Here is a 138451-nt window from a genome sequence, read left to right on the forward strand (position 1 = left end):
CCAAAAAACTCTTTCTTTTGTTGCCGGGAAACTGCAGCACTTACAGGCCGCACACTCCCTCCGCTGGACTTCCACCGCAGCGCTTCCTGCGGCACCAGGGAGCTCGCGGAGACAAAGAGCGCGGCGGTGCCGAGCTGTAAGCGTGCCACGGGCCGTGTCCCGGGGTGTGCTCGCACGGGGGGCGGCCACGGACAGCACCAACAGCACCGATACAGCCGGGCCCAGCTCAGGGCAGGGCCAGGCCGGGCCGGGCCGGACGAGCCCTGTCGCCACGGTGACCGTGGCGCTGGGGCGGCGCGCGGGGCGGTGGCGCCCCCTGGCGCCGGAAGGGGCGTGTCGCCCGGCGGAAGCGGGGCCGAGCGCCGCAGGGTGTGTGCGCGTGTCCGTGCGAGCGGCCGCCGCTCCCGTCGCCTCCGCCCGTGGGATCCGCGCGCGCCGCCAGGTGAGGGGGCAGCGCCCGCCATCGGGGTGGGCATGGGAGCGGGGCATCGGCATCGCGACCCGCGGGGCAGCCCAAACCGGCCTGCCCCCCGCCCGCTCCGCTCCGCCCCGCGCGGGGAGCCGCAGGCCGCGGCGGGCGCGCCGTGCGGGGGTCCCTGTTGGAGGGTCCCCGGTTCTGCCTCCCCGGTGCTGCGTCCCCCGGCCGAGTAACGGCGTGACCCTCGCTCAGCGGCCGCTGGCGGGCCCGGTTGGGCGGCGCCGCCCCTCGCCAGCGGCCGGCGCTGCCCCGCCCCGGTGAGTCACTCGGTGCCCGGGGCGCGGCCGCGCTCACCTGGGCCCGCCCGGCGGGAAGGGTGCGCGCCGCGGGCCCGGAGCGAGCCCGCACCGCCGCACGGTCCGGCTCGCCACAGCCGGGAGCTCCGCGTCCAGCCCAGGAGAGCGCAGCTGCCGTGCCTGTGGCTGTGAGCCGGCCCACGTAGGGCCCAGGGTGTTTGTGGCCATGTATGAGCGCTTTAGAGGGGAACAAAACGCGTTTATTATTATTTTCCAATTTTGATCGTTCGTGTCCATTTGGGAATAGAGATGCGTTTAGGGAGGATTCCTTCGGGGAAGAAGGTTGGTTCAAGCCTGTCCCAGCCTACTAAAAGGCTGGGCAGTGGCCCGGATCTGACAGCCATGGGTTTTGGGTGAAGTATGTATAACCAGATATTAATTGGGGTGTTGAAATGACAGTGGCACACAATCACTGTATTGGCATAAATGCATCTCACACGAAGATCACAATGCAAATTGATTACTTTCAGATAGATTCTTTATTAATAGTTAAAATACCTTTTCCAGTGACAGGAAAACAAAATACACATCATGCAGCACCATAAAAACTAAATTCCCATAGAAAAATATCAGAGATTTTGGCAATGATTGTAATGTTTTGTATCTTCAATGGCTGTAGGAGTATTTGTGTTTTCACGTGTTCACTAGCACAGGACACCTCAGTCAGAAATTAGAATACTTTTATATGAAAAAAAGATGAGCTTTTATTTCAAAGCAATAATGAGATATAACCTGGTCTAGAAAAGAAAACAAGAACATCAGTGCCTTTTTCTCCCTTCATATTAAAGGACTGCAAAAATATCTCCTATATCATATTTTGTTTATTAAATTGATACCAATAAAGTGATAGACTCGTTGCACAGATGGGCCTGGTGCAGTTTTCTCAACCTCATTATGTCAGTACCGCATGTTCTGATCACTGCTATTTTGATGTTGAGTCTTTTTATTTTTTTCCTGAGCAGGCCTGTGCCAATATGCAGCTTTTTGTGATGCATGTGAATAAACTCGGATGAGGAGGAGCTCAGTAAATAATTATTTGGTTAATGAGGTATAAGCTCTTGCTCTGATCCGTGTGGTATCCTAATACCGGGCATTACAGTAGTGTGTCTGTTATATGGCCACACTTCTTGCCCCACCCTGTAATATAAATACTGTCAGTTTATTATTAACAAAAGTGATTTACCTGTGATATGAATTCATTAGTTTGGCGTGAACTTTATGCCTGGGGGAAGATTTTTTGGGTTAACTCACTATTTCCACCTGGATTCTAGCCAAAAGCCATTCTGCTGGTTGGAACAAAAAGGTGTTGCCATGTGGGGATGTTGTGCTGTGGAAGTGCCAGTGTGTCTCCACCTGCAGCTGTCCTGAGCAAAGGGCCATAGGCAGGGAGCAGACCTCTGCTTTTCAGCCTGGCATTGGGAAGAACAAGGCTGCTGTCACTAAATATAAGATGTCCATACAATATCAGTGGTCCCACATGCTCTTGGTAGTGGTCATAGGCATTTTGTAATTCTCTATGGAGACTGAAAACCATTGAGTGTCATTTTATTCAATTTTATGAAGCAACAAGTAATGATGGCAGCAGATGGCCAGAGCAGGGTGAGGCATAACTTTATAGAATGTTAATTTTATCTCAACATTTGCATAGAGATTTGAGCTGAAGGCCAGGGTAGATGCAGAGGAGGCTGAAGTTATGTGCTACACAAGGTCAGCAAGAATATCACAACTGTGAAGTCATTCTCCTTTTTCCCTCATTATGTTTGCAGGATATTTTACTGAACTTGCTATACCCAAGCTTCTGACAGGAAGATTTTACTGTACCAGAGCATTAATTTTCCAATCAGTTATTTAAAAATCCATGGTAGCCTTTGAGGCAAGCAGCTAGAGAAACACAACTAATAAATGCCTAACACTGCCGTAAAGCAAGGAAGGTTCATTGTGCTGCATTGAAAGAGTTGCACTCCATTTCCTGTAAAAAATAAATAAAAAATAAAAGCACTGTCCAGTTGACAGAATACCATCCCCATCATGCAGTTACTTTTGTCAGCATGTGTGCACCTGAGTGTGGAGAATTATTTTCTATTCATTTTAGAAATTATGTCTCCAAAGCCCTTACTCTCTATGGTTATAGATCCATCATTTGAAATACCACTCACTCTGAATGAATTGCCCATCCAGAAATCAAATTAGGTATGTTCACACATTGTTGGAATATTGAACTGCAAAATCTGTACCAGTCTGCTTCTTTTTCCGTTAGAATTTGAGTGGACTTACAGAGCTTTTGACTGGGAAGTATGATTGCTTCCCATTTCACCAAACCTCAATTTGTGTTCCTTTCTCAGAGTGAAATATGCAGGTCTGTTAACCTGCAACTCTACTCAAGTCGTTAGGGACCAGTATGTCAAAACAATAACTACACTGCTTTCTCACCAGTTCTTTTCTACAAAGTGGGAGTGTTTGTCTGATAGATTCTCATGCTTGCTATAGAGAGAAAAACAGTGCACAAAAATCGATGACTTAATTAGCATCAGAAGAACAGGTCATCAAGAGCAGCAGACTTCAGACCAACGTAAGCTTATCAGTATTGTCCTGTCAGTTCGATATGTTATATAAGCCAGATTATTTTCAGCGTCAGTTTTCATTTGATTTTTACAGACTTTAAGCACAGTTAGTTCTGATTCACTTTGGCTTTGTCCTAAAGAGCCCATAGGAATGGGAACCAATAAAGGCTACAGAGCAGATGGAATAAGTACTGAGGAGTAAGCTGTAGTTCTCAAAATCCTACAATCTTCTGAAGAACAGTAGCTGCATGTTTTACCCCTCAGCTGTTAATGTGGTGTAAACCTCCAGTTCTGTGTGGCCATCCACTCTTGAGAGATCCATGGGTGAGCTGACTCCAGGTGCTGTTCCCAGGCTGGTCACACCATCTCCTCATTGCATCTTCCACTGAAAGATGAAGGCAGCTGCAAACTAATGAGTTTTGCAGGTTCTGACCTTTGTCTTTGATGCTTTGTGATATGTTTCATTTCTGCAGTGGGAGTAAGCACTTGTAACTTACAGTGCTTGCATACATGCTCTTCTGTATGGGAGATAGAGGGAAAAATAGTAAAAAAATTACATTTTGAGTGTGGGACTTCAGGTGATTGAAACTTCTGGAAGCTGGCTGTGACTGCTGGGCCGTGGTTGGCATTCCTTATTGTGAATGGTGTCCAGCCACTTCTTTTTGGAGTGCTACTAAGTTGTGTTGGACAGATTCTTAAGACAGTATCTTAAGAATTTGAACTGGGTTAATGCATCTAATACTAGAATCTTCTGCTTAGAACAGGCAACTTTCAGGACTCCTCCATGGCTGTGATCTGCACGTCTCTGCTCCTTTATCCATCTTCCCTCTTTTCCCTTTGCCAGCATGGCATGGCTTTATCAGTGCTAGAACAGATCATTCCTGTCAGCCTCCTGTTCATCACCTCTGTGTGTTTTGCTCCTAGCTGCAGGTAACCTTTGGTAGATGGCTTCTATGTGTGGCCTAGGTATATTTTTAGCTCTAGGTTTTGCTTGTATCAGACTGTGGCACACTGGTCCATTGTTGTTAGAGTGTGGCTTTCATCTCCTCTCTGGGAGGGTCCAGTTATAACTGATAGTTGCTTCTTTGCCTTTTCAAACATCACTCCTTTCCTTGTATCTTTTTTCCTTCTGGCAAACACTTCCCTCTTTTGGAGCTCAAGCCAGCATAGCTCTGCAAAGCTCTCTCCAAGCTTCTAACAAGGTAAGCAATGGAGAATCAAATGAGGATTTTAAGTGTTCCTTTATGCAGATCCTGGAAAGGAAGTTATGGTAGGCTTACTGTCATTGGAAGATATTTTGGTGTGGGCAATGATTTTCTTACTGCATTTAAGTTCTATTAAATCCATGTTACTGAATAATACTGAATAATACTTGTGTTTCATAGCAAGCCTACTAACAAATATTAACACATTAACTAAACTCAAGCCCCTGTATGCTGAATTTGTATGTCAAAACTAAGTCAGTGGAGTTCTCAGGAGCTCCATCTTTAGTGATAAGTTTGAGTTTCTATATGCATAAGTGACTTTCATGTGCATAAATTAGTTACATTACTGAGGAAAGTTGCTTGATGAGAAGCAACATTCTAATCTTTGTGCTGGTATTTTACTTGTATAATTGATGTGTTAAACTGGTTTCTGGATCTCTTTTGTCTGTTAGGTCTTTGTGCCCCGTGTTTTCCTTCATGTGCAGTTCCAAATCACAAAGGTGATTTCCTTCATGTGTCCTAATATGAACCCGTTGACTGCTGTGAACTGTCTTGCATCTAAGTATAAATATGTCAGTGAGCTTGATAAAACAAACTCTGCACCCTTTCAAAACTAAACTCTATATTGTTTGTAAACAGAATTTTGCACAGATGACTTGTCTACAGATTAGACCACTATTGGCAAAGTGCAGATCAAAGATAAAACTAACTGACCTTTCAGTGGCAAAATGTAAACTCATTTGGAGCTACTTGCCTCTGCATTTCAACAAGCAGGCTGCTTCCACATAACAATCACATTCCATGAGAAGAAGAGGAGAAGATGAGTTGTTTGCAGTAGAAGTACTTCTAGAAGCTGTGTAGACAATGAAGAAACTAAAAGTGCTCTGAAACTGTTTAGCTTCAATGTCCTGTTGTTTTAAGTTTGCTCTTGTAATGTAAAAGTCATTCTTCAGGTGTACTTTGCTCACATTCAGATTTTAGTGAGTGAGTAAAGAAATACCACTCACAAATTACTTCCTGCCTTAAGCACATGGTCTGCAATTAGTGCTGATTAAGGGAATGGTTTACAGGGTTTGGTGGTCTCAGGAGAGAAAAGATGGGATGCGTTGTCTCAAGGGGAAATGGTCCAATGATTTCCTTGGGCTTGTTCTGCATTTATGCTATGATAGCCTTCAAAGTAGGAAGAAACAAAGCACATCACAAATCCCACTTAACCTTTTCCAACATCAGGAGCTATCTTTTTGATAAGCCTGTGGAAACCAATGATAATATCCCCAGGGTAGAAGCTTTACTAGGGAAGAGAGAACCAAATGAATCATGCCTTACCACAAATTGTCACACTGCTGCCTGCAGTCACCCTGTCCTGTAGAGGACTTTGATCTGAAATCTCTGTGGCACCTTTCAGTGGGTCCCAGAATCCAGTGGTTTAAACACAGCATTTGAAACAGAGCTGAACCAGAGCCCAGCTTTACTTACGAGTCTGCAAAAGGTCCCTTTCCAGGAGGCTGGTTTTAGTATTCCGTGTCCTTACTTTGAGTGCCTTATGAAGATGGATGCATTTGGATCTACAAAGGATCCATCACAATAGGAGTGAGTGTGACTTGCAGATACAGAGCAGGTGCATTTGGTTTCAGGGTTTACTTCAGGAATTTTCATATGAAATAACAATGTTTGACTTTATATCCTGGGTGATTTTTTTGGTTTTTTTTTTGTTTGTTTTTTTTTTGTTTTTTTTTTTTGCTAAGTAGAATATCCTCAGCTGGAGGGACAGAATGTGCTCATCTCAAAATAATTTTGTAGTTAGGACTCATCTCAGCAGTGTGACCAGTGTATGAATTTGGAAATGTGTCACAATGGGAATTTGGGTCTGTATCTCATTGTCCTGGTTGAGGATTTAGTACAGGGGACTGGCTTTCCTCTATAGTAGTGTGGTAGATGATCCTTGGAGTAAAATACAAGGTGAGCAGTGTGTGCAAGATGTTTTCCATCAGAAACCTGTCAGACTGGAATCTTCAAAGGTGAGAGTCAGGGAAAAGGCTGCAGCAATCTCTTTCAATGTGTTGGTTCTTTCTAATAGGACTGTAGGTGCTTCTGTGATGAACAGAAGTCTGTGAAATACAAATGTAAACTTACTGTTCTTGTTTGGTTTTTATTGTTCTTTTAGAAGCTGTTCAGTTTCAGCCTGACAATTTACCTAGACAGGGATAGCCCTGATTAGGGTTTAGGAGTGGGAGAGAGTAATTATTCCTCGGTACTGATGAGAATAACAGTTCTGGATGTGTACAAAAGTGAACCTGCACATTGCAGAAATTTTATGGTTAAATTTGGGGTTGTGAGCTATCGAGGTCAATTTTGATAAAGCCAAAGAAACTTCCTTACTTTCTCCTGTGTATTCATTCTCCTTGGCCCTGGTTGTATTCATTCTCCTTGGCATTACCTCTTCAGTGACCCTGTGGCCATGTAATGTATTTTCACAGCTTTGTTTGCCAAACTGCATTATCAGATATTATAAACAAGTTGTTTTCATAAAAGCAATTCGTTTTGTAGCAGTGACTATCATGTGGACCACATTCCATTCAGATTTTATGAATGTCAGTGTTATTTAAAAGGTCTTGAAAACCTGAGACTGCAGCCACCCTAGCTATGTGGAGTCATCCATTATGTGTATGTTGATGCACATGTGAAAAAAACCCACGTTATTTTCTGGCAGAACATAAGTGTACTTTCCCTAGTTGCCAACAACTACAGCTTTCCTGGGTATGGTTTATGTAAACCCACAGAAACATTCCTCTAACTTGCCAAAAATCTTCAGTGTCAGAAGGAGCTGTCCAGTGCTTCAGTGCTCCCAAGCAGTTGCTTTTGTACTGCAGTGGAGGGAAACAAACAACAACAATAAACAAACCTGAAAAAGCTCCAGCAACCTGGTGATTTCTTGGCTAATATCTCCCCAGTTGAGCTGTGGCTGGTAAAGGAAAGAGGAGAGATTCACATAGGGCTGTGCTTAATGCCAGTATGGCTTTTGCTGCATTTTGACGTACAATGCTTTAATATCTTCAGGATTGTCATTAGTCATTTACACATGGAAATTATACATATTTGACAAAAGGTCAAATATATTTTTAGAAAGAAACTTTTTGTATTACTTGATTACAGTTGGTAGATTTCCCTCTTATTAGTGACTGTAAAATCTGCTTCACCCTTCAGCATGAACTTCCCCAGTGCAGACCATCAAGACATTTTTCTCTGTTTTTATTCCCCACTCATTGCAGGACAGCCATGGATAAAAGTGAGTTGGTACAGAAAGCCAAGTTGGCCGAGCAGGCCGAGCGTTATGATGACATGGCTGCTGCTATGAAGGCTGTCACTGAGCAGGGACATGAGCTGTCTAATGAAGAAAGGAATCTCCTCTCCGTGGCCTACAAGAATGTGGTTGGTGCCCGTCGCTCGTCCTGGCGCGTGATTTCCAGCATTGAACAGAAAACAGAGAGAAATGAGAAGAAACAGCAGATGGGAAAGGAATATCGTGAGAAAATTGAGGCTGAATTGCAGGATATCTGCAATGATGTTCTGGTAATAATCCAACAGCAAAAATAATAGTAGTTAGTACTGCAGCATTCTTCAGAGAAGCTTAAGAAATTTCAGTAGAGCTGTAGACACTGCAGCACCTTAGCAGGGGAATAATTTTGCACAACTATGTGTTTGGGTCCAATTCTAGCTTCTAGGTCATTTAGCTTGCTTCTTAGGGGATTTGTTACAAAAGACTACTTTTTTCTAGCAGCTAGAAGCAAACAAGGCCATGGCTGCTGGCTGGAGGGGGTTGACCATGAAAACAAATTTAGACCTAGGGCACTGACATGAGTCCTGCTAGAAGGCCTGCTGTTTAAATTCTTTAATTAATGAATGCTGACCATCTTGAGTCTGTTTAGTAATTTTTTTTTTAGTGGAGAAGGTGTGTAGTTCTTCTCCCAGACTGATTTTGCTCTTTCTTTCACTCAGACAAGAGGGATTCCTTTTCTTGTTGTTCCATTTGCTTAGGATCAGTCAGGAGATGATGCCGTCAGTGCATCTCTTTCTGAGTGCATATGTGCTGCCTGTGCCACATCAACCTTTTCAGCTGAAGCTGGAGATAGAATCAGTTTCTTGTGGACAATTTCACAACTCACACAAAAGTGCCAGATGTGCAGATTTCCAGCTGCTGCTTTTCATTTGATCATGGATGTGGGTTTGCATCTGCAGGCTTAAGCCCTGATAGCCTTCAGATCCTGCAGGAGGGAATTGTGGGTAGGATCAACATAGCAAGTTTTCAGCTCTCCACAGATTAAACTACAAGTAGTTTATCTTTTTTTCCCAGAGTTTAGACAACAGTAGGCAAAGTGATTAACACATGAGTCTGCGTAAGTCATGTCAGAAGTCATTGTTACTGTTTGAACAGTTCATGCTCACCATTGTAACAAAGGCTCTGTTTCAGACATTATTTTTATGACTCAGAAAACATAACTTTTTTAAAAATTTGTCTCAGGAACTCCTGGATAAATACCTTATTGTCAATGCCACGCAGCCAGAAAGCAAGGTCTTCTATTTGAAAATGAAAGGTGATTACTACAGATACCTCTCAGAGGTGGCATCTGGGGACAATAAGCAAAGTAAGTAGAAATGAAATCTCTCTCTACAGACCAAGCACAATCAAATATAAAAAACGCTTGTATTCTTTTCCTCAACATCATATATTTGTTTCTTTTCAGTACTGCTTTGTAGTTATGAGGATAGGTGCAGTGCAAGTAACTTCTAGAGAAAGACTTCACTGAAATTAATAGAAGTGATTGACAGATGCTCGTCAATACAGTCAAACTCTGCTTGCAGCTCCTGACCACAGTGGGTAGTTTCAGACATATGTGGTAGTGTAAAATCATTTTCCTGGAGAATGTAGGCTTCTTTCTCATGGAAAATGCTTAGTTTGTTTGATCTCATGTTTAAACTATGAATTCAGCTCAAGACTTCACTGTTTGCAAACTCTGCATACAAATATGGGATATTGGGTTCTTGGGTTCTAAAATAGTAAATTCTGAAATGGGAAAGCAGTGCTGAACTGTCTGAATTCCTGTGAGTGTCTGATGTAGACCAGGTCTTGCAGGGTTAGCTTGATGTCAGCATGGAGCTTATTGTTACTCATTAGCCAGGAAGGGAATGTTGGCTTTGCCCTGAAACCCCAACCTGAAATACAAAGTTCATGACCTAAATGCAGCAGTTTACCTCTTTTTCCTCATATGGTTTTATCTGGATTTATTATTGATAACTATGACTTTTTCAGCAGGGCTGGAAATGAATGTTTAAAACCAGAACACTTAAGTAGAGTTTGTGTCAATTCAAATTGGTTGGAATTTGTTGAATAAATTTTATTTTAAGTTTCTATTTAAAAATATATATTTCAGCATTAATTGTTCATCAAGTGGAAGGTTTTTGCGTGTAAAAACATTGAGACAAGTGTCTGTGCATTGGTTATTGTATGAATTTCTGGTGGCACAGTAGCCTAGGCTGAGAATATAATTGCTTCCCCCATGAAGTAGAGTATGTACTGTGTATTTATGTGCTTGTAATTGCTTCTTGCAGCAACGGTAGCAAACTCCCAGCAAGCTTATCAGGAGGCATTTGAAATTAGCAAGAAAGAGATGCAGCCAACACACCCCATTCGACTCGGTTTGGCTCTAAATTTCTCTGTCTTCTACTATGAGATCCTAAATTCTCCTGAAAAAGCCTGTAATCTGGCAAAGACGGTAAGCAGACTCTTCATATCACCAATTTTTGTGGAGGCTGAGGAGGTAATTACATGGTTTCAGTAGCCCTTTGTAGATGATTAGGCTTTTTCATATCAAATTCCTTTAAAATGCTGTCATAAAATGGTTGTCATTGTAGTATATTTTCAGGTAAGTTGGTTTGCTGATCTAGCTTAGCTTTGGGTAAGGCTAATTTGCTACTGCAGCTGTTTCAGTGACAGGGAAGACAAATTGCCTCTGTTTAATGTCCACGTAATTCTCTTAGAATGTACTTGTGTCAGAATTGAAAACACTTGAATTAATTTAGCACTTCTAAAGCGAAATATTTATTGAAATTGGAGCACTTAGCCAGTACATGAAGTGTTGTCTGTGTACCCATCTTTGTAGCCCTAAATGTCCTTGTTATCCGCATGCATGTGTGCCCCTCTCTCCAGAGACCGAAAAGAGCTTTTGTGATGGGTTGTGGCAAACAAATAGCCAGTCATTTTTTCCTTAGCCTTCTTCCTAAAATAGTATTAGTCTTCTAAATGGATCTGTTTGTGTCTGTGAAAATTGTCTAGTAGGAACTTGAATAACATGGCATTAGGTGAATCTTTGTGTTCCTAATGTCCTTACTTAAGTAAGACTTTGTAACAAGAAGTGATGTTGTGCTTAAAATGTTGCTGGTGTTCTTGCTTTTTTTAGTTAAAATGCTTACATCTGTTTGAAACCTAAATGAAGAAATAGCACTTACGGCTCTCAGACTCACAGTATTGATTTTCATGTGTACAGAAACAGATGGATGGGAAGATTGGCTTTGTTAATCTCTAGTGGAACATACCTGATTTCCTCTGCTGTTTTGAAAAGAAATTGAAAACCTTCCTCCCTACTGTCGAAAAGTCTTGTGTTCCATCTTCTTGTCTACTTACTCATGTACTATATATATATATATATATATATATATATATATATGTACACCCATTCAAGTAATGGTACCTTTGTCTTTCACTAATTTAGACCAGTGAAACCTTCCTTTTTAATGAAAGTCTTTCCTTTAAAGTGTTGTATTAAACCTGATTTCAAGCTATGTGAACCATATTTCAGCATGACATATAGAATGCTCTTGCCTCTTCAGTATTTGGTACTGGCATTTAGTAAAGTTTTTCCGGGCTTTTATCCAGACACCCCTGAAGACTTCTATTTTCCCCTAACTGTCTAGGATCTAGAGTTCACTTTATTTTACATTTCTTCTTGTAGTGGAAAAGAAAAATACTGGAAGCTTTTTTTATTGAATTTGGGTAGTAATATGGCAAATGTGTAAGCTCTGTATAAGCAGTAGTGACTTCAGAAAGCAGTTGAAAGGACTGTGTTTATGTTTTTAGGCATTTGATGAAGCGATAGCAGAGCTGGACACGCTGAATGAAGAGTCTTACAAAGACAGCACCCTGATCATGCAGCTGCTTAGGGACAACCTCACTGTGAGTACCATGGGGCAAACCACTGCACTCTAGGCTGCTGCACTCTGAAGTGGGACTCAGCATCTGAAAGCTGATTCGGTTCTTTGCCATTAAAAGCTTTCTCTGAGGCGTTAACTGCATGTGTTAACTGCGATGCTTTTTGTAACCAGATCAGTTAGACTTGCTTGTTCAAACTAGGAATCACTTGTTAACTGCTGTAACAAGCTCAGATTCCTTTGGTAACACAGAGTGGAGTTTGTTCTCGACAGTTTTGTGTGGAACTTCTCAGCTTGTGCTAGCTTCTCGCTTATCTTTTATTCATGTTCTAGTTTATTATTCTTCAGCTTTACTATTAAGTTCAGTTCTGCATTGCTCTTAGCTGAGAAAATTGCACAGCTACTACTAATTACGCTGTCTTCCCTTTCCTGACAATTGTAATTAACCGTGCTTCCAGCATAAACACGTGTTTGTATTTCCTTACAGCTATGGACGTCGGAAAACCAGGGAGATGAAGGGGATGCTGGGGAGGGAGAGAACTAATGGCTGTCACGCTTCACTATATGTTCAATGTCACCCTGTATCCTACACATAATCCCTTTGTGCGACAAGCAAAAAGAATAGTACATTGACTTTCACAACCTCAACGTAGCAAAAACTGTCTGTGGGGTAAAACCGGTTGGTTGGTGTTTTGTGTACCTAGAGCGGAGGTCGATTATTCCAATGGCATTCCGAATTTTCCTATTCTGAACATTTACAGTTCCGATTACCGTGTTTATATTTTTAACTGAACACTGTGATAATAATAATAATAAAGGGTTTTGTGATTGCAATTGACTTTACAAAACTCTTATTGGTAGAAGAGTAGACATCAATTATGTAACACTGGCGAGCTTAATTTGGCACCAAAATAGTCGAAGTACAATTCTGTTGTAAAGTTGTACAGAAAGTTATAGAGATTCTATTGTGACACGGGGGCATGGAAGGAAAACAATCCAGTGTATGGCATTCCAGTTAGGGACACTGCTATGAGGTAGTTGAACAGGCACACTCTGTAGACATTTGTAACTGAGTCTGAGGCACTGCTTTCAGTCAAAAGCTCACTTTGTCAATCCTGTCTTTCTGGGGATGGGGTTTGTTTTGGGGAGGAGGGATACAGGGGAGTTAGCAGCTTGATTTCCAAACTCTTTACATTGGCAGATAAGTGGGATTTGACTTCTCAAAGTGCTTTCATGCTCACTACATGCATGACTAAGCCCCTTCCCACAGCAATAACTTTTACCTAGTTACAACTTAGATATTCATCAGTAGTAAAAACTCTTTGTTCGCTGCCATGGACTTGCAATAGGAGAAGATTCAATTTTTTGAATGGCCTTATTAGTTTGGATGATACCATGAAGTGATCTGCCACTTTTGCATTACTTTACTCTTAGGTGAATCAAAATCTCCATGGTATTCCCATTCTCAATTTATCCTGAAAACTTCGTAAGTAATCCACTGAGCCATCTTTAAGTTCACTTGATAGAAATTTTTCTCCCACTAGACTCTGTTCATCCTTGACCCTTTCACCGTTTAAACTCCATTGAAGCAGTTTTGGACTCCCACATACACATCATACTTTCTTTGGTTCCTGGTGATGTCAGGATGGTGGATGAGGTCTGCACCTCACCATGGACAGGTTTCTTCCTTGGGTCTTTGAGAGCTGCCAGTGCTGTTGCATTCTTCAGCTCTTATCTGCCATTCTTCGGTAGTACCAGGAAACTGGCTCAAGTACTAGCTCAAATATTCAGGATTTCCCATCTTGTACTGGAATGCAGACCTACACATCTGTAATGCTTGTAATATTTGAGCTCCAAACGTCCTCACCTTGTCATGTTTCAAACATGTTCCATTAAACAAAACCTAGTAAGAGTTGCGTGAATAATGCAGTGGAAAAGATAAGGAATAGTCACCTATCAGTCCTGTGGTATCATCCCCTGCCTTCACATTCCACTTAGGTATAGGATCCATCTGTTTGTCCATATGTCTGCTGAAGAGAATTTCATGCACTGATTTTAAAACTCCCCTCTACTAGCTGAACAAATTGTGCAGTTAATACTTGGCGCTTGATAAATGCAGTAGTGAATGTGGAACCGAGCCTGTCTGTATATCTGGTAGCTCTTTTCGCTTTGTTTTTACTGACCAGTATTCTGCCTAAAGTTTGCTTCTGTGACGGTTATCTTGCCTAGCGCACATGTGGTTGTGAGAATAGTATAGCAAAAAGAAATACCTGGTTATTGATGTACTAGATTTGTGTATGTCTTTTAAACAGTTCTAGTTTCACCTTACACAAGATAATCAGGAAAGTGTAAAAGAATTCAAAAGTAAATAATAAAAAAAATTTTATCATTTGGTTGTCTGTTTTCTTTGTTGTAGTAGTGCTGAAACCTGTGGTAGTAAAATCACCACTTGTATTCAGTTTGTGGATTGTGTGAGTTGATTCATGATTTGCAAATACGGAGTTACTCATTCCTTTACCAGGAAACTTTCCCACACACCGTCCCAGATTTGTAGGTGAAAACACTATTTCCCTTCTTTTTCCTCGAGGGCATACTTGTAATATATTGTCATTGCAGGGTTTAAATGCAACTCTGAATAACCATTTAACTTGCCATGAGTCACTGTATCTTGTAGGGTTGAACACACTGTAAATGAGAAAAATCTGTTGGTTACATTGAGAGATTTTTCTTGGGAATCTTTTAAATACCCACTCTGAACACAGGGCTGCCTCACCTCTGCTTTGCTTGTCTCACACTGTGCTGTGTTAAAGGAACACCGAAAGTGCAAAATAGTGCAGGTGTATGCACTGGACATAAGAGCACTTGAAGGGATGGATGGCAGTAGCCAGACAGCAGGTGCCAGGCAGCCTAAAACCTTCAAGGAAGCTTGGTCCTGCTCCCAGAGTGGGGCAACACAAGTATGCACAGTGAGAAATGTCACTTGGCTGCTCTTGATTGACCAAAGAAGACATTAGGCCAAAATCTGACCAGCTGTTGCTTTGCTGCTGCTCTGCCCCATGGTCTCTTCATGTCTGTAATTATTGCTATTTTGTCATTTTCTTCAGCCTTTATGGACATACCTAAATGTATGCACATCTTATATTATTTTATAGTGTGCACTAACTCCCAGTCTGATGGCATTGTCAGCTCTGAGAAGAAAAATCGCTGTGTGCTTAGCTGCTGCTCTTCAGAGACCACCTCCTTCCTTAGTCCTTTCACATAACATCTCACATCCTTGCTGTCTCTTTTCGGGAAACGGTGAGCTGAGGAGGCTGGTCTGCAGCAGTGATGAGTTGAGGGGGTGTCTCAATTTTTTATTTAATTGTCTTTCTGGGAAAGCTCCAACTGCCCCAGCCACAGTAAGAGCCCAGGTGCACTCTGCATGTTTGACTAATATAACTGTTGCTGCTGCAGCTTCTCATTCTCATCACTGATGCTCATCTGACCTTTGGGTGAAGCATCTTAATGTGGTAAACCACCAGGAGGCTTTTGTGAAGGTGAGGGTTCTGCTGATTGTCCCCCAGCTGACCCTTTCGAGGGTGCAGGATGGGTGGAGCCGCTTTGGAATTGCACTGCCTGCAGCTTGAGGTTCCCGTGTTCTTTCATCCAGCCCAATCGCATCCAGAACAGCTGGGGTGCGGTCTCAGTGGATGATAGTGAGTTTACAGCACTCCTGGGCCATACACACAAGAGGTGATGATGGCAGAGGCCATATTTTCTGGGTCCCTGTTGGGTCCTGAGGGAGATTGCTGAAGAGGTGGAAAATGTGTGAGGGCCCGGTGATGAGGGATTCGTAACAGAGCTGTATACGGCTCCTGCCTGTACCCCTTCAGGGAATTACATACCAGAACGTGCATGTGATTTCCTAAAAGCGCGAGGGTGGGACACGCTGTCAGTGTTCCAGGGCGACACGCGGCACAATTCCCCTGCCTCTCCTTTGAGAAGGCACGAGATGCGCTGGAGCTGCCATTCGTAACGAGGAGATGCATCTGCCGAACCCCGGAGCTCCTCAGCTCGGCAGGGGCCGCCGCTGCCCGCCCGGACCGTGCCCCGCGCTGACCACAGGGCTGACCGTAGGGCTGACCGCAGCGCTATCTGCTGCGCCCGGGCGGGGCAGGCCTGCACCTGGCCGGGTGGGTGTGGCGCTGGGCGGGGGTCCCGTCCCGCCCCCGGGCCGCCGTGGAAGAAGCGGCGGTGCCGGCAGCCGCAGCGGAGCGGTGCTGCCGCGGCGGGCGCTCGGTGTGAGTGCGAGGCCGGCTCTCAGCGCCCAGCCCCGGCTGCGGGGCTGTTTCTCCGGGGTGGGGGTGGTTGGGCAGGGTGAGCAGCGCTTCCCCGCAGTCCCGTCCCGTGTCCGGCGGTGTGCGCTGCCCTTGGCTCCCCGGCGGGGCTGTGCCGCCCTCTGCCCGGCTGCCTCCTCCCCGTCTGAGCTCCCTTCCCTCCCTGCCCCGCTGGCTGTGAAGGGGCGCTGGGCTGGGGCTGCTCTGTTACCCTGTGTTTTGGGGACCCTGGGCGGTGTGAGGAGCGGGGCTGTGTCCCGGAGCGGCTCTGCCGTGGGCTGCCCGCAGTGGGGACCTGCCTTTGCCGGGGGATGGCTCGGTGTACTTCTCCTATACATGCCTGTTAATTTTGGGTATCTTTAGGTATCTAAACCAGTGTCTCAGGATTTTTGAGCTTTCAGGTAAGAGCCTCAAGGTCGGTTTTATAAGTTTTTGAAGCAGGATCTGCATTTCTGTGTTCCTAGACAGTACCCCGGGGGTCTCAGGCAATGCCTATTGTCTTCATACAGAACTTTATACTCAGCTTAAACCAGGCAGACACTGAGCATCAATTTGCCTGCTGTGGGAACGTTAGTCAACAAGCTGAGAAGCTGGGAATGGGTGTCTGAACCTTGTGTCTGCCATGTTAGAGATGGAGCTGTTTGCAGGGAGTGATGTGAGTCCTGCTCCCTGGGCATCAGTACAAACCCCTACTCTTTGGGTCTGCTCTGGCTGGAGAGAGCCATTGAGGAGTTAAAATGGAAGTCTCTGGTGGAGAAGGGCTGTTTACCTTCTGAGAAATTAAACTCCATTTTATTTCACTTGGGGTTTTTGAGTGTTTTAAGGAGCAAATCTCTGTGTGGTGTGTCCCTCTGCATCCTTCCAGAGTGTGCAAGGGTCACCTTGCACTGCACCAAAGGTGTGAGGTACAGATCACCCCAGCTCGACTTTTGCGCCAAAATTATTATGTTCTGGAAAGTTTTGGGATTGCAGTTTCTTTGGTGCATTCCTGTTCCTAATGCTGCTGGTGGGAAGGGAAGGGCATTGCTTTGACTTGTGCTGCTGCAGTGGAGCCAGCCCCAGTGTGGGTCTGTGGTTGCTGCAGACTACCTGAAAGCCCTGCAGCCTCGGGTCTGTCTCCTTCTGCAGCTGAGCTCTGTGGGTGACCATGAATGCCAGTGGCCCTGGCTATCCCTTAGCCTCTCTCTATGTGGGAGACCTGCACCCAGATGTGACTGAAGCCATGCTCTATGAGAAGTTCTCCCCTGCTGGGCCTATCATGTCCATCCGAGTGTGTCGGGATGTGGCCACACGCCGGTCGCTGGGCTATGCCTACATCAACTTCCAGCAGCCTGTGGATGGTACGTGCCCTGTGACACAGCCCTGAGAAGCTGCCTCACAGTGGGCTTGGTGTGCAAGTGATGGAAGGGAGCATCATGTATGCTGTATGCTGTATATGGCTGTATTGCTGCTGGGGCTTGGTTCTAACTCATCCCTGTTTGCTCTCTGATGGTGACCCATCCTGCTTCCATCTCTTTTTAGAGTCTGGGAAAGGATGCAGCTGCTGGGCTCTGGTGAGGGGTTGAAGCTGACTTGTAAGAGTTGCCTCCCTCCTTCTCCATCAGAGAAGGGCACCAAAACCCCTTCTGCCCTTCCCCTGGTGTACCCAGCTGCCCACTGGCTCACAGTGTAAAGTGAGGCCACTCTCCTGGCAGGCATTGTCATGACACAGTACTGTAATTGGAAGGTGTTCCATGCTGAAGTGAGACTGTAGTGATGGGAAGGTGTTGATTTGTTGCCCTAGAGACCAAAATCCTTACTGGGTAAATTAGCTAGGCATCTGCCAGACTGGGACTTGTAGTGAAATGGTTGATCCTTGGGAGTCAGACGTGCTTTGGAGAGAAAAAAAGTAATTAATCAAAGAGTGGTGTGGCTGGAGGGATGGGAGGCAGAGCTGCCTATCCCATTTAAGTTAACATGCCCCTGTCCCTGATTCCTGTGCACATCTCAGCTGCTGCAGGATGTGAGGGAGATCTGTCTCTCTTATTCCCCTCTCCTCCCCGCTCTTTGCCAGCTGAGCGAGCCCTGGACACCATGAACTTTGAGGTGATCAAAGGCCGACCCATCCGCATCATGTGGTCCCAACGGGACCCTGGGCTCAGGAAATCAGGGGTTGGAAACGTCTTCATCAAGAACCTGGATGACTCCATTGATAACAAAGCCCTGTATGACACATTCTCTACCTTTGGAAACATCCTGTCATGCAAGGTAGGTGTGCACAGGACCGTGCAGGAGAGGACTTGCTGCAGAGCTGCCCTCACTCTTGGAATCATGCTCCAGCCACCTGGAATTCACTTTCTCATTTCACTTCCCACATCTCCTTTAAATTCCCAGCTGCTTTGAAGCCAAAAGGCTTTGCTATGTTTCCCTTCAGAATGGGAAATCTTGTCCCAGCTCAGTGCATGTTGGTCTTGGGGAGCCACAAATCCCTGGGTATCTTATAAAGCAGCATGGCTCTGGTCCTGGGATTGCCCACCTCCCTGACCTGCTGCCAACACCCCAACAGAGCTCAGCTGCAGTAGGAGCTGGATGTCAGGGAGGGAAAATGCCCCTGGAAAATGGGGATGGGTTTTCCTATTATGTACTCTTGTACAAACATGGAGAAAAGCAGTGTCTGTCTCTTTCCTTTGCCTCTCATGCTGTTTGTAGGTGGTTTGTGATGAAAACGGATCCCGTGGCTATGGCTTTGTCCACTTTGAGACACATGAGGCAGCAACTCGGGCTATTGAGACCATGAATGGGATGTTGCTCAATGACAGGAAGGTGTAAGTGCCAGAGAGAGGAGACTGGGCTCTGTGCTTGGCTCTGCTCCTGCCTTGCCTTGGTCCCCTATGGGCACGCCCTGCTGAGGCATCCCTTTTCCTGCTGCTCTGTGTTCTTCTCTTTTCCATCCCTGCTGGGCATGGCAGCTCTGCTCTCTCTGGGACAGTGAGTCACTTGTGGTGGGTGCTGGTGGAAGTGTGATAGTGGTTTGGAGCTGTTCCCCGGCGAAGGAGTCCAGCCCCAGGCTGGGTTTTATTGCTGAGGCCATGTAATGAATGCCCACAAAGTGGGGCTGGTCCTTGATCTTGGCTGTTGCCATCAGATAATTCCTGGGCAGGAAGAGGTTTTGTTGTTGTTGTTCCTCTCTCTGCTTGCATTGCATCACCTCCCTCTCTACATCCCACAAGGCAAGAGCTGCCCAGAGCATTTGAGAATGCTTTGGAGAAACAGCCAGGTGTCAGCTCTCTATCCTTTGGGGTCTGCTGTGGTGGTGGCATCTTCTGAAGTCTTTTGATGTCCTCTCGGTAACACATCCCTAGTTTTGGCAATGGAAAGGGGGTATTTGTGTGTATGTACACCAGAGTGGAATACACTGAAGTTGCTGTAAGTGAAACTTATGGTGAGTTTGTGGGTGAGTAAAGCATGGCCTGAGGTGATGGGATCTCTCTTGGCCTGTACTGAGACAGGTGTGCCCGAGTCCACCTTTTCTCTGCAGGGGACCTGCAGAATTTGACTCTCACTCCTTTCTTCCCACAGGTTTGTTGGACACTTCAAATCCCGCAAAGAGCGCGAGGCAGAGGTTGGGGCTCGGGCAATAGAATTCACCAATGTCTATATCAAAAACTTTGGGGATGACATGGATGATGACAGACTGCGGGAAATATTCTCCAAGTTTGGTGAGTGCAGTTGTTGAAATATCCTCGTGTCTGATAAACTGGAGTTGGAGCAACTGAAAAGGAAGCTGGGAGAGTGCTTGGCTGAAATAGCAAGCCCCTTTTCTCAGTGAGATGTGACTTGTTTAAACATCCCCCATATAAAAGGAGTGCAGTGCTTTCATTTGTCAGGATGCTACGTGTGCTTTCCTGCTGTGACAGGGGATTACTTGTACTTGGTGCTGTCTTGAAAAAAGTATGTTTTTCTTTCTTGGAGAGGTGTTGTTTTTTTGTTTGTTTTTTTTTTTAATTTTTTTTTTTTAATTTTAAATTTTTATTTTTTTTTAAATTTTAAATTTTAATTTTTTTTTAAATTTTCTTGTTACCAGCATGCTGTCTGGTTACAGAAACCCTGGGAATAAGAATTGTTGAGTCTGAATTTAAAGAAAATAGGCTTTTTCAGTTTAGTCCACTACTGGAGGGTGCCTCTTGTGATGGGTTTTAGTGCTGTGCTAGCCCATGGGCCATACTGTCCATGCTTGGTCAGTGTAGTCCCAGATAATTTGTGGTTATCCTTCATATGAGCCCAAACTATGTGTACATGTGTAAAGGAGATGAGATCTTCTAGCCAAAGGAGCTCACTGCACTGGCTGGAGAGGCTGAAGAGTCCAGGGCAATGAGAGCAGCAGCCTGGGTTGGAGGGATCTCCATCATCAAACCTCACAGCCTGCTGTCCCTGCTCATGGGGACCCCATTGTCTGTCTGTCTGTCTGTCCTCATACTGGGCTCCTCCATGCTGCCATGGCTGTCTAGTCCGCTTGTCCTGGTGGCTCCCAGCACAGACTGTCCTTCCCTTGCCTCCTGCAGGGAAGACCTTGAGTGTCAAGGTCATGACAGACAGCACTGGCCACTCAAAGGGCTTTGGATTCGTCAACTTTGAGAAGCATGAAGAAGCCCAGAAGGCAAGAGGCTGCTCACTGCCTGTCTCTCCCCTGATATTGTCACCTGGTGATGTCCCCACCTCTCCTCAGGGGAACCTCACCAGCTTTGCCTTGTCTGGGGGCTGGTGCTGGGTACCTGGATGGGCAGGAGCTGGCCAGGGGGAGCAGGTGGAGGGGGTGAGGAGCAGAGCTGGCCATGGGCTCCCTGCTGAGCTGAGAGCCCTTCCCTCCCTCCCCTCCCCTCCTTCCCTGGCAGGCGGTGGCTGACATGAATGGGAAGGAGCTCAACGGGCGCCTGCTGTATGTGGGCAGGGCCCAGAAGCGGCTGGAGCGCCAGAGCGAGCTCAAGAGGAAGTTTGAGCAGATGAAGCAAGAGCGGGTGAGCAGGTACCAGGTAAGGGGAGAGTAGGGTGCTCCATCCTGCAGGTCTGCAGCAGGGACACTCTCAGCTTGGGGACAGCACAGAGCTCTCTAGATCAGCATGGTGGGTACCTACTGCAATTTGGGGTCCAGTCACTGCCTGGGAATGTCTTGGGAAGCAATATCGGGAAAGAGGAGAGAGATTTACACCCAGGATGATGTTGGGAGGTGAACAAACAGATCTGCTAATTTCCAGAATTATGTGTCTGGAAATGAGATAGCTTCATCAGGTTCACAGTGATGGTGTGGGTGCCTTCTTCACTTGGGGTGTTTGTACTTTGAGTGGAGTTTATGCACAATCCTGGCCTCTCTCCATGTCACTGCTCCTGCAGGGGATGGCTCTGTGGGATGTCCCACCCTCCAATTGAGCTGCTGGTGGAATGTGAATCCAGTGTGACAAACTGCTGTAAACTTTGGGATCCCAAGCTGCTTTTTTTTTTACCTGTGTGCAGGGAGTCAACCTGTATGTGAAGAACTTGGATGATGGGATAGATGATGAGAGGCTGAGGAAGGAGTTCTCTCCCTATGGCACCATCACGAGTGCCAAGGTGAGAGACTGGGGCTGCCACTGGAGCTCCTGGGGTCAGTAAATGGTGCACTCAGTCCTTGGAGATGGATGGGGTTTATAATCCTGTTGGATTACACTTCCCTGCTGATGACTTGTATCTCAAGTCAGGTGTAAGGGACATGTTCACACTGTCCTGAGAAGCAAATATTTTGTAGCTTTGGGTTACCTCAGCCCTGGTGAGGTGCCAGGTATGGGGACTTAGAGCATAAATATTCTGAATATTGCCCAGCTGCTCTGTGACACTGATACAAATGAAAATGACCACCAGCCACCTCTCTCAGGACAGTGGGGTGACATCATGGTGTTTGGCCTTTTGGAATACCATGGACCTGTCGATTTTTTCACTGGGACTGGTGTCAGGATTCTCTGGAAGGCAACACATAAGGGATGGTCTGGCTTCGAGGTCATCTACCTATAACCTGCCAGGGACAGATGCTGCCTGGCCCTTGTAAGGGTCCAGTGTCCCACTGATCCCCACTGCTTGCTGGCTCCTGCAGTGTTTAGTGCCAGAGCATTTCTGGCCCATGTGCCCTGTGAGGCTGAGGCACAGATTCCCCCCGGATGATGACAGCTCCCAATCTCAGGCTGGTGCAGACTCTGCCATCTTAATTTCCCAAACCTACTGCCTGACCAAATCCTGCCCTTCCCAGAGAAACCTGTCTGTGAGAGAGGTGCAGTCCCATCCCTCCCACCCTGGGTGTGGGGGCTGAAATGGCATGCCTGTGGCATGATTCCTCACACACCCCCTGTGCTGTGTTTTGTGAGTGCTGCAGTGATCTGTGGACTCAGCTATCTTGTTCTAATCCTGTTTTAGGTGATGACAGAGGGTGGCCGCAGCAAAGGGTTTGGGTTTGTATGTTTTTCCTCCCCAGAAGAGGCCACCAAGGCCGTGACAGAAATGAACGGACGGATTGTCAGCACAAAGCCTCTCTACGTGGCGCTGGCTCAGAGGAAAGAGGAGCGCAAAGCCATCCTCACCAACCAGTACATGCAGAGATTGGCCACAATGAGGGCCCTGCCTGGCCCTCTCCTGGGCTCTTTCCAGACTCCCCCAGGGTACTTCCTACCCCCCATGCCTCAGGTGAGTCCTGCTTCCCAGAGGCAGCCTTGCACAGGGACCCAGGTCTGCCCTGGAGCAGAGTTTGGGCTGTGCAGATCTGGGCACATCCTCTGCAACTGCTGGGATCTGCCTGGGCTTCCCTGTGAGCAGCAGGGTGGGGTGCAGGTGCTCCAGGTATGGGCTAGAATTTCATAGTTACTGCTGCTCCTTTGAGGGAGGAATCAAGAAGGAGTTTAGTGGGAGGGTGTGAGCAAGGGAGAAGGGTTACAGAGGTGCAGAAGCTGCTGAGGAGGAATTAGGTGGAGCTGCTGGAGGACATGCTGACAGCAGGGCTGGAGGTTGCTCTTTGAAGTGCTCTGAGAGTGTGGTTTTGGCTTGTCTGTCTGTGTGCAGCAGCCACGGTGAGGCTCTGGGTTAGTTCTGGCTCAGTTCAGCTCCCCAGTCATGTTGGTTAATGTGTTGTTCTTCCCCAGCCCCAAACCAGAGCTGCCTTCTACGGCCCCAGTCCTGTTGTCCCGGTGCGCCCTGCCACTCGCTGGAGTGCGCAGCCCTCCCGGCCCCCCTGTGAGTCTGCCTGGCTGTCCCTGGGGCTCCAGCTGGTCTCAGTCACGGACTGAGGGGCTTTAAAAGCAGCACTAAGTGTGTATTCCTGGGGGTTCATCTTGGAAAAGCGTGCAGGGGTTTGGTGCAGGGTCACGGTGATGGGCAGCAGGAGGCGAGATGTTGGCAGTGACACCAGAGGTGAGGGTCTCCTGAGCTGTCCCCAGCCACAGTCACTCCCCCCATGTCTCCTTCCACAATACCTCTGCTACCAAGTAGCTTCATTGTGTGTTCTCTCTGTACAGCAGTGTATCCTGAAGCCACCCCCATCCTGAGGGCTGCCGTGCCACCCCGGCGCCTGCTGTCCAACATCAGCACCACCAGACAAGCCTCCACTCAGGTGCCCCGAGTGCCCCCCCAGGCCCAGAGAGTGGGTGAGTGGGGGAAGGACCCCCACGACATCCAGCTGGGACAGCGCCGTGGTGGCAAGGGTGCTTACTGTGAGCTCAGGTGTCATTGAGGGGGACTGGGTTGTGGGATTGCTCCTGGAGGGGTCTGGTGGTGTGATGGGGTTGGAGCTGTGTCTGCAGGAGCTGAGCATGTAACTTTTGGGGAAGGTTGGGATCTTCCAGGTAATGGGATGGGTCTGATATGCAGGTTGGTCTTGCTGGTGGCTACAGCTTGAAGCAGATGGTGATGCAGCCACAGCACATGGGCTTAGTGCTCAGACAAAGGCAGAGGGTGGGAAAGGATCTCTGGTGAAGAGAAGGGGATCTTACAGGCTCTGGATGAACTGCTGCCAACGCTAAGCCTCATGTCAGAGGGGTTTGGAACTGAGAATCAGACCTTGCTGGCATCCCCAGTGTCTGGCTGTGCTGAGGCTGGGCCTGGGTCTTGGGGTGTCCCCTCCACACATTGACCATGTGGGGCAGTGACTGCCTACAGCCTTCCCATCTTCATGAGATTTTGCCCAAAGTTATTTTTGGCATTGAGCATCTAACTGCTGAAGTGAGCAGTGGGACCATGAGGGCTGTCCGTGGCTTGTCCCCTCTCCTTTTGCCACTGTGCTCTCATTTCTCTGCCTTCATCTCCCTTCAGGGTGAGCTGGGAGACAAGGCTCTTGAAGCCCACCCTCTCAGTGCTGTTCCCATTGTCTGGCTGCTGATGCAGATGGGTTTCTGGAAGAGACATGATGAGGTGTGGATGCCTTTGCCAGCTCTCTTGCCCTCTGCACAGCATCAGACAACCCCCCCCGCCAAGGCTGGCAGTGCCCTGCCTGTCCTGGGGAAGCTGCCTTTGACGTGGGGGCTGCTTTGAGCCCACGTACGGCTTTTCAGGCCCTCCAGACAAGCCCACTCTCCTTGTGGCTTCAGCCTCCTTGGCATAGGCATGCATTTAAGGACTCTTCCTCAGAAATGTTCTTGTCCCCATTGCAGCCAACATTGGGACACAGACAGTCAGCACCCGGGTGCCCTCATCTGCCCTGCCACGGGGTGCCCAGCAGTACAAGTACTCCTCCTCTGCCAGGAACATGCAGTCCATGGGGCACATGCCACCTGTGGTGGCCCCACAGGTGAGTGCTCTGCAGCCACCAAAATGTGTCATTCCTGGTGCTGCTCTGGGATAATGTGACTGCTGACCCCTGTGATCCCCATGGCTCTGTGGGTGGTGCTTTGGGGACCTTTCCCAGGGGCTCTTGGAGGGCTGTGGATCCAGTGGCCACACAGCTCTAAGGTTTGACTGCAGCTTTTCTGGAAGCTGGTGTTTGAGTAAAAACAGACAATGGTTGTATCTTGGAAGGCTGAGATGCCCCATTGTGGTTGGTGTTGAGCACCATTCCTGCAAGCCAGGTAACTCCCATCCCTTCCAGCCTCTGATTGCTGTTCTTCCCTGTTCTTCCTCTAGATGGGAGAACCTGCTGTGCATGTCCAGGGGCAGCAGCCACTGACAGCATCCTTGCTTGCAGCAGCCCCTCCTCAGGAGCAGAAGCAAATGATTGGTGGGTGCCAAAGCTGCAGGGCCCTAGGGGCATGTGGGCTGGCATACTGCAGGGAAAACAACTGCTGGGAGAAGCTGTAAGGCTTCGTGGGTTTGCTCTGATATTATGCTGCTTTAAGAAAATAATAATAAATTCAGTCTGTGTTGGCACTGAAGGGGAGCAATAAAACCACTTCCTGTCTCTGTGAGCTGCCTGGCAGTGAGAGTGTCTGGTGAAGCTTTGCAGAGAGGCAGAGCTCCATCCACCCTGCCTGTGCTGTCAGGCCATGCCAGGGCATTTGTAACTCCCCTGAGCTCTGAACCACCCTGTACTGCTGCTTCGGACAGTGATGAACACCTGGCTGGCCATAGGGGTTAAGGTCAGCCGTGCCACACAACCCTTGGGTTTCAGGTCTTCTGTGGTGGAGCAGGCAGTGCCCTGGTGTGAGACAGCATTGCTTGGCCTGGCCAAAGCCAGCAGGTCACAGGCCAGCTCTTATCTCCTGCAAAAACGGGTACTTTCACTTGTTCATGGGTGGGCAGATGTGCACAGCTCACTGCCCTGTGCCCACTGTAAGTCCCTGCTGCTGACTGCACCCAGCAGCTTCCTGTTGCTGTGAGGTGCTGGAGTGGCTTTACTTGTGAGCAGTTTTTCCACCATCACCACCTTTGTATCCCATTTTGGTGGAGAGGGCAGGAGTGTTTGCAATGGGTTTGAAAATGCTGGAGGGCTTGCACAGTGCTCATGTCCTGGCTGGTGTTTTGGAGCAGGTGAGCGCCTCTACCCCCTGATCCATGTGATGCATCCTTCTCTGGCTGGCAAGATCACAGGAATGCTGCTGGAGATTGACAACTCCGAGCTGCTGCTGCTCCTGGAGTCCCCAGACTCCCTGCGCTCCAAGGTAGGAGGGGTTCAGTCCCAAACCATCCCTTTCCAAAGGGCTGAGTACCTGCTGCTGCAAGGAGAGGTGAGCACAGCCTAGGACATGGGGCACTGCAGGGAGAGCAAGTAGCTCCTGTTTTAATTTTCAAGTGAAAAAGGAGCCCTAGGTTGATGTCACCACACCCTGTGCCTGAATGTCTGCCTGCCTTCAGCAAAAGGAGAAGCTGGAAGCGGCTCCCTGAAAGCACAGGGTGAAAGCCAAGCCTGAGGGTGGTTTGGAGATTATTTGAAACCAAGATGGGAAAAGCAGGGTGGTATATGCTCTTTCCTCAGAGTAGAAAGCAGACAAACTGCTGCCTCTCTGCAGTATTTCTTCAGTTTCCTTCTTTGTTCTGGTGAATATTTAGCTTTGATTCCCATCAAAGCAGTTGGAGTGAATTGACTGCATATTTTTGTTGCTCCTTGGCGACAGGAGCTGCTTTCACCCTTCCACTGCTGTTTTTTGAGGAGCCTGGGCTCTGCTGGGTGGTGTCAGGTAGCTTCACCTCTGACTGCTGTCTAGCAAGTTCTGACTTTATAATAAAGGAGAGATGCCCCAGAATTTCCCTTGGTAAGAGATAGAAAAGGTCTTTGGGCTGATCAGTCTCCTGCAGAAGCAGCAGGCTGGGATTTTGTAGTTATTCTAAGTCCTTTACCTTTTGACAGTGGGTCTGTGTGGAGGCCACACTGGGACCTGAAATCTTGACTTCCTGGTGCAGTGCAGTTTTACAGGAGAGCAACTCAACTTCTCCCCCTTGTGCTCTGTTGTAAGATCGAGGAGGCGGTCACTGTTCTCCAGGCACACCAGAGCACCGAGACACCCCACAAGGGCAGTGCTGGGGCGTTCCTGCAGTGAATCCAGGTGGGTGCTGCCACTGTGCTCTGCTCAAAGTCTCTGCTTTCTGACACTGGAACTGGGGATTGGGATTCTCATCCAGGCCAAGCGAGGTTTAATGGGCAATATCAGTGTCTTAGAGTGTAATATTCCATTTATTAAATTGTATCCCTCATTTCCTGGAGTACAACATTTTAGTTGTATTGCAAAGACCTGTGTGGGTTCTTTCTATGTTGATGAGGGCAATGGCTCTGCTACCAGAAAGGAATAAAGGAAAGGTCCTTGCTTTTCTGGAGGTCTAGTGGAGACAAGCACAAGCTTTCCTGGGTATTCCCAGTGGGTTTTTTGTGGAACCTTGACAGTAGATACCCTATAAAATATCCTTTGTTTGCTTGATCAGGAGAGCTGGCCCTACTCCTGAGGCTGGGATAGACACACTAATAAAGCAATTCAGACTATATGTACTCCTTTGAAGATATTTCAGATATTTTCTTGATTTATGATATCAAAGTAACTGTGTTAATCCAAGTTCAGGTGACTTTCATCTTTTCTGGGTGAAACTATTCCTTTAGCAGTTGAAAATTACATATGTGGGTTCTCTGTTTCTTGCAGACTGTGGGACTGAGAGCAAGCCCTGAGAATGTTGCTGTGGAAGAACAGGAGCAGGAACCCCACCATGCTGTTGGAATCATGCCTGTAAAGTGACCCTGGCTTGTCTTCAAATGCCCCATCCTATTGTTAGTGTGTATTGTAACCCCTGTAGAACTGCTTCTTCCTGCACCTGTAAAAATCCTCACATTAAATCTCTTCTCACCACTGAAGGCACCTTGTGAAATGTGATTTAGAGCCCAGCCTGGATCAGTTGCCCAGGAAATGATGAGTGCTGATGAATCATCATTTTAGTGAATTTATTGGGTTCTGTAGTTTTATTTGATCATGTAGCTGGCACTAATTAAGAACTGGTACTTCCACTCCCACAAATAGGTTAGTTCCCTTGGCAGAAAGACAGCCAATACTTGTCTCTTGCAGGTGGAAGGATGGACTCAGGCTGCAATAATTAGTGATGGAGTTTGTGGTCCTGGTGGGGTGTCAGGCTGGAGAGCTGACAGAAGGGACATACAGGATTACATTAACAAATTACCAACCAACAGGCTCCTCTAATACTTTGATTCCCTACAGGGATGGATTTAAGCAAAGCAGGATGGATTGCTGCTGTTCTCCTTTTGTAATGAACTTTGTATACCTGCAGTAATGGCCTCAAGTCTCTCCTGGTAACCACAGGGTCTGTCTGTGTCTGGTGCACAAGATCAGCTTTCTAAGGTACTGTGGAGTAGCTCTAAATCCAAAGCTGTGTTTCCAGTGTGTGTCTCTGACCAGAGGTTCCCAGGGGTCACTGAAGAGCCTGCAAGCATTCACAACTGCATTGTGTCCCACGGGGACACCTCCTGCTTGCAGGGGGAGCTGGAACCTGTTATTGCTCTGTTGTGTTCCCTGCGTTGCTGTCATCACCCTGCCCTTCATCCTCTGCTCTTCCTAGTTAGGAAAGGAATTTCGGTCCCTAGAGACTCCTGGGTACTTGAGGCTGGTGATGCACTGACCTCACTTGACTGCTTCCTCGAGCTGGCAGGAGCACACCTCCACCAGCACCACCCACCTTCTTTCTGTGCAGCTTCTGCTGGTTTTGCTGTCTCAATCTTCCGTGCTGTATCATACTCACTTCAGCTCCCTGCTGAGTCATCCCTCTTACCTCTTGTTTTCCTTCCAGCATTTTAATAAAGCCACTTACACATTTGCTCCTGCCTGGTGTCTGCTCTGCTCCACTGGGATTATTCACTGGGGCTTTTCAACACTCCTTTTTTCTCACTTTCATTTCACCACTTCTTCCTCTGACCTCCTTAAATATTTGTTTTCCACTTAGTGGATTCCTCAGCCTGAACTGTTCACTGTTTAGATATTATCTCTTCAATGAGAGGCTTATAGAGGACTTTAATTCACTTAATATACAGGACCCTAATTTGTTATTTCTCTCAAAGTGTCATGGGCTGGAAGCTTTTCTGGTTGGTCTCTGGAGGAAAAACCTGTATTTGCATGAGTGTAATGCACCTAAGGACAGCTGGAATGGGGCTGCACGGTAATCTTAATTCTGCTGTTTAGCTTGGCTGCAGCCTATTTTCAGGTGTAACAGTAACAGGGCAGTTCAGGTGTGCCTGTGACACCACCTACAGTGCCAGATGGCTGCACTGGCTGAGTCCTCTTTAAAACCAGAGGGAATGTAGAGTAGGGCCCAGGAACATGGGGATATCAGAATAGCCTCTGAAAAGATGTGAACAAGGACAAGAGGTTTTAAAATGATGATCAGCAAAGGTGAAGCTGGATTTGGATCCCTGATGATAGTAGAAATAATTCAGAGTAGCTCCCTGGCTGCAGTCCTTGGTGAAGTCTGAGGCTTTAAGTTGATGCAGCAATGCAAATGAGCCTGGAGGCTCCAGTCTGGAACAGCTGCTGTTAGAATGGGGCAGATGAAGGTGTGTCCCTGTGACAAACCCTCTCCGTTGCCCTGTGGCCAGCTCTACCCTTGTCCACCTGGGAAGTTTCTGCACAGACAGCAGAACCACAGCAGGAGCGGAAGGGACCCTGAGCCTGCAATATTATCTTACTGCTGTGCAAAACATCTGTACATCTGGTGCTATTGCTGGGGAAATCTTTGGTATCAGGCACAAACAAAACTGCTGTTTTGAGGGGAAGGGGATGGTGACTGCTGCTGCTTAGGGGTGCTGTCATGAGCCACTGTTGAACAGTGCAGGTATCTGCCACTCAGGGCTGCCAAAAGGATAGCTTTTCATCAAGTGAAGGCAGTCCTACTCCTGGGTTCTATGACCTTTCTGTGCTTATCTGTGTGCTGCTGTGTGCTTCCCCACCCTGAAATCCATCACACCTGCTAGGAGCCTGGGCAAGGGCTGGCTGTGGGATCAATGGAGCTGCCAGCTTAGAAGCAGGAATGGTGTGAATGGAGCAATTTGTGCCCCTCAGGGAGGACTTGTTACAAGCCCTGGCCCATTACAGCTGATGGAATACAGTCCTGGGACCTACAAAAAGCTGTTTCATGTCAGGATAAGATAAAAAGTCTTTGTCTTCAATGGCATTAGAGGGATTGCTCTCTAAATTCAATTCAGCGGGGTACCTAAAATACTGCTGGGAGAAACAAGGTGGGAAACAAATATTTTTGTTCCCTGACCAAGGGCTAGCTTCTGCCTCCTGGTCTGTATTATGAGTTGGATAAGGTTGAACATTGCCCAGCACCTTATGAGCTGAGGCACAGTGCAAGGCTGAGCAATGGTTGGAAAGCCTGAAGCAGTGCTGTGCCCTCCTTGGCACACCTTTCACAGCCCCAGTGTCCCTGGAGCTGTAGGCTTCCTGCTTCTCTGAACTCTAATGCTCACTACGAGCTGAGCCACTGTCTGAAAGGGCAAGGCTCTGTGCAGTGCTTGAAGTCCTCTGACAAACAGGGGACAGTATGAAGTGGTTAAACAAGTGTTTCCCTTCCCCTATTCCATCGATCACAAAAACCAGAGTCCTAGAGTGAAAATAACATGGCTTTAATGAGAACAGGTTTTAACAGCTCACAAATTCCAAGTATCTCTTTATCTACCATTTAAAATCAGTGCCATCAATACCAGAGCAGAAGAAATTCAAACATGCACTGAAGTGGTAAGCCACACGTCAGCTGGGGTGTTACTGCATATTTTCCTCCCTGTAACACCCCAGAGCAACTGCTCCAAAAGACACAGAGGACCTAAAGTGGTTTCCAAAAAAAAAAAAAAAAAAGAGAACAAGACAAAATACCATTGCAAAATTCTCAAGCACCCAGAATCTGAAAGAATAGTGCAGAGTGTAACAAGGCAGAATTAACTTGCTGCTGTTTTCTTAAATGTGCCGAATAATTAAAGAAAGCTGCTACTGTAAACATCTGCCCAGCCACACTAAGCAGCAGAACCCAGCTGAGGGCCAGCAGGCATCAAGGGCAAGAGGGAACAAGCTTGGCCCTGTGCAAGTAACTGTACTCCTGTCACAAGAAGCGTCTATGGTGCTCTGGCAACTACAGCAGTTCTTGCAGCGACTTTCAGTCATAGCAGCACAAATGCAGCAAAACTGTCACCTGAATAAGGACTAAAACCCCCTCTTTTTGTTGCTCTTCAGACAGAATATCCCCTTCCTGTGCATCTTAGCCAACATGTAAAGAGTCCCTGAGGCCAATAGTTAGAGGAAAGTTGACTTCCAGGAAAATTAAACTAAATGCCTCCTGGGGAGGGGCATTAAAACTATGCATGATCATAGAGCCAGCTTAATAGAGTTTGATACAGATTGTCTTAACAATCATTGTGCTGGTACAGAACCTCTTACAGAACCCAGCAGTACTGGAAGAGAAATTTCAACACCAATCCTGCATCAACTGGTCCCTGTATCAACAGCAGAAGGGATAAAGCTTTCCTCTGCAGTGGGAAAGAAAGCTTTCCTTGTTGCTTGGTTACTCTAGGCTCTGTTCAGCTCTTGCAGTAATCTCAGTGCAGCTGTGTTCTTTGGTTCAGTTTTCAATAAGCTCTTGATGTCGGCAATGCTTGATTTGTAATCCTAGAGAGAGAGTATTTTTTAAGGGTTAGTGCATGAAAAAGGCAGTCTAAGGCAGAATACTGCCCAGCAACAGAGGCAAAGACAGCACAATTAAGCCTGTGACTCCCTCTCTGTAACTGCTCAAAGCACTGGCATTGATGTAGCTGTTCCAAAATATGCTCAAACTGGGGCTGAGAAGATAATTTCATCACTTAAGTGGGTCCTGAGTCCAAGATCAATGCAATATCTACTCCAGTACTGACTCCAGAATGCCTCATGAGACAAAAAAGATAAAGCTCAACACAACACTGGTCTCTGTGGTGACCAGGGACAGGATCTGCAGCCATGGCCTGAAGTTGTGTCAGGGCAGGTTTGGGTTGGGTATTAGGAAAAAGCTGTTCAGCCAGAGGGTGGCTGGGCAGTGGAACAGGCTCCCCAGAGACGTGGTCCCAGTTTGGACAACACTCTCAGGGCCAGGGTGTCATTACTGAGGGTGGTGCCGTGCAGGGTGAGGAGCTGGACTTGAGGATCCCTGTGGGCTCTTTCCAACTCAGCACAGACTGTGATTCTGTGAAAAGCAGCTGCCTTCAGCATCTCTAGAAACAGGACCTGATGCTGACAAACTCATGAGATTGAAACAGCAAAGTGCAATGTTTAACTCTTTGTCCTTAAAGATCTGATAGCAGATGCTGTCTAGCACAGAAACAAGCCCTAAAGGGTATCTCTGCCTCTGATCATGCATCAACAGCCATCTAGTCCTATCCTAAAGCCCTTCAGAAACTCCTGACTTACCTTCAGTTCTTTAAGTGCCTGAGCACGCCTATAGAGTGCCTTAACATTCTTAGGATCTAACTTCAGAGCTTCAGTGCAGTCCTGTGCTGCTTCCTTGTATTGCTTCAGGGCCAGGTAACAGAGAGCTCTGCAACACACACACCTGCTTAGAGACCCTTGGCAGAAAGTATTGCCACACCACACAGAGAGCTGTCAGTGCAACAAAAAACTGGACTCCAAAACCAACCTTGTGAGCTATGTCATCTCACTTCTTGAGCTCAAGTTTTTTTTTCATTTACAGGGAGGAAAAATAGGAAATGGTTTTTTCAAGGAAACAAAAGGAAGATGTTTAGAGCAACCTGCTCTAAAGGCAAAGAACCTGCACTTGTACTTCGAAGATGCAGGTTCCTGCCTCTGCCAATGAAGCATATGCTCTGCTTACTGCAACTGCCTTAGAAGTTCTTTGAGTGTTTAAGAACAGCAGTCTGCAGTTTCTGGTTTGTAGGAGAGCAGAGACCACTCAACATACCCCAGACCTGTCAGACAAAGCAGTCAAGGGAGAAATCCCTTGGCAGCCCAGAGGGGAGTGTCTCCAAGGGGTTCTGTAGTACCTGATCAAAGAATGTTATACTACAGGGGAGGCTGCACCTGAAATGAACCTGAGGCGGTGGTTTTGTTTTATTCATTAGTTGGAGAGCAAACATTAAACAGTTCTGCCAGGAAGTACCATGGTGGCTTTCATACAAGACCAAGAAGTAGTTGGGCAAAGAGCTGAACAGTACCTGTTGGTGTAAGTTGCACATTCTTTGTTGAGCTTTAAACTCTCACTGTACTTCTCAACTGCTTTCTTATGGTTTCCTTTCTTTACAAATTCATTTCCTTCTTCCTTAAGTGTTCTAGCTCTCTCCATGCCAGCAGCAGTCTCATCTAGAAATGGTGTGAAAGGATACAGAACTCTATAAAACCAACAAGAATATACCAGCCTCACAGAAAACAAATATCCTCATACTAAAGGCAAGACACAGAGACATCAAAGGAACCGGAATCAATAGAAAAGGCTGCAGCAGAGCCAGGCCTGGGTTTCTCCAGGCCTCAGCCCTGGCTGCAGACACACCAAGCAGGTGTGGCAGCTGTCTTGTTCATCACCCTGGGGAGCTACAGGGCTTTCAGCCCAGCCCAAGGGCACGTTCCCACCTCGCTCTCCCTGTGGTGCAGTTGTAGGAGGAGTGTTTGCCCCAGGGGCCTGGGCAGAAGGAATGCTCCACCTCCTCTGGGCAGAAACAGGCACTGTGGGGATTGGTGGGAGCTTCTGACGCCAGTTCACACCATCCTTCTCCAGCAGGGCTCTAGTCATCCTGGAAGAGACAGCTCCCAGTCACCCTGGATGCTGGCTGGATGGGCCTTGCAGTCACCAGCAGGGTCACTTTTAACCTAGCTTGTGCATTAAGAACACCATCTCTCTGCCTGCTAATTTCTTAACATGCATCTCAGCTAGGTTCAGTCTACAGACAGGACATTTGCAAAAATATTATCTTCACATCAGAAGGGCTAAAAATACAACAAGAGATGGGCTGCTCAGCCGAGCAAGAGCCATGCTTTTCACTCCTCGGTCTGGAAAACCATGGGCAAAGCAGATGGCACCAGAAAGAGAACAGGACTATAGCAACCTGTAAACACAGTAAACAGAGGGAGGCTTAAAGGATAGGGTACTGAACTTTAAAGGAAATAATGAACTAAACCTGACACTGAGCAAAGCAAAAACAGTCACACAACAATCATCCCCCAACCTGGACCAGCACCTTGAAAGGAGCTACAAGCACAGGGAGCAAGGCCAGGCTTTGCTTCACTCGTGTGCCTGGGACCCAGCTCGGCTCGAGCAGCAGCACACAGCCGCCGTACCTTACCTGTTGACCCCATCGTGTGCCGCCTGCACGGAGCAATCCACCTGCAGCGCCGTCTTGTAGTCCACATAGGCCAGCGAGTACCGCTCCAGAGCCTCGTACGCCGCTGCCCGCCGCAGGAGGGGCTTGATGCCGAACGGGACCAGCTCGAGGGCGCTGCGGCGAGTGCACAGAGCGCCGTGAGGCAGAGCTCTCCGGGGCCGCTCCGCCCGCCCCAGCCCGGCCGGGAACGCGGCTGAGCGCTCCCCACGGCCCCGCCGGGTGTCCCTGGCCCCGCCGCCGCTCACCTGGTGCAGTCGGCCACGCACAGGCTGCAGGCGCCGTCCTTGAGGTGGCAGGCGGCGCGGTTGGCCAGCAGCACGCTGCGCTCCTCGGCGCTGGCATCCCCTGCGCGGGGCACACAGCCGCGGTTCAGCCGCGATTTGGAGCAGTGGCCCCGCTCACCCGCCCTGGGTCGCGCCTTACCTGTGGCTTCCAGCTGCGCCAGCGCCCGCGAGTAGAGCTCTGAGGCCGGGCCGTACTGCCCGCGGCGAAACTCCTCGTTGCCGGCCCGGCGCAGCGCAGCAGGGCATGCGGCCATCGCGCCGCCGCCGCGCCCGGGAAGCCGCGCCCCTGCCGGGAGCGGAGCGGGGCGGGGCGGGCGCTCACCTCGGCATCCGGCGGCGGGCGGAAGCGGCGGCGGAGCGGGGACATGGAGCAGTGAGGGACCGGCAGAGCCGGCGCGCCGACAGACCGCCATGGAGACGGTGCAGCTGCGGAACCCGCGCCGGTAAGCGCGGGTTGTGTCTCTGCCGGCACCGGAGATGTCCGGCCCGTGGCACCCGCCCTGATGTCGGAGCGGGGCCGCGCCGAGCAGGGCAGCAGTCCCGTGGCTGCGGGTCCGTGCGGGGACAGCACCGCACTCAGGTGGGGAAGCAGCGTGACCCAGAGCACGGGGCAGAAGGCTCTGTGTGGGAGCTCCCGCCGGGTACCGCGGCGTACGAGCCCTGCTGGCCCGCGCCAGTGCGGTGACAAAGCCCCGGGCACTTCTTCTCCCGTCGCGTCTGTCCCGGGGTGGGTTTTGTGCGGGTCTGTGTCCCCGGTGCCGTGTCCGGGTGCGGTGCTGAGCCCTGCCACTGCCGCCAGCGCAGCGGGAACACCGGGCACACTGAGCACACCTCACCGAGCCTCGAACCCCCGCACGAAGCCGTGAGTCCCTGTCGCGGCTGCCGGGCCGGGCCGGGGTGGGGTGAGTCCCTGTCGCGGCTGCCGGGCCGGCCCGGGCCGGGGCTGTGGTGCAGAGCTGGAGCTCAGCTGGGATGCAGTGTCAGTGTCTGTCAGAATCCTATCAGTGGTTCGCAGCTGGGGCCCAAGGAACACTTGGGCAGCGAACAAAGGAAGCTGCTGGCGCTGGTCCCCAGTGGCATTGGCTCGTTTGGTTAAGCAGTGATGTACAGTCTTTTAAAAAACAAAAACCCCAGTTTTATTCTATAATTGCTTATGGCAGTGATTAAGATTAGATGTGAGTAACAGCAGAGATGAGATGGGTTTGTGTTGCTGTTACATCTGTGTGGTACAGACATCCTGAACAGAGTGTGTCAGACAGCAGCGAGTGCTCTCCATGGAACAGGACAATGCAAAGTAATTGAGCTCCTGCTCTATGGTAGAAATGAGGCTCTTCAGTGCAGGTGCAGTAGTTGTCTGATTATTGTGTTTGAGTACATGAAAAGCGTTTTTTTTTTTTCCCCTTTTATGCCTGTAGAATTTAGGCCTTTAACAAGAAGATTCTGCCTCTTGCATCACTGCTTTTTGGGCTCCTTGGGAATGGTGACTTATGTGTTTTCTGGTGCATGTATTACTTGTTTTTCCTCTTTTCCCACTCCTTCTTCCCTCTCTGTTTTTACAGGGACAAGTAAATTCTGTTTAATGCTTATCTGAGCGGGGAAGCCAGCAGCTACTTTCAGTATTTCACCACTTCCTGAGTCTGCTTCTATATAATGTTTCCTCTGTCTCAGGAAGCCATTGTGTGTGCTCCATGCGTGAGCTGTTCCTCCCGTGTGGCTTTTGTATATAAACATAATAGCAAGGGATCAATGAATGGTTTCCACTCTGTTCTGAAGAAATTAGGGGAAAAAGTTGTATATGTAATATAAAAATTAGTATTCCAGTGACTGGAGTCCTGGTCTTTAGCAGCAGTTGTAAGAGCTTTCAGGAGTAATTTGCAGTTGCAGGCGACCACGTGTGTTTTACTTTAAACACCAGTCAGTGCTAAAGCTCTGAGACTCTTAAGTTTCTGTGACTAAAAAACTTGTATGAGCTGGTTTAGGAAGCTTGGAGGGGGTCTTGTTGGCTGGTTTTTGTTTATTGTTGTTTCAGATTTTTTTTTTAGTTCATTTGAAAATGAAAGAGCCCTTGTTTGTGGGCTGTTGGATACTCTTACCACTTACAATAAAATACTGTTTTCAGACCTTTTTGTTATGTAGTCCTTAGCTGTTTCAGGAAGTTTGGTGAACAACTCTCCAGTGCAGACTCAAACAAATATGATTGATCTTCTTGTTGCTTTGCTTTGTGCTTTTTTTAGGATATCCCTAAAAGCTGTACTGGGGGAAAGGGGGCCACGTGAAGAATCACAGCACCTGGCAGGTTTTTATTCCTAGAAATTATTTCAGCTGACTCTTGTTAGCAATACATTTAATAGGGATGGCATTAAGATCCTGAGAGTCAGATACAGTTTCCTTTTTCATGGTAGAATTTTCCTTGTATATGTCCAGGCCCATGAAGTTAAAATCTGAAGTTTTGATGTTAAAAATGCACAGGTGAGAGCAGTATTGCCTCCTGCCTCCCAAAAATGTATTCTACACATACTCTGAGCATCAGGGAAGATGATGTTCCCTATTTTAGGCCTTGGTAGGTATCCTTCCATTACAGATATTGAAATTTAACAGATGTTCAGTGGCTTCAAGACTCTCCCACGTTGAGATGTGACCACCAGCATAATGATTCTGAAACTGATTTCTGCCTGCTCACATTCTGTTATTTCTAATTCCCAGTCCTTTTTTGCTATTGGATGCTAATAATATTCAGTATCCTCATCAGGTGAAATAACTTCATAATCAGTTTGCTTCATGCCAAACCTTTTTTATGTTTAAGTGGTGCTATTCTTCTGCTTCAGCAGAGCCCAAACTGCCATAAAATTAAATGTGGTATTTTCTCTCTTCTTACCCATACAGGCAGCTGAAGAAGTTAGATGAAGACAGTTTAACCAAACAACCTGAAGAAGTATTTGATGTCCTGGAGAAGCTTGGAGAAGGGTATGTGTTGTGTTCCAGTGGGCCAAATGTACATTTTTCTAGGAACACATCTGTGTAGAGGTGTGTTCAGTGGACTCTGATGTTTCACTTTTGTCATGGTCGTGTTTCTGAAAGGTAGCTACTGATAGAGTGACAGTGTTTGGTTAATAACAGAATAAAGAATTTATTTCCCAATCTTAATCCAAGTAGCAGGTTATGAGTCAGCAGTAGGGAGTTAAAAAGTTCTTGAAAAATGCCAGCCTGGAGTTGGTAGAGCTCTGTGGGAACTCGAGAGATATTGTAGCTCATCCCTGGTACCTCTTGTGGAAGATCTGTCCGGTGGAAGTGAACTTCCATGGCACTGTGCCCTTTGGTGAGGCAGAGCAGCACAGGAATACTCCAGGAGTGACATGTTCACTGCCCTCAGGAGTTTGTTTGAAATGACTGAGTTGTAAATCTGCCTGGCTGCTTTAAGTAAAGCAGCTGGAAATAAGAATGACAGAATAATATGACAGAAATAAGAATATCTGACAGGAACAAGCAAACCTCTCTGGCCAGAGTTGTAGTTCTTACTGATGCTCAGCTTGTACTCTGTGCTGAAAGAAGAGAATTTTAGTTGTTGAATTTGTGCAAAAGGCCATTCCAAAGCTATGGTCAGTGTAATGATGGTGTGCTCTTTCCTCACTGTCTCAGTGCGCTGAAGTTAGTGGACTGATTATTTACATTAAAATACAAAATATTTTTAATAAAAGGATAGTTAATGTTTTACCTGATGGTTACACTTGCAAAAAGCAAAGACATGACATTTGCATTTTGTTACTATTTTCAGTATTTGTTTAATGTTTTCTTTTCTAGTTCTTATGGCAGCGTGTTCAAAGCCATCCATAAAGAAACAGGGCAAGTTGTTGCAATTAAACAAGTTCCTGTGGAATCTGACCTGCAAGAGATCATAAAGGAAATATCCATAATGCAGCAATGTGACAGGTAAGTGTGCACTGCAAAACCCTTTATTGGGATGCAAGGAAAAATATCACCTGTGACCTGACGTTTAATCAAATAAAAGCTACGATGTTGCCTTAAATGTTTTTTAAAAGGCTGGACTTGTACAATCAAGTTACCTCGTATCAAGTGAGTCACCTTAGCTGACCATTTGGGTAGTGCAAAGGTAAGACAATAGAAATGTGGCTTGCAGCAGGAGGGAGCCCTGAGCTGAGTGGGGAAACCCTGCACTTGCTGCCAGCTCTGCCCCAACACTGGCACTTCTTGGACACTGGGAGCTTGGTTGTGTGCTGAACAGCAGCTCCCATGCCCACAGGGCTGGTGGCTTCCCAGCAAGGCCTAGAAAACTGCTAGAAGGAGGTGTTTTGTTTCTTTTTTCAAGGGCACGTGGGTGAGAGCTACTAATGCATGACTGCTCTTGCATGTGCACAGCCTCAGTGCTGCCACCTGCTCAGGTGGCAGGACTGTCCTTCCTGCTCTGCCTGTGCAGGCTCTGCTGCAGTGCAAGCTCTCTGCTGAGCTGAGCATCCCCAGAATAACCTGCTGGCAGCTCTGTGTGCTGATGGCTGTCCCCGTTCATGCATGTTCTTCTAGGAAAAGTTGCTGCAGTGATTTAGACAGTGAAAAGCTTGTGGGTAGGGAAGACCCTCTCAAAGTCTAAGGCTGAAGGTTTAAAATACACTCATTTCTTCTGGTATTATGAATCTGGCCTTAGGAAACACTACTTTGAAGGACTTCCTGCATGGAAAACCATTTAAAATTAATTACATGAGCAGTATAAAACTGTGGTCCCAGTCACTTACTCTGCTGCATTCCACTCTCGCTGTAGTTAAATGAAGATGACTTAGGGGCAGGCAGCAGGGTGTACCTTGAAAAGAAATTTTTCCTGAAAAATCTTACTGCATAACTTGAAATGCATTACTACTTTCCCTTAAATCAAATATTAGTGTTGTAAGGCCTAAAGTGAGACCTTACAGTTGTGAACGGCAGAGGGAGTTAATCACTGGAGCATCACATTTCCTGTGCAAGCATTAAGGGACACTGTGCAGTATGACTGGCTTGCTAGTTTTAAAGATTTTTCATTAGAAAATGTTCAGCAGAGAATAGATTAAACACACTTAGCTCCATTCCCATCAAATCAGGGACAGTGTTTCTTTTAGTTTCTGCTTTACATTTTCCAGAGGACACATGGTTTTTCTGAACAGTGTACTTTACTAGGTTGTTTGCTTTTTGGGCAGCCAGATACTGAATGAGACAGAGTCTTAGGTTGTACTGACATCCTAAAATATATCCTGGACTAAATTGCAGAGACAAGTAGATTCATGTGGTGGTGAGGGAACATTTGTCTTAATGAACATAGTAGCTATTTTCCAGCAGACTGTGGACTTTATTTAATGTTTCCCTTTGTTTGCAAATGTTCTGCAGCAGCTTACCAAGGATTGCTGTGGCCTATTTCCCATTCCCTTGTCCTGCCCCAGCACTGACCCCTCTGTAACCTGGTTCAGGAAGCTGAACCAGACTGAAGGCTAATCGTTCTGTTTCCGTGGGATTTGTTGGTCAGTTTAGCTCCCTGCAGTGACTTACTGGCAGGTCATATGAGCCCTGCTGTGGGATCAGGCTTGGCAGGACTGGGAAGCCCTGAGCAAAATTTTGGGTGTTCTGGAATTCTTCTGATCTGGGTTTCAGTGACACTTTAGCACTGAATTTCTAAAACATATTTAGGGTTTCTGCAGTGTATTGTGCTTATTCAGTGATGCTGGTTGCTGGTGTTTGACCCTTTTTTTTATCCTTTTTTCCTAGTCCTCATGTGGTGAAATACTACGGCAGCTATTTTAAGAACACAGACCTGTGGATAGTCATGGAATACTGTGGCGCTGGATCTGTGTCTGACATTATTCGGTTACGAAATAAAACTGTAGGTTCTTTCTCTTTTGAATGTATGGATGGGAATGTGGGTGTCCAGCAGCTCATGGAAGCTGTTTAGTTAGGGCATAATTCTTAGCATTCAGTGCCTGACACAACCATTGGCCATAACTTGATATGCAAGTTATTTGTTCCTCTGAAAATGAGAAAACTGATTACATTGAATTTTGGTTATCTGGATGATTTAATTGATAGAGCAGGTTTTGGTGTATTGACTTTCCTGAAAACCCAGATTGATTCCAAGTAGGACCCTACTTCACCTTTTGGTTATTACAGGATAAGAATTACTAGTTGAGGGAGGATTATGGATGTGAAATGTGGCAGTGTGTATATTTATGCTGGTTGTGATCTAATTCTGCTGCATAGTGCTGTAAGTCACTAATTCCCCACTGTATGGAACCTTTAATAAAGGCAGTTAAGTAGCAATTAGTGAATCTCAGTAAAATACAGACCAAAGCACCATAGTGCTGTGTCTCAGCCCTGGTATGTTGGCAGTAACTCTTCCCTTCTTCAGCTCACAGAGGAGGAAATTGCTACAATAGTGCAATCAACACTGAAAGGACTCGAGTACCTGCATTTTATGAGGAAAATACACAGGGACATCAAAGCTGGAAATATATTGCTAAATACAGAGGGACATGCTAAGCTTGCTGATTTTGGAGTGGCAGGACAACTTACAGTGAGTAAAACCAGGGTGGCTGTGTACATTTCAGTTCACCTTTCTAATCTGTGTGTGTGTGTGTGTGATGGGGTTGTGGAGATGGATAAATTGTTCATAGCTGGTTTTCAACACTTTGCATCAACATGAGATGCTAAACCAGCAGCAGATTAGAGTAGATCTTCCTCCATGGAAGCTGTTACAACTAAGTAATGGTTTGCAATAGCATTTGCTGCTTTTTTTGGGATACTTTTAAATTCTGTGAGCACGTTTTAATTGTTCTTTGCAGACTTCCGTATTCTGGTCTTGCTGAGTTGAATAATCTGCATGTGTGCAGGATAATTAGGGTGATAATTCATTAATGACTTTTTGTGGCTAATACTGTTGCCATTGTCTGGATCTTTATCCTTCTCAGGACACCATGGCAAAGCGGAACACAGTCATAGGGACCCCATTTTGGATGGCTCCAGAGGTGATTCAGGAAATTGGGTATAATTGTGTGGCAGACATCTGGTCCCTGGGAATCACTGCAATAGAAATGGCTGAAGGAAAGCCACCCTATGCAGATATTCATCCCATGAGGGTAAGGACTGTGGCCTTAAATACATTGCTATATGGGAAAGGTTTGATATTATAGCTGGCTGAATCACATATCAGCATCCAATCTTGCTTTTAATGTATAGAACAAGTTGTTTTCTGTCAGTTTTGTACTGTTGGTTAAATAAAAAACAGATATTTGTCAAGAAGAATATGCATGGGAATACAAAAAATCACAATCCTCTTCTGTTAAGACATAGCCGATGCTCTGTGTTGGACAGGGAGGATATTTTCAGCTGTGTTATCCAATGTGGGTTTTTTTTTTTTTAATGCAAGCACAAATTTTAAAGACTGGAAAATGTCACATTCACACTTTTGGGGCATATAATGGCTCAGCCAGGTGTGAACACCTAGAGAGAAAAGTCTGTTTTCCTGCTGCTTGATCCCTGTGAGCAGATTTTTGTGTAATATTGGCACAAACTCTTCAGAGGCAGCACCTTGAAATGTCCACTGTTCTTTAGTACCAGCATGTGTTTGGGTGTATTTATGGTGAATTGTTGGTTTTAAGCTTTGTTGTGGAAACCTGAAATACTCTTCTGCTTTCAGGCAATTTTCATGATTCCTACCAATCCACCTCCAACATTCCGGAAACCAGAGCTGTGGTCAGACAATTTCACAGATTTTGTGAAGCAGTGTCTTGTGAAGAGCCCAGAGCAGCGAGCCACTGCAACACAACTGCTGCAGGTCTGCCTTTTCTTAGAAGAACATAAACTCTGGGGGAGGCTTGCCCAGGGTATGCTGTGCTGCTCACTATAGATTTTACTTTTTAATAACTCATTTTAAAAATCTCACACTCAACTTCAACTTTTCAGTTCTTCTCTAAGAATCAATCTGACTTCAACTTCCTTTGTCTTCTCTGGGTTGTTTTTGTTCTGGCTTTCAGAGTTTGTTTTTGGTTTGGTTTGGATTTGTTGTTTTACTTTCCCACGAGTACTAGCCAAGAAACTGTCTCTTAAAACACAAAACAGGGCAGGCTAAATGGAAGTGGTTGCTCAGAGTGTTCCAGGCATGGTTATGGTCTGTGTAATTGGTTCTTGACAGCTAAGCTAAGGAAAGAAGTAAGTAGAGCTGTAGGAGGTGAATGAGCCCAAGGTCTCACATCAGTTGTGCCCTTGGAGCTTGATCTTTTTTGGAGGGGTGGAAAGTCTAACAGAACTGGATTTTATTTTAGTAATGTTTCAAGTTAAACCTTAATATTATTTCAAGTAGGCTATAGTAACAGAGTTTTACTGTTCTATCCTGCTTTGGATGCAGTGCTTATTTGTTTTGAAAATATTTCACAGCATCCATTTGTTAAAAGTGCTAAAGGAGTGTCAATTCTGAGGGACTTGATTAATGAGGCCATGGACATCAAGCTGAAGCGCCAAGAGGCACAGCAGCGTGAGCTCGACCAAGAGGATGAAGAAAATTCAGTGAGTATTTAACAGCACGTGTGGAAAGTCCAAACTCTTGCTCCTTTCAGAAGGCTTAACTGCTTGGGGTTTTGCTTTTGCAATATTTTGTCCAATTGCCAATGGATTTGACTTAGTTCTGGAGTTTTCTGCTTTATGATTGTGTAACTCAATGCTCAAGCTGTGTTTGGGTGGGACAGACAGCATGTGTTGGGTACTGTTCACCTTACAGTGTAGCTTGAGAGCTGAGATTGAGTAGGGCTACAAAGTGCTGTATGCAGAATAGATTCATTTTCCCAGTTGGATTATAATATCTGTGCAGTAGTGAGAATTTTTTCATTGTAGATTCAGGTCTTAGGCTGCTCTCTTCATGTAGAATAATGATATAATCTCTGATGCCCTGTGATATAAGTCTGTTGTGTTTTACTATTGTGCTTTAGAACATCCCTTATAGAAACTTTCTTCTAGACAAGAGCAACCAACGAAAGCCTGAGGTGAGGGCATGGGAAGTGTTTAGGGGTTGCTGTGAATTTCAGTTTGGCTCTTTGTTTCAGTGGTTACAGCATGTGAGTTTGGGAAGCATGTTGAAAGCTGGTTTTTGAACCTCTGCCTGCTTCAGCCTGAATAAATGAAATGGGCAACAAAAGTCATTGTATGCCAGCCCTGCTCAGAGGTGGCCCTTGGGCAGCATGGTCCTGTGCTGAGCACATTGTGCATCTGGTTTTGCAGTCTAGGACTGGATATTTATTCAGTGTGGAAGTAACTTTATTGGTCATGTTGCCATGATGTCAATTCTACGAGTACTGTCCCTACCCTGAGTTTTGTCTTTGCCATCCCCTCTTCGTTTCTGACTGACCTGGGATCGCAATGCTGAGAGGTGGTGTCTGTGTAGTGGTGTTGGGTCTTCTCTGTTGGTCTGTGTGTTTTCCTGAAGCTTCTCTACTTGGTGCTAGCAGGAAAGCTTCCCAAACACTTCCCAAGTGGTGTGAAACTTCTAATGTAGTTCTTTATTAAATGATATGTAGCTAACAGATTTATTACTTCCTATCACCCACTCAACTCCACACAAAATTAATTCTCATGTTAACATCTTGTGTAGTTTTCTCCTCTTTTGCTGCTGGTTTTGAGGTTGGGAATTAAATTTTACAGACACTCTTGACACAACAGGTAAAAAGCTGGGGACACCAGAACATGGAGAGGTGACTTTTCTCTTTCCATGGCATTGAGATGGAGTATTACAGCTTAATGTGCAATACCTGTGTGTTTTCCTCCTAACACTAACACAGATCAGCAAGGCCATGGTCACATAAAGAATGTGAACTTCATCCTGAGAGCAGACCATGAGCACCTCATCTAAGTGAGATGCCTAGAAACTCTCTTGTAAACCTAGAAATGGACGTCTGTTCATGCAGTTGGATAGCTGGTCCACATTTCCAAGAAACCAAATGGATTGTGGAAATCTTGACCCTGTTCTTCATTAAATCCTAGTCACAATAGACACTTAGTGAAGCACACATCACCTGATGAAACTGCCACCTAACATAACTGCCAGGACGTTGTTCTGCCAGAGTTTGGTTTAAAGAGGTTGTGTTTTCCTACAGAATCAGTCTCCGACTTTCCAGACATTGCTCATGGGCCTTCACCACCATCACTAAAATCTGTTTGTGGCATGTTTGAACAGGAGGAGGATGAGACAGACTCAGGTACCATGGTGAGGGCGAGTGGGGATGAAACTGGCACAATCAGAGCTGTGAACACCATGAGTGATGGAGCCAACACCATGATAGAGCACGATGGCACCCTGGAGTCCCAGCTGGGCACCATGGTCATCAACACCGAGGAGGAGGAAGAGGAGGAGGAGGGCACCATGAAAAGTAAGGAAGCATCTCTGACATTTAGAATATTACTTCAATCTTTGTGTGGGCTGTGATGTGTATTCCTAACCTGCTTTGATATTTTTGCTAGATTATTGTGGTTGTAAGGAGCCAAAGCTCTTAGGTCAATGCCCTGTGGCAGTAGAGAAACCTTTCTAGGTCCAGGTTTCAAGCCATGCTTTGTAGTCTTGCACTTGGCATAGCTGAAGTGCACAATTTCCACAAGCTTTTGTGTTAATGAAATAAGATCTGATTCTAGCTAGTAGTTTGGAGATGTTTTCTTATCAGTTCTATTTTGCTGGATTTGTATTTTTCACAGAATGTAGAGGAGGATTGTAACAAGGGGTTAATCACAAAAAGTGTGTTGTTTTAGATGATGACCTGGCTTGTGAAATCAGTAAGTCTGTTTTAGGAGTGATGCATTCAATGAAGATTTTTCCAAACTTTGATAAACATGATTCAGCACATTAAAACCCAGAGGTGTCAGTTCGTGTAGCAGCTTGGGGCAGCAAAGAAAAAGGTCAGTCTAGCAAGGTGGATGGATGCTTAGAGCAGCTAAAATGTCATCCAAAGAAAGTGACATTTCAACTGGATTAAATAAACCTGGTGAAGCTGCAGTTTCTTTACCAACAGACTGCACTGATAGTTTGTCATCATCAGTGTGTACTGTTCCATTTCATGGCTCACAGTATCAGAGGTTTTGCTGTCTGGTGCTCTTGCACTGCCACACTGTGTAAGTAAAGCACCTTTGGAGTTTATCTTCGGTGTTTGGCATGTGCTTATCTTCCCACTATCTTTTTGAGGCTGCAGTGCTTGTAACTCATAAGCACCCAGTGCTGTCTGTGGTGTTCAGAGGCTTGAGGAGATGCCTTTGATAGAGTCTCTTTAGCAAGGACATGCTGTGGTTTTGAGCAGAATCAGTGATGAGAATGCAGCGATGCCTTTACCACAGGGCAGTCTCTACCCTCCAGAGGGAGCTCCACAACAAGATCTGACACCTCCAGAGCTCCATGACTGGAAAGTGGAATTTTTATTTTAAACCCTCCTTACACTTCAGGCTCCTTGAAGACTCTCTGTTCTTCAGCTGCTGCTGTGTTCCCAGCCAGGTGTGTGGCAGAGGTGCTGCAGAAGGTGTTTGGAGGTCCTGGAGGGGTGGCTGGCACAGGGACCACTCCATGGCAATGGACTTCATACCCTGTGAACCAACTCTGCTGCAGGTTCTGCTGCATTTTGCCTTGCAGATTCTAGCAAATCTGATATTTGTATTTCCGATATCTATACCTTAACACCCTTTTCTCCTCCTCCTTGTGTAGTGTAACTCTGAAATGCTGCCTGCTGCACAGAGCAGTTCTCAGTTTGGTTTGGGAATGCAAGGCAGTGGCACTGAGCAGCTTGCCCTTCATGAGAATTCCCTGCAGCTCCATTTTTTATCTTGCCATTTACATAGTCATAACATTCAGTTAAATGCATTTAGCCCCAGAGCTCATCAGCCTGCTGCAGAACCCTCTGGAGAAAGTGCTTTTTTTGTTATCTTAAATATAAACATAATAATGCTGTATGAGAACAACTGTGTTTTTAGGAGCTTCATTGAATCATATTTTTAAAGGCATCTGTATATTTTTTGGGAGTTTGTGTTATGACTCACAATAGAACCTATTTTTAAGTTAATAAAAAACTTCTCTTTTGTTTTTTACATGGAATTATAGTTTCCCTAGGTGTCCTGGGCTTTTTAACTGCAGGTTTCTGAAGTTGTGTTCTAGCCCTTTTTTCTAATTAAAAAAATAAATCTGTGTCCTAAGTAGTTTTTTGTTTGGTTATATTTATTTTTAATGTAAAAAGTGTGTAAAGTGTTTTATTTCAGTGTTTTATGGATAGGATTGTCTTAGAAATCTCTAGCAAACAACTTCCAATACCTCTGAAAGTGCAAACAACTTCCAGCAGACTTGAAAGTGATTCTTGCATAAATCAATTTTTGACTTCTTAGGCTCAGAGGAATCTTAAATGGCAGTATTTTACGTTGTAGGGGAAGTTTTGTTTTGCAGTCAATTGAGCTGTAATTGTGTTTGCTTAAATTCTTTCATTTGCTTGGCTTTATTCTGGGCACTCAATATAAATAGTCAGGCAGCATTTAAAATGTCACTGTGACGTTCTGTTACACATTCTAAAAGCACTCAAGTGATTGCCTGAGACCGCAGATACTAAATTGTGCTGCGACACATTTTACTTCTAAATCGATTGCTGAAAGATTACTTATGGATTGCAGTTAAACTATTCCAGGAAAACTTTAAATGTAGCTGGAGAACTATAGATGAGCAATGATTTGTAATAACAGACATTTCTGTTGTGCTTGAGAGCTGGAATAACTTTTGAGCTGTTAATATGTCTGGAAATGTCCTTTTTAAATTTTTCTGTGAGAGAATATATAGTGCTAGTAAACAGTGAAGCATTTTTTACTCTTTATGCTTTTACTCTTCCTTTTTCTGCTTTACTTGCTATACTTGTTTAGATAGTGGAATCTTGGCATGAATTTCTCTCTTTGATTTAAAGAGTGGAACATAATTTTATGATAATGTTGCCTTCCTTGAACACTGCATTATGATCAGGTCCAAGTGAAATTGGATCTACTTTGTCTAGTACTATAGTCTGCCTTATTTTCTCTGTTAAAGTACATCTTGTTTGTTTAAGCACCAAATAATTGGTGAATTATATTGGAGAATGCAGAACTGCCAGAAGCAGTGTGAGTTGGGCTGTCTGGTGTTTGGGTTGAGATGAATGAGGAATCTGGAAAGGGGAAGGATTGTGGGTGTGGGGTTTTTGTTCTTGTGGCACACATTCAGTATAGTGTCTGGTGTAGAGGTAGACCAGAAGCTTTAGTAACACTGTTGTCTCTACCTTGATAATGTGATGTACTGGTAAAAATTCTTTAGAGTGCAAATGTTCAAAATAAAAAAAATCCAGGCTTCATTCTTACACAGTTTGAGGTGGCTTGGGTTTTGTTGTGCTTTTACCATGCCCACACTGCTGAGCATGGTTGTGTCATTTTAAAAAATATTTCCCCTTTTGAGGGGGAATTGGGCTTCATTAGCAAATTAAATGAGCTAAGATGCAAACTTGGCAATTTCCTATTTGAGAAATGATTCAGAGTAGGCTTGTCATCTTGGTGGCTGTGTGAGACATCCAGTGGGTCACACTTAAACCTAAGCCAGAGAAATGTTTCTGCCAAGACTCAGGAAACATTTTTTCCCCATGAATTAACCTGAGATTTTTCTCATAAAGCAATGACTGCAAAACCTGCAGTCTGAGCTGCAGAATGAGAATGGGTGGCAGGTGGATTATGTGATTGCATTAATATTGTAATTGAGTAAAGTATTAGTGGTGTATAGCTGAGGTAGCCATAGATGGTAATATCTTTAGTTGTCCAGAAAAGTGCAGTGACACGTTATCCAGATTGCTCATGGAGAATAACTCCACATCTTGTCAGGATTTACATCATGTGTGCATCAAAGATACTGGCCAACGGTTCTTGTTTTGCCTCTGGTTTTCTCCATGAACAATAATAGCTCTTTGCAGCAGCTTCCCACTACTTAGTGTTATTAATGTCCAGTGGTGCAGTTCTGTGTTTAAAGCAAATTGTTCCATTTAGTCATAATTGAACCATAAAACACTTCCAGCATTATGCATTTAAATAACATGCTGCTTATACAAACTCCTGCATTGATTAAATTGTTCTCAAACTGTAAGAATCATCCTACTGCCACTCTTGGGATGTGGAGAATACAAATCTGCACAGAGAAATGCTCCTGTTGCTTTTTGACTTTTAATAGCAGCCATGCTGGCAAGCTTGACATAGGCAGTGGCCAACAAAATTTGCTTAAGAATATTAAGCTGTGTGAACATGCAGACAGCGTTTCTGAGGGATAGGAGATGTTGTTTGTGCTGCCATTTTGTTGTGGGGTTTTTGCTGTGTGTTTTGTTTTTCTTTTTGAACATTGGCCCTAGTAATTGAAATGATGGCTCTGTGCAGGCCAGAGAATGAAGAGAAGTTAAATCTAGGATCTAAGGGGAAAGGCTTGTCTACCTTTGGTTGCCCAGCATATTTGACAAAGCTTCATTGACAAGACCAAGTTAACTATCTGTTTGTCTTTTCAGAGATACTGAAATTGGAGAAAGAGTGTATGTGTTTAACAGCGCTATTTTTGCTGGTTTTAGAAGTTTGTAATTGAGTATTCCTGTATTTAGTAGGGTGGGGGATAGAAAGTAGGTTTGGGTTTTTTTTTTCTCACAGAAGCATTCTTCTTGGAAAAGATGGGAGGTCCTGAGATGGTAAAGATGGGAGAGTCCTGAGCGCTGTACAGGAGGCAGTGTGCTTAGGAGACTCAGCCAAGGGACAGAATAATAGTAAATCACTTAGTAAGTACATCTCTGTCCCATGAACATTTTTGCATTTGCACATACAGGCAGACTGGAGCCTACCTGTCTCTTCTAAGAATAAACTCCCCACTGGATCAAAATAAATCCTGGAGAAAGCCTTACTCCTAAGCAGGAATAAGAAAAAGTGTAAACTCTTAAATTCTTTCATTGCAGAAGTTCAAAACCAAATTTGTTTCTACCAGCAGATTTTCCAGCTTCAGGGGAAAAGAAATGTTCATTGCAATGTTGTTTTCTGCTCTCTCTAGATAAGCAAATGAGTTTCTGGCTAATGAATAGAAAGGGAGTGAGGAAGTGCTTACTTGGTTCTGTGCCATCTGGGGAGCCTGAGCTGTCACCCACAGGTGCTGGATGTGAAGACGGCATCCCTGCTGATGAGTTTGTTTCTCATTAAGATTTATGAGGAGCTGAGCCAGAGGATGCAGAGTAGGAAATGTTCACTTCTTTCTCAATGCACCTTCACATCTCGCTGCCTGCCACGTGCTGTGGCTGCTGGACTCAATTAGCAATTCAGGCTAATGAGGTGAAAGACATGAGGTGGCCACTGAAAATCTGTGATGGAGGAAAAAAGCTGCTCTATATTTATACTCATGTCTGAGATTTAAAGCAGAGCAGATATAAAAGGAGGAAACCTGGCCTTAAGCACCCTCAATTACTGTGAGGATTTCCTCCCCTATTTTTGGAAGGGCTCTCACTGTAGATGTTACAGCTTTGGGTGAGTGTTAGTGCTCTTCTCCTTAGATGTCTTTCACACCTTATTCATTAAGAGATTTGGGTTGATTTTTATGTTCATTTAGGAGTTTCTTATTAATAGCAGAACCTGTTGGGAGTGTTTTGGTTTGATTTAATTTAAGATAGGCCATAATTATGGGGAGACTTGTCCTCATAAAGAGATAAAAAGTGTTACGTGTTCTGCTTTTAATATGAGAAAATTTCAGCTCCTCTTGCCATGGGATGAGCTTATTAACAATGGAGCAATTTTTGCTCTAGTTGAGTAATTTGACATCTCTCTGCTCTGCTGCTTAAAACGACTCAGTCCCTTCAGACTGCACAAATTATGCTGTCCAGCTGCTAAAGTTCATCTGTGATCTCCAAAAAATAGCCCAAAGCAAAGAAAACTGCAGTTCCATTTGAAATTTTATATTAATGAAGTGTTGCTTACACATGATGATCAGGCACTTCTTTGTGCATCCTAAGTATGTATTTTCAGTCTTAAAGCTACATAATTAAATATAAAGCAGTAGCTTACTGAGACTAATGAGGACTAAGGCTTAGTAGAGATTGTAGACTCTGAATTTTTGACAAATACACATACATGTACCAAGGATCACAGTTTAGTTCCAAATCACTCATGTAGTAATTGATCATTGTTGCTGATTCATGTCAGCTTCATTGTAAATTAATTTGTAGCATTATCTCCTGACTGTTCTGCAGCTCCAATTTTTGTGATATAGGGAGGAAATCTAATCATTGTGACATCAAGAACAGCTATTTAAGTATTAACTAGATAAACTGCCTTGAGTACAGTGCACACAAAATGTGTTCTTGAGGTTTTCTTACTCTCCCTCTCATGACAAGCTTTGTAACTCCAGAATATTCACCCTAGGTAGACCTTAGCAATCCCTTTCAAGAGGAAAGAATAATAAAACAACGATTCTTCTGATGTCAAGTTTGAGTAGAGAAGAATAATTTTAGAGAAAAGCAAAAATTTTAGTTTCATTGCTCAGCAAGCTTCTTCAGATAGATAGAAGGTCTTTGTAAATCTCCCTTTCTTTTTGAAAGCATCCTTTGAAGCTTGTAAGCTTCTGAAAATTTTCAATTGTGAGAGCTAATTTGACAAAATCAACGAAATGAGTCTTGATTTCTGGGACTAGATGATGGCAAATGATCTGATTTCATGGATATTCTTTACTGCTGGGAATGAAAAGTAAATCTCTTGCTGGTTTGATTGACTGGGCTGTTTCTTCTTTATCATTCTGCTTTCTCTGCAGCATCATATGGAAATGCAGATGACTTGGAGGCTCTCCATACCTTCTTTGTCATCTTTTGCTTCTTGTGAGGTGATTTTTATGCTGCAGTCAGCCCCTAAGACTGACCTATTCCATTCCCTCAACTATTCAGACAGGTGACATTTTTTGGAAAGGAGTGGATTGTTGTTCTGTTTTTGCCTTACAAGTTGCCCTTGCTGTAGCCTGGCAGAGGAGAGGATCCAGTGCTGGCTTCTTAAGAGCCCTGCCTGTACCTGTCAGTTGTCTTTTGGCTTTTCTGGGCTCTTTGAGCTTGCAGAGGGACTGTCACACTGTTTTCACACTGCCACGTGCAGCTGGACATTGCTTTCCAGTTCTGAAGGGTAATACAGAAATCGAAGTTTACAGGGACATTTGTTGTGCACAACTTAAAGCATTCTCTACCTTTGGACCCCCTAGTTTCACACCTTTTTCTGTTCTCACACACAACAGTACTGATGTTCTTATACTTTTTAAACATGACTGTAAAACTAGGCAACACCTGTGAGTTTTCCATGGAGATTTTCTGCTCTTCACAGGATGCAGTCTGAGCTCTGAGCAGTGCTCCCTGCTCTGCACAGCCACTCTGAACCTGCAATTCTGCAGTCAGCTGGACCAGGCCCAGCAGAGCTGTGGTGTTCCATTTGTGTAATTAATATAGCTCCTCAAAGATGACTGCATATCTAAATGATAGACCTTTAATGGCTCCAGGGAGCTCTCATGGCTCATCCTTATGAGCAACTCTTTAGATTCCAAAATAGATGCAACAATGAAGCCTTTCTTGTCACTGTGGGGTGACCTTCTCATAAAAGGCTCTTCTCCACCACAGTTGTGATCTCACTTTCTGTCAAATGTTCATATTTTAGCCTAACCATATAAAATTAGGAAGTTAAATGCTTTTTGGCACAGACACATTTGGTGCGGTGTCATCTTTCAGCAGCATCTGCTTCTGCAAATAGCAGTGATTGATTTTTGTCTTTGGCTGCCTGTTATCAAAATTTTAAAGATACAGTGGTGTGACTCTTGTGTTGAATTAATAGCAGGTCATCTTTGGAAAGATGACACTGCTGTTAAGTGCTAAGATTGGCGAAAAGAAATTCAGTCGTGCTGGGATGATAATTGATTTGGTATAATGTCTTTCTGTCTCTTTGAGTGTTTCTGTCCATCTTGCTGCATCCACACCCCTACAGAGATCACAGCAGCAACTAAAATTCCAGATATCTTAGATCTGCATCACAGCTATTTCTCCTTTTATATTGCCATCTTTTTTCCCCCCCATTTTTTGTCAGTTAGCAATCTCTGCACTAAGCAGCACTAAGATGCAGTGTTACGTGTTGACGTGTGGAAATGTACTAAAATTGGTGACTAAATGTACTTAAATTGGTGACTAAATATTGCTTGTGTTTGCAAGACCTGAGGTGCCTGCAGAGGGAGAGGTGTCTGATGTTGGGTGTGAAGAGTGTCACAAGAGCACTTGGGTGGGCAGGGAGCTGTGGTGCTCATCACTCTGATTCCCTGTGTGCAGTGGTCCCTCCCATAGGACAAGTGCAATGTCACATCTGGTCACATCTTCTTGCAAGGTCACTCCAGTCCCATTCTGTTGCACAACCATCCCTGCTGTGAAACTTTCTTCCTTTTGTTCAGCTGAGGTACCCTTTGCAGCATTACATTTCCCCTCATCCTCTCACTGGAAGAGTGAGGAGAACACACAGAAAGTTCATTGCTCTGCACTTCTGGAGAGCAGATTTTGGCCTTTTCAGGAACAAGCTTGGTAGAGTATCATGGAATAAAGTTGTGGAGATAAAAGGGGCCCAAAAGCTGGTTCATATCCAAGGCTAACTTCTTCCAAGCTCAGGAGCAATGCATCCTGATAATGGGGAAGTTGGGCAAAAATGCCTTGAGGATAAACAAGGATCTCCTGGACAAACTCAGCCACAAAAAGGAAACCTACAGAGGGTGGAAGCAAGGACAGTTAGCCTGGGAGAAATACACAGATTGTCTGAGCAGCCAGCAATCAGGTTAGGAAAGCTAAAACCCTGATAGAATTAAATATTACCAGGGACATCAAGAGCAGCAAGAAAATCTTCTATAGGTACATAAATTTCCCTTTTCTTCTTTTTATCACTGACTGCACTGAGCTGTGTGGTGCAGTTGACATGCTGGAGGGAAGGGATGCCATCCAGGGGAACCTGGGCAGGTGGGACTCTGCGCATCTCTTCTGCCAGGTGCAAATATGCAGATCTTGGTAAAACACAAGATGTGAGCAAATGAGTGTCATTATTTTAACTGACACTCTGGATTTAGCTCTGTTTTGAGTGAACAGTTTTTTAGAAAGTAAATAGAAAAGAACTGAATAAGCCAATGTCGCTGGAGTGAAACATTTGCTTTCATAGTCTCCTCTGCTGCAAACAGTAATCTTCAAAACAGAGCACAAACATGATTTATATTTTCTCTTTTTTTCTCCCTAGGAAGTCTGAATTACCAAGACCCAGGCTGGCTGTCAGTGAGCTGTGTACAGATTAGCCTGGCTAGTTAAGAATTCCTCTCTTTCTATGAAATTAGTTGGTGTTAAACATTGCCATGATTGTCCATAATAACTTACCTCCTGCTTCAAGCAGGCTAAGCTGCAGCAGAGTACAAGGGGTGTGTTTACTTCATTCTAAATAAATGTTTTATCACTCAGCAGTAATTGGATTGTGATTGTATTTCAGTAATTATTCCCAACAGCAGATCTGCTCTCCACTTCACAGACGTGTTCCCTGCCTGACCTTCATGCTGCTGGTCTGAAGGTGTCTTTCTTGATCTAATTATGTATGATTAGTTTTTTTAGTTTTGGTTTTTAAAAAAGGGGAACTACTGCCAGGGGTATAATAAATTGTCTTTGCTCCAGTTGTCATGTTGAAAAAGTATCAGCACTTCAGTTCATGCTTGAGCTTTTAGCTGGCCCTGGAGAGGCAGAACGATGCAGGGCTTTTTCAAAATGCATCATGACATTTAGGGCTGTGCAGAACCACATTTCTCTCAGTATCATAACCCAAATATCCTGCCAAGATTTCTCATACTTTGTAGAAATTTGTTCTGTATTTAACATGTCTACAGACAGATAATTTCCTAGAGTATCTTGTAGCTGACCAAGGACTTCATGCAATTCTCTGAAGTTCAGATAGAGTCTGCCAGGGAAGTTCTGGATCACTGGATAGCAATTTTATAAGCAAGAATAATATTCTGTGATTAAATCTTAATGAGTTTCCAGAGCAGCTAATATTTTTTCAAGAGGAAAGCGCTGCTGAATATCCTTAGAGAGGACTGTTTTGTGACAGCCTGCCTTCTGTAGAGATTCTTGTGGGAGAGTCTCTGTATTACACAGACCCTGCTAACCCATCACAGGACATCCCCTGTGTGCTTGTTTGAAGATCTAAACTCTTGGTTGGTTGCCTGCCTGACAGATTATATTTATTTCAAGCCTATGGCATTCAGCACTGAACTTATTTCAGCAGTCCAGACTTAGGCTGTTCTGATGCCATTTTCTGTTAACTCCAGCCCTCATCCTGCTTTCTGAAAATTATGGTTTCTGCATCACCTAAAACATATGTTTCAAGTATGAGTAACTTATTCTAGAGAACCTTGTGTTATAGAACAAAACCATTTAGTGGGTTCTAGTGCTTGCTTCCGTGCAGCTCTCAGGTTTTGGTGGAGCATTTCATCATTGACATTAAGCTGGGAGCAGCCTGGAGCTGTGTCTGCAGCTCTCATGGTCCTGTTAAAGCACATTTGCTGTGTAAGACTCTTCTGAAGGAATTATCTGTGCTGAAACTCAGGACAGCCCAGTTTAAGTGTGCAGAGCCTGGGCAGCATTGATGCTGGACTGGTTGCACTGCTGAAGAAATCTTCCCTTGGAGGTGCTGAAAGCCTTGTAACCTTGAATTGCTGTGAAATTAGATTTCATCTTTTCTTCCTGTTTTGGTTCTTTTTTTTTTTTTTTTTTTTTTTTTCTGTCTGTGTTGGGAATTAGCATTTCTATCCTCTCACATTTCATCACTTCCTTCCTTATTGTGCTGTCATCACCCTACAAATGATGCTACCCTCCCATTTCTTATTACCCCAAGTTTCTTAATTGCAGCCTAGAATTGAATGGTTAATCTGTATATCTGGCTTGTTTGAGTCTAAGTCTAAGCCTTTCTTCCACTAAGAAAGTTGGTTCAGAAGAGCTAATTTACAGAAAGAAAACTAGGGCAGTAAACTTGAACACCTACTGACTATTTATAATAAGAGGAAAAAAAAAAAGAAATTTTGCAAGCTAAATAAACCTTTCTACCCAAACAATATAGAAAACTTGACCACTTCTACCCAAGGCAAATTTTGTGGTATTTATAAGGTGTTTGTGGTCTTTGAAAGCCTCATTTTTCTGTTCTCAAATGGAAAGGTGAGTTTCTGTTTGTAAAACAGCACTGTTTATTTTTGAAGCTTGCTTTTTTTTTGCCAGGAATTTGGCTGGGATGAAAAAGCCCAGCCTGTCTTGCCAGCAGCTGTTCAGTCCTGGCATTCAGTGCATGAAGTTGGTTACCTGGGGTGTGCTGTCAGGGATGGATTGCAGGTCTAGAGGCCAAGGCCTCCAGCATTATAATCACTTCTGTGCTGGCTTTTCAGCTTTCCTTCTCCACTTTTCTCACTGTGCAGTCCATTTTATGATGGAAAAGCTGCTGAAAAATAGTATTTTAGCAAGTGCTTTAGCAGTACTGTGTGATTTAGTGTGTGCTAAAAAAATAAAATCACTTTTGAGCATGATGTAGGGCTGTATAACCAAAACTGTATTTTTCAAAACAACTATTTTTTTCTAATTTTTAATATTTCCAGGGAGGGATGAAACGATGCAGCCAGCCAGACCATCATTCCTTGAATACTTTGAACAGAAGGAGAAGGAGAATAAAATCAATAGCTTTGGGAAGAATGTTTCTGGCCAGACAAAAAATTCATCTGATTGGAAAGTACCACAGGATGGAGACTACGAATTTGTAAGTCTATACTTTGAAATTCAATCAATGTGACAATCTTTAAGAATTTTAGTCAGCTGCCATGAGATTATTTCTTGTTTTGACAGACTAATGGAAACTTGAGGAGGTTCTAATTGCTAATGCATTTGGATGGGGCATTCTGAAAAGCTCGTTTTCTTTATGTATTTCTCAGTAATCATAGCCAGTCATTATCTGTAAATGTTCCTTGTTTAAAAGCAAACAAAGGAATAAAAAGCCTGAGGACATGAAGGTATAAGCTGTCTTGCTTTAGTTCCCCATTATGCATTTTAAATTTAAAAAAAAAAATCCAGATGGCAGTCGGAAAATGCAAATCTTCAATGTGTAGTGTTTGACAAAGAACTATTGAATTTCCTTGTTTTTTTTCAAGCTTTGGTACTGGATTTTGTTTTATTATACAAACATCAAGCTTGTCTTCAGTTCACTTTCCAAATCCTTATTTTATTCTTCCTTCCTAAGGCTGGCGTGCTCAGAAGTTTCAGGAACTTTTCAGAAGCTCAAAGAAGGAGATATTGTCCATAAATTTGATTCAACTATTTTTTGTGTGTGTGTGTGTGAGGATGTAAAATTTCATGTTTGATTTCAAAAAGCCAGAAGATGCTGGACGTTGTTCCTTCCTCATTTTTCTGTAGTGATCTTTCACTACCGGCACTTTTTCCCTGTGTGCTCATGCTGCCCGTGGTTCAGGTTGTCACTCTGGCAGTAGCTGGTGACATTCACTCCACAAAGTGTGCAAAGCAAAATCCCTGTGCTGTTCACCACTCCAGGAGATGCCTCCCTTCAAGGCTGGAATAACAGCTGGAGCTTTTAATTCTGTTTCTGTAGACTCTATAGATTCACTGCTGTTGTTTTGTTGTCTTTGCTCCTGCTTGTTGGAGCCCTGGGCACTGAGAATTTCAGACTTCCTGTGCTGACAGGCACTGACTCCCAGGAAGGCACTGCTTTTGACCTGAGACCATGGAGGGCTTCCAGAATGTAATGATAGAACCTGCTTTGTCCTCACACAGGGCACCACTTTATCATGCTTTATCTTCTTTTTTTCTGCCAGAATCGGGATTAAATGCTCGAGAGACGGAATTTCGTGTTCAGACTCAGATATTTATTAATTCTTATCTATTTTACAGTGAGTTCTACAGCACTTCTTGCTACCAGGCTAAAAATGCTGATGTATCTCTCTGTCTACAAGACCTTTTAAGGGCCAATCTATCCAGTTAAGAAAGGACACCTAAATTACTTTTACTTTTAACCCAATAACCAGACACCCATCACCCACAGTGTGGATTTTTCTATCCAGTTAGAAAAGTACCACCTAGACTCGTGAAGAAGAAAGAAATCTCCACCCTAAAACCTCCCATCTTGCTTTAGCTGCTTTTCTTATTTTCTTATTCAGGCTGTAAAGAGCAGCTGAGGGGACCTCCTGCATTGCCTCCCTTGTAGCCCTTTGCACTAAGTTATCTTTGGGATAAAGCCACTGATAAATGTGTTTTGTGCAAAAATAACCCTCAAGCTGCCTGTGTCTCACAGGGACTCGGCCCAACACACAATTCCAGTCAAGTCAGATACTTCATTTATCTCATTCACCTCGTGCTGTACCTTAACTGAATGATAAACAATTGTTTTTCAATGAGTGGCATTTCCCAGGAGAGATGGGCTGCTTCAGAGTATCTGCAGAGTCCTTTGTAGTCTGCAGAGGATGGCCCAGGGGAAATTTGCTGTAATTATTTTACTTTCTAATTTGGTTGATAACAAGTTTAGCAGTGTATTTCCTCTGGCACCCTGGGAGCTCTAGGTGCAGGGTACACCCAGCCAGCACAGGGAACACAAGCAAAGGGCACTGCTTTTCCAGCGAGCAAGACCCACAAATATTTTTAGAACATGAAAAGCAACTCTTGCGGCATGTGTGACCCTGTTTACTGATTTCCATTACTACTGCAGTACTGCCATTCCCACTGTGCTGGAAGCAATAAAAGCAAACAATAAATTGGCCTTTGGGTCACCTTTGTGAAGGAATTTGTAGAAATTTCACTTGCCAGCTCTGTGTGTTTCTCTAGTTCAGTTGTGTATGAATGTACCAGCCTTGTACTTGCATGTGAATTTTGGAAAGAGCCACGTTTTTTTTTCTTGTAGGATGAGAAAATTGCTTGAAAGCAGCCTTAATAAATAACGTGGGTGTTTGTATAGCCCTTATCTGAGGGTTAGTAGCAAACTCATGTTGGATAATGTAGTCAAAGACTTAAAATCATGTATTTTTTCCCATTTGACTAAAAATTGATTGATTTGATGACTGTCTATGGGTAAAAGTCATGTTTATTAATGATTTATTAATTGAAAGCATCAATGTAATAAGCACTGTAGAATAAGAAAAAAAAAGGTATTAATCAGTTGTACCCAGTGCATCTATCCTGGACCTGCCTGCAGCTAAAACTTCTGCATTGCCAAAGGTTTGAGCAGCCTTTTTCCACAGTTTGCAGCATTCCAAGTAGAGATGTGATCAGTGAGATGCCAGGTAAATATTAGTTCCTCTGGGCCTTAAGAAATGATTGAAATATTATTGTTTTCCTTTCTGCTGCTGCAGACTAGATAAATATACCTTCTTTTCTGTATTCCTCTCTCTCCTGTGTGACTAGCACCTGGAGTCTCCTGTCTTCCGAAAAAAATAAAAAAAAAATAATAATAAAAAAATAATAATAAAAAAAAGGCAATATTAAATTACAAAATATTTTTGCTCTTTTTTTGCCTGTGGCAAAACCATTTGACCTTTTCTTGACTAACATTGCTCTTCTGAAGCAGGCAAATAAGACACTATTTATATCACAATGGCAATGTCACATTAGATGAGGGTTAGATTGAGTCAACCCACTGCAGAGCTAAAATCTCAGAGATCCTGCTCTGAAAGGTGATGAACTCCATTCCTCCTAAATGTGATTCTCTGGCTGTGTTCTGGTTGTGATCAGAGATGGCATTAATCCAGAGTATTTCTAGGAAAGTATTTCCAGCCTTGGATTTCTGAGGTAGAAGTTGTTATTAAATGATTAGTCAGTGCCTGATGCTGTTAATGTTTATCCCCTCTCATGTTTGAACAAGGAATTTTTAAGCCCTGGTTGACTGCAAACAATATTTTCAACAACATTATGATTTATTTAACATAGGGAGAGAAATAATAATTGTGGGTAAAAATTCTTGTTTTTAGGAAGAATATAACAAACTCCAGCAGGAGATTGCTGCAGGGGTAGGCTGATAATGGGCAGGGTGCATTGTATGGATAATTCCTAATTGCCATAATCAGATCTCAGCATTATTGTAGATGCATTTAATTTTGCCAGTGAACATTAGTCACATGCTGTTGCACAGACTTAATAATGCTAGAAGATTTGTTTACACAATGTCCTACATTTTTTCACTTTAATCTTTCAGTAGCACTGTAACATATAGGAAAATTAGTTGTGTAGTGTTCCCTGCCCTTAGACACAACAAATCCTTTATTTATCCCTATTTTAAAAGCCTTTTTACTGCAAGTCAGTATTCTAATATCACTTGTGGCTAAAGTAGAATCACTTGTTTTTATTCTGGCCTTGCTTGAAAGGCCCTCAGTGTTGCCAAACCCATTGTGGCACATATTTGTGGATCAGCCAGTCATGAATATTTTGTATTACATCCGTAATCCTTTTATTAAAAGCCTGTTTTGTTAACAAATTATCAGGTGCCAACCACTCCTGGCTTATGGGAGCTGTGACAACACTGAAACCTTATCAATTTTATTTTGTAAGTGTGGTTCCACAGGCAAAAATCAGTGGCACTTGGGCGCTTGTCAGTCTCAAATTTTGCCATTATGATGTGACTGTGGATTTTTTTAATACCTGTAGTGTTGAGCTTATTTTTTGCTATCATTCTAAGTCATAGTTTTTTCATTTATCAGTGAATTTTTGCTGTCCAGTGAGCTTGGTTTGGATGTGAAGTAAAGTAGGACACAAACTTCTAACAGAGATTAGGGCAAGAGTGCTGCAGGACATCAGGTCTTCATGGAATTGGAGCTGTTTGCTCCAAGGCTTGCTTTGGTTGCAGCCCCTGTGTATCTGCCAACACTCCTTGCCTGTGTGAGGCTGCCTATTGAGAGCTGGATTGGTGCAGATGCCTTTCCTTACTCTGTGCAGCCCTGGCAGAGCAGCAGGAGGGAGGCTAAGCCATTCCCCTGTAGGACCTCCTCGTTCTCTGACTGCCAGTCTCCATCCTGCTGAATCCATGCTGGAAGGAAGATAACAACCAGAATCAAGGCTTGTGTCTCTTTCTTAAGAAATGGGCTGCTACTTTTGGGACAACCCTGATTTTCTTGCACCTGCAGGGTCTTGGTGAGTCAGACCTTTCCCATTCCTGCAATTATTAACAGCTCTAATGTGGGTCCATCCTTCTCTCTCCTTGGATCTGCATTCACAAGTTCTCTCACTGAAGCAGAAATACTTTGGAGCAGAGCTTTGAAGTAGAGCTTAGAAAAATAAAACTAGCATACGCCCTTGAGAATGTCAGGCTTTAAGAGGTGGCCAGTTGGTCAGATTTCTGTGCAAGGTGGCAGTGGCCTGTGGTCCCAGTGCCATGCCCCCTGCAGTCTGCTGAGAGGGAAGCTGTTTCACTCTGTTTGTCCATGCTGGGAGTGCCATTCCCTGTGTTAGCTCATCTTTCAGCTCCCTTTGTGCAGTGTCTCGCTGGCTGCTGATGGGAATTCCTTTGGACAGGAAAGATTGCTGTGATTTCCCTGGGTTCCAAAACAGCCTTCATCACTTCTCAATGCACGGTGTCATCTGTTCCTCTGCTGCTGGGGAGTGCTGTGGATTATGAAATTTTTCCAGGGCAAAATAAAGAAGGATGAGCAGGAGGTGTTAATTGCCTCTAATTGGGAGGAAGAATGCAAGAAGAGCTCATCAGCTGCCAGTTCTTTCAGGGCTGCACAGGCAGAGCCTCCAGGTACAAGCAGCAGTTCTTCCCTCCACAATCTGCCTGCCAGGGATGGGCAGGGAAGGAGCTTCCCTGAGGTGCAGGATTTGTGGGATCACACCCAGCTCTTCCCCCACCTGTTGATCTCTTTCCAGTTGTTTGACCTGTTGCTTCCAAAGTGCTCAGGCCACAATTTGCTGTCCATATGTGACTTCTCTGTGGAACATGCTCCTTAAAACAGACCAGTGATGAAATGAGACACTATCATTTCAGAAATGTCTGTACACCACTTGCTGTGGTCTCTGGTTCTGTTGGCTTACCCTGAGTCCTGCCCAGGGCTCCTTGGAGCTGGAAGCTGTAGGAGTTGGATGCTGGCTCAGTGGAACAAAGGAGGGGACCATAGAAACCTATTTCACACTGGGAATTGAAGTTTCTTCAGATAAGAGACAAAGCAATGTCTAATAAGTGGTTGAAGCAAAACATCAAGAAAACACTTAGAAACTGGACTTAATTAAATTTTAAAAGTATATTTTCATATTTTGGAACTCTTAAATTACCTGCATTGCAGGAGTTGGTATCACAACTGCAGTCTCCTTCAAATATCTGAATAATTGTCCATTTGTGATTATTTGATAGGGTACTGTGATATTTTCTCTGTATATCTGTAAGCAGCTTCTAGCCAGGGCTTTTAACAGCTATTGCTTGGATTTTTCTTTTTTTATAAGTATAATGTAGATAAAAGCAAACCTTCCTCTTCCCTGAGTGAAGGTATAATTCTTTTTCTTGAAGCAGTAAAGAAAAAGAAAATTTTCTGTTCACTGGAGACAGTGTATTATGCTGATCTCACCTGGGATATTCTGTTATTATTTCACATCCTCATTTCTGTGCTTCTACTTAGTAGTTTAAAATGTTACATTGGAAATAAATAAATAAATACGTTAACCCATTTCTGATATTTGTACCAGCAAAAAAGGAAAGTGTGTTGGTCGGATGGTGTCTTCAGCTTGTTTAGCCTGAACAAGAGGATATTTGTTTGCAGTGAAAATGTGAATGTGAATCTGTTTCTTTCCAGTTAGACAAATTAGGTATTGGTGTGATAGAAAGAAATTGAAGTTGCTGAAAAGTGTATAGAAAGGTGAATTCTGTCACAGCAAGGCTGCCAGAGCACTAGGATCATGGCATATTTTTTATATTCTTATTTATATTTTATTTTCTTCTATGTTTATATTATTCTGTAATTTTTGGGTAGACAGCAGCCTGGCAGTGCCTGCAGTTCAGAATCTGCTTGTGTGTGTCAAGTGTGGTCCAGGCAGGGAGGATCCAGGCACGAAGGATTGCAGTGGGCTGGAATCCAGGCCAGGGAAGTGCAGTGAGGATCCCCTGGAGCACCAGGTGCTGCTCAGACTGGCGCCACCCAGCCACAGTCACAGCTGGAATTTTGGGTGCAGGGAACTGCAGCTCTGCTGCTCCCATGTGCAACAGTTGCAGGGAACTGCATCTCCTGCTGCTTCCCTGTGCAACAACTGCAGAGAACTGCAGTTCTGCTGCTCCCCTGTACCCTGTGCAACACCTGCAGTTCTCGTGGCCGTGGCTCAGCACAGCTCATTCCCTCTCCCAGCCCTGCTGAAGAATGGCTCATCCTGAAACCATCTGTTTCTCTCACTGGAAGTGATTTATAGGGAGGAACTTTGGAGGGCAGGTGATTTATTGCTTATCAATAACAGTAAACACACGCTGCTTTACAATGACCAGAGTCTCTAATTTATTGCATTCTGTCTGTGAAGGTGTCATTTGTCTTGTGAACAGCTTGTTGTCTCCCAGTACCTGGAACATTCAAAATCTTTGGTTTCTCTGAACATCCTTTTGGATAGCATTTGTTAGCAATCTAATATTGATGCTTTATAGCTGTACTACCTTTTGTCCTTTTAGAAGTTCAATAAATTAAAAACTTGAGAGTATTTGCTGTGCAGTTGCCAGCTTTGAAAATGATGGCAGACTGAATAATTGGCTCTTATTTTGCTGGAACTAGTCTTTGGGCCTTTGCTAGCAGTAGGAGGAAGGCATGCTGAGGATACAGGGTTAAGGCAGATGCTAGGAATACTTGCATTATATAGGAAACCTGCTGATGTGTGACTTTTTATAATTTATCATTTTATAGTGTTTCCTGACTTTGCTGTGATCCTCTTAGGTTTATCTTCTTTTTACTTCTGCCTTTTCAGCAGCTTGGTACAGGTGTCAGATGCAGGCCTCTGCACTAATCTTTCTGCTACTCCTTTCTCCCAGCCAAATTACTCAAGTGAGTCATTTGAGTTGGTTACTGAGACACCAGAAGGCTGTCTGCTTGGACAGGAGCAAAAAAAGCTGCATTAGAGTGTGCACATTAGTAGGTCATTTATAAGGCATTACTGAAAATCATATAACCTTGTGACTCCTATTGAATTATTACGGAATTTAGATTACATTCTTTATTTTCTAAGAGAGCAAGTTTCTCTGACCTTTGTGTGATGAATGAAGATTGATTGTTCAGAAAATCCATCTGAATATGTATAGTTTTGTGTGGAAAAATAAAAAAGTTTGGTTCAAGTAGAGCATTTTACAATAACATTTTTAGAAGACTAAACCAAACACTTGGAATGAATCTTCAGGGATTTCTCTGTCCAAGTGTTTCTTCCCTTCATCTGTCATGAACTCTCCTTTTTCCCAGTGGTGACTGGAATAGAAATGACTTCTCAGCCACTGATTTCTTCCAATAGTCTTACTTTGAACATAAAGTGAACTTATTTGGTGGGGCATTCACCAGTTTGAGAGACAAAGCCAGATCTGGGATGGCTGATTGATGTCTCTGTCCAGGCCCTGTGGAACTAGGGCAGATTCCTAGCTGAGAAGCGAGAAAACTTGAGATACTTGTTTCTGCTGTGCTGGATCTAAAATAAAGATTTATTTCTTGTTGGGAAAATAAGAAACAAAAAATCTGGGAGAGCATTAAGGTTACATTTTTTAAATTTTTTAATTTTTTTTTTTTTTTTTATTTTGGGTGGGAGGGAGGGAAACAAACTCTCATAAAAGGACTGTTTTTCTGACAACAGGAGGCAGTCCAGGATAGACAATTATTAACTTTCAAAACCTGAATTGTACCCTTAGAGTATCTCCTGCTTATTGAGGAGGATCTTGAAGTGTTTTACCTAGATGTAGTTCCACTGTTAAGTATGATTTATAAAAAGAGACAGGTTTTCCTGATGTTTTATTCATTGGTTTTAAATGTCACCTGTCTTGATTCATAACACTGACATTCCTTGAATGGATTTCCTTTTTTTTTCTTCTCTTCAGCCATCTGCCAAGAATTTTTAAAGCTCTGTTAATTGTTTATTTCTCTTTTAAACATTACCTTTCCAGCATATTTAGTGTGTTCTTCCCAGAAAATACTTTTAACTTGTGACATCTTTATTAAGGACAAATGGTTCATTTTGTCACCTTGTAGAAAAACAATCTTTTTAAAAATAAGCCCAGGAGCAGCATGCTTCTCTGTTTTATTGTTTAAGTGGTCTTGAATCTTCTGTAACATTTGCATGAGAAAAACACTCTGAACCTCACTGCAAACTTCATAGTTCATGGCTGTGTCAAACCACCACTGTGATTCACAGCAAGTTCTGTGTATGTAGGTTTTATAAACCTTTCCAAATTCCCTTTATAACAACAACAACCACAACAAAAGAATGTACCACATTTGGTTTTAAAATTTGTTAGCAATATTTAAAATTGAAAAAGGTACTTCAGAAATGTATCTCTTCTGGGGAAGAGAATAGATTCCTGCTCTTCCATTTGGTAACAGGGTCATTGCTCACCACCTGCTTTCACTTTGGTGCAAACTGACATTGATTGCAAAGCGCTTACTGCCACAACTTGCTGTCAAATTCTCATTTTTTGCTATATTTTTGTATATAGCAGGCCTTCTTTGACATAAGGCTTTTAGATGAAACTTGCAGTGAGTGGGAAGTAAAATGAGTTGCTGTAGTTTGTTGCTTAGGTCATAGCCCTTAATGGAGACTGAAATAATGTAACCTGAAATCGACTTCATATCAGAGTACTCAGACTTGTAAAATCAACATCCTGGACTATCTTGGAGGCCCCTTGCCTGCTGTAGATTTAATCTGCTAAGACATTGAAAGTTTTGCAGATGAACTAAGTAACTAAAAGATCTTCATCCTGGGTCTGTGATTATTTGGTTTGTTCACTGCTGCTGCATGATTAAGGTCAGGCTGCAACATTCATTTCTGCTTTGGGAGAAAGGGGAGAGGAATTGAAGGTGTGATACTGGAAAAATACTCTCTGACCACACTGAATTCTTCAGAAAACCTGTTTGAGCCTTGTTATGCCTTGAGATCTGTTTTCAGGGCTGGATGTGTTCTTGGCACAGCATCTCCCTTAAAGAAAGAACACTGCTGCCGAAACAAGATATATTTGAAATGCTTCTGAAATCTTCTTCCAGCTCATCTGTCAGTGCAAATGTTTGTAAAGGGTAATGTAGCTTAAAAAGACAAGCTTGTCCAGGTTTTTCTCATCTGTAGCAAAAAGGGCCCCTTTTGGAGACTCTGCATGGAGGGTCTGTCATAGCTGCTCTGGATTCTTCTTGGGGGATGGAGTCTGGAGCAGCTGGAAAAGCCAGGAGTGAAGCCTCCATCAGAACTCTGTGAACACTTTCCTGGGGGCAGGGTCTCATCTGGGCAAATGCCTGAAATGATGAACTGTGAGAGGGCAAAGTTATCTCAGCCCCGACTGCTGGACCTAGTGCATCTGACCTTGTGCAGCCTCTTCTTATGTTACTTTAAAGCCTGCAGAAACATCGAGGTTTTGCTTATTGCCAGCCTAACTGATGTGTGTGTAACCTTTGGTGTCTTGGATTAGATATTGGGGTGAAATCCTTTCCTGTGAGGATGCTGAGGTCCTGGCACAGGGTGCCCAGAGAAGCTGTGGCTGCTCCTGGATCCCTGGAAGTGTCCCAGGCCAGGATGGACACTGGGGCTTGGAGCAGCCTGGGACAATGGGAGGTGTCCCTGCGCATGGCAGGGGTGGGACTGGGTGAGCTTTAAGGTCCCTTCCAACCCAAACCATTTTATGATCCATAATCAAAGCTTTGACCTTCAGGAAAAGAGAGAAAGAGCAGCTTAATACATATAGACTGATACAGTCTGAAAGGAATATTATTCAGAAATGAAGTCTTTAATTCCTTCTTTTGTGTCCTGCCATCATGCAGGATCATTATAAATGGATGCCCAAGTAATAGTGAACAGCTGGGGAAACCTTTCATAGTGAATTGTGCAGGTTAATTTGAGATGGATTTTGTGGACATGGTTCACTTCGGGACTGTCTCAAAAAATATTTGCCTCTTAAATATTAAACACATGCCCCTGGTTTTAAAGACAACTGCATGGACATGCAGCTATTAATTTTTCCAGAATGCTGTGGAAATCTCTGTAATTCAGTCTTTCCTCAGAAAGCTTGTAATTCTCTCTCCTGTCTTTTTTGCCTTCAAGTTGCAGCTGTTACCTTCTTTCCCTGAGTGAAACAGGGAAGGCAGAGCAGCACTGGACCGAGGTTTTGCAATAATCCTCATTTTTGGGTAGACAATATGAGGTCTTCCTGCAAACAAACCCCTTTCAGCAGCTGTCCTAGAGCTGGAACTAAAATGGGAGACTAAGATTCAAAAATGTGTGTTGAATAAAGTTTTATACTCCTAAGATAAACAAGCCCAAGTTATTTAAAGCTTTAATGGCTACTTGCCATGGATGATGGAGTCTTAAGCCTTTGAAACTGAAACTGTGTGTTTTAAGCCTTGCAGATTTGAGTGTGTGAAGTCTTCAGGTGTGTTAATGATGCTTCTTACTGCACATCATTAATAAAGGCTGTCTTCAAGTACTGATTTAGTGTTAATTAATTGGTTGCCACTTCAGTTACATTTACATTTGTGTTTCATACTGAGAACTGTTATATGAATGAATCACTCTGAGTTCAGGTATTCTTCAGTTGTTCTGCTTTATTCAGGATAAGTGATCCTGAATTAAGAAATTAATTGTTAATCCTTCAGCAAGTAGAGCCCTTAGGAGCAAGGGAGAGAGGGGTGAAAAGGGTACCTGGAATTGGAAGGAAGCTCCTTTATGGACATATGTCCCCTTCCTATAAGAACTTAGTTAAACTTATCAGATTCGTATAAAATATTTTGATTTTGTTTGATTTAAAGGAATCAAATCATTTTCTGACAGATTCCTCTTCTTAAAAAAAACCCCACATTGGTCAGCTCTGTACTTTATAGCCGAGTTGTGCAGCTAGCCAGATCCTCATGGCCTAATGACATGATTTACTTTAGCATGTTCAGAGGTATTATTTAAGAAAATTAAATCATAATCACTTAGGGAAGGAAAAAAACTCTGCTGTTTTTATTTAATCAAACCTCTGGCAAGCAACTGCTTTTTAAAAGCAAACAGTACTCCTGTTTTTTTTGCACTTTCGTGCTTTTTTTCCTGCTAGCTTGTCCAGACAGGCTGACCTTTTAGCTTGGTTTGTAATTCAGTTACTGAAAAAAAAGAATAGCAGTGAGATAACTTGTCTTTGTGGTTACAGGATTAGTCAGCCACTTTCTAAGTTCCTAAAGGATTTCAAGGTTTGGACTTCCTGAAGTTCAGTGCTGCAGAATAACACTTGACACAATTTGTCATTCCCTTTGTTTAGATTAAGTGTGTACAGTACTTGGGATGATTTTGGACATGAATGGGGCTATTCATACTCATAATTGACAGTAAGGCTAAAAAAGGAAATTTAATCTTGGAGCTTAGAAGATTAAAATGAATTGCTCTTTCTTAAAAAAGCTTTATTCTTTTAATGACCACTCAGCATTCATATCAGTGAGTATACCTTTGGATGGGTTTTCTTCCTTAATACTTCAGGACAGTGCTGAGGGTAGTAACAGCTTGTAGAGGTTCTGTGGTTGTGCTGTGACACCAGAACTTCTCTGAGCCTTGTAAGAATTACAGCAGGGTTTGGTGAAGTGCAGTTCTTGGCTAAGAGCAGCCCAGGGAGGCCAGTGCTGGTGATCCAGGCTGTGGTGTCCCCATAGTTCTGTCTGGGTGGCCAGGGGGAATGGAATGTGTGCTGTAATCCTCTGAAATTGGGACTTTCCTGATACCTTGCCAACAGCAAAGCTGCTCTCTGGTTCCTAAAGGCTTTTGAGGAATAGGGGAAAACTTCCCAAGTGTGGGGAGGGTGGGAAGGCAGAGGAGCCTCTGAGCTGCTGATGTTTTGTGTCCTGAGTGTGCATCTCCCAGAGCAGCCACAGGCATGGGCTGCTCAGGGTGGTATTGGGAAAGGTCCTTGTGAACCAGCAGGATCAAACATTATGGGTGTACACGTAGCCTGAAATAAGATCCAGTGGAGTGGCAAAGCTGTGGCTAGAGAGGAGCAGTGGCCTCAGCAGTGTGGTGAGGTTCCACCAGTGCTGAGCAGAGGGGCAGCTGCTCCACCTGTGCCTGGGGATCTGGGAGAAGCCTTGCTGAGGTACAGGGTGCCAGGCTGGAGAGAGGGGGGCTTGGCAGCTGTCATTCCTACACAGGAGTTTCCACTTCAGACATGATCTTCCCATGGGTCTGGCAGGGAGAATGATGGCACACAGAGCCCCAGAAATTCTGTAGGGATAGCACAGATCCCATGGTCTGGTGTTGTCAACCTTTATTTTAATCAACTAAGCAGAGCTAAGTGGAAAATTAACTGGAATCCGTACTGGCATCATAACAATAAGGTGCTTCACTTTCAGTAGCTCCACATCTGTGCAAGTGAGGTGGAGCCATCCCAAACACTTCACTTGAGAAGCCCTGGGTCTCTTCTAACTCTTTGTTAAGATGCACTTTTCCAGTTCAGCTTGGGATCAAAAGCTGAGTGTGTGGTAGTGTCCATCTTTTCTTCCACAAAAATGATGCTGTGATTGCACTTAAATATTTACCTGGCTTAAGCTGACTTGACCCCTATGTCATCTGATTGAAAGTGTTGTTTCTTTGTGGAAAGCCATCTGCTGTTCAGGTGAGGTGGGCTTGAGTCTCCAGATGTGCACTGATCACAGCTCCTGTTCTCTTTCTTTGGGCAATTATAGCTGCAGTGCTGTTTTGGCTGCTGCTAGATGCTGCAGCCCATGATGTGTTTTGCCAGCACATTGCCTAAATAATTAAGGTGTGTTAAAAGCAGAAGCTTGTGCTGCTGAGACTTATTTTTCAAATCTTTTGAAAGATTAATATCTATATTTTTAATCTTGCATGAAATCCCACAATGAATGCATTTCATCCACTGCTTTCATAACAGTGAGAAACTTCACTGACATGCTGATACTAAAATGGAGGAAAATCAAGATAATTAGTGCTTGTGCAGTGTGGCTGCTTGACAGATCTGTGAAGTTGTAGGGATCTGATGGATGAAGAAAAATGGTCAGAAAGTGCCACTAGGTCCTTACGTCCTTTGCATTTGTCAACTTAAAGTGAATAAATAGTTAATGCCTGCTCATACATTACATCAAGGCTTCCTTGTGCTGGAAACGTAAATGAGAATAAGGCACTTAATTTTTAGAACAGTGATTGAAAGCATGCCAAGTGGTACTGAGGCAGCATTTCAGGAAAAATGCCATGGGAAAAAATGGCATGCTATTCCAGCACCAATTTATATCACTATCTTCAAGATCTAAAGTCTGGAGCACTGCTTAGCGTGAGAAATTACCTTCTACATTTAATTTTGGCCAGAGAAATTGAGGACTTTTTTTTTCTGGTTTTAAAAAAAAGTGTGTAGTACTTTTGAGTAATCTATGTCCTCGGAGTATATTTGATATGAGCATTTAATGGATACCTTGTTTAACCAGTATTTCAAGTTACAGAAAGCTAATTCCAGCATAATGTCAGCTCTTACACTTGTCAGAGCTCACATTCATGGATCCCTGAGTTCTGACACCCCTCCCTGGCTCGTGGTGCAGCACCCCTGCACTCCCGGGTGCTGCAGGCTGAGCTCTGCCCCACGGTGGTTGCTACAAACAGCTGCAGAACTGGCATCCCATGGGACAGCTCCTCCCAAAATTAAAACTGTTTGTGGAGGTGATAGAGAAAAGCTCAGGAGTCAAACTGATCTGCAGGGCTCTGGAGAAGGAAGTGTGAATGTACCCTTGGTTTTATCAGCAGGGAAGCGTCTTGATAGCCTTGGTGATAGCCAAGGTCGAGTGAAGCAAGAGTTATTATTCTCTTCTGTGAAAAGCCTCCATTCCTCTAAAGGACACCTGAAAATTTAATTGAACTTGTAGGAATTGTTTTATGCTTGTCTCTGATATGTAGCCACTTCTGCTGTTGAGTGTGATCACCAACAGCCTCCCCTGAGGGGCTTCCACGCAATTGTAGTCCCAGGTGGTTCTGGTTTTGTTTTTCCAAAGTAGACTGTTACTACTCTTACTGTGGTAATACTTTCTCATTATCTCTAACAGCAAATTCCCATTTGGTATTTAATGTTTAGCATGGCTTGGGTAACTTGATTTGGGTAAAACCCCTTCTCAAGCCACATTTAAAGTTTGCCTGTCTAAATACACACTCAAAAAAAGTGATGGGCTGTGCTCCCTGCTGATGGGATTGATGAGTTCTATGGGGAGCTTTGATCACTGGGTATGCAGTCCAGAGCTGGTAGATTGCAGCATAAAACTAGGCTTAAAATGAAGCTATAACAATAAAAGCTATGCTAAATAGACAATTAATTTGTTTTTCCTTAGCTCCCATCTAGCTCGTATCATTCCTACTAAGAATTTATTTCCCTGTGTAGCGTGGGAAGCTGCAATTTTATTACTTCTGTATTTTAGTCTTCAAACTCCCACTGCCCCTTATGAAAGCCAGTTTTTCTAAAGACTATATAAAACTTAAAAGTTTGACATCAAGTTTTGTTGAGCAGTAAATGCTACCTGGAGTATCTGGGTGAAAGGCAGGCAGAGTGACTGCTGCAGCTGGGTGTTTTCTTTCTAAAAAGCCACAAGCTCTTGGTAACAGTGGGAGGATATTCGGAAAACACCCTGAGCATGTGGAAGACAACTGTTCAAACTCACAGGAATTATGGTAGAACGATATGTCTAGAAGGTTGAGGAAGAAGAGAACAAATTCCTAATTTTATTTGTAGGATTGGTTGTAGTACCAAGACTTGAAAATACTCTCCTTCTGAAAAACTATTCAAATGCTATTACCCTAAGGAAAGTAACTTCATCTCACCAGTGTCATACATATTCCAGTTTTGTTCCAGAAGTCAGGGTCCATCTGCACATTTGAAAAGTGATGGTCGAAAAAGAGCATCCCCACCCAGGGGATGGAGGTTCCTGTTAGGCACAACTTCAGGACTTCAAAGACAGTATTTGAAAGCAAAGCCCAGGTAGCTTGAAATGTTGCAGACATGAGAAGAAAAGGCTTTGTGCTAAATGCAGGGATCAAATTCAGTGTCAGCAGCAAAAAGAAAATTTCAGGAGGAACATATTTTCCACTTGCCCCAAGATAATATTTTTTGATTCCTGTGCAGTCAGAGAGCTAGAGCTTGGCCAAAACTCTTTGTTGGGGGAGAAATGTGTGAAAGCTTCTGGGAAACAGCTCCTTTCTGTTTGATGCTTGTAATTCACGCAGCAAGAAGGTTTGGCTGGCAGTGGTTTTGCTACAGGAGCAAATCAGAATGATGGCTGAGGTGACTGGGGGATTACTGGACAGCTGTATGTGTGTCAGTAGTGCAGGCTGGTCCAGGCAGGGCTGACCTTGTGCTGCTGTTCAGGGACTAGAGAATGTGCCAATTCCAAACTGGTTTGGGATAATCTCAGACCTTGCTGTAGGCAAACCAGCACTGGTGCTCCTCAGTGTGAGAGCTCTGGGTACTAAGAGGACTGTGATAAATTATTTACATCAGCTTCTAATTTAAAAAATTTTCACCATCTGGGGTTTTGTTTGGTTTTTGTGGGGACAGGGCAGAGGCTGAGTTAGTTCTCTAGGCTTTGTGTTTTACAACAGATTTTTTTTGTTTTATGTGAAACAAGTCTGGCATAGTCTGTTTAAAAATACTGTGGCGGGTTTTGGGCTGTGTCCTGCTGAGGACAGAACAGCAGAGGTATAAAGTTCAGACCGTGATGCCCTTGAATACCAAACCTGTGTTTGTGTCTGTAGAGAGCTTATATTTATTCTCCTTTTGCTGCTTAGTTTCATTTGCATTCAGTAGGATATGTTGCTGTGACACTTTACCTGACTATAAGAAATGCAAGTGGGTTTCTTTTCCTCCTGTTTTTAAAATGCTGATTTGAAAGAACTGAAACTCAGAAGCAGTTTGCTGAGTTGAACATTATTCAGTGGGGTAGTTGTCTGCAGATCTGTCAGAATGCTGTGAATAGCTTACAAATCTCCTTGAGGAAGAAATTGTATTTCAGATTATCTGTTCCTGATTCGTCCATCACTGCTGCATAGGCATGGAAAGGCTGTAGGTTATGTCCTTCCAAAGGATATAATTATGTATGTCCTTCTAAATTATACAGTAGAAATCATCAGCATATTAAAACAAGTTGTTTCTGTCAGTGGTGTCTGAAGAAAACAAACAGCATCCAATGGCTGTGGGTGAGAGGCTTTCAGATGAACACTTCCACCTCTGTTTGTCTTCATTTGGGCATTTTTACAGAGTTTAAGACTGTTCTCAAAACCTCAAGTAAAAATACAACTGTTAATTAGATGGTTAAAAGCTAGCTTTCTCAACATACAAGCTTGCTGGAAAAGTTTCACTGTGTTGCCTCCTCACCATTTTGATAGATTTGTTTGGCCAACTTTAGTACAAGTATTTTCTATCTGGCTTTACATTTGAAATGAGATTCCTTCCTTCAAAAGTTTGTTTTAGGTATTTGATCAGGATGGACAAAAATAGATAGCTTCTACAGAGACAGTTAGACTTCTTAGAGCAGAGGAATTGCTGAGAAGTGGGGAGAGGAATGGGACTGAGCCCGTGGCTAAAACCAGCTCTAATTGCAGCTGCTCAGCACTGAGACTTTACCCCGAGTACCCATCTGTCATGAGATGCTGTCCTTGTCCTTCTTGTCTTAGTTTGCTCCTGGCGTTTTTCTCAGAGAATAATGTCAGTGTCCCAGGAGTGCAGAAACAGATATACTGGAGTCTAAAACTTCATTTCTGGGAGAAAGCTTGTGTGTGGCATTGTCTTACAGTGAAATGCCAGACAGCAAAGTGAAATGGAGGCCATAACATTTGGAACAGTTTGTTGGTTTTTTTTCCTTCTAAAGATGTGAGTGGAAGGACAGTCTGAGTAATTGCCCAGGCCAGGTCCCTGGGCACAGAGGGAGCAGAGGGCTGGGTGTCCCCTGCTCTGCGTGGCTCTCGTGGCTCTCATTACCCACTGGGACCTATCAGTCTCCCATCAGCTCTGGGCTGAGCAGTCACCTCCTGCACCTTTCACCAGCGCTGCCCTTTGGCTTCTCCAACTCTTGCAGGATTGTGGCATTCACAGACAGTGTGCCATTATTCCATAATAAATCTCTGAGTTGTTCATCCCCACTGGCACAGCACTGCACACAGGCTGTTCCTGTGCTCCCAGATTCCTGGGCCACATGGACTTGCCTCCCTTCCTTCTCCCATCATCCCTGTTGTGTTTAACCCATGATCAGGCTCTGTAAGCAGCCACTTTGCTCTGCCTCATGCAGGTAACCCACCTCCCAGTTAGATCATATTATATAAATTTGTGGGCTTTGCCCACTGCACACTTAGCTGTGCTCCAGCATCTTCCACACTGTTTAGCCATCTGTCCTGACAAACACAATCCCAGGAGTTGTCAGAGCTGTTGTGTCCCTTGGAAAGCAGCTCTGACACTTTGAAGGAAAGCTTTGTGTTTTGGTGTCCATGAAGGATGTCCCGTGATGATCCATCCTATTCAAGGACAGCAGTGTTTTCTTACTCTCCACTGTGTTCTGGAGACCCCATCACTGTACATCTGCTCTGCCAGCTCAGGCACTTTGTTTCTGGCTCTAAGCAGCACTCAAGCACTTCAGGAGGACAGCAGAGAAGGCTTAAAGGGCATCCCTGGAAGATTGCAGCCCTAGGGCAATTTCTCACATCTAGTAGTTGGCTTAAGCCTTAAGCAAGGTGTTTTAGATTTGTTCCAATACTCTCTTTAAGCAGTCCAGCACTGTGGCTGCTTAGTATATGTATTCAGAGCTTGTATTAATATTTTCTTCTGTTTTGCATTTTTATTTGACTTTTCAATTCCCTAGACTGTGAGGAAGTGGAATGTTGAATAATTACCTGCTCCTTAATAAATTAGTGTAAAAAGGCAACTGGTGCCATGCATCAACTTAAACTGCTGCCTGTTGAAGTTGCATTAATGAGTATAAATAATATATATCTTTGTGGAGGAAATGCTTTGTCTTTCTAATGAACGGTTGCCTGATTGGAAAGGCTGAAAGACTGTATACCCTGGGCAGAAAGGTTGTTTTATATGTGCCTGGATTATTAAAATAGATTTGTGATCTTTAAACAGCAACTAGGAAAGATCTTGTTCAGCAGAATTTTCTAAAAGCTTCAAAAGACATTGTAAGAAATTAGGTAGCAGGTGATTTTGTGATTTAGGGACTGGTATCTCTTCCACCTCAGCAAAAGGCATCAGGAGTTCCATGTCTTGGTTTTAAGGAGTGATACAAACTGCCATTAAACATTCATTTGTTGTCTTGTAGTAGGCAGCAAACATTTCACTCCATGTTTCGGTTCAGAAACGGCTTGAAAATAACATGACAGCTGACTAATTAACAGCTAAGCTAGGACAGCCCCCCTTGCATGAAAATAAAGATAAGTCATTTAATTATGACATTTGTTGAAAGCAAAAAAAAAAATTGACAGTTCTTTGTGCACAAGAAAAAACCCTAATTATTTCGCATATTCTTAGCATCCTCAGCAGATGCTTACTGATAGCAGGTGCTGCATAGTCACTTCTGTCCTGCTGGAGTTCCTGTAGAACAGTTTCTCCTGTGGTCACTTGATCTTGGATGGGGAGAGGACTGGTGCTTAAGTAAACATTTGAAGCACTTCCAGTGTCCATATTTTTAACATTATACTAAAATCCTGTCTGTTCCACCTGTTATAATATTATAACATTACATAAAGACTGTAGCTGTGGACAATCTAGAATCTCCTAAGCCACACTTGGCATATGTAATCACAGAGCAGAACTTTGCTGTGCCAGTTCTGAGCAAATTGGCATGGACAAGACAGCCAGTTAAACAAAGGTCAGGCAGAGAGGGAATTTAGGGAGAGGGAGCTTGTCCAGATGAGCCTGACATCTTCACATGTACAGGAAAATACAAATTGTTCTTGCATATTTTATCAGTGCAAGGATGACCCAAAGTGTCCTGGTGTGTGTTTGTGCTCTGGGATTTCTGGTGTAGCAGAGTTTGGATTCCTCAACATAACTGAGATTCATCCTGATTGTACATAATTGCCTTTATTTTTTCACATGGAGCTTTTATCAATTATATTATTTTCTTCCTGTTCCCTATGTCTCCTTTTGTCATTTAGCATAAGGAAGTTTAGTTGAAAGGAAAAGGGAGGAGAAGAGAACTTTGCTTTCCTTCCATCTCAGTGCAGCATTTCTGTCCTAATGCTGCAAAATGAAGCAATAGAAAAGCAACTCCATGGGGAAAACATTTCACTGGTTGGTTGTGTGCTCACACTGCCAGTAGCCAGAGCACGTAATGGTACCCGTGAAACGAGCAGAAGCAGCATCCTAAGGCTCACTCCACTCTGACTGAGCCCTGTGTGCCGTTCCCTGCTTTAAGCTGCGCCGTGGCCGTGGATCCCTGCTGGGTGTTGGCTGCACTGATGCCAGTGTCTGTTCCTCTTTTGTCTCCCTACTAGCTGAAGACTTGGAGCGTGGATGAGCTGCAGAAGAGGCTGTCTGCCCTGGACCCCATGATGGAGCAGGAGATCGAGGAGATCCGCCAGAAGTACCAGTCCAAGCGACAGCCCATCCTCGACGCCATCGAGGCCAAGAAGCGGCGGCAGCAGAACTTCTGAGTCACAGCTGGAACCTCCTTCCATCCTCAATCAGCCCCTTGCTTCTATGACTACTGAACAGGTTGATTTCTATTGAAATATGCTAGCAAAATAGAGGGCAATACTTCTGCTCGTTTATTTTTCCATAGCACCTTTGTGAACTCAGGTTCCTGATTGTATGTTTTAATGTTAGACACATATTTAAAACATCATTCCAAAAGAGTTCTGTTACTGTTTTTAGGAGGATTGTTTTTAAACCAGAGGAACCAGATAGAAATAGGATAATGAAGGTTGGCTCGCTCTCTTTTCAACTGAACTTTCAGGAGTTTATTTTGGTTTAAGTTAATGCAGATGGTTGTCTGTAACAGCTGATTCTTTTGTGGGTATTTTGTTTTTGTTTTCCTCTGTGAATGCATAGACTCAATTTCAAGCTGTTAACTGTTTCTACTGTTAAGGTACTGTTAAGTTTTAGGTCACTGAAGAGAGCAGGTGAGAACATGTACAAACTGTTCCAGCCTTTTGAAAGAAACTTAAATCTCAGTTTTTAAAAAGCCTGTAATAAGCCCCGTGCCTTACACTGTGTGCTTAAAGCAAGTGTGATTTCTTCAAGACCTCAGTTTTGTCCTCGTTTTGTGTACTTCATGAATTTGTACGAGTAGATAAAGCATGTTGTGCCTCCATAAGAAATTACATTCTGTAATTTAAAATCCACACCCACTTAAAACCAAAAGCCAGTCAATGATCTGATACCCCTTTGTTTGTCTGTTTGGAAATGTTCTTCAGGGAGACCCTGCTGAGAATGGAATGCTGGGAAAAGGAAACAGTGTTTGAATGGGTGGAAGTTGTGTGAACCTCTCTCAGGAATTAGGTACTTCAGCTGTGTTTAAGAGGACTTAAAAATCTCCACAGCTTGTGAAATACTTTATAGGCTTCATTTCAAATTTACATCTTTGGATGCTTGAATAAAAACTTGATTTCACAATCCTTCACATTTCTGCAAGGTTTAGCACATCAGGAGAGTTAAACTGAAAGTAAAGACTTTTGAATTAACAAAGATGTGCTTTTATGGTGGTGAAGCAAAGGTGGAGTTGATCTGAATGAGAAGACAATTACAAATGTCCTGCTGAAAGATGTTCAGTCTCTTCCAGTTCCTCTGGATGCTCTTGTGGTTTTTTTTGTTTTTTTTTTTAATTTCCCTGCCATCCCTGCCCAGCATAGCTCAATCAGCCACAATGCCCCAAGCATGTACAATCACTGTAGGACAATGCAATCAGCTGACATCAGAGTGGAGAGTGAAACAAAGCCTATGTGCAGGGCAGAGACTGAGCAATGCCTCTGCCCTGTGGGCTCTGACAGCACAGCTCTGTAGTTTTAGGTGTTGCTAGCATATGATGGAATGTTTGGGCAAAGCAAATATTTAGACCAATATTTTTTTATTTTGCTCTGATAGAGGAACAGTTTCCATGTCGTGCTTCTGAGCTGGACCTTGGTACATCACCTAGATGATTAAACAGCAGTGTCTCCTGAATCAAATGCTGCCACAGAGGTGATGTGTTTGTTTCATGTTCCTGTAGGGTCTTGTTTCCCCACTGGAGCAGGCTCTTGGCTGCTGCTCACGGCTCTGCTCCACAGGTGTGAAAGGAACCAAGCCATTCTTACCCTCTGCAGAGCTGGGTGCTGGTTTGTCTCAGTCTGACAATGCAGTGGGATCACAGCTGTCCCTAAGGAAAAGGGAGGCAGTGAGCAGTGTTTGTGGGGTGCTGCAGGAGGGGTACATCCTGGGATAGCCAGCAATGACAGCCCCAGGTGCTGGGGAACATCAGGGCTCGTACCATGCTCATCTGGAATCTGTGCAATAGGCTTTGCCCTAACCATGTCTTTATGATGAGCGATTTCCATGAGCATCCTTTGCATCAAAGAAGCTCCTCCAACTTAGCAGGGAGTTCTCTGGTCAGTGTTGGATCTTGTGTCAGTCACTGGGATGGATCTGGCCCAGCACCTCTGGTGTGACAGACAGATCTGTGACATGGTAAATTGTGCACTGCCTGTGTGGCATGGGTCAAGCCTGTTCTGCTGGAAGGATTTTTTTCCTCTGCACTGTATAGATAACTCTGTAGAGATCAGAGGGCATTAGAAACCCCAACTTTTAGGTGAAACACCATGGGGTGGTGTCTATTTACAGAATATGCAACCTGTGACTGCTGTAACTGAATGTAAGCACTCTTGAAATACTCTGTTTTGCTGACGTGATTGTCTTAAAATATAGCAAACAAACCAAAATAACTCAAACTGGTCCAATGGCTTAACTGTCTTTGAACCTTTCTTAAATGCTTGCAGTGGGTGAGACTTAATGATGTTTCTTGCACTTGGAGCTGTAGTGCAGATAAATTATTTTCTCCTTCACTGATTTTCAATTTGTTGGAGAAAATATTTTCCTTTTTGATCCCTTTGTAGAATGTCCAGGGGCACAATACCTGTTCATTCCTAAAAGTCCTCCAAGCTATGACCAAGGCTGGTTCCATAAGGGAAGGCTGTTTTGACAAAATTTTAAGCAAAAAAACTTGCTTGATTGTGAAGCTGCATTCATGTGCTCCTTAGGACCATCTGCATTATGGAAAGGGTTCTGGACAAACCATTCTCTTTGCTTCGAAAACCCAGAAATACTGATGGTGTCAGTCAGGTGAGACTTACAAATGTGAAGTTTGTAGCTTTAACTTTTTTTGTAACAAAGAAATAAGCAACACTGGCATAAACTGCTGACTTGAAATGCTGTTTTGTAAGATCTGGCTGTTTGTATATAATAGTGTTGGGTCTTTAGTTTGTATATGTCTGAAACAGTAACTTTTGTTGCATTCCTCTCAGTTTGATACAGGAGATTTTGTTTGATCTTTCTCAAATATCTTGCCTTATTTGTTCAAAGGGGCAAATAAAGTGTCCCTACCTGAAAGCATCAGTGTGGTGACTCATATTTCTGCATGACAATGTACTGTTTAGCAGGAGAAGTTTTAACATGATGCATCTCTAGTCAGCCAATGTTATGCAACATTCTGGAGGAGAGTGCAAGCTTGCAGGAACACAGGCAGTGAACATGTCAGACACACATTTTATAATGGTACTAATTCTGCAGCTCAGGTTTGAGCAGAGGGGCAATCCCATGTGCTGGCAGCTTTATGGGGGTTCAGGAGGTGATGCTCAGGCAGTTCCAGCAGGGAGGAGCACAGGCAGCCCTGCCTGGAGCCCCAGTCATGCAGGAGGGATGTTTGCCCCATTGTGTGCTTTGGCAGATGGGGATGCTCAGCTCTGCTGTAGGTCCTTGCTGTCTCTGCAGCAGCTTCCCTGAGCCTGCAAGCAGATTTGGGGCTAGGTACACATCAATTTATCCACCTTCCTACACAACAGGTGAGGCTGGAGGCTTACTCCTAATTCTGGCTCACTTGCTGCACTTTGAGCTCTCTAGCTCAGAAAAAGATGAGGCTGACAGTGAGTGGGTGCTGCCTTCCAATGGTGAACTGTTGGCTTCGATGTGGTTTTCCTGAGCAGTTACTAAATCTGTCCTGGAGGGATGACTAACTGGAGCAGAGACAGAATTCATTCAGGAGTCAGCTTTGGTTAGCAATTCCGGAAAAAACAAAATAGATCTGAGCTTTTAAATGTTGGGAAGGAGCATGGAAATCAAAGGGAGGGAGGCTGCTGGCTTTTCTAGTAACTGGGGAAGCCTGGAGCTCTCACATATTCTCAGCAGCATAACCAGGATGTTGTGCAGCCCCAGAAGAAAGGGAAGGAGGGTTGTGCAGCCATACCAGAGGAGTGTTTGTGAGAACTCCCTCTGTGCTGGCAGCGCTGCACCTGCTGCACAAACTCCTGCATGTGACTAACAAACCCAGCAACAGGTACCCCAGAGCTGGGACTGATGTTTAGCCTTGGTTTTCCCTCCCATAAGGGAAAAAGTCAGCAGTTTTTAATAATTATTAGCATTAAGGTACAGGAGCTGCTGTGCCAGTGTCCTTTTTGCCCAGCTACTCATTTCCTACACCCTCATTTTGTACCATTTCCTGCTGTCCAGAGGCCAAAAGGGTCTGAGCTTGGATAAATGCTCTGAGTGTTGGCTGACAGCCCTGCCTCGAGAGTTGACAATTTTTCATTTCACTAATCATTTTGGCAAAAGTTTGAAGACTTAAACCAGGAAATACCCATCAGCTCTTTCCAGACTGAAAGTTAATTGCTCTTTAATTTAAGAGCCCAGGAAGAAAGCCAGTGTGTTTAAAAACTTTAAAACAATTCAATTCCATCTACGAAGGACTGTGCTGCTCCCCTTCAGGTTATTGCTGTCCAGATCAATACAGTTCTGGATGTGGAGGGAGCCCAGAATCCCTGAGTCCCACCCTGAGTGGTCACAGCAGCCTCTTGCAGACCTGTCTGTGCACAGCAGACAATTGAGCTGTAGGCTGCATTTTCCTCAGCTCAAGGGGCTCACAAGCTCTGGACAATATTCCTTTACCACAGGGAGGATGATCGTGAAAGAAATGTGGGGCAGCTTTTCCCACTCTGCTGCTCTCAGCAGGCTCAAGGTCTGGATGTGAACATGCATTGCTGGTGCTGTGCCTCCCTCCATGCCTGGCCTGTGGGTTTGGTTACCTGAAATGGTGTGACCTGTCTAGACACATTTGGTTAATTTAATTCCATGCCTTCAAGGCTGCTCATTTGGCTTTCTCATGTGGTTAGAATTGAAGTCTTGATCTTCTGATTGTTCTTACAACTAAGTTAGCAGCTTGGGTTCAGGTAAAGGCTAAAGTGAACCCATAAGTGCATGCAGACCTTGGGGCTGTCTCACTACAAGGCAGAAGTGGTTTAGCATTATTTAAAATAAATTTTAAAGAAAACACTGTAATTTCTGCACATTTTGTCTCTACTGATCTCCTTACTTAGAAGTAACACTGATTTAACATGTCCAGCAGTGTGCTCAAGCAATGAGATCTGATTTTTGCTGAGGTCAGCAGGGTTGTAGGAATCTGGTAACAGGACAGATCCCAGAAATACTGCCAAGTGAGGAGTCTTTCCTTCCTACAGATGAAGCCCTCTAAAATCTCCTGGTTTTCTAATTACCAGCCAAGTGCACAGACCATGCTCAGGGTAGTAATGGATCTGAAAGTTGGCAAAGGAAAAGAACTTTTAAACAAAGGTAATGAAGTTTATTGTGTCTCTTTGAGCAGAGTTGTCTAATTCTCAGCTGCATTAAATAGCTTAATAAGGTCACTCTTTAATCACCATTCCCTGGAGGCAAGAGAGTCATGCTTTAGTCAATCATTTGGTGAATGTGGAAAGCAGCTTTGTAGGAATAACCTGATAAAGTGTGTAATTGATTTACCCACTGTATCAAATGAAAATGCAGCCACTTAGGAAAACTGATTAGGGATTAGCAAAAGAACATGAGTTTCCTACTTGCCTTAGAAATAGTAAGTCAGGCGGGTCCTTGCAGAGCCGTGTCTCAGTGGGGAGCGTGGGCTGTGCTCACCCACTCTGCTGCTGGGCACCTTCCTGCACCAGCTCTTCCTGCTCTGCACAGCTCCAGCTCTGCCAGATCTGCCTGCACAGCAGTGGGAGGATTTTCCTAGTGCACTTACTCAGAGCCATACAAATCCTAATGTCTTCACAGGGAGCAGAGGCTAAAAAAAGAAAACGTCTTTTGTGGCTTTGCCAAAGCCGAGCTTGGAGCTCTCGTGCACTTGCCCCCTCTGATGTGCCTTTGAGATGTGGCAGAGGGGCTCACAAGAGATCCTGCCTTGCTTATAGCCCCCAAGATAGGGGAGATCCTGCCTTGGAATGCTTAGGAGCATGTGGATTTTAAATTTTTTTAATGGGAAAGCTCTCAAAAGAGTAAACTCTTGTTTTACCCCTGACTCCTATCACACCCAGCAGAGTAATGCACCTGACACAGGGAGAGCAGCAGAAGGTGCTGCTCTCCCCAGCCAGCCCCTGCAGAGCAACAGCCTAGAGAAGCCCCCTCATTTTAAAGCATCAGAGAGGCCACACACAGCATCAGGATTTCCTCCCTCCCAGCTCTGGAGCCTGGCTCCCTGAGTGGCTTTTCCAGAGCCCACCAGCTCCAACCCATTCCCTCACACCCCATGAATGCCTCCTTCATTGAGCCTCAAGAGAGTGGGTTATTCAAACTGCTCCAGCCAGGATGACAGCAGTGGTCCAGGCACAAGGACTAGCTGTCAGCACAGCATCCAGAGCAGGGGTGAGCTGGGAACTCTACTGTGCTCCAAGATGGAGCTGGCTGACAGGGGCCTGCAGCACTGTAGGAACAGCTTGGCTGCTCCTGCTCACCTTGACCCAGCTCATGGGCTGCATGAGCACATCCAGCTGCCATGAAACAGAAACCAGCATCCACAGCAGATCACTGAGGTCTTTAATAAAATATACAGTATGCATCCCATGCATAGATAGAAAATTCATTTACATGCTCCTAATTATTTGCATAATGCTTTTTTCATTAATAGATGTAATTTGCTCTTCACATTTGAATACATTTTGCTACTGGAATATTTATGTTGAGAAGGGGAAACTCCTTCCTGTATTCAAGTAACAGTGCATCAGGAGCTGGCTGGAGCAGAGGGTGCTGCTCTTCAGTCCCAGCTCCCAGCAGGAATAAGCAGAGCAGATCATGAACCATCAGTACTGGAAGACTTGATGATGCTGGAAGTATGAGCATCCCCCATCCCACATCACCACCATTCCTTGGGGACCCTACCTGAGTCCCACTGAGTTTGGAAAGGCTGGACCTGCACCAGTGTTGGTTTGGCTTTCCTTGTCTGTGACCAGCAGATTGCTATGGGCAGAACAGGCACTGCAACTACAGCTGTGCTGAAACCCAGCCAGGAGAACCAGCAGCAAACTCATGATCCAGGTACCTGGGGTCATCCTGCAGCCTTCAAAGTGTGTTTGAGGTGGTTTGGGATTGCAGGATGCACGTTTCTCCTGCTCAAAACAGGCATTGCTGGGTGTGCTCCTTTGTGTGCAACGGAGCTGCACAATTTCCAAACAGAGAATGGGGTGGGAGGGCAAGGCAAAGCTCTGTAGGGAATTAATGCTGTGCTGGGTACAGCCCCCAAAGTGCTCAGGTGAGCTGGGGGTCCAGACAGGAAGAGGTTTGGTATTCCAGGTTGAGCTCCCTGGCTGTGAGGTGCTCAGAGCCTGCAGTGACAAAAGTGGTGCAAGGTCCCCTCTGCCCCAGCTCTCTCCCTGCAGAGGGAAGGTGTTTCCTGTGAGGATACCCGGGGCAGTGTGACCCCCTGATTACAGCCCTCCTAACCCTGCCTGGCCCTGAGACAGGGAGGGAAGAGGCAGAATTAAGCAAAGCTAGGGGCTGTGGTGAGGGAGACCAGGGCTTGAGGGACAACCCCACTGGGACTGGCTCCTCAGTTCCCCCAGCTTGACCCCTTTGACTGCTTCTGCTTCAGAGGACAGTGTTTCTTCTGCCTGGTCATCCCCAGCTGGTGTCCTTCCCCCTTGTGTGGCCAGTGCTCCAAGTTGTGCCACGCTCCCAGCACAGCCCCAGGGGTGTCCTGGCAGTGACAGTGCAGGAGAGCAGATAAATCCTGGCTGCAATGGAAAGGTGAGGTTCAGTCGATCCCACTGCAGGGGCTGGGGACCATGGGGCTCAACCTGAGCTGGACACTACCTCTCTTCCCATACAGACTCATTCCCAGGCCCCTTTCCTTTATGGCTGGAGGGGCAGTTGAGCCTTTTCAGGCTGTTTTCAACTGGGGTAGGACAAGGCTGGGGCTGGAGCTGTCGACATGGCACAGGATCTATAACAGCCTGGTTGAGGGCTGCCTCATCCTTGAGCTATTTAACCTCACCCTGGACAAGACAAAACCTTAGGGCAGAGGAAAGTCCCTCTCCATGCCTCTGGGGCAGTGCCTGATCAGGAGTCATTTGTATTTCTTATTTTCTGCCTCCCTTTATGGCAGGGGTATATCGAGTACCACAACCTCCCTTTGCAGCCATGGGTGAGCATGGTGAATGCTGAGACACATCCAGGCAGGCACAGGGTCTGGAAGCATCCAACACCCTCTGGGCAATCTGCTCCAACCCCTGGTGTCCTTCATGGGCAGGGGCAATGCCAGCCATAGCTCCTCTGCCGTGTCACCACATGCCAGGTCCCACGTGCCCAGGGCTGCAGTGCCAGGGCTCAGGGGCTGGGGTGCCCATCAGAGGCCAGCCCAGGGCACTCAGGGCTGGCCCTGCCCAGGGAGGTCTCGCTCAGAGCCTCTGAGACACTCCCCACCTCCTCAGGGTCCTTCTTGCCGCTGTTCCTCACGGCCGCCTCCAGCGCCTTCTGCTTGCGGTAGAAGTGAGAGAACTTGTTGAAGATGATGGTGATGGGCAGTGCCACCACCAGGATGCCCCCCAGGATGCAGCCTGAGGCCGCCAGCTTCCCTGCCACGGTGACGGGCACCACGTCGCCGTAGCCCACGGTGGTCATGCTGACTGTGCCCCACCACCAGCATGCTGGGATGGTGTCAAAGCCGACGTCTTCCTCCTTCTCAGCAGTGTAGGCCACTCCAGAGAAGACAGAGACCCCCACAGCCAGGTAGAGCAGCAGGATGCCCACCTCCCGGTAGCTGTGCTGGAAGGCAAAGCAGAGCCTTGGTCAGGGGGGACATGACCGGGACGTGGAGATCATACAGTGCACATACAGCCCTACACAGACCCCTGCACATCTCTACCAGGGATCTCATCCCTCTATCCACCTCTGTGTGGGATGTCCTGCTCCAGGGGTGGGCTGGGATGGGGCAGGAGTGCATGGGTGGCTCACATCTGGAGTGAGTGGTGCAGCCAGGAATCGTTCCTGGCACCCACAGCTGCTTCTTTGCACTCCTCCAGCCTGTGAGTGCTGGGAGAGAAGGCAGATCTGTGCTCCTCAGCCAGGGAACCCCGGCAGAGGCTGCTCCCCTGCCTCCAGCACTCACTCTGGCCTGAACTCAGCTAACAATATTTAGCACATTTTCCTTTTATCTTGGCAGGTCCCCAGAAACCCCCTAATAGGCAGCCACTAAAAGAAGCAATTTGTACCTTCCTGAGTTGCTGGCACTGCTCGCAGGGAGGACGTGGTCTCTGCTGCAGGCTCAGCTCAGCTGTTACCCAAATCTCAGCCCAGGCTCCCTGGGGACCCCTGAGCCCCCGGGTGCCTCCTGTACCCCAACATCACTGAGCCTCAGCATTCATGAAACCCTTTGTTACACACATGTAGAAACATCACATAAGAGCTGACAAGAAACCAAACATTCCTGGTCATCAGGGATCCATCCAGTGTCAGCATGGGCTGGTCTTAGCACCCATCCTACAGGGTGCTACAAGCCCCAGCTTGATGAGACACAGCCCAAGGAGTCTGGGAGCCTTGGTGGGAATAGAGCCATGGACACCCAGCTCTGATGGCAGGGGTGTGCAATGCTCCTTGAAGAAGTTTCTCTGGTTTCAACCTACAACCTTCATGCTGCAATCTTTTTTTGTACATTCCTAATATCTGAACAAAGTACAAGCCTGTGCCAGAAGCCTAGAGGGAAAAGGCAGTGGGCAGCTGGGGGACAAGGCAGCAAGTCATGCCGGGAAGGGACTGAGAGGGAACACACTGCCACCACCATCCTCCCAGCACGGCTTGTCCAGGCACTTTGTGACTGCCACAAGTGAATTTTTTAGATGTTTCTGCTCACTGACCTGCCAGCTTGTTCTTCATCTTTTGGGGAAAGGAAAACAGGACTTTGATTCTGGGGATAATTTCCCAGTCTCCTAACAAGAAGAGAATGCTTTATTGGAGACCACATAATGGCTAAGGCAAACAACATTTGAGCAAAGCAAACAGCAGCAGATGTGGTAAAAGGCTTCTGTGGTCAGGATGGGACTTAAAGGAGGTGGATTCATGGCAGGGAATGGGAGACTTTGCTTAGACAGCTGGCAAAAGCTGCTCAGCTAATGCCAGTAATGCCAAATAACCTCCTCTTCCTCCTCCTTCTCCCTTTCTCCTCCCTCACCTGTGGCTGCAGATGCCCTACAGCAGTGCCAAGGGAGCTCCTTGAGGAGGACAAACAGCTCAGAGCCAAGGGTGTATCACTTGGCCAAGAAAGACCTGCTCCTGGCTGGAAGTTAACACAGGTCTGTACATCCCAGCTAGGGATCAGCAGAACCAAATAACCTCATACATTTTTAAAGAGTATCGGTTCTGGCCCTGGGGTGTGTTGGAGAGGGAAGGCAAAGAGGGAGTCAGGCAGCTCCATAGCTCCTGCTGCTTCAATTTACAAGCAGGGTCAGGGTTTGCAGCACAGGGAAGGCTCCAGAAATCTCCCAACTGATCCTCAGGCTGCCACCTATTTGCAGCCCTTTATCTGCAAAACTTCTGGTTTGCTCATTGATTGAGGGGGAAGCAGCTGCAGCTGGGGTTTGGCTGGGATGCAGTTTTAGCCATGGTTTGAGTGGGATGCAAGCTTAGCCAGGGTTCAGATGGAATGCAGGTTTAGCCATGGTTTGAGTGGGATGCAGGCTTGGATAGGGCTTGGGTGGGATGCAGTTTTAACCAGGGTTTGGGTGGGTTGCAGGCTTAGCAAGTATTCAACCTTGGCAGAGGCAATGTTAGGTAATGAAAGACTCCAGCTAAAAGCCCTCCAAGCAGCAGTCTCTCCAGATTCTTCCCAAATGTGCAGAAGACTGTTGGAATGGAGGAGCCCACTTTGAGTCTTGCCAGAAATAACGTGAAGAGACTGAGCAAAGATGGCCCATGGTAGTGACAGCAGGGTGACATGTGATATGCAGTTCCAACCTCTTGATGTATTCAGGCCCCTGAGGGGGCAGACAGCAGCCCCTGTAATCTCTGTATGTGCTGTAATTACCCAGGGACCAACATCTACAGACTGCCAGTGGGAGAGGGGATCCAACCCATACCCACAGAGCTGCAATAGCAGCAATGGATGTTCAGGGAGGAAGAGCAGAGATGGGGAGGAAGCCTCTCCTCAAATTAAACACACTGTGGATCAGGCCCCAAGGTTTATGATGCACAAATGGCAGAATTCCCTCTGCTAGCACTTCCATGGCAGGGGAACCATCACTCAGCTTGCCAGAGCCATCACTCCTGCTTCCTGGCTGTTAACATCCCTCACTGCTCTGCTCCTGCTTTCTGCTCCGGCAAGAGGAAGTAAATTATGATTAACAAGATGTTGTAATTTATGTGCCCACTAAATCACAATGCCAAGCTGCTGCATCAGATTTGTGTCTTTGCTCATCCCCATTTAGAGCTGCCATGGAGTCCCCAGGAAGGGGCACTTTCAGGCATGTCACTGGTGAATCAGCTGCTCGTCAGAAACTGAAGCCAGGACACTGCTTGCTCCCCAGATCTCGTTTGGTGCTCAGTAATGTGCATGAGTCCCTCAGTGCCTGCTCTGCTGAAAGGTGCTGTTCATGCTCACATGGAGCACCAGCAGGACGTGGGGAGCCCTTTCCACGTGTGCAAATTTACTTAAATTTCACCAGCAGTGTTAACTGGGTCTGTCACTTGTCAGTGCTCTTTCAAGGTGAGTGTTCAGAAGTATGATGCAGGTAGGACTTCAGGCATCTTCATTTTAAACAACCCTCCCTGGACCCTATTCTCAGCAGGTTTTGAGGATGCCAGGAATATTTTGATGCTCTGTGGGCTCTGCAAGATTAGTTGTGAGCAGGGCTGATCCTGCTTCACAGCAGAAGCTGGCAGATCTTTCCTGCTGCCCATCCTCACACCCATTCACACTCAATAGTTGCTTTTCTCCATGACTCAGCCACGGGAGTTGGTCCAACCCCAGAGATCTGCCAATGCCAGTACATCCCATGCCAGCCCTGCCCTGCTGCAGTAGCAAAAACAGGGTGTCCCCAGCTAGTCATCCCTCTCATGGCCCTTCAGAGGGAGCAGCATCATGTCAGGCACTGAGAGGGAGGAAAGTGGCTCTTTGGTTGAATTTCAGGCTCTGTTGCAAAGATTGCTTCCTTGGCCATTTGTTTGATAGATCAGCTGTTTGAAGGGGAGAAAGCACAGGAATCTTTGTGCAATTGCCCTGAGAAGAGGCAATGTTTGCCCTGGTGATCATTCCCCCATGTCCAACATGAGCACCATGTGTGGTAGGGCTTTGGGAGAATGTGTCACTCTGAGTCTTAGCAGGCTCAAGGATCAGCTTTAGGATTTCTATTGATGCAATCATCAAGAACCAGGAACAATTAAAGGATGAGTTTAATTGGCCTCTGCACCAGGCTGGATTTTCTGTGTAAGCAGACAAGGTGAGCTTCCTTCTCCCCAGATTCAGGAACACGGCTCTCAGCAGAAGGGGGATGGAGGGGAGAGATGGTGGGGGTGAGCAGAACCGCACTGGGTGTGGAAGCTGCTCCTGCTTCACCACTGAGCTGCTGTGATGGAGGTCTGGCTGCAGTACAGGGATAGTGAGAATTGCATGACAGATTTCAAGTTGCCCTCGGTCTGTTTGAAGAGGCTGGGGTACTGTGAATGGGGGTCTGGAGAAACACAGCCTTGGGACAAGTTATGGAGGATGTGGACCCTCTCACCAGACCTGTAGGGGTGTCACTTCTAGGTCTGCCTGAACCCTGGTCCTCCACTTGGTCAGCATTTCCTCCTCCAGACCTTCCTCCTGAGGAACAGGTGGCCCTGGGACCAGCCCTGCATGCCAAGTTTTCCATCACACTGAGGGGCAGCTGCTGGCAACCCAGGCTCTGCTGAGGGCATAGACCTGGGACAACTCACCCTTTGCTTTTCTATTGCTGCTATGTGCCAGTCCCAATCTCACTGAATCCTGAAGCATTCAGGTATCAACTCAGCTGGACCAGGATTTCTATGTTTCCCTAAATGGGCAGATACCAGAGTTGGACACTGGCCTCTGGTCAGCTGGCAGCATGCCCTTAGGAGAGTTCCCCTTGTCCCAGAATGGGGACAGGAGCAGTTCTGAGCCATACCCACTGGTGCTGGCAGATCCAGCAGCTGCTGGCTGGCCTGCTACCTGCTCACCAGGGCACTGTCCACCCCACTAGGCACTGACTCACTTCTGGTGGGACATGCCCATCCACCCATGCATGGCTGAGTCTATTCCAGTGCTGTGCAATGAGGCTTTCACACCTGAGTGGGATGGCTGAGACCCTGGAAGCACCAGTGCTGCACGAAGCAAAGGGGGGTGGATTTGTGCTGTGTGTGCACAGAACACTTCTGCAGTCAGAGTTCCTCACACCTGTCTGCTTCAGCAGACAACCAACAGCCCAACCCACCACCCCAAGCAAGCTCACCAGGCACCACCCAGAGCTGGGAGCTCATTGCAAACAGGGGCTTCCACATCCCTCAGCCACGCCAGGGGTCTCCTTCTTGCCCAGAAACTAAAGGAGTAGATAAGGAGATAGAGAGCCACTTTACCCTCAAGGTGGCCCCCAATGACCTCAGTCCTGTGGAGTGCCGAGCCAGCTTCAGCACCCGGAATATCCTCATGAGCCGAAACACCTGCACCACCTTGCCCAGGTTGCCCAGCTCCGAGTCACTGCCCATGGTCACGTCCACCAGGAGGGTGAAGTAGAAGGGCAGCACTGAGACAATGTCAATCAGGTTCAGAGGGTGCTTGAAGAACTTCCTGGGGTTGGGTGAGAGCAAGAGGCGGGCGCTCACTTCGAAGGTGAACCAGGAGATGCAGAAATATTCCAGCTTGTGCAGGATGGGTTCATCGAGCACGTTGCCATTCTCATCCACCTCCTGGTACTCGGGCATGCTGTGGATGCACATGGTGGCTATGGACACCAGCACCACGCTGATGGACACGAAGCTGAAGAGTTTGCTGGGGATGGAGTAGCCGGGGTTCTCCATGGTGAGCCAGAGGCGCTTGCGCACATTGCCGCAGCGCAGGGTGCTATAGCGCAGCAGCTCGTGGTTGATGTCAGAGATCTCATCAGGGGACGTGTCCACGCTGCTCACCTCACTCTCCTCATCCCAGTTGTGGTGCCGGCTCTCCAGCTTGCGCTCGTGGTAGCGGTAGCTGCAGCAGGAGTCCAGGAAGAACTCGTTGATGCCCCAGTACTCGATCTCCTGGCAGAAGGAGAAGACGCACAGCTCCTCCATGACATGCAGCTTGCCCGTCTGGTAGAAGTGGAGGACGTAGAGGAAGAAGCCGGGGTTCCTGTCAAAGTAGAACTCCCTGGCGCTCACGTCGTAGTCATCGCAGAGCTGTAGGATGGACTCCTCTGAGTCGCAGGACAGCAGCCGGCCCAGGCGTGTGTCAGGGAACTTGGAGAGGGCGCTGGAGCTGAGCCGCCTCCGCAGACCCCCCACGTTGATGTTGATAACGTCCTCCTCAAAACTGGGACCCCAGTAGTTTAAGGTCTTGTTGACCATGATCAGCAGAGCAGGAGCAGGTTCCACCTGTGGGTGAGACAGAGGGGCTGGAGGGGACCAGGGCTCCCCCAGATTGGGGTGCTCCTGGGTGAGGGGGCCAGAAGCACACTGGGTAGTGTGGGGGGATATTTGCATTTTGAGAAGCGAGGATTGAGGAGAGACAAGGGGAGAGAAACAGCTTTAGACTGTTATTCTCCTGTGATATGGAAGCTAAAACAGAAAAGCCAGTGATTTTTCCATGTGAAATTTTTCCTTGCTGTTTTACCTCCTAAAGTTTCTCCCTTTGCAGGTTGTTAATGGCCTAAGGAAGGCATTTTAATGCACCTCCAGCACCTCACCCAAAGGGCTCTCCTCCTTCAAATAGGTAATTAGTCACTGAAGAGAAGATTTATTCCCCAAAGAGTCTCCCAGAGGAAAAATTATATCTTATCAAATCACCACTGCTGTGATTCCACCAAAGTGCTCTGTAACCCCACTACCTACACTGCTAATTAGACCTGGTCAAAAGGTCCTTAGATGGTCCAATCTTTCCAGCAGCACAGGCAGTTTTGCCAAAATCAAAGTATTGTCACAGAAGGTATCAATTTTAAAGAGAATTTGAGAGGAAGAAATGTCAAAACAATTCATCTGCCTGTTTTGTTTCAAATTGTGTGTTCTGCCATGTAAAATATTAAGATTATTTTGATTATGTTGAAACATAACAAAAACATGATTCAGAATCATTGATAACTGAATAAAATCTGTATGCTGATAGGGAAATAAAACCCCAGAGTTTTGATTTCTGTTGTGTTTTAGGAATTTATAAGTTTCAGGGAGTTGGGCTTTTTCAACAGCAGAAATTCTATTTTCTAATGAGAAACAGTTAAAGCATCAAAGACAGAGAAGCATTCCCACACCTTCAGACACATTTACCTGTCGTAACCAGAAATTTAGAGCAAAAAGGCAAATAAAAAGCATTGTGATCTTTATGCACCACCTTGAAATAAGATTTTTCCACCTACCTTATTCATCAAAACAACCAGGGGACACATGGAGCAGCCCTGTATTCATGGGATCCCCCTGCTCCTGGCACAGAGTGGTGGGGTTTGAGGGACACTGCCTTGCTCTCTGGGCTGAGGAATTACAATTTTTCCTGTCTTATGTCACTCACAGAATTTTCCAAGCTTTTAGGAGCTGCAGGGATGGAGGGATCAGACAGGCAGCAAGAGCCAAGGGAAAAAAGGTTCAGTCCCTGCAGTGATGCTGAGGTGCCAGCAGACCCCACACAGACCAGCCTGGTCCCACAGCAGCCACCAAGGCCAAGTCAGTGACATGAGGTGGGTCCCTCCACCAGGAGACTCTTGTGAGTTCTCTCTCACCAGCCATCTCACCCGATTTATGGGGCAAACACCAGGGCTCTACCTGTTTTCCAGTCTGAGAAACCCAGTATAAAAGGTTTGTCAGACTGGGAGGAACCTGGGGGAACACGGTCACATCTAAATCTGTAGGTCAGAGCAGAGCTGCAGAGGAACAGGCAGTGGAGCCGTGGTTAAGGTCTGGAGTGTTTTTAAGCTGAGCAGGGTTGTGGGTGAAGGAAATGCCAGATTTGTGTGAAACAGCCTGGCAAAGGCATCTGTGAACTTCACTGCATCTCCAGGCCAGAGCTCCTTAAAGACACGGCTTTGCACCACAACCATATCATTACACCTCTCAGGAGGAGGCAACCAGCTCGTGATAAAGCTCAGAGCTTAATGGACTAATTGTCTTGCCTTTCAAAGGGGAGGGAAAAAGGAGAAGGAGTGTAAACACTTCTTTCAGGGATAAATTGGAATTTCAGTGTCAGATTAGCTTTTCCAGAGAAGACATCACACAGCCATCTGTGGGGTAGGGATGACTAATCCAGGTTCCTTCCAGAAGGATGCTCATGCATTCAGGCTATAAGCACACACACAGATGGGGGACCCTGGAGGTGCATCTGTGGGATCCAGCTTATCCCAAAACCAGCCTCAGACTCTCTCTGCACTCTCCCTATAGAGCAGCCTCTCTGAAAGGTCAGGCCAAATGCCACAAAAATCAGAGGCAAGGTGGTTTGGGGGCTGGCTGTGTCACAGGACAGCCCAGGATGGCAGGACAAGCCTGAAGCACTCTTCCAGCTCAGCCAGATCATCCCCAGTGCACGGCTGTGGCTCTGGGTGAGACATGCCAAACCCCAACAGCCAGAAGGGAGACGGCTCCTACCTCTCTGCTAGCTCAAAATTAAAAGGTGGGTGTCAGGACCCTGCAAGCTTTTAACCCCAGGGATATCCCTCCATCCCTCCTGTACAGGAAGCAGAGTGAGGAGAAGGGTCATGAACTGCCAGAGATGTTCATTTCTGATGTTCGCTTATGAATAGACCAAATAATTTCTGCCCACATACAGCTTTCATCTAGGAATCTCAAGCAGCAATTAATAGTTTCATAATTCTCTTGCCTGTTTGTTTCACGAACAGCTAATCTCAGCTTTAGAACAAAACTGGGCTTTGAACTGGGACCCAGTGTGATCTCCCCTGTTGGACCATCAAAGCATGCACCCCATTCACATTTACAGGGGAATCAGCTGGGAAACAGAAGCTTATTTTGGGAAGCTTGGGTGATTTTTATTTAAAAACGTGACAGACAGAGAATACAAATGTGTCTGGGATAAAGTGAATTTGAAAATTTTCCTTTAGTTGACCCGAAATTTCCATGAATGATTGGAAAAGGGAAACAGATAAAGCTGGTCTCTTTCTGATAAATCTTGAAATCTATTGTAAGCTATTTTGAGACAACCATCAGAATTACACAAGCCCAGTGTGAGCAGGGTGTTGGGCGTTCAAATTAATATCTGTCTTGTGGAGAAAAAAATCCCTGATATATGCATTTATGACAGTAAAAATAAAATATAAAACAGATCAAGCATATCTATAAGTAATGCTAGAAGAGTTTCCTTTGACAACATTTTTTTTTCCAAAAAAGCCTTTCAAATGGAAGTTATGTATATTTATTCTACCTGGCAGAGTAGTGAGTATTCTACCTGGCAAGGGAGTGGGAAGCAAGGTGCTAATAGACATTCAAGTGAGGATGCAGCAAGTGCAGGGAGCATTGCACACAGGGTGTTTTCCAACCAGGTACAATGGATTTAGATTAACAGCCCAAATAAAAAGCCCTGTACTTACAGCTTCAGCGAGGCTTCTCAGCAGGGAGTCGTGTGGCTTGTCTCAAAGGAGCCATTAGAAATCCGTAGAGGAGGAGGAGGAACCTCTTATCCTTTGCCTGTAGCCTAAATGCCCTGTCACCCGGGGCCTGTGACCGTGTATGTCCCAGGTGTGCAGGGGTGGTGGCTGCAAACCACTGAGGAGATCCTGTGCAGGATATCCATGGGACTGGTGTAGGACTGGGGGTCCCCTGCTGAGTACTTGAGGGGGCCAGCGGAGCTAGGTGGTGTCCCAGCTCTTGCAGGGTGGTGTCCCCATATGCTGAGACAGGATTAGGTACACATCTGCTTTTTGGTCATCCAAAATTGCCCCTGCAGAGCCCCATTGCTGAACGTCTCTGTGCTCATCGGCTTGAAGACGCTCAGGACCAAGCCCTGCCTTGGGCGGCGCGGGGGTTTGCCAGGCAGGCAGTAGGGAGAATGGAAGGGGGATTCCCACTACTGGCTGCTCCCTGCAGGCAGAGCACAAGCTGCTGCTGTACGCTGAGAGGCCACCGAAACGCTCAGGGCTGGAGATGGAGATGCCTCGGGAGCAGGAGAGGGTGACTACCAACAGCCCAGCGCTGTGCCAGCCTCCACTCCCAGGTCTCACGCTGCGCCTGCACAGCTCTCCAGAGGGATCTCCGTGCTCCGTTCCCCGGGGAGGGGAATGCAGTCCCCGGGGGAGGCAGGCTGGGGGCGAGGGACTCCCCTACACCCGCCCGCAGAGGGACGGGGAGGAGAGTCCCTGTGTCCCGGCACCCAGCAGCATCCCGGGGTGTGGATGCTGGCACGGCAGCTCCCCGCTTACCCCGGGATGCCGGTGCCTCGCCTCCCCGCTCATCTCTGCATGCCGCTGCTCCGGTTGCCCTCTCACCACGGGATGCCGCTGCCCCAGGTCCCCGACGCACCCCAGGGTGCTGACCCCTGCAATGCCCGGGGGTTCTGGTAGCCCGGGTACTCGGGTTGTAGGTGCCCCGGTCCCTGTGTTACCGATCTTAATGTCCTCGCCGCGCCCCGGGATGCCTGTGCCGGCAGCTCCCCGGGATGCCGATGCCGCGGGTCCCCACTCCGCCCCGGGATGCCGCTGCCCTAGTCCCCGCCCGCCCCGGGTGCCGGTGCCGCGCTCCCCGCGCCGCCGGTGCCCGCAGCACGCCGGTGTCGGAGCCCGGCCCCAGCCGCCGCTCACCTGCTCGGCGCCGCCCCCGCCGCAGCGAGCGCGCCCGGCGCGGAGCAGCGAGCCTTGCGAGGCCGGGGGTCCCGCCCGCTCCCGCCCTCCTCCCGCCCGCCGGCGCCGCCGAGCGGGAACGGTCCGGGAGAGCCCGGTCCCCGATTCCCGACTCCCAGCCCCCGGTTCCAGACCGCCGGTGTCCGGTTCCTGGCTTCCTCTGCCTCCCTCCTGCCCCTCCCGAGCTCTGTACAGGGGACAGTGCTGAGGATGACCGGGGGGAGCCTACCGGACAAGACCAGCCACCCGATTTTGTCGAAACCGGCTGACAGGTCGGCACAGATCCGTACGAGGCTGGCGGTGTCCCCTGCGAAGGCACCGCGGAACCGAGCCGGGAATCTGGACCAGGCGAGGATACCCCTGGCTTTCCCGAAGTCTTACCTGGTGGAAGTCCCTCTGAAGGCGAGCAAGCTCACAGGATGGCTGTGGCCGCCGCGTTGGGGGTACCCGTCTCACCAGGCCGTGGGCTACCCCAGGTCTTTGCCAAGTTGCCCGGGAGGCAAGCACTGTCCTTGGGGCCGGGAGGGCCGTGCCGTGCCGTGCCGTGCCGTGCTCAGGCCGAGCCAGGCCCCGGCAGCGGTGCCGCCCTGCGCCAGGCACACGATGCTCCCATGCCCTCCATGCGATCCATCTCCATCTTCCTCCTCGGAATTGGGAGTGTGCCGGGCACGGGGGCAGCCCCGCGGGGAAGCGCTCCCCTGGCTCGCCGAGCTCCTCGGTGTCTCTTTAAAGGCTCACGGGGAGGTGAGCGAAGGCAGCGAGTCCCGGGCATGGCACACGCTGGGTTTCAGGTCAGCGAGCTGCCGCCGCCCGGGGCCATCCCCGGGCACCCGGGGAGCACTGAGAGCGCACCGACACCCCCGAAATCAGCTGCTGGAGCAGAGCGATGGCAAGGAGAGGGTGGGAGAGGGACCTTCCCAGGGTGACTGCCGGGGCTGCGTGTCCCCGCAGCGATGGCTCATTGCTCCGGCAGCCAGCGCTGAGCAGCTGTGCCAGACAGGCGGCTCGCACGGGGCGAGGCTTCACAGCACCCTCTGCATCCCTTCCATCGCCTTACTGATGGGAAGTTCGAGGGGCTGGAGCCTGAGGGCTCTTAACCTCCTCAGGCTTGCACGAGGCGGACTGAGAGCTCTTTTTGGTGGCGAGCATCCTTCCCCTGCCCGCACGCCCGCCTCCCGCGTGTACTGTCAGTTCTGCCTGTGCCAGGCAGAGCTGGCCGCTGCAGGGCCATCAGCATGTCTCCATGTGTGTGATTTGTCAGACTGTGTGTGCCTCGGCTTGTTTACATGGCAAGGAGGCAGCGGAGGGAGGGGGAAGGGATGACTTTGAGGGAGGCCTCAGAAAAGAGGAAAAAAAAAAAGGAAAAGAAAAAACAGGAGGGAAATTCCTCTGTTCTGTGATATGAAGCAAAAAGCATTTATTTTTATGGCAATTAGAGATGGCTGGGCATCCCTGGAAGCTGCAAGATAAACATGCCCATCTTTGTCTGCTCCAGGCAGCTGCGAGCCTGGCTGATGGTGGGTGCTGAGCCCCAGAGGGGTACAGCCCACGGGGCAGGAGGAGGGCTGGCTCCCACGTGGGGTTTTCTCTGCCTGTCACTGACATATGGTGATCAGGGTGAATTTTCTTTTCCCTTCTGAAAATAGTTCTCATCCAGCCATTTTTCAGGGAAGGAGCTGTGCCTGGCACTGCAAGGGCGCCACTCCATCTGGCACTTTGTGTCTGCACCAGAGCCCTGTTTATGGTCTACTACAGAGTAGACCTCAGCCCTGGCCCCCCAAAATCAGCTCTCCCAGCACAAGGAGGTTTGCTGAGTGTCCCTGGACCATGTGGAGGAGCTGAATCGTGAGTGGGAAGGGAGTTGCTAGGGCTGTGCCCTTATTGCCCCCAGACCGGAAGGATCACCCTGGGAAGGGGCTGGGGAGACACGGAGAGGAGACACCCTCATGTTTCCTGCTGCAGCTCAAGGCTCTGGCTGGAAGCAACTGCAGAGAAGGGAATTTCACTTCCCATGCTGCAGAGACCCTGTGCAAGTCTGTGCTGGCATCACAGCATCCTTCAGAGGGGACTTGGCTTCTTCATCAATGGCACCTGAAGTGAATTTTCCCTTTTCTCCACAAATTCAGAATCAAAAGGCCTGACTCTGCTGTGAGCCAACCAGAGCTTGTTGGCCTGCCTTCACACTGATACTGGCAAGCTGTGGCAGGAAAGGGAGACTCCCATTTTAAGGCTGTTTTCCAGCAAAGTGAGGTATAAGGGCTGTTCCTTGGCACAGCTGTGTTTGCGATGGCCCTGGTGAGGCACAGGCCAGCCCCGTGCCCCCACTCCTGAGCTAACTGCCAGTGACGTGGGATAGGGACAAGCAGAAAATCAGGTCAGCTGGAAATGCCTCACCATCTCTTCCTTTCATGTCTCCACCCATCTTCCTCTCTTGAGGAAGGCAAGGCTCTGCCCGCCCAAGGCCGGGGTGGATTATGCTGATAACCACACGGCAAATCCTCCACGTGGGCACAGGGGACAAAACCTCTTGCCGTGGTCTCTTCTGCAGTCTGGGAGCAAATCGCAGAGGCAGGGTGAGTCTGAAGCCAGCAGCCATTTCAGTGCTGCAGTGAGTCATCCCAAAAGGCGCTCAGCTTGTGGCAGCTTCCTTCCTTTATTCTTTTTGCCTTTTTTTTTTTTCCTTAATAGCTGATGTAGCAATAAATTAAAAAATAGCAGGAAATACATATGAATATAACATGTCTCCAGAGCTCCTCTAATTAAAAGAAAAATCTTCAAGCACTTTTGAGCCCCTTGGATATCTGTTGTGAAAGGCTGGAGCCGCTGGGTACCTGCCATGTGGGAGGGTGGGATAGAGCAACACACCTGTGAGTGCAGGGGGATCCACTGAGCTGGAGGCTGACAGGGGCTGATTAATGCCAGGGACATGAACACAAAGCATTTCACAAATAGTCCTTTCCAGAGGGAAAGAGCTAAATTAGGGCAGATGCAAAAACCTGGTCTTGTGTTTCTCAGTGGCAAAGATTTAATAATAAATACATGGGCTTTCCTTAATATTGTTACTTCCTGGAGGTTTCTGTGCTCATTGGTGTGTTTGCTCACCAGGCTATGGGAGGGGGTTGCTCCAGCTGGAGGGGTTTGGGCTTTTCCTTCCCATCCCATTGGCTGTTCCCATTCTTGTGCCTTCAACTGTCCCGGTTTCCATGCCTCTCCCTGGAGCCAGTTCATGGGGTGGAGGGAGAGAAAGTGAGCTGTGATGGCAGCATCCTCTGAGCAGGAGGAGACAAGTGGGGGCGCAAACTCCACTTCCTCCCAGAGCCACAGGGTATCTGTACGTGATGCTAACACAGGGACATCAGCCTGCTCCATGCTGGAAATTAATTAATCAGCTTCATTCAGTCTCTGGAGTCCTTGGATAGACCTGCATATCCAGCCCCCTGCAGAAAGGTCATTTGTTGTACTCCATCTGCAGCAGGCCTGGGACAGGCTCTCAGTGTGGCCTGCAACCGCCCATCCCTCTGACAGCCTGGAACTCTTCTGGACTTGAGTTTTACTGAGCTCCCTGGGTGCCTGAGCCAGGAAAGATTAATGAACAGTCACTGAACTTGCTGCAGACCTTGACTTGTGTCTGGACTCTGAAGCTCTAACAGGAAACATGAGAAAATCCAGAGAATTGCACCAAAGCAGTGGCTATTTTTTATATGGATGGAGAGCCTCCAGCAAGGGAGCAGGGAGGAGCTGTAGTGTAAGGTCAGCCATTTCAGAGCACTGATTTATTATCTGGTGAGCTCCCCCATGCCTTGAGCATATGGATTGCCTCCATCTTACAGCAACCTGCAATCTCCATCTGCTGCATCCCCTCCATCCACTCTGTCTCCTCCATCCTCTAACACCCAGGATACATTAACAACACTGAATTCATCAAAAAAAAGGCTATTCCCAGGCTCATAATTGTTATAAATGAACGCAATGGGCCATAAAAGATCGAATAAAAAATTTAAAAAAATTTATTGGTTACAGAAGGCAAAAGCAAAATTCAGCGCTGGGCGACAGGGGAGTCTCCGCTCCACCAACTGCCGCGCCCAACCCCTCTTAGTTTGTTCCTTTTAAGCTGTTCAGTTTTCGGGTGCTCCTCCTCTAGTAGTTCTGCGCATGCTCCTCCAGTTGCTAGGGGGTCTTCTGCCTTTTGGTGGTCGAGGGATGAAGGTGAATAGTCTTCCTCAGCCGCTGACTCCTTTCCTTATAAGGTGATCCGGCGGGTTTTTTTTTTGTTTTTTTTTGTTTTTTTTTTTTTTTGGAAGCTTTCTGTCATTTAAAGCGATATATGATTATGCAAGCAAAGCAGAACACAGCCTGGCCTCACTTCTCAAGGTCTATCAAAGCAAGCAAGCAAGCAAAGCAAAACAATTAACAAGTCCTGGAGATATCCTCCCAAGGTCAGGCGATCAAAGCAAAACAATTAACACCCTGGCCTCACAAATCCTGGCGATATCCTTTCAAGGTTTGTCAGGCGAACAAAAGGCTCCTCATTCATCACATCATTGACCTGTTGGAGCATCTCTGGCCAGGTTTTCCCATGGGCCAAGCCCTCTCCAGACCATTTCCAGCAAGACTAGGAACTGCCACAGGTAGGGATGCTGGCAGAAGGGCAGCAAGGTGTCTAAGATCATAATTTAAATTGCAAAATTTAATCCGAGTCAAAATTTCTTTTATATATAGAAGAGAGAGAGAGCTCAATGGCAGGACTTGCTCTGTTCCCTGACACCCATCTTTGGTGTTGGGGTCAATCTGGTCACACTTCATTCACCAGTACAGAGAAAATCACAAAACCCAGCCATCATACCCATTCTTGCACAGCCAGCATGGGCTCACTTGGATTCTGTGCCAGGAGAGAGACAGGTGAAGATGGAAGCACAGCTTTAACTACAATTAAATCATACAGTGCTGCAGGTGGATTGATGCAAGTCACCAAGAGTGCAGCCCAGCTCTGACTCTCTGCAGGCTGGTGCAGTGAGGACACTTGCCCTGCATTTTGCTTTTGATAGCTGTGCCCAGCCAAGGCCATGGCCATGGAGGGAGACAGAGGTGGCCTCTGATTCCTGCCAGCAAGGCCAGGCTGGGTGGAGCAGGGAGGTCCATCACCTGCCCCTGTGCTGCACTGCACATGGAAATGCCTTATAAATTAGTCTTTAGAAATGACACAAGGAAGCAAATTGGAAATCAGTCTTTTCATGAAATAAGGGGGTCAAGTTAAAGGGTGATTTCCCTGAGATTTATCTGGTCCTGTGGATAATTTCATCCCATGGCAAACCCAACTGAGGCCCTGGCTGGAAGCAGGCGCAGCAAACCTGCCCTGGGGCTCTGCCTCCCAACCTGAGCTGGAGACAGATAGTGCCCACTGTATTTGGGGCTCTTCAGCCTCTGCCCAGCTGTGATGACACAGCAGAGAATTTCAAAACTATAAATTGCTGGCAAATTATCACTCTGGTAGTTTTGCAGGTGGAAGTGCCCTGGTGGTTTGAGACTCTGGGTGAGCACTCTACTCCCATTCCAGCTCTGCCTCCAGCTGCCTCTGTGCTGACAGGGATGAACACGAAGGAACAACTACAGCTGGAGATGCTTGGGTGCAGGGAAGGGTCTGCTTTCCTGTCTTTGCAAGGGTGCTGTATTTTGGGCTCTCTGCAGAAGGTTCAGGCAGTGCTGGGGGTAGTGAGGGAGCTCTGCTGCCAGAGCGTCTTCAGGTTTCAAGGCTCTGAAGGATGGCAGGGACTTGCTGGCTTCCTCCATCCCATCTCTGCCTCTCCCTCCTTTAGGCATCACCCAGCATGGGCAGGACACCTCAGTCCAAGGAGGAGGATGTGGGGTTGGAGGTGCTGGAGTGCAGGGGAAGGGGGTGATGTGACACCCAGGGCTGCAGGCTGTCTCTGTGGGGCAAGGCTGTCATGGGACCCCCTAAGCCCCCCAGGTACCCGTAGCAGTAGATCAGCCATGCCATGGTTCTGTGGTTCAGGGCTGGTGACTCACTGCCAGCTTTGAGAAGGCTGCAGAGCCACAGCAGGGGGGAACAGGGGTGTCTTACAGCTCCTGAGTCTCCTGATAGATATTTCTCTTCTGCTGCATGGAGAATCACTGCTGTCTCCATGTCAGAGCCCAGGTTTGCTATGCTGGCTATGATTTTTTTTGCTTCTGTACAGCCATCCTGGCTGCTTGTCACTGGATTTTTGTAGTTTTGAGGGTTTTTTTACCAGGAATCTTTGAGCAAGCAGCAGAGGAGACATCAAGGATGCAGAATGCAGATGGATGACAGTTTGCTGGCTGAGTCTGGATGGCTGGGGGAAGACACAAGCACTTGCTCCTGCAAAATGCACACAGGATCCCACATTTCATTACCTCCTTTCACCGGCTGCAATGTTGAGGGCACCCCTCATTCTTTCATTCTTGCTGACAGAGTTCAGGGCTTGCCTTTTTAGGTACATTCAGGTACCAAGAGAGGACACATCTACCTTCTTTCCAAACTCTTGGAGCAGTGGAAGTGACATTTGTGTCCCTAGAAGATGCTGTTGGCTTGCTGGGATGCAGCATGCATCCAGGCAGAAACCCCGTTTGCCTGAGCCCTGGAAAGAGCCTCCTGATGACATTTCAGGAAAGCATTTTTCTATTTTTAGAGGCCATCGTGCACAGAGCCAGGAAGTCAGCACAGGATTCCCAATCTCTTGCAGAAAGCAGTCATGCATCTCGGGATGCAGCAGCCCTGGCGCTCATTAACACGATCGAGTCACAGGAGTTCCTGAAGCAGAAAGGTATTTGGGCAACACTCTGTTGCCTCTTTCAGCCTCTGCTGGGTCAGCCTCTAATCATGCTGGGAGCACGGTGCTCCTCTGATTGGCACCACAGCTCTGATTTGTGCCTTGAAGGTCCAAAGCTCCCCATTTGCCTGGCTGTGCAGGGCGGTCTGTGATGCTCTGCTGCTTTTGCCCATCTCTCCCTGATTAATGTGAAATCCAGCCTCATGAATCATTCATGAAGCTTTATTTAGTATAATGATTTCTGACATCCACTGCCTGGGAACAGCATTTTGGGACAGACCGCTTGCGACCAGCAAACTCCAGAAATAGGGAGCTGACGTTTATCCCATCTGAGCAGGGATGGGATACAGAACAGGAGGGAGAGGGGTGAAGCAGCCCTGCCTCCTTCTCAGGGAATCACAGGTTGCTTCCTAATTAACCAAATATGTAAAAGTTAATATTGACATTGTGTTGTGTTTCCCTGTGTCTTGCCATCACATTGTATGTTATTAACCTACATAATGTCAGGGAAAGGAGCATCTGTGTGTGCCTTGGCAGGGCTGAAGAGACAGGAATTCCCCCATGCAACACTGCTGGTGAGACCTGAAGGAGCTGGGAAATGGCTTCCCCTCCGTGGCTGGAGCTGGGGAGAGAGAGAAGCTCGTTGGGCTGCCCTATAGCATAAATAGCCCACCCTCCTGTTCCAGAACACTTTGCTGTAGGGAGGCACTGGTTTCATCTGGGAGGGGCTCTCTGCAGGTGAGCAGCCCCATTTGGGAGGGATGTGCAGATACCTTTGTCCCTGTGCTGGTGTATTTGGGAGTGATGATGAGTTTGTGACCATGTGTGGGCCGCCAGGTGAGATCTGTGCTGCAGTTTGATGTGTGAGCAGGGGCTGGCATCTATGGGAGTTGCTTTCTCCCTGCAAACTGCTTCATGTGAGTCTCCAAGTGTTTCACCAGCCTTTGCCAGAGCTGTTATTTGTGCAACATCCCAGCTGCTTGGCTGAACACAGACATCAGCCTCTCTGAGGGACTGAGAGATGGGGCTACAGAGAGGGCAGGGATGATGGAGCCCAGCTGCCCTGCCTGCCATGGGACACAAGGAGATCCAGCTTCCCTGCCTGTGCCACTGCCAGCCTCCTGCTTAGCTCTGACATGTGTCTTCATGCAGAGTCATTACTGCAGAGGAAAGAGGTGTCTCCTTTCCTCTCTTTCTGCACGGGAAAAAGGATTGCTTGCATGTAGGGATCTCCCTCAGCTACAGGGTGCTGTCAGTGCCTCATCTTTTTTGCCTTCCTTCTGGCTCCCTGGCTCAGGGAAGTCCTGCCAGCATCTGAAAGGCTTGCCTGGGTGTGCAGCCTACTGAGGATTCCTGGTGGGATGGAGGGGGGATGGAGCCAAGCAGCTCAGCACAGCTCTGCTGCCTTTTGGCTGGGGCAGGCAGAGCTGTTCTCTGCCAGACTCAAGGCCTTCATCACAAGCAGCTTGTGAGCTTTGGCAGCACTTTAGTCAGGAGAGAAATCACAAAGGGCTGCTCTGGCACTCCTCAGCCGTGGTTCCATCCCCTGCCAGCCCCCACCACTCTGGGGCTCCCACCACGCAGGGACTGGAGGCAGTGCACAGCGGGGGTGGTGTGCCAGAGCCAGGCAGAAGGGACAGCTCCCATCCCTGCTCTCAAATCTGCCCTGGTGGCAGAGGCTGCCTCTCTCCACTATGTAATTCCAGGATTCCCCTCTGCCCTCCCAGCAAGGGGGGAGCTGCTGCTCACTGGGGAGGGTGGGAGGGCACTGGGAAAGGTTACTGGTGTATCCTGCCCATGTGAGACAAAGCACCCCTGTGTCTTCAAAAAGAAAATGCTGGAGGGCATCAGCTGCTGTGAGACAGCTCTGGCCCAGACCACTCTCTCCCTGCCACTGGAGAGGGTCTGGGGCTGGGTGAGGAGCTGAGTTTGTACAAACTGTCCCACAGACAAAAGCACTGAGTGAATTTGTGCATCTGTTGACCTTTAACTGTGAGGATGGTTTGGTTTTCTGCAGAGGTGTGTATTCTTTTATGGTGGGGAGCAAAATGCTTTTCACTCCTTTTCCCTCCTGGAATATTGCTGCTCCTTTATCAGCAGGAATGATAAAGGCTGTGCATAGCTCTTGACCATGGGCAGAGCTGCTGCTGAGTGGATCTCCCCTGCCCAGGGTATTTTCTCCTCTGGAACTGATGTGATTGCTGAGATCCTGCTGGGACTACAGATTCCCGCTCCTAGGCCAGGCTAGCTGAGTAACCCTCCCTTTCAAAAGCTATGAAAGCTGCAGTAATTCTTATTAGGCTGGTTTGAATCATCTCTTGAAAAGGTCTCACATCACCTTTGAGCACCAAACTGTTCTGTATTCAGACCCCAACCACTCAGTCTTCCGAGCCAGACCATAACATATGCAGGGAGAGGCTCCAAGAAAATATTAAACATGTGCTGCAGTGCTGTGGGTGAGACCTGACTTCTCCGTCCTCTGTCCTGTGTAATTTCAGAGTGGAACAATTCCTTTGGGAATAGTTCAAAAGTGACTGGCCTGAAAACCTTTGTTGTGAGAGAAGCTGGAGTAAGCCAGAGCTGCTGCCTGCCCTGCAGTGGTGCTGCTGCTGTGACATGCCATGATGGATGTTTCTAATTCAAAGCTGGGTCCTTGAGTGCAGCCTTTGCACACATTCCCAGCACCAGACCTGGTGGGCCTGTCCCAGGAGAAGTATTGAGTACTGACCCCTTGCAGAGGAAATGAGCACCTTCATCTCCAGGCTGCTCTGGCCTTGGGGAAGCAGGTGATGTGGGAAGAATCTCTCTGACACAGCACTGCCAGCTTTTCCCATTGTCTTGCTGGCACCTAGCTAGGACAAAGAGGGAAATTCCCTTCCTCCCCAGAGACCTGAGTCAAAGGATTTCAACCAAGGCACACTGCCAGGAGCTAACCACAATCAGTGATCCTGACCTCTGTGTTTTGGTGCACTGCCCAGCTCCTCCCAGGTGGGTGCTGCATCAGGGAGGGGGTAGAGGTGAGTCTAATCCAGTGCTGGTGATAGCTGGAAATGCTGTGCACAGGAGGCAGGGATCTGTGCCTGGAAGAGAAAGGCAGAGGATTTGTTGACACAATTGCAGGTGGAGGCACAGTTGGTGCATTGCCTCAGGGATTTCTGACTTGCAGGGCTCTAAAACAGAAAGCAGCAGGACTGAGACAGACTAGATGTCCCCAGAACATCCTCTGGCCCAAAGCCACCTCCTCCTGCCTTCCTCAGCCAGCAGCTGGGTGACAGCGGTGACATGAGCAAAACTGTCTCAGAGCAGGAAGAGGGACCTCTCACAGGGAGATCTGGAGGCTTCAGGCAGCAGATTTTGGGAGGATGAACCCTTTCTGCCATTTCCTTGTCTCTGCAGAGGAGCTGCTGCCCCGGGCATGGCATCCATCGGGTTATCCAGGGCCAGCTGAGAGGCACCCCATGCCTGGAGCTCTGTGTTTAATCAAACCAATTAGCAATTTAATCTTGTTAACAAACCAAGATAATTGCAGCATTATCAAATTAGCCAGCTGTATGGAAATGCCTGCTTAATAGCTGATAATAGCTGGTGCTGATGGAGGAGGAGGAGGAGGAGGAGGAGGAGGGCTGTGATCTGTGACTAATGACGGCGGGAGGGGCAATCTGGCTGCTCTGCCCTGGCTGCCCCAGCCCCGCCGGGATGCGGGGATGGCTGCGGGAGCTCTGGGGCTCAGCCTCCAATCCCACGGCTTGTGTGGCACAGCTTTCCATGTGCAGAGGGCTGGGCTGGCCTCAGGGAGAGTTTTTCCCCGCAAGGACAGAAGCAATGTCTGGTTTTACTCTGAGTTTGGCTGATGAGCTCCCAGTTCTTGCTTTGCCTGGGTCACCTGGCATTTTCAGCCTCCACAGCGCTGCATGAGCTCTTTAGTTCTCTCTGCCCTCCCGTGGCCAGACTAAGCAAAGACTTGGGTTTTTTTCACCATAGGACTTCTTCCTTCTCAGTCAGAGTAATTTCTGAGTCTTTGCCTCCTTCTAGCTCATCCACAAAGAAGAACACACCTACATAGATGTGACCATACAAGGACTTGCTCCACCAGATGCTCTCCCCTGTCTCGGCCAGGAAATTTCCACTACCCCGATGAACTATGCAAGGTCTCAACCTCACAGCCAGAGTCTACATCCTGCTGTGTTTGAGAATAGTTTAAAATCTGGCCAGCTGCTGCAGCTCTCCAGGTTGCTTTGCTCATGCCTGGCCGTGGGGATCATTAGCTCACGGAACAAATTCCTCCCCAGTCTGGGCTGGGACTAGTTGCTGAGAATGGGACATTCTCAGCGAGCCTGGCATCTGCAATGGGCTGGGGAGGGCTGGCTGTCTGTCTTTGGGCATTAGGCTGGGTGATGCTCTGCCCCTGCAGTGGATGGTGGCTGTGCCTGGTTCTGACCGTGTGCAGAGGCCAGCAGGTCCCTCAGGCTGCACACACTCTCTTCTGCTGAAGGTTTCTTGGCATTTCCTGAATTTCTGTCCCCAGCACTCAGCTGTACAAAAATGACAAGAACTCCTTGGAGCTACAATTTTATTGCTCTTGCTGGAGGCTTTCCCAGGCAAGGTTCTTCAGCTGAATTTTCCCCACCAGCTCAGGTTCAGGGAGGGATTCAGCATCGCTTGGGGTTTGGGTCTGCATAACCCCCTCCTCTGCTCTCTAGATGTGCCCCAAGCAGGGTATTCATAGGAAGGCTCTGCCTTCTGTATCCCCCTGGGCAGGCAGGGTGGGTTCCCTTCCACAGCCCTGCCCAGCTGGGAGGACCCCTTCCAGCCTTCCTAAAACAACCTGACACGTTTTGTTCCAGTTCCTTCTTACTGCTCCCTCCTCCTGCAGGTTGTGTGCCTCTGGGTGGATTTCCCCCCACAAGCCAGCCCCTAACCACACTGCAGATGTATAGCCAGACTGTTTCCATCCTCTTCTCCCAGCAGAAATTCTGGGATGAAAGCAGCAGTGGGACTGTGTGCTAGGATGGAGAGAGTAGGGAGCAGGTGGGGAAAGGAGTCACACATCACAAACACCCTTGGGGAAAGCCTCTTTTATTTGTTGGAAGGGCGGTGGGGAAGCAGAGGGAGAAGGAAAGCTGGCAGAACAGAGCACTGTGCAGCAGCAGCAGTCACGGAGGGATCCTGGAGCTGATATGGGGATGCTGGGATGACCCTCAGCCTGTCCTGGAAGCCGGAGCTCACGCTGGAAAGGGAAAAGCAGGAGAGGTTGGGTCTGGTGTTCACCCCAGCATGTTTGTCCACGGTCACCCCACCAGCCTGAACGGAGACTGTGGCAGCTGGACATAGCTCCTGCCCAGAGCCATCTCATCACACCCCGCCCTGCTCCCTGAGCTCCTACCGTAGGAGATGGGGATGGCAGGCGGCTTGGAGAGGCACTTTTTCCCGCAGAAGGAGCGGCAGCACTTCTTGCCGCGGGGGCAGTGTCGGTCGACGAGGCACTGATTCCGTGGGTTGTGCAGAGCACAGGTGAAGCGTACGGGGGGACAGGACCAGGCGCTGCCTGCCAGAGAGGGACTGGTTTGCTCCAGGGCAGCTGAGGGGCGCTGGGGAGATGCTCCCGACAAACAACCCCTCCCCTTCGCTCCCACAGGATCCATGTAAACACGGCTCTTTCCCAGCACCGAGCTTTCCCCCCCGTACCTTGTCCTAGGACATCTCCTACCTGTTGGCAACTCTGCCCAGAGGATGAGCATCCCCACCAGGAGGAGCGCGGCCACTGCCTTCATGCTGCTGTGTCGCCGAGAGGTGCGAGCGGGAGAGGTGGGGGACACACACATTTAAACCCTTGGCGAGGATGGGGTGGGGAACAGGGCTGGGCACGTGCCAATGTTTGCACCTTTTTCCTCTTCCTGTTTCACTGCGTTTTCCAGAAGAGCCTTTTGCGCAAGATACTCAGGGGATTTTTCAATTGCTCAAAAAGCAGCTATTCCATTGCACAAGTGACCCCTGCAGCCACACATGGGATGGAGGAACAAGCCAAGGGAAGATGAGCCAGGGCATTGTCCACCTGACAGGCTGAAGTCAGTGGATCTGCTTTCTCCTGGGCAGGTATCATCTCCAGGCACCCTTTTTCAGAAGAAACCCTTGTGGTGATCATGTTCCCTTCTGGGGGTCTATTATATGGTTTTCTCTTTGTTCTTTTCTTGCACATGGTCCTGCAAAACAAACCCTACAGCACGATCCAAATCAGCCTGAGGCTGCCTATGTCTTCCCAAGAATGATCTTTCAAGTTTTTCCCAGAAGTAAGTTGCCCCAGCCACAAATCCTCCTTACTCCTGCCTCACTGGGAGTATAAATTGGTCTAGGGAAAACAGCTTTGGCTTAGTCAATGGTGAGTCTTTCTCAGATTCTGAACCACAGTGTCCTCTCTGGGTGGCTTCTGCCATATGAGAAACAGGTTGGTGCTGGCTGATCTCTGGGGTAGGTTAATCCACTCCATAGAGACCTTTCATCAGTCATGATGCAGCACAAGGACAACTTGACTGAGCCCTAACTCTTGATGGCTGTAGGGATTAGGGGCTGTATTCTTGGTTTGGATGGCAAAAGTCCCATCACCCTTCTAGCCTCAACCAGTTCCTCTCTCCCAAGGAAATTGTAACCCTGCCCTGGCCTCCAGGTAAATCTGTTTTCTTTAGTTGTCCTTGGGCAATGGGAAATTACTCCATTTCCCACCAATTGGTCAATGTCCCACTCAGCTTGCGTAAGAGGTTCCTGAAATATTTCTTTGGGGCTTCAGTGGCTGGCAGGAGCCCAAGCTGTCCTGGAAACAGAGAATGCCTGGGGATGGGAGAGCTCCCACAGCCGACCTCCCCCAGTCCTGCAAAGGGCCTCTGACCCTCTGTCCCTGACCTCTCAACCAGGCAGGGACAAAGAGCAGCCAAAGTCCAGTATCACCTCTACATGCTCTGTGCAGCCCCTGAGCCCCCAGAACTACACTGATCCAGCCCCTGGAGCTGCCACTTTCCATTCAGGGTATGGTGGGAATCTCACTGTGCCCTTTCCTGGTCACACTTCCATTCTCAAGTTGCAACACACCCCATTAACTGGAACTCAGCTAACCTGGAGTTTGTTAATTATTGTCCAATTTACCTGTTGACTCTGTGGCTGCATTTACCTCTTGGTGAAGTAATTTGTTAAGTAACGTGCAGAAAATATAGCGGACCCAAAAAGATTGCTTGGGCTGTGCACCAACAATGTAGCACTTTTAATGAGAAATACAAGCACTGGTATAATTTTTAAGCAATCCATTGCCATTCAGCTGCTACTGCAGCTGGAGAGGACAATGCTGTGCTCCCCGCTGGTGCCAGAATCTGGCTGAGGTTATGCTTGGACCTATGCCTCCAAGGGAGGAGAAAAGATCAAGGACCAAGACTTGGATTAAGCTGAAGAGAAGATGGGGGGACAGGGGGATGAGGGCAGGGGGAAGAAATCCACCTGAAGTACATTCTATAGTGCTTTATTCATAGCAGGGGGAAGAGTGTGAACTTTTTTGTCACAAACCAGGACCCAGAATTTCTGGGCACAGTCCTCATGTTGCATGCTGTTATCTGTGCAGCAGCTATTACCCCAGCACCCCTCAGTGCAGTCCCCATCCCATATGGCTCATGCTCTTCTCCACGAAAACCACTTTGTGTCCCTCCTTCCAAAGCTGTAAGGCCCCAGTTGTGTAATGCTTAAGGCACATATTGCATTTCCCCAGCCAGAGCAAGGCTCTGCAGTTTGTATTCTCTGGGAAGGGAAAGGAGGGAGACCAGCAGCCCCTGACCCCCAGCCTCACCCAGGTACACAAAGCACCCCAGGAACAGCTTGTGCCTTGCCAAGCAGCCCTAGTCCCCCACCAGGTCATGCAAAGCTTTCAGCCTGATGATGAGCTCCATCCATCCATCCATCCATCCATCCATCCATCCATCCATCCCTCCATCCCTCCATCCACATCCATCATCTCTCCATCTATCCATTCATCCATCCCTCCATCCACATCCATCATCTATCCATCTATCCATTCATCCACCGATCCATCCATCCCTCCCTGCTCAGCTCCTGGCTCAGGAAGCTCCCCTGAGCTCTGGGCTGGCTCCAGCCACTTGGGATGCCCGGGGGAAGAAGAGGAGGTGTCCAGGAGAAGAGAAAGGGGGTGCCCACAGCCCAGCCTCACCCTCCTAGTGCTGGTATCTGGTGCCATCTAGTGAAGCATCACTGAGGAGGCTCTGCAGGACCCAGCAGGCTCGGCCCTGCTCCCAGATGTAATCCATGGGAAAGGGCCCTGTAGAATCTGCATATACAAATCCCGAGTGTGTACAGAGCTCTTAGTGGGACCTGCTCTGTACACAGGGACCCCCAGCCCTGCACACCCAGACATCTCCAGCCTGGGCAACACGGAGCAAGAGGAAACCACAACTCTGCACAGGCTGCCTGTGCCCAAAGCAAATGGAAAGAGAGCTGAGGTGTGAAAAATAAAGATTGTTTATTTGCAGAAAAGCAGAAACAGTGAACTACACCATGTATTTAAATGGCAAAAAACCCTATAACAACAATAAAATATAAAACATATTTACCCAAGAACCTATATAACAACTATGTATTAAACATACTTACAAAAGATGACAACGCTCTCTAAAATGTATATACAGAAGAATACTGAAGAACACTCTACATATATCCAGAAGGGTGGCATCCCTTCCTGGCATCTCCATCAGTCCTGGAAGAAAAGCAAGGACAGGGTCACTGCAGTCAGGCACAGAGGCCTGTTTCGTGCCCCCAGGCTGGCACACACTGGCACAGCAGGACTCTGCTGCCAGCACTGTCCTGGCTGGGGCTGGGGGCTGCCCCCAGGCTGTGGGACCCAAAGCATGGCCCAGAGCAAGCACAGGGCAGGCTGGGGGTGCTGCTTGTGCCACCAGAACCCAGGGCCACCCCCAGGCACCATGTCCCTGAGCAGGGTCACCAGCCCAGCCCCAGCCTGGCAGCAGGGGACCCACTCTGCCTGTGGGAAGGACATGGCCAGCACCTGCCTGGGGTTGGCGTCCATCCCAGAACAATGTCCTCCTGCTCACCTCTCTCATCCACTTCCATGTCTTCAATATAATCCTCCATTTCCACCTCCATCTCTTCCTCCATCTCTTCTACATGCACATCCATCTCCATTTCTTCCTTTCCATTCTCTTCTCCATCTATAGCCATACTTTCTTCTCTATCAATGCTCATATCAATTTCCATCTCCTGCTCAGTGTCTGTGGCAGCCTGCACAGGGAGCAAAACCTCAGAGTGGGGTCCCTGTCCCACACAATCCCCCACAAAGCTCCAGCCCACCTCCATGGAATGGCACTGTACCTTCCTTGGGACAAAAACTGAGCATCCTGCAGGGATGGATGGCAACATCCAGGCAGCAGCTCAGGACTGACGACAGTGTCAGGGGCCTGGTGACAAGCAGGGTGACAGGGATGCTCTAAGAGTAGGGTGCAGAGTAGGGGGCAATATGAAGGCCAATGGTTGTTTTGTGCTCTTCGCTAGAAGAAAGTTTCAGCTGGAGCTCTTCCTGTGCAGTGATAATGCACAGGAATTCAGTGATAAACCCCCTGTGTGCAATGGGGACCACCTTGAAAGGTTTGCCTTGGAATGGAGCATGAAGATCATCTTATTCAAACCTGAGCTGCCTCCCACCAGACCAAGTTGCTCAGAATCCTGTTCCCTTTGCCTTTGGATGTTCCCAGGGATGGCACATCCACAGCTTCTGTGCACAACCTGGGTCTGTGCCTCACCACCCTCAGTGTAAAAAACCAGCTTCCTTTTAACCCAAATCAACCTCCTGCAGTGGAAATCCATCCCCCCTTCTCCTCCCACCACAGACCTTGTTGAATACTCTGTCCCCATCTTTCCTATGGGACTCTTCAAGTCCTGCACAGCTGCAGTGAGGCCCCCCCCAAGTCACTCTCTTCTCCAGGCTGAGCATCCCCAACTCTTCCGGCCTTTCCTCAGAGCAGAGGGGCTCCAGCCCTTGCAGCTCTCCCATGGCCTCCTCTACCCTCAGTCCAACACCTCCAGGTCCTTCCTGTGCTCAGGACCCCAGAGCTGGGGGCATGGATGGGTCCTGGTGGGGCTGCAGCTTCATGGGAAGCAGAGGGGAAATTTGTGTTATCTCCTGAAAGGAACTGAATGTACTCTGGTGCTGAGGGATAAAATGAAGAGACTGGAGACTGCCTCAGGCAGAGTCCTGCTCTCAGCAACAGTTCTTTGTGAAGACTGCAGGGATCCATCAGGAGCAGATCCTGGGTGTCCCTTTGCTCAGCACCCACCCCAGAGCAGCTGCAATGGGCACCTTGGCCAGGCTGGGGGTGCACACCCAGCTCAGCTCCCTGTGCCCCTACAAGCACAGGCTCCAAAGCAAACCCTGCCCATGGGGACACAGTGTCCATGTCACACTGGCTCCCTCCAGCTGAGGCTGGGCCTGCAGCACCCTGGGGTGCCACACAACAAAGATTTTCCCAAAGGATTTCTGGATCCTGGGGACAGGAGCTGCTGCAAAAGCCAGAGACCCCACTTCTGACACAGAGAAGTGTCACCCTGCAGCCCAGCTGAAAGGAGAGGGACATGTCATACAAATCTTCAGGGTGTTTATTGTCAGGATAGAAATTCCTTTATATAAAACAAGAATTTAAAAATAGCACTACCCTGCTCTCAGAATTAAATATACATATATATATATATATATACACTATATTGATAGAAAGAATAATTACCATTTTGCTATATTTTGTGATTATAAAACCAAACAAGATTAATACCAACTTCCAAACTATTCTGCCAAACCAAGGGCAAGGGGATCTAAGAATTCCTGCCGCCCACCTTCCCATGGGAGCCCACCAGGGCACCACACTGGGAGCCAGCTGGGCATCAGGCATCCCCCATGCTGCCTGCACCACCCAGCTGTCCCTGCCCCACCACTTGGAGGCAGATGCTGAGAGAGCAGAAGCTCCCAGGGTGACACCACTGTAGGTTTTTCCTCTTGCAAAGCAGCCTGACAGGGTCCAGGGGGACTGTGCCATCCCAGTCACTCTGGGGGACACCAGGTGTCATGTCTCCTCTCATCCCAGACCTGCCAATGAACAACTGAACCCCTTCGCTTTGCAGCAGAGGTTTTGTTCAAATTCCATCTCTTGTGTTTTTAGGATTTTTAAATACAGTCCATGCTCCCCTGGGGATTTTACAATACAAGAACAAACACTGATGCTTTATGACAACCTAGCAATAACAATGTCATGTAGCTACTGTACATCCGTCCCCGTGCCCTGCCGAGCACTGCAGCCTCTGCCAGGATCACTTCTTTTTGGCAATCTGCTTTTCCAAGTCTTCAAGTCTGGCTGTCATCTGAGCAAGTGAACGTGCTAAGGAAACAGCGTGAACCAGACAGTCTGCTGGGCAAAGGCCTTTATCCCCTTAAAACAGCCTGAAATTCTCCCCACTCCCATTTATCTATCCCTCCCTCCCGCAGCTCAGCTGATCTGCACCCCGACCAGCCCAGGCATCACCCCAAAGGATATTTTTCTCGGTCAGGCTCTGCAGGATGGCCACGGTGTTGGTCTGGAACTGCACCAGCGCCTCGCACTCGCACGGGCTGCGGATCTCGGTCTCCCCTTTGCCCTCCTCTGTGACAGTGGGGTTTGGCTGCAGTCAGACCATGGCCCCATGGTCTGTCCCTTGCAACCAGACAATCCCACCAGGGCTCAGGGCACTCCCCGCCATTTTGGCCTGTCTTTTCAGCCTCTCTGCTTTCTGTCAGGCTGCCCTGCTGATCCATCAAGCTCTCTGCCAGGCATCCCACAGAGCTGTCACACGTGTGGTCACTGTGCCAAGGACAGCCAGTGCTGAGCTTCACTCTGCCTTCAAGCTGGGGTGGCAGGGGGCACGTTGACTCCATACCTGCAGCCTGTGGGGGTCTCAAGGGCACTGGGGAGCCCCAGCCTGTCCCCACAGAAACCCTGCACCCAGAAACCCTGCACCCAGCAGCAGCACAGGTCTGAACAATTTCTGTATTGCAAAACAAGGTGCACAGGCGACCTTCAGAGCATCCCATAAGGCAGGGTCAACTCCCAAATTCTGCCCATGCAATAGCACAGGGGTGGTTGCTCACATTAATCCTTTTATATTAACCCGCCCTGTTTTTTAATTTATTCCCCCAGCTTCACCTTTTCCAAATCCCTCCCAGAAACCCTCATCTATACCCACAACAGCCTGGAGAGGTCCTGAGATAGCCTGGACTTACAGCAGCCCAGCTCAGCCTTAGGGTACTTGACACAGGGCGACAGACACACAAACGACCCCACTGGATCTGTGGGGACAGAAGGGCTTTCCCTGGCTTGGGGTTGAGTCCCCAAGTGTGGCCAGGAACACCCACCTGGGCAGATATTCAGGGAGAAGTTCTCCACAAGATGGGTCATGGTGGTGAAGTCTGCTGAATAGGAGAAGTGCTGCTCCACTGGCTCAGAGGCAATTGCTCTCAGCTCTTCTTCCACAGCTTTTCCAACACCCACAGCAAACATGACAATCCCTGCATGGCAAGGACACATCCTGACCACTGCACTGGCCACTCTGAAGCAAGCAGCCCCAAGCTCAGAGAGAGCAAAGCCAAGGATGCAGCATTTTCTCTGAGTTTCCCAAATACACAGCAGGAATTTGGGAAGGACAGGCAGGAGCATGGCAGCACTGTGGTGGTGCAGGCTGCTCCATCAAGAATGCTGCTCAGAGAACATCTGCCATGGGATGCAGCCCCTCAAGGTGGGATGTTGCAGCTTTTCCCTGAGACAGCCAACCCCAAGGAACCATCTCAGGCTGCCCAAAACACTTCAATTTGAGGTTCCCAACCCCCTGTGCACCTGATTCCTTTGCTCTCCTGGCCCATTCAGAGATGTCATCCTGGGAGCGCCCATCTGTGAAGACCAGCCCAATTCTGGGGATGTTGTGGGAGAGAGGCCTGGCACCTTCCAGCTCAGAGAAGCTGTGCTCCACCATGTGCTTGAGGGCAAGGCCTGTCATGGTGCCTTTCTCCATGTACTCCACATCCATCACCGCCTTCTTGATCTCATCTGCGCTGTGGTACTTGTTGAGGGGGAACTCGGTGCGCACACGGCTGGAGTACTGCACCAGTCCTACCCGTGTGCCATGGGGGGACACCTCCAGCAGGTCCACAATACGGTTCACAAACTGCTTCACCAGCTCAAAGTTCTGGGGCCGGACACTCTTGGAACCATCGATCACCATCACAAGGTCGACATGGCCAGCTCCACACTCTGCAGGCACAGGGGAAGGTGAGAGAGAAGCAGCCTGGCCATGGCCACTGTTAGATGAAGGAGCCTGGGGCTGAGCTTTGGGGCTTCAGGACTCTGTAGGAACACCCTGGAACTGCAGCTGGGAAGGAGAGCAGACTACACCCAAAAACCTCCACTGACACCCCAACACCCCTGAAAGTTTTTCCTAGGTTTCTCTTTTCCTGAAACTTTCCTTAAAGCTGTTGCATGTTCTGGGCCATGTCTCTGATGATACAAGCATCCACCCCTAGTTGGATACTCCCCTAGCCACAGCCAGCTTTCCACCCTCTTCCAGCCCAGCTTAGAGTCCAAAGTGCAGAGTCCCCCAGCCCAGTTCCAGGTGAGCTTGCTCCAGGAGCACAGAGCCCAGATAAGGAGAATATCAAAGACTGTGTCCCAGTACTCACTGCTGCATGTCTTGCCATCAGCCTGGAGCTGCTGGCCCTCAGGGCACACACAGTGGTAGGAGCCATCTGTGCTCACACACTTGAACTCACAGCCGTGATCCACCCCATTGCAGAGGTCAGTGGCTGGAAGAAAAGCCGGGGGAGTGGGGTTATTCCCATTTGGGGTAGTCTGGGAAGGCTCTTCCCTGGAGACTGGGCAGGACATAAAGGCACGTGCCATACACACAGCCTGTGCTGTGCAGACACCAGGACCTACCCCTGCAGGACTTGCTGTCAGGCTGGAGCGTGAAGCCGCTGTGGCAGCGGCAGTAGTGCCCATTGGGGATGCCCACACACTCATGCTGGCAGCTGTGGTTCCTGAAGCTGCAGTAATCAATCACTGGGGAGACAAGGAAAGTGATGGCAGGAAGGAAGAGACAAGAAGAGAGAGAGAATGGGAAGCAAAGGAAGAAGGGCCAGGGAGGGAGACAGTCACTTACTAGTGCAGCTCCTCTTGTTGTGGCTGAGGTAGTAACCAGGCCGGCAGCGGCACGAGTAGGAGCCCCGCACGCTGACACAGTGGTGCTGGCAGCCGTGCCTCCCGTCTGCACACGCATCAATGGCTGCAGGGAACAGGAACCCATCACCCTCCTGGCCCAGCCTCCCTGGGGCAGCAGGGCAGGACTGCTCCAGGGCTTCACAGCAGCTCCCAGCACCGTGACACAAGAAGGAAAACTCCTGGTGTGGTGGTCAGACCAACTAACACGGCTTTGCACTAAGATCCAGGGGAAAAACACTGCTCACTTTGGTGCTGGGTGGGAATCCTCTGGTAGTCACTGCCCGGACCCCCTCAGCTGACAGGCAGCTGGTTGTGCCCACATAAGTCACAAGTGTCCCATCTTAGAGAGGTGGCCAGGATTTAGCAATGCTGAATGGCTGCAGTCATTGCAGATCTGGGAGCACCCAGGCTGCTGCTGGCCACCCTGAATCCTATGCGGTGTTCCAGCTTCCTTCCATGGGACCCACTACAAGCTCCCTATGAAAGTTCAGATAACAAAAAGGGTTTTTACGGGAGCAGGTCTTTCCATCCACATTGAGCCTGTAGCCTGGGTTGCACTCGCAGTAGAAGGAGCCAGGGGTGCTGACGCAGCTGTGCTGGCAGCCATGCTCCCGCTCCACGCACATGTCCACCCCTGCAAGACAGAATGGGCATCAGAGTGGCCCACAGGCACACCAGACACAAGGGACCCTGGCTCTGGCACATGCCCTGGCCCTACAGCAGAAGCCAGTGTGACCACCTACACATCCCCAGCCCTGCCAGCCCCAGTGCTCACCCACTGATCTCCAGCGCATACACACTGTCCTGGCACCTCACTGGGAATGATGATGCTGCCCCATCTATCCTGCTTCTGGCACAGGCAGCTACCCCAAACACCCCTCTGAAGGTCACCTTCTGACCTGGGTGAGAAGCAGACACCAGGGCCCCCCTTGCCACTCCGCAGCAGGGCTCTCACCCACCACAAAGCTTGTCCTGGAACTGCTTGGCAAACTGCTGGATGAGCTCAAAGGACTCCACCAGGAAGACGTGCTCCTCCAGCGGCGGGGAGGCCATGGCCCGCAGCGAGCTCATGTCAGCCCGCTGGATCCCCACGGCGTAGATCTCAATGCCAGCGTTCCTGGCCTGCGTGGCCACCTCAGTGACACGGTCCTGGGGCCGCCCATCCGTCACGATGATGGCGATGCGGGGGATCCCCTTGTGCAGGGGCCGCGCGCCCTCCTGCGTGCTGAAGGCCACGTTCATGGCATACTGGATGGCCAGACCCGTCATGGTGCCCTGGGCCAGCGGGATGATGCTGTTGATGGCCCTCTCCATGTCTGTCCGTGTGAAGAAGGTCTTGAGGGAGAAGATGTTCTGCACCTGGCTGGAGTACTGGATAACCCCCACGCGCGTGGCGTTGGGGCCCACGTCCAGGCCGCCGATGATGTCCGTCATGAAGCGCCGCATGGTCTCAAACTCGAAGGGCCGCACGCTGCGGGAGCTGTCGATCACAAACACGATGTCCAGGGGACCCGTCCTGCACTTCAGCACTGAGGAGAAGGTGAAGAGAGGTGAAGAGAAGGTGAAGAGAAGGCTCAGTCCTTGCCTGTCTGCAGGAGCACAGAGATCTCTGCCTGCTGGCTGGGGGCTGCTCATGAGGAGTGAAGAGAGCAGGTTTGGGCAGCCCCTACAGACCAGCACCTATCTAATGCCCACTAAATCCACAGAAGGTGGTGGCAGAGCAGAACCAGTGCCCACAAGCTGAAGAGACATCCCCTGACTTTGGGTTGTTGTGGGCAGAAAATGAGACAATAAAAAGCAAAGCTAAGCGCACACACTCGGCAAAGATTGAGCCAAAGAGCTTCTCTTGAGCGTAAGAATGCCACTTCCAGTGCAAACTGGGACAGTGTTCAGCAAGTGAAATGTCAACGAACATATTTTGCTTGGCTTGTGTGCACTCAAGCCTGCAAGAATTGGGCCCTAATCATAAGAAAACACTTTGAGTCCCTTTGGGATGATGCTGGATGTTGCTCAGTTCTCTGAAGGTCTCTGAGAGATACCTGTTCCTTTCTCCATCTGATGCCTTCACTGTTTTTAAAGCAAAATTGATTGAGATGCTTCTGTCCTGGGAGGAGAGAGGTTGGTACCTCTGGGTTTGCTTTGTCCCCTGCACCTGGAGAGTCAAGCAAGGAGGAGGATTCCCCTCACAGCTGTGCCTCCTGCCAAGGTCCCAGCCCATGGCCTGCAGGGTGACAATCCCTGGGCAGGGCTGTGTCCCAGGCCAGGAGGTTCCCAGAGCAAGCAGCACCAGAGCCACCACACTGGGGCCAGAAAGTTTATGTCTCACTACTGGGGAGATCCTCCATCCTCCTGGGGATACTCCCAAAGAAGAGGCATCATGTCCCCCCACATCACACAGCAAACTGTCCTCCAAGGGCTCCACTGCCCTAGTTTCTCACTTCTCTTCCCTCTATGCACTCCCCACCAGCCAGGGCTTACCTGCAGGTTTTGGTCTGGCTTCTAGTGCTGTCAAGAGAAGCAGGAGGAGAGGGGCAACAGGCAGGAGTTTCATGATGGCTCTGTGAGACCACACAACTCCAGTGCTGGAAGGATGTGCTGCAGGGAGAAGACAAGGTGTGATCAGTGCTGAGGATGAGCTCAGCCACAGGGCAACACTCTCCTGTGGCAGGTGTCCCCTAAACAGCAGCAGTTTTCACAGATCCGTCCCCAAACTTCTCTCTGAACCCACATGGAATCTTTCCTGTGCCAAGGACTGGCAGTCTCAGCACAGCTCAAATTCATTACAGTAGCAACACTCAGCCAAAGGGTCTGATTTTCTGCTCTGGGTGGAGCTGGCCATTGGACAAGCCTTATTTTCACTTGCAAACCAGGCAGATGGGATGTTCAGCCAAATGCTTGTTCCCTGACTGTGTGGCTGTTCTCTGCAGCCAGTGGAGAGTGGGAAAGCTTCACACAGGGATGCAGAGCACCAGCCCTCCTGATACTCCTGCTCAGGAAGAAAAGCCCCCAGATGAAACACCAGCACAGACAAAATCTGCTCAGAAGTTTCTCAAAGTCACTGGCAAAGATAATTTTTCCAAGAAATTCCATTCTCTGCCTGTTTCCAAACTCCCTTGGGAGAGCAGAAGCCTCTGCAGGAAGAGGGTGGAAGGTGCCTGTGCAGGTGGGCTCACACCTGTCCCCCCAGGCAGGTGCTGGGTGAAGCATTGCCAGCTTGCTGCTCTCCCTCACATCACCTTGGGGTCCCCACCACTCTGCCACCAGCACTCTGCAGCTCTCCCTGTTCTAAAAGTTTTTCCAAGGGATACCTCAACAGTTTTTTCATGTCTTTAGGGTGGGATCATTGGGGGAAAAAAATATTTAAACTTGTTACCCAAAACCTCAGCTTGTCACTTCTCTCCCTCCACACCCACCTCTGTGTTGTCTTGCCTCGCCTTGCCTTCCCTGGCTCCTGCAGGGACATGGATTTATTTAGTTTATTTTTATTCCAGTTCTGGTTGGAAACCCAAGGTGCTAGGGATGGAAATGCCACAGATAATGTAACTCTCCCCAGGAGATGTGCAGTGCCAGGACTGGGCACAGATACTGGAAGGGCGCTTTTAAGAAAAAACACACAAAAAATCATTTTATAGGTAGTTACCAGCTGGTATTTATTTTGCCCCAGGAGGTCTCAGCTGTAATTCACCACCAGGGTTGCTGTTTAATTGCTCAGTGGTTACGTGCAGCCCTGAACACCACGTCTTTGATAGCAGGGACATTGATAATAAGTTTAACAGCTGCATCTGAAAACAGTCTCAAGACTCAGTGTTCACACCTGGAAAACTATATTAAAGAATTAGGAAGGCAGGAAAGGGGTGCAAGAGGATACTGGGATCCAGAACAGCCTCTCAAAGTGGGAGATGTGGCCTTTCCCTGGAGGTGAGCAGAGTACTAGCCTGGGACCAGCCCGGGACACAGCGACTGCACAGCAGTGCCAGGAGCTCCTGCAGAGCCGTGCAGGGGAAGGACCCGTGGGATCATTCTGCCAGAGGCGATGAGCAAAGACAGCAGCCTGACAGCTTTCCCAGGGGACAGAGGTGAGCTTTGCTTTGTGGCCAAGATTGCTCAGACACCTGTGTCCCCTCACCACATGCAAGCAGAAAGGCAAACAGTGCTCCTCCCCAGCTTTGTTTCTCCATTTATTTAGCAGATTCTTTTTCCAGTGCTGCTTCTTTCCTGGGAGAAAGCACTTACAAACCACTAAATATTTTTGGAACAGCTAGAACATTTCTGCAGCTCTCTTCTCTCCACACCTCCCTGCAGTGGCAGGCTGCTAGGGAGCCTGTGTCTCACAGCGTCCAGAGAGTTTCAAAGACAGACCAGAGGGAGGAATGAGCTGCCAGCCAGAAGCCAAGAAGGAGAAAACCAGTTCACGACTGATCTATTTTTAACAGCATCTCAGCTTTTGGATGAAGTCTTGGCTCTCCTCATGGCTGGAAGGGCTGATGCTGCCTGGACAGGACAGGACATGGTAGCTCAGTCATATGCTGGTCCTGGCAGCAGAGACCAGGCTGGGACAGCGTCCTGGCCCCTGATTCAGGTTAATGCCCCAGCAGTAAAGGGATGGGGAAGCAAAGATGGTGGGACAGATGTCCCCCAGTATCTCTCCCACCACCCCATGTGTGACAACTTCCCTCTACCCTCACTTCCCTGGGGCTGACTTGCATCCCTGTGGAGGGACTCCTCATACCTGAGGGGTCACAGCACCCCCCCAAGCCTGCAGCAGTGGGAGGGAGATGGGTGGGAAGCGAGCGGCTGGCAGGCAGGTGCTGCAGGGCAAGGCAAACACAGCACCGCCTGCAATGCCAGAGACCTTGAGATAACACTGAGCTATAAAGGCAAAAAGGTCCAGGCAAGGTGAGTGCTGCTGCCTGGGGCTGGCTCAGCCAAACCCTGCAGATGAGCTGAGAGGGACACTGGGACCACTCTGGACATTTACGAGGAACGCAATGGGAGAAACAGTTTTTGCTTTTCCCTGCTGAAGGAGATGCTCAGTACGTGTTGCAAGGAGGGTGACCAAGGGGAGAGCCACATGTAAAGACAGAAGGGTCACCTCCTCCTGACTCTACACGTGATCTTAGCCAAGGAGGACATGGAGATGGATCCCCAGAGACAAACAGGTAAGCCAGCACACTTTCCCTGGGCAATGCTGCTCCCCAGGGCAATTGCTTCCCTCCCTGCTCCACCGCTTGTCCATCTGCTCTCCCTGCCAAATGCTGAGTCTCAGGAAAAACAGCCGCTTCAGGTTTCAGCCTGGCCTCCTTGGCAGCTCTCTCTTGGCTACAGGTTAACAGAAATACTCTGAATCTTCTCCTTCTGGTTCATCTAGATGGCGGCAGGTTGGACCTGGGTGCACCCTGCCTTGGGCATGGCAGGGAGCAGGGTGAGGATTGCTGCCAGCTCCCACCCCCCTTGCTGTTAGAGGGATGGGGGATTTCTGTACTGAACTGTAGAGGGGATGAAGCAGATGGAGAAAGGAGAGGTGAGTGTGTTCACAGCCCGAGAAAAGCCCTGACCATAGTGTCACAAGAAGGAAAGCAGATTGTGGACCAAGGCTATGGAGCGGTTCTGACTCTAGACCCTGCAAGAAGCCAGGACAAGGGATCACCATGAGCTGCAAGGAGTGGGGAAGAGCTGGGAGCCTGTGAGCAAGCACCAACCAAGCCAGAAGGCTGTCTCATACAGCAAGGCTGTGCACAGGAGGAGGCACATACAGCAGGTCCAGGCACACATGGCAGGGTGCAGGGCACTGATGCCACATGTGGTACCAGCTGACAGCACCTATTTCTGTGCTGGAAGCATTGGCCAGTGTTAGAGCAGCCCTAAACATGATGCTGCTGAGATTCACTCTCCTCATCTGCCTCTCCATGCACCCTCCTTTGCTCTGCAGAGCTTTCCTTAGCAGAGACCAAACTAGACAGTTCTGAGAAATTCAATTCCATCAGTGTTATTTAATGAAAGTCTCAAAAAACCCAATCAAAATATGGCTGGGAGTCCCAGCCCTGAGTCCTTTTGCTTAGGACACTTGAGTTCTGGCAGGACAACTGCAGAAAGACAGCAAGAGCACCCTCAGGCTGGAGGATGGGGAGCAAAATTGTGATGTCTTCAGCAGGACAGAAAGTCATCACCCTTCCAGTCCATGCCTGAGAGAAAGGCTGCCCAAAAATGCATGTGGGACCAAGGGAGGAAGACAGATGTGTGTCTTGCCCCAGGGGACAGTGAAGCAACCAGAGGTACCTGGAGAGATGCAGACAACTTACATCATCCTGGAGGCACCTCTTGATGCCAAAACTTGTTGTAGAAACATGGATGAATTGGTGGCACATTGTCCATGTATTTGCAAGACCTGCAAACAGTGCGAAAGGATGAGGCCCAGGACAGCCCTGGAGCTGGATCCACCCTCTCCTGGAGAGTTGCCCAAAGGTTGGTTTGTCCCAGCATAATCCCCAATCTCAAGGTGCTCTCTGCTTGCAGATGCCCAGCTCTCAGTGCTACAAGCACCTCAGGACCATTTTACTGGCAGCATTGACCTAATACTCAATCACAGCTCCAAAAACTCAATGCTCATCTCCCACAGCAGCTGGATGATGAAAGGCAAATCCCACCAGAGAGGACAGCAATGCAGTTTTTAGAGCAAGGAAGACTCAGGGACCACAGGCACAACATGCCCAGGGAAATAGCATGAATTTCCAACCCAAAAGGATTTATTTCCCCCCCATTTAAGGACTGATGTGTTCTTGGGTTTTCCAAAAAACACATGGGAGAACCAGAGCAGACTCTTTCCAGGACTTTGCAGAGGTCTCTGGTTACAACTCTGCAGCTTTACTGGGCCAAGGGCCACCTGGAAGGACTTGGTGTTTGACAAACAAGGCTGCATATCTCCAACAGCACATCAAGGCTCCAAACCCAACAGCAGCAAACCAGCAGGAGTGCTGTAACAGGAAAACCTTGCTGGATGCAGAAGGAGCTTCTCTTTTGCTCTGCTTGCTTCCCACAAAAGCCTATTTCCCATTTTATGGGATCCACTCCTGTATATTCACAGGGAGGGCAGGAGGAAGATGGGCTTCTTGACCAAGTCCTTTAGCAGTAACAGATGGCTTTGACTCACAGCTCATGGACTCAGAGTCCTGGCAGTTTATACTGTGACATGACATTTGAAGTCCCCTTGGAAAGAAAATGCTGGGTGTAGCAATGGACAGAGCATCCCCTTCTAGAAGCTCTCCACAACAGCACATGGGGTATTTCTCTGCCGCCAGTCTATCTCTAAAAGACCTCCCAGTGCTCTGCCACTCACCTGGCAGGAAAGCCTCTTGCCCAGACAGACCTGCACTGAAACAAGCTGTACCTGGGCAGCAACAGCTGCCACGAATAAAAGCCACATTCACTTGCAAATTAAAATGTTAAAGATCTAGCCAAGAGGAAAATAAGGCTAGAGGAAAACACATCTGCCAAATCTCCTTGTTCAACTAATCATGTCAGAGATGGCTCCTGTTTCAGGACTGCTGGTGCCATTTCTCTGTTCCTCTCTGTCCCACTCAAGACCTTTAGGCTACACTTGTCCCCTGAGCTGCACAACAGGCAATCAGCCCATCTCCTAACTGCTACTTTCAACAAAACTGGAATATTCTGATTTTGATTAAGAGTGATCAACAGGGGAGAGATCCACCTTACCAACTCTCTTTAAAAAGCAAATGCGCTTCTGCAAACAGTCCTTGGAGGACGGCTGAGCTGGGCCAAGAGACTTCAAACTTTGGAGAGAAGGATGTCCTTGCCATTGATGCAGCAATCCATTACCCAAGTCCTTGTTTTGCGAGGAAGGTGTTAGAGAGCATTTTTTTCCCCCAGAAATATGCATGTTCAACCACAAAGGAAAAGAGTCATGGCCCAGATCAGCTACTGGGCTGGTGCAGAGTTTGTCAGCTGAGCTCCTGATGCAGAAGAGCTGGTATGAGACTGAGTTACTAGCAGGACATCTGTCTCCCAAATCTTCTGAGACCACTATCCCCAGCTGACCCGCAGGAAGTTTACATGGCACAGACAACCACAGAGACTGCCTGCTATTCCAGCCCAGCAATCATAGATTCATTGCCTGACCTCCTTCTCTAAATCTTTATATCATATTTCTCACTCTAGAGATGTGACTCAATGTGTTGGCATAAGAAAACACACCAGGAGAATATTCTTGTGCCTCTCCCCTTTATCCTACCCATCCTGCTATGTGTTTAATTGAAATAGCAGAAAGTGAGGAGTACTTGGCAGCTGCAGAAAGGCATGCAGGGACTTTTTGTCCCTCCTCAGAACAGTAAAGCAAGCTTTGTGTAGATACTTTTCACAGGGAGAACCTGAAAGGTAGCACAGGAAATGTCTCACACCTAACTTCACAGTTTCCATGTCCCTCTGGCAGCAGGAGACCTGCTGTCCTGGGGCTGGGATGCTGTCACCCCTCAGGAGATGCACCAGAGAAGAGCTTCCCCAGCAGCACAGTGGGCTGTGCCCTTCTGCCCAGGCTGAAGAGCAGGTAACACTTTGGGGAAGCCATCCAAGTCCAGCTGCAGTTGTAGGAGCTCTGAATTCCTAAAGGCAGTGTTTTAACACGTGTGGATCTTGCCTAATTCTCCAGCCCAGACAGAGACTCTTGTATAGGAGGTTATCTCTGCTGTCAACAGATCTGCTCCCACTACTTCCTGCCATAGACCATGGACGAGGATGAGCCCACAGATTACACTCAAAGACTCCTGAATTTACACATTGGCAAAGCACAACACAGAGACAGAAAAGCTGAATTCTGGAAAGAAACCAAGGTACTTCCACCTCTCTGCAAGGGACAACAGCTGAGCCCTATGGATTTCCCTGAGGGGCACCAGAGGGACCAGGCTAGGGATGGACTCGTGAGCAAGCAGGGGCTTGCAAGGTGAGAGGATCAGTTATTAGCAGGTAGATGGGCAAAGAGAGAATATTGGTGGGAAAGATGGATTCTGACTCCAGTAAAAAACACCAGGAAGGACAAGATATATGAGAACCATGAAAGATTCAGACACAGGATAAGACACATCAGTCTGGAAATGCTGCCATCACTGTGAACCAGTGTCTGGAGCCTCCTGAGCACACACCTCTACCCTCTCCTGCTTTAACAGAGCTGGTTTAAAACCCTTTCTATTTAGCCAAGACAGGAGAGAACCAAAGCCTTCTAAGAGCTGAAAACATTACCTGGCACCTAAAGATCCATCTGTGCTGTGAGTGCCTACAGAGAGGCGATGCTCACCAGCCCACAGCAGGTAATGGGGAACACTGAGTCAGAGTCCTCATGCCCAGCAGATAATGGAGCCCTTACAGCAGCTGCATGAGCTCCTGATGGAGCCCAAGTGCCCAATTTGATACTGTTTGGGCCCAAAGCGGAGAAAACATGATTACTGAGAGGTAATGACAAGTGTCAGGAGCCACTCAGCCTTCTGGCTCTGCTGGAGGAGACATGTGGCATGAAAGGGCCCAAGTGGTGCAGGGGGAGTAGCTGACTTTTATAAGTTTCTTTATAAGCACCACTCCATCTATTTTTAATTTTTTCGTGGCGTTTTTTCTAGATCCCATTTATTCACTCATGGTAGGGTTTGTCTGTAAGCCCTGTGTGTGTGTAGACACTAACAGTACTTATCTCCCCTCCATGTTTCAGCCCTATTCATCAGGCATTTGTAAATGGCATTTGATGAGTGCTGAGTTTTTAACAAGGCAGGCATGCTGCTCCAGAGCGAACAAAGGGGCCCCTATTGGAAACTTTAAAGATGTTTAAACAAAGACTTCGCTTGAAAACCTTTAACCCCTAATGCCAACCTCAAGGGAAATGCTATGTTATGAGCAATCAGAGCACAAACATCTTCTGTGACCACAGACTGCCTACAAGGGGCTGCCTTGTTGGCCACAGCTTCTCTGTTTCCTACGGCTGCCAACCAGAGCAGCTCCCGAGCCCATATGGTTTCTTTAATTCTTCAACAACAAATGAAAGTTACAACTTCCACAAAAATCAACAACAGCATTTTCCCACTGGATGCAGCAGTCCCTGTCTGCTTCGATGAAAAGTGTTGTTTTAGTGCAAACACCAAGATCTGTTGCATGGTTTCCAGATGGGAATTTGCTTTTTGGATGAGGCCAAATTTATCCATATCCTGGTGGCAAATATCAGGGCTGAGACCTGAGAGATATCCCCACACACAGCTTTTTTTCTGATATCAACACCAATCTAATGGATTCCTGCAGAGACCACAAGAATCTGCTTGTGAAATGCAGTTTCTACTTGCTGTTGAGGACCTGCACACTCACTCTTTACTATCAAGAGATCCTACAGAGGGTCCCACAGGGAGGGGTCCTAAAGGAAGAACGTAATAATAATTCTATAAATAGTCCAGGTTTAAGTGAAGCAAAAATCCAGTGTGTTAAGCAAAAGAGGCAAAGCCCTGTGCCTCATCTCAGAGTTGGGGCTGAGAACAGGTCCCTCTCATGGACCCCTGCTCCCCTCAGCCCCACTGCACACACATGGTGGCTTCCACTGATGGGGCACAGTCCCGTTTCCCTGCCAGCCTCCTCACTCTGCAGCCTGCCTCCTGAATGGATTCAGCAGCTCTGCACCACAGCAAAGGCTGTCCCTGCACAATGAGGGGCAAACCTCAGCAGAGCACACACCACCACACCGTGTATCTGCCCAGCTCCACCTGGCTCACAGAGGTGCGCGTTCACACAAACACAATGAGTGCAGAATAATCAGGTTTTCCAAACAAGTTTTCCCATGTAATTGCTTGGAACAGAAGTGCCCAAAGCTAATTTTATCCTGTGAAACTGTTGGAATGATAAGCCGAAGGTGGGTGACTGCTTGTGCAAACGAGTATACACAGACCAAATTTTCCAGTCGTGCAGAAACGGCGCATAACAAACTTAGGGTACACTTCTGAGCTTATCTTTTCGCAGGATCTCGATCTCCTGTTGCTCAGTACGCCTTGCCCAGGTGTACCAGACCTTATTATTCTCTGCTAAGAGATCCTCGGTTGCATAAGCAGGGACGTGCCCGACAGGTAGGCAAAAGGTGAGCAGAGCAGGCAGGCTCATCCCTCCCGCAGCACCGAGCGTGTACCGTGTCCCACTGCCCCACCGAGCAAACCCCGGCACCGCTGCGAGGGCCAAGCCCGGGCGGCCGGGGGTCGGAAAGGCTCCAGCCCGCAGAGGGGAGGAAAAATCCTTTGGGGCAAGGGTTATGCTCTTCCTCTCCTCCCAGGCTTTGGTTTCTGCTCCTGACGCCCAGGATCGCCGCTCCCCTTCCTGCCAGCCCCGCTCCAAGGAAAAGCACGCTCGGAGGCTGCCAGTCCCCGCGGCAGGGGAACGGCATCGGGATTAGGATCAGGATCGGGATTGGCATCAGGATTAGAATCAGGACCGGGATGAGGACCGGGATCGGGACCGGACTCACCCGCACCCTCCTCACCCTCCTCCTCTCCTCTCGCTTCCCGCAGGGGCGGCGGTGTCCGCGGAGCCCCTCACTCACCCGCGCCGGCCGCGGAGCCGCTCCCCGCCGCGCTGCTGGCTCAGGTACGCGGTGCGGGGTGCTCGGTGCTCGGTGCTCGGTGCGGGGTGCGTGGTACGGGGCGGCAGCAGCGGCGGAAGGCGGCATTTAACGGGGCGGGGGAGCGGGGGGGCGGGGGAGCGGCGGGGCGGGCACGGCCTGGCCCCGGGGCAGCGCTGGGAGCGGGGGGGGTCCGGCCGCCTGTGCCGGCGCGGGGGGCTCGGGGGCTCCCATCTGTCCCCGCCCCGCCGTTCCCGCGGGTCCCTGCGGGAGATGCGCGCAGGTGGCACCGGCACCGAAGGGTGCGGGGCCCGGGACGGCCGGGGGCTCACCGGTGTTGAGGACCCTGCTTTTAGTGGTTGATTTTTCCTTTTCCTTTATTTTTCTGTATTTGTCCTTTTTTACCCCTTTATTTCTCTTTCTTAATTTTTAAAAAAATTTCTTTATTTTATTGTTATTTTTTATCTTTTTATCTTTTTCTTTTATCTATTTTTCCTCCTTTTGCTTTTCTTCTTTGTTTTATATTATTTTTATTATTTTCTTTTTTCTTCTTCTTATTATTATTTTCTTTCTTAATTTTTTAACCCTTTTCCCCCTGCTGGGGGAGTGCACCTGGGAGCCCCATAAACTCAAAAGTTCATAGAAAAAGGAGAGTCTTTTAAGCTTAATATCCATTTGACCTGCAGTGTCCCAGAAATTTAGGAACATCAGCAGGTAGTGCTGTAGTGTGGGGAGGTGAATTTGAACCAGGAAACTTCAGACCAGAGCTTGGAGGGCTGTAGAGCCTCAGGTTGAGCTTCCATCAAGAAGGTCAACTGATGTGCATTGGAGATCATCAGCAGAGGCTTCTTAGAAACCCTGGAATAGACCTTCCCGGTCCTCCAGCTGTCCCAGCACTTAGATCAATCTGGTGGTGGCAGGAACCACCTTTATTGCTTTATGGGACTGTGTTGTGGTGCTTTAACTGCACTTCCTTCCCTCTTCGCACGTGAGGAACAGAGAAAGGAGACTCCAGTAAATCACCCCCACTGTTTGAATTTTCTAGCAGACATGCCAATAATGCTTATTGAACTTTGGGGTTTTGGGGGTGTTGGTGCTGCTGGAGTGCCCACCCCAGCTGGCCCCTTGCTCCCTGCAGAACTCACTGCCACAGGCTTTTCGTGTTTCCTGCCCTCGGCCACTGTTTGCCCTTGGTGTGGTCGATAAATCCCCCAGGCCTAGAAAAGGCTGAATCTCACTTGTGTGTGCAGTGAGGAAAATACAGGATTTATAAATACCCATGCATATACAAGGGCTGTGGGTTGTGTTGGTCTGGATTAAAGGAGGTATTGAAAAATGAGGGAAGCCAGAAACTGCAGGCTTCTCATTTCTGTGATTTCTAATGGCTTTTCCTTTTGCATAAACATTGCATTGACTCCATACCCAAGAGCACTGCAGGCATTTTCTCCCCTGATCTGCACAAAATACAAACCAGACCTCTAAAATGGATATTTTTTTATTAGGATGTTTGGTTTCCCCAAAGTGAGGGAAGAACAATTGCCCTCTGTGACAGCAAGTCCCCAGCAAGCTTCAGGGCAGCTGTGTCCTGAGCGAGGCAAACCACAGCTCCTTTTTGGGGATAAAAGCAGCAAATTAAGTCTCTGCACTTCAATTCAGCACTACCTGCACTTGGGGACACTGTTACTGTAAGTTACAGTTCTTGTATAAAGAGGTGATTTGAAGACCCAGTTTCTAAACAATAGGATTGTATTTTGGTCTCCAGAGTCAGGTAGTTTCATTCCCAGGGGACCAAATAGATCAGATCCCTTCCTCAGCAGACTGACTAAAAATGAGCAGGGCAGAGGGCAGTTTGCTTCTCCCAGTGCTTGTAAAGCTCTTTTTCTTCTCCTGCAGCTGCCCAAGGGTGCACACACAGAAGGTGATGTGTGGACCAGGGCATGTCCCACACAGGGAGCAGCATCCCCCAGCTGGAGGCAGGACAGAGCACTGAGTGATGCCCCTAAACACATTCTGCTGGGAGGGAGAGGGGTAATTTTCAGCTGTGGTATTAAACATCAGTTCTCCTCAAATCAGCGATGGGGCTGTGGGGTCCAGCCCTGGCAAAGCCTCTCGGCGCCTGCCTGGGTTCCCTGTGTGCCCACATGAAACAGCCTTTGCAAGGTGGTCCAGCTGTGTGTCTCCTGTGGAGAGCACACAGAGCACTCCTCCTTTTCTGCATCATTTCCCATGGGAGAGGTCACAGCAACCCAGCCAGGGCTGCAGATTCCCTAGGTTACCCTGGGTCTCTCCCACCTCAACCACCAGGGCAGAGCCACCCTAGAGATGCACCACAAATGCACTCACATCCTGTCCTGAGGCACATCCTGACCTAAAGCAAAGGAAAAGCCTTGGTCAGTGGTGCCAGGCTGAGCAGGGAAGGGGAAAAAAATCAGTGTGGGAGAAAGGTGATGGATTCCCCCTTGCTCCCCCCAGCTTCTTCTACATAATGCCCAACTGTGAAGAGAGCAGCCGAGCCCCAGCCAAGACCTCAGGCTCTGAAAAGGCAGCTTTTAGTTGAGAGCTGTAAGAGCCCGGCCCGTGTGGTGCTGCTAACATGACACTGAACTAACACTGCACTACAACCAAAGCATTTTAATAATTTAATATAATAAATGTCAGAAGGAGTGAATAATTCTCTGTAACCCTGAGGAGGCTGTAGGTGCCAGAAGGAGCCAAGTGGGCATACTGAGCTGCTTTAGCAATAGCCCTTTGACTCTCTGAAGATAAATTTAAACCAGATGATGGATGCTGGGTGGTCGCCTCTGTGGGCAGAATGGCAAGTACTGTTCAGAAGTGCATCACTGACACAATTTAGCCCTAAAATTTGGAAGGCAAGGGCTGCAGAGAATGGACAAAGAGAGGAAAGCCAAGTTTCTAGGTAGTTGTTCCTCCAGCTGGACATCAAATCTGAAGAGCTACTGCCTGTTTACCTGCCTTTGGCCTGCACATTGCTACTTCAAGCAGTAAGTAGCATGTGGGTAATTGTTCCAGAAGGCTCTTCAATAAGCTCCAGGCAGTGACCCACGTGCCTCTGGAATTATGTATGGATGGCAGGAAGCACAAGTCTGCACAAGCTTGGCCCTGCCCTGAGCCAGTGCTGCAGGAGGCTCTGCAGAGCAGATATTGCTGCTGCCCAGGCTGTCAGCACACGTCTTAATCCACAGGTTTTGGCAATTGGCTCCTGAACACTCGCTGCCACTGCCTGGCCTCCATACCAGGCTGTTCCATACTTTGCCAAGGGGTTAATGGCAGAGGAGCCCCACAGGGAGACCCCAAGCTGTATGGATGGGCACTAGTGGCTGTGTTGGTGACACTAACAGAGATGGAGCATGTGATTCGGCTGCTGAGACATAAGCACCCAAAGCTATATTCCTAATTTTATACAGCACACTGAACGATGAGACTCACCAGGAAAAAATTCACACACCCAACCTGGTTCTTCCTTGCTGTGTGCCCGTTGTCTCTGACAAACTGAGAGTGAAATGCTACTGAACAGAGCCAGCAAGGTTCAGTACTCATTTCGTTAGTGTAAAAGAGTATCCAGGGTCAGGCCAATTTCCTTGACAAATATTCATGTCTATCCCAATCATAATCAGTTGTTCTGGGGAAGGGAGGGGGGAAATAAACAATAACAAACAAACAAACAAACAAAATAAGACCACCAACTAACCAAAAAAAAAAAAAAAAAAAAGAAAGAAAAAAACAACCCAGCATTTTGCTGACAGATTCCCAAATAGTGCTTTTATATGAAGGGAAAAATAGCAAAGGCGGATCAAAGCTGAAATCACACCATGGCTTGGCAGCAGAGGAGTGAAACAGCTGCAGATTGCCATTATGGAAAAAGATTAAATAACTTTCTTATGGGATCCCTTTGGCTGTGCAAAGATATAAACTATTCATTGGCTAGAAAATGGAGTGATACTTTTCAGCAAGACTAAGTGACCCACCCTGGAGCAGCCACTGGTGCGATACTGGTTCATAAAGCAGCACCACGATGGAGGGGACAGGTACAGCCTTGGCAAAGGAGCTCTTCCTGCCTTGCCATGAGTGCTGTGGGGTGATTCAGGGCTAATCCCAGAACCCTGTGCTGGCAGCAGCTCCAGGGCTGCCACAAGAGCAGAGCCTGGTGGCAGCCTGTGCTCTGCAGTCAGGAATGGCCATAAAACATTCATTTTCCAGGCACAGAGTAGCAGTTAATGCTGTGAATGACACTGACACAGGCCCTGGTTGTAAATCTGTTTCTGGCAGGGCTCTGTTGATTTATGTTTGCTAGTGATCCAGCTAACACATCTAGGATAAAGAACAGGGAACAAGAAGGGCAGGAGATTGTATTGCCCCTCTAGTACCAAACAGAGCGCATCTGTGCAGTGCAAAGTGTCAGGTCCCCATGGCACTGCTCAGAGAAGACACTGGGTAAATATTTGCTTGTATGGGACATGTGTTTTCCTTCCTCATACAACAGAAGAGTATCAGCTCCATTCAAAGGTGAGAAAGCTGGAACTGAAGTGATATGTGTTTAAAGTGAATTGCAACATGAGTGCTAAAAGCTGTTAGGGGCACAGCCTTTTTAGAAGCATTGCACTGGGAAGAACAGAGTTGGCAGGCAAACTCTTCTAGAAGGTTGCTTGGATGACTGCAGCTTTTCTCCCTGGGAGCTTGCTCTGGCCTCTGAGCCCAGAGGAGCTCACACGAGGAGCCTGCCTTGAGGTGATGGCAGGACCAGACTTACCTCTCTTCACACATCTGATCATTTGTGCTCTCAACTTTTCTCTGTTTCTAGCCCATTTAAGAGGAAGAGAGACTGTGTTTAAAGGGATGCTCCCCGGCACACCTCTTGCAAGTTCCTCCTTGGAGGAACTTTTCCACTGTGGCTGGGGTTTCACAGCCTTCCCTGGCTGCTGCTTTACCTCTGCCTCTGATAAGAAACTCATCACCAGCCAGGCTGAGTCCCCTCGGTAGGAGCAGTGTTCCCAGGGGCCACATTGACAGATGTGCCAAGGAGAGACTCCTACACAGGCATCTCCACTTCCTTCTCCTCTGGTTTCATCTTATCCTGTCAAATATCCCAAACCCAGGGAATGCTCCTGTCCCAGACTCAGGGGTTTAGGGGCTTTCAGCAGGGCAGGACTGATGGTGCTCAGTGAGTGGTCTCACCTCCTCTGAAGGCAAGCCAGCACCACAGAAGGCCTCCACAGCTGGCATCCCACAGCTCTCCCCCCTTGCACTCCCAGTCCTTGCACACATGTCCCAGGTGCAGAGCAGGGCATACCCACCTCATCTCTCTCCAGCTGGTTAACGCTCAACCTACCAAGATAGCAGAGTTAAATGCCAGGTGCTTGGGAACTCCTGCTAGTTAATAGAGCAGAAACAATCAGCAGAACCACCTACTTCTTAGGTCTCAGAGAAAAATGCAGCTATTTTCACCCAACATCCCTTGCAAAAGCCAACTAGTGGCTCCACCTCACATGGCAGCTCCCCAGCTGCGCTCAGAGCTCAGCAGCATCACTTCCCAACTCACCCAAAAGCCAGACAGCAACAAGCATATCAGGTGGAAAAACAAATTAGAGAACAGCCACCATTGCATGGGGCTGGAAGTCTTGGAAATGCCCTGTGTGTGTTCGGTGGCAAACTGATGAAGCAGTTATTCCATTATCCAAACTTTCTATTTTTCAATGCCAGCTCCATTCTTAGAGCAGTTCAGCTGCAGTGCTTTCTGATGGGAAAGCCTTTCCACCTTCCACTCCACCAGGCTGAGAGAGCTCCGTGCTCCCTGCAGTGCTGGGCTGGAGCTGGTTCTGGTGCCAGGGTGCCAGGGAATTCTGTCTTGCAGATCCAACCCCTACCAAGCCAGTCTGCTCCAGGACAGCGTGAGACGGTACCTGCAGCTGCCAGCAGACCAGACCGTGCTGATCCTGCATGCCAAAGTCGCACAGAAATCCTACGGCAACGAGAAAAGGTGGGACATACTTCCAGCTTCTCCAATGGTCATCTCTAAACCCAGTAACTAAAGCTTGATTTCAGTCTTGCTGAATTTTACTGATCTAAGCTGGTGAAGCAAATTATTTGACATATCCCCTCTGCATTCACTCACAGCATCTTTGCATCCAAAGCCACCACTTAGTCTCCATTAATTGAATAGCACAAGAAAGGTATTAGCTCCAACCTGCACCCATCCCAATTAGACATTCCCAGTGGTTAGATTCTTTCCATGAAGAGATAAAGAAAGACTAAGTAAAAGAAGTCAAGATTCTATTCAAATCTCACCCCCCAGAAAGGAAAGGCTACTGTTTTAACTGCCCTGTTACTCTTGTTTTAAAATCTGCACAGCCACAGCATGGGCTGGGGCGTTTCCATCAATGCCAGTGGTCTCCAAAAAGCTGCTATTTTTGAAAATCCTTCCACACTGCAAAAACACCTTGAGGTTCTGACTTGAATCTCCAAAATTGCCACTCCCTGGCAGTGACATCAGACTGCGGCGCTGCAATGTAATTAATCCTCCATTAATCCTTGTGATATAAATATTCCTCCCTCATTACTCAGTGTGGAATAGCTATGAGGCGACGAGCTCAGCCTCCAAGGTGTAACCACCCAGACCCCAGTGACCCCAGGAGACAGCTCTGGGATGGGCTGCCTTGTGTCTACAAAGTTCTCACCACTTCCAGTCTCCTGCCAGGGGCTCCTGGTCCACAGGTAAAAAAAGTTATTTCAGGACTGAATCTTTCAGCCAGGAGGGAGCCCTCTCATCACAGCCTCTTTCCTCTGCTCCTGACCCTGTGTAAGGAATGAGCTTGAAAATCAGATGCCAGGTCTGAAAAGGGAGAGAAAACCTGCACAGAGCTCCCAGGTTAAAGTTTGAAGGTGCTGCTACCATTTTACTTTACAGTGGGAGTCAGGGGCCTGTGCTGTGGAGGAGTTGTTTAAATAAACCTGTACCCAGGACTTTAGGGCTCCAAAATATCCAACCCACTGCATGGTATTTTCTCTGCTAGTGCTTTACCCAGTATCAATAGATGATGAATTTACATCATTCACACGAGTGCAAAGACAGTGGAAACCCAAATAAAACACAGGAAAATGGTTTCTAAACTCCTGGCTATAGATTTATTTGCATTGGGCTCCAAAACTGATTGTGAATGCAAACCCTGTTCCCAGCCTGCTGAAACTCCCACGTGGCAGCCAGGCAGAGGCAGGGTCTGATCACTGCCTGTCTTTGGGGGAGCTGGAGGTGTGGGTGCCAAGGCCCCTGTCCTTCCATCCCAGGGCCATCCTGTCACTAACAGGATCATGGCCACCAGGTGTGGCAGCTGCTGAGGCTGGAACCAGGCACTGGAGGGGTGCAGGGTCCCCAGCCCTCCCTGAGCTCCATGTGCCTCCCAGGGTGCAGGGTTGTCCCCAGTGCTGGTGATCCCCAGTGAAGGTCTCTGCTCTCAGCACAGCTATCCAGCTACTCTTGAGCACCTTTTCAGGGTGCTGAAGGGCAGTGAGAAAATTCCCTCTTGTCTCTGCAGGTTTTTCTGCCCCCCACCTTGTGTTTACCTGAGTGGGCCAGGATGGAAGTTAAAGCAGGAGCAGATAAAAGGTGAGCACTGGGCAGCAGCCCTGGACCTCTCCTCCCTCCCTTCCTGCACCATGGAGAGCTGCCCTCTACCTCTGCAAAGGGGACAGTGAGTCTGTTTATGTAGGTTTTGATGCCCCAAACTCCCTTTTTTTGCTCAAGCCTGAGCCCCCCGAAATCCAGAGCCAGGGAGGGCTGGAGCTTGGCCATGCTCTGCTCCTGGAGAAGCTGAGCCTGTGCAGGCAGCTGGAAGGTGCTTCTCTTTGTTTCTTCCAGCCAGGGGCCTGGGAGAGGCTGGATTTCGAGTGTGTGGGTACATGGGGCTGGACAGCATGGGCAGCAGCCTGATGGAGACCCAGAAGCTCAGCTTTGAGGAGCAGCCAGATGCAAAGGTAAAGCCCTTGGCTCCCTGGGACTGTGTGATCCCCCTCATGCACAGACTGGGCTGTCACCAGCATCACCGCACACCCTGGGACATCACATCCTCCCCATCCCCAGGATATCACAGCTCTTTCTTCCTAGCCATAATTCCGCATTCCCACTCTGCCAGCCTGTTGAGGCATGTGCAGCAATCCAGGCAGCCCAAAGATCCCCTTTTTGATCTGGAACCATCTTTTCAGGTCGACAGCCCTGTGGCTGCCAAAATCTGAGCAGCTCCCTCAGCCCTGGTTTCTTCTCCTGGTGCTGCTCGTCACAAAATAAAAGCCTGGTCCTTCATTTTCAGATAAACAGTGGAAAAAAAAAAAAAAAAAAAAAAGAAAAAAAAAAAAAAACCACCAAAAAAAAAAAAAAAAAACAAACAGTTGATCCTAAAGTTCAATAGCTTCAGCAAAGCTCTGGCATCTTTTGATTGAAGGGGAAAAAATGGAGAAAAAGCATTATCTGGGGTCCCTGAAGAGCACGGGTCTGAGGCAGGCCAGGAACCTCAGAGAAAGAGCCTTTGTCCACAGTGCTTGCCTTGCTGCTGAGGCACAGCGTATCAGCCAGGATGAGGGAAACCATAAACCCAGGGTGATTTCTCGTTATGTGGGATAAATCACACATGAACATTCGTTTCCACAAGGAATACTCTGCCCCCAGTGTAAATAAAGCTTCTGCCGATCCCCAGCTCTTCATTCCACCTGTAATAACATCTCTGGTCATTTCTCCCTTTAAATTAACCCAGGGCTCATTGAAAGGGCACTATTATGTCCTTGTGGGGTGGTGAGGAGGTGAGGATGGCTGGTGGGGCTGGGCTGGAGCTGCTGCAGCCCCTCTGTGTCCTTGGCAGGGGTTCAGCTGTGCCAAGGCCCTGTACATCTCAGACACGGACAAGCGCAAGCATTTCCGCCTGGTCCTGAAGCTCTTCTTCAGCAACGGGCAGGAGATCGGCACCTTCCACAGCAAACTCATCAAGGTCATCTCCAAGCCCTCGCAGAAGAAGCAGTCGCTGAAGAACACAGACCGTGAGTACAGGAATGGCTCTGTGGGTGCCAGCCCAGGATGGGATGCTCTCTGCTCACAGCCTGGCTCTGGAGTGGTCCAGGCTGGACCCAAAGCCCATGGGAGCTTCCAAAAGAGGATGTATCTGACACAGTGATGCCTCATTTCCAAACGGTTCACCCGTCATGGGATGTGATGCTCTAATTCCAGTGTGGTCTCCACACTATGGGCCCCACCTGCACTCACACGGAGAGGAAGGCAGTGTTGGCTGCTGCCAGGCTGGGAACCAGGGATTGTCCTTGCTGGGCTTGACAGAGCCAACATTCAGTCCTGGTAAGCATTAACGCAGCCTCCTCTCCCACAGTCTGCATCTCCTCAGGCTCCAAAGTGTCCCTGTTCAACCGCCTGCGCTCCCAGACCGTCAGCACTCGGTACCTGTCTGTGGAGGGGGGAGCCTTCATCGCCAGCGCCAGGCAGTGGGCAGCCTTCACCCTCCACCTGGGTAAGGACCCTTGGGGACACTAATGCCACCACGCCCAGGGCTGACTGCCTCCAGCCCTGGCTCTGCCATCCTGCAAAGCTAGTTCTTGGGAGCAAAAATGTGTGAATCAGCCTGGGGATGCAGCAATCTGGCTCAGTCTTACCTTTTTCCGGCATTCTTCATGTGTCTCTGGATATTTCCAACTGGCTTTAAGGGCACAGGGGCTGTGACCAGGGCAGCAACAGCTGTACTGGTCTGGAGGTTTATAAATCCAAGCAGGTGACTTGCCTGGAAGAGGCCAGAGCCCAACAGTATTCCTGCCCACACTGCTTCCAACAGTGTCCTTGCAAGGTACTGCATCCCCGTCCTGCTCTCCCGTGCTGGGCTCTGTCCTGGTTTGAAGGACAGGTATCTGCCAATAAAGACAGGAGCTTCTCTTTGAAATAGAGAATGTAAACCCCCTCCCTCCAAATTATTATAATTTTGAAATTAAGGGGCTCTCAGTCAAAGATATGGGAATTAGGAATAACAGTTCTTTACTAAGAAAATTAAAATAGAAATGCAGTATTACAAAGAACAATCCCAACCCTGACAGAGTCAGAATACAACCTGACACCCCATCAGTCAGTCAGGGTGTTGGCAGCAGTCCCATTAAATGGTGGCTGCATCCTCCTGCAGTGGCAGATGTGGCTCAATTGGACCAGTGCTCCTGTAGAAGGTGCAGTTTTCCTCTGAAGGTCCAGGGATGATGTGGAAAGGTCTGGCTTTCCTCTGGAATCCAGTGGAAAGAAAGTAATTTGCTGTCCAAAATCTCAGTTTTTATCTAGGTAGGAAAGTCTTGATTCCTCCCCCTGACTGGAGCATCTCCCAATGGGATGATGTAATTTTATCAGTCATACAGTGGGACTGAATTGGCAGAAGCAGATGATATCTTCCTGGAGGGAGGATGAGTTGTGGAAAAGATAAAGATGATTGCCCCACCTGGTTTTAAAGATGGCCCATTAGCAGATAGTATGTG

General features: G+C 47.7%; 8 protein-coding genes across 12 annotated transcripts in view; 4 read left to right on the forward strand and 4 right to left on the reverse strand.

The window, feature by feature from the left end:
* Window positions 1-314: 314 nt before the first annotated feature.
* On the forward strand, window positions 315-14132 carry YWHAB (tyrosine 3-monooxygenase/tryptophan 5-monooxygenase activation protein beta). Its single transcript, XM_056507871.1, has 6 exons — window positions 315-442; window positions 7810-8110; window positions 9060-9183; window positions 10148-10311; window positions 11673-11768; window positions 12231-14132. Exons 2-6 carry the CDS (start codon window positions 7817-7819, stop codon window positions 12285-12287), a joined length of 735 nt encoding a protein of 244 aa, XP_056363846.1. The 5' UTR covers window positions 315-442; window positions 7810-7816; the 3' UTR covers window positions 12288-14132.
* A 3074-nt stretch (window positions 14133-17206) lies between these two features.
* PABPC1L (poly(A) binding protein cytoplasmic 1 like) lies at window positions 17207-27813 on the forward strand. Its single transcript, XM_056507422.1, has 15 exons — window positions 17207-17399; window positions 18113-18306; window positions 18748-18863; window positions 19618-19757; window positions 20601-20695; window positions 20931-21068; window positions 21547-21642; window positions 22477-22743; window positions 23196-23286; window positions 23568-23696; window positions 24699-24835; window positions 25168-25261; window positions 26011-26141; window positions 26934-27023; window positions 27609-27813. The coding sequence occupies exons 1-14, from the start codon at window positions 17207-17209 to the stop codon at window positions 27015-27017; spliced, it is 1905 nt and encodes a 634-aa protein (XP_056363397.1). The 3' UTR covers window positions 27018-27023; window positions 27609-27813.
* A 2758-nt stretch (window positions 27814-30571) lies between these two features.
* Window positions 30572-35015, reverse strand: TOMM34 (translocase of outer mitochondrial membrane 34). The gene is made up of 7 exons (XM_056507381.1): window positions 34742-35015; window positions 34564-34663; window positions 34280-34432; window positions 33570-33730; window positions 33158-33302; window positions 32397-32523; window positions 30572-31625 (listed from the first exon to the last, which is right to left on the reverse strand). Exons 1-7 carry the CDS (start codon window positions 35013-35015, stop codon window positions 31527-31529), a joined length of 1059 nt encoding a protein of 352 aa, XP_056363356.1. The 3' UTR covers window positions 30572-31526.
* STK4 (serine/threonine kinase 4) lies at window positions 34921-79386 on the forward strand. The gene is made up of 11 exons (XM_056507380.1): window positions 34921-35045; window positions 37486-37566; window positions 38401-38529; window positions 40345-40459; window positions 40982-41146; window positions 41541-41708; window positions 42269-42406; window positions 43006-43134; window positions 44795-44987; window positions 56276-56433; window positions 76302-79386. Exons 1-11 carry the CDS (start codon window positions 35014-35016, stop codon window positions 76458-76460), a joined length of 1467 nt encoding a protein of 488 aa, XP_056363355.1. The 5' UTR covers window positions 34921-35013; the 3' UTR covers window positions 76461-79386.
* Window positions 79387-82829: 3443 nt separating this feature from the next.
* Window positions 82830-96437, reverse strand: KCNS1 (potassium voltage-gated channel modifier subfamily S member 1). Of its 3 annotated transcripts, none has more exons than XM_056507449.1 (3): window positions 95640-96437; window positions 89875-90867; window positions 82830-85074 (listed from the first exon to the last, which is right to left on the reverse strand). In XM_056507449.1, the coding sequence occupies exons 2-3, from the start codon at window positions 90838-90840 to the stop codon at window positions 84637-84639; spliced, it is 1404 nt and encodes a 467-aa protein (XP_056363424.1). In that variant the 5' UTR covers window positions 90841-90867; window positions 95640-96437; the 3' UTR covers window positions 82830-84636. The 3 variants fall into 3 exon arrangements, with proteins under 3 accessions (XP_056363424.1, XP_056363422.1, XP_056363423.1); XM_056507447.1 differs by lacking the exon at window positions 95640-96437 and adding an exon at window positions 95220-95276; XM_056507448.1 differs by lacking the exon at window positions 95640-96437 and adding an exon at window positions 94014-95108.
* Window positions 96438-107126: 10689 nt separating this feature from the next.
* Window positions 107127-107852, reverse strand: LOC130261398 (elafin-like). The gene is made up of 3 exons (XM_056507566.1): window positions 107772-107852; window positions 107448-107609; window positions 107127-107291 (listed from the first exon to the last, which is right to left on the reverse strand). Exons 1-3 carry the CDS (start codon window positions 107833-107835, stop codon window positions 107287-107289), a joined length of 231 nt encoding a protein of 76 aa, XP_056363541.1. The 5' UTR covers window positions 107836-107852; the 3' UTR covers window positions 107127-107286.
* A 4872-nt stretch (window positions 107853-112724) lies between these two features.
* On the reverse strand, window positions 112725-119680 carry MATN4 (matrilin 4). 2 transcript variants are annotated; one of them, XM_056507460.1, is made up of 9 exons: window positions 119609-119680; window positions 117315-117876; window positions 116297-116419; window positions 116074-116196; window positions 115818-115940; window positions 114979-115392; window positions 114501-114653; window positions 113647-113751; window positions 112725-113481 (listed from the first exon to the last, which is right to left on the reverse strand). In XM_056507460.1, the coding sequence occupies exons 1-9, from the start codon at window positions 119678-119680 to the stop codon at window positions 113423-113425; spliced, it is 1734 nt and encodes a 577-aa protein (XP_056363435.1). In that variant the 3' UTR covers window positions 112725-113422. The 2 variants fall into 2 exon arrangements, with proteins under 2 accessions (XP_056363435.1, XP_056363434.1); XM_056507459.1 differs by lacking the exon at window positions 119609-119680 and adding an exon at window positions 118834-118928 and having other exon boundaries at window positions 112725-113490; window positions 113635-113751; window positions 117315-117884.
* A 1599-nt stretch (window positions 119681-121279) lies between these two features.
* RBPJL (recombination signal binding protein for immunoglobulin kappa J region like) overlaps window positions 121280-138451 on the forward strand; it is a 19511-nt gene continuing 2339 nt past the window's right edge. For both annotated transcript variants that reach the window (XM_056507763.1, XM_056507764.1), the window contains exons 1-7: window positions 121280-121514; window positions 127887-127962; window positions 133806-133931; window positions 135484-135554; window positions 135807-135922; window positions 136801-136975; window positions 137317-137454. In XM_056507763.1, coding sequence (XP_056363738.1) covers window positions 121487-121514; window positions 127887-127962; window positions 133806-133931; window positions 135484-135554; window positions 135807-135922; window positions 136801-136975; window positions 137317-137454 — 730 coding nt within the window. In that variant the 5' untranslated portion in view covers window positions 121280-121486. The remainder of the gene's footprint in view (window positions 121515-127886; window positions 127963-133805; window positions 133932-135483; window positions 135555-135806; window positions 135923-136800; window positions 136976-137316; window positions 137455-138451) is intronic.

Source organism: Oenanthe melanoleuca, chromosome 20, assembly GCF_029582105.1.
Source record: "Oenanthe melanoleuca isolate GR-GAL-2019-014 chromosome 20, OMel1.0, whole genome shotgun sequence".
NCBI lineage: Eukaryota > Metazoa > Chordata > Aves > Passeriformes > Muscicapidae > Oenanthe > Oenanthe melanoleuca.

Coding starts and splice junctions, on each gene's coding strand:
- STK4 (XM_056507380.1), top strand. CDS start 35,014: ATGGAGACGGTGCAGCTGCGGAACCCGCGCCG. Junction 40,460..40,981: donor TTCGGTTACGAAATAAAACT/GTAGGTTCTTTC, acceptor TCCCTTCTTCAG/CTCACAGAGGAGGAAATTGC. Junction 41,147..41,540: donor GAGTGGCAGGACAACTTACA/GTGAGTAAAACC, acceptor TATCCTTCTCAG/GACACCATGGCAAAGCGGAA.
- LOC130261398 (XM_056507566.1), bottom strand. CDS start 107,835: ATGAAGGCAGTGGCCGCGCTCCTCCTGGTGGGGATGCTCATCCTCTGG. Junction 107,610..107,771: donor CTGGGCAGAGTTGCCAACAG/GTAGGAGATGTC, acceptor CCTCTCTGGCAG/GCAGCGCCTGGTCCTGTCCC.
- YWHAB (XM_056507871.1), top strand. CDS start 7,817: ATGGATAAAAGTGAGTTGGTACAGAAAGCCAAGTTGGCCGAGCAGGCC. Junction 9,184..10,147: donor ATCTGGGGACAATAAGCAAA/GTAAGTAGAAAT, acceptor TGCTTCTTGCAG/CAACGGTAGCAAACTCCCAG. Junction 11,769..12,230: donor TGCTTAGGGACAACCTCACT/GTGAGTACCATG, acceptor ATTTCCTTACAG/CTATGGACGTCGGAAAACCA.
- PABPC1L (XM_056507422.1), top strand. CDS start 17,207: ATGAATGCCAGTGGCCCTGGCTATCCCTTAGCCTCTCTCTATGTGGGA. Junction 18,864..19,617: donor TTGCTCAATGACAGGAAGGT/GTAAGTGCCAGA, acceptor TTCTTCCCACAG/GTTTGTTGGACACTTCAAAT. Junction 26,142..26,933: donor CAGACTCCCTGCGCTCCAAG/GTAGGAGGGGTT, acceptor CTCTGTTGTAAG/ATCGAGGAGGCGGTCACTGT.
- KCNS1 (XM_056507449.1), bottom strand. CDS start 90,840: ATGGTCAACAAGACCTTAAACTACTGGGGTCCCAGTTTTGAGGAGGAC. Junction 85,075..89,874: donor CATTGGGGGCCACCTTGAGG/GTAAAGTGGCTC, acceptor TTTGCCTTCCAG/CACAGCTACCGGGAGGTGGG.
- MATN4 (XM_056507459.1), bottom strand. CDS start 118,906: ATGAAACTCCTGCCTGTTGCCCCTCTCCTCCTGCTTCTCTTGACAGCA. Junction 116,420..117,314: donor GTTCCAGGACAAGCTTTGTG/GTGGGTGAGAGC, acceptor TGTTCCCTGCAG/CCATTGATGCGTGTGCAGAC. Junction 115,393..115,817: donor TGATGGCAAGACATGCAGCA/GTGAGTACTGGG, acceptor CTGTGCCTGCAG/AGTGTGGAGCTGGCCATGTC.
- TOMM34 (XM_056507381.1), bottom strand. CDS start 35,015: ATGGCGGTCTGTCGGCGCGCCGGCTCTGCCGGTCCCTCACTGCTCCAT. Junction 34,664..34,741: donor GGCGCAGCTGGAAGCCACAG/GTAAGGCGCGAC, acceptor TGCCCCGCGCAG/GGGATGCCAGCGCCGAGGAG. Junction 34,433..34,563: donor TGCGTGGCCGACTGCACCAG/GTGAGCGGCGGC, acceptor CACTCGCCGCAG/CGCCCTCGAGCTGGTCCCGT.